This window comes from Crinia signifera, chromosome 4 (genome assembly GCF_055691185.1).
Source record: "Crinia signifera chromosome 4, ASM5569118v1, whole genome shotgun sequence".
Lineage (NCBI taxonomy): Eukaryota > Metazoa > Chordata > Amphibia > Anura > Myobatrachidae > Crinia > Crinia signifera.
The window spans coordinates 319390625-319518330 of record NC_139220.1 but is presented as its reverse complement, the minus strand read 5'-3'; the positions used below and the strand labels follow the sequence as shown (position 1 = coordinate 319518330).

The window sequence follows — 127706 nt, the reverse complement described above, 5'->3', positions numbered from 1 at the left end:
CTGAGCTCTGTAATATACAGCTGTTCTACTGCTGCCAGTACTGACCTCTGTAATATACAGCTGTTCTGCTGGTGCTGGTACTGAGCTCTGTAATATACAAGTCTTCCTTTCTGGCTAGACAAGTGCTGCTGAATTTGTCTCACAGCTCCCTGTCAGTGTTAAGGCCCCCATATATTAGTCTGACTTGTCCTAAGGACAAGTCTGACCTTATTTCCCCCTGCAGCTCCCCGGGAGGGGGACACATGATTAGGCACCTGATGTGCCAAGTTTTGCAAATTATACATCTGCGATGTATCATATGTAACTCCCGGGGAGCTGCAAGGTGGAGGGAGCAGGGGGGCTGCAGAAATCTAGGTGGTGGGTGGGGGATGCTGCGAGGCGGCTGAGGGGGACACTGCGGGAGACAGTGACACAGAGTCAGCAGTAACATAGAGCTGGGCAGGGGGAGGCAGGAGCTGTTAGTACTGGGAAAAAAAGCCCATCACAGGGTGTGATTGGCTGAGCGCTCTCTCAGCCAATTGCTGACTGGCTGAGAGAGCGCTCAGCCAATCACAGGCTTCCCATTCAGTGTATGGCGTTTTTTTGGCGCTAACAGCTCCCGGCTCCCCCCTGCCCGGCTCTAGCGTCCCCCGCCCCCCTGCTCCCTCCACCTGCCTGGAGCATTGACAGCTCCCTGCTCCGGCTCCCCCTGCCCGACTCCATCACCGGCGTCCACCGCCCGTCTCCCTCGCCGGCGTCCGCCGCCTGTGTCCCCCACCAGCAACCTCACAGAGTCCTCTGCCCGGCTGCACATAACATTTAGCAAATCTTATGTGTAGCTGGTCCGACCTCCCGACTCTGGCCCGATGCGCACAGGACCGGGTGTCTAAACCTGCGATTTGGCCCGATTTCACTGCCCGATCCATCTGAATCAGGTGAAATCGGGACCAAATCGCAGAGTGTATGGGGGCCTTTACCTTGAATCTCAGCCTGTGTGTGTCTGTCAGTTAGAATCCTTACTAGGCAGTGCCAGATTAAGGTCTAAATGGGCCTGGAGCTGAAAATAATCAATGGCCTATTATGTGCAATAATAGGGGTTGTGGCCAGCACCTAATAATGTGGGGGCGTGACCAGTGTTCTGGTTGGGTGGTCTGCTCATGGGTGTGTCTCAGAAAAGGTTGGCACAGAAAAGAGGGAAAATAGAAACTGAAGATATACTTACCTTGCAGTGGCGGCTGCAGACTTTGGGCTGCAGTGCAGACCATGTATCGCCAGCACTGAGAGCATCGGACGATATATATACCCACTCCCTCCAGCCAAAGAGTGCAATGGCATATATATGTGTGTGTGTGTATACACACACATACACACACACACACACACACACAATAGCAGAGAACCTGGCACTCAGACCCTCCGAGGGGTAACTGGCTCAGTTGCCTTCTGCACCAGCTGAAAGCCTGGAATGTATAACAGCAGAGACACAAGTCTCAGAGTGCCGCTGCTGTTACACAGGAATATATATATAGATATATATCTATATATAGATATATATATCCTCGTTATTGAGTCAGGCAAGAACTTAAACTCCACCAGGCAGAAAATTGAGGTCACCAAAACCCTGTTCAAAACCATAGTGGAAGATAAAAAACACAAAAATGCTCTAGAAAAACTAGAGGCACAATGCACACAGTACCGGGCGGAATTGGAACGCTTAAAAAAATCTAAATTGCATATTGTACAAAGTGATTATGAAGAAATGCGGGTGTATAGATGGTTGCAAGGCACCGAGCCCCGCAACCCTAATTACAGGAGGAGCAATTGGAGACAAAAGCAGGCACAAAATCAGGCTCATGGTCCATCTGGATCAAACAGCGACAGTGATTTTTCTATGTATGACTCAGACGACATCAGTCCAGCCGCTGCCATCCCTTTAGGTCGAGTAACCCGGGGAAAAGCCGGTGGAACTGGTCCCGCCCAACTCGCAGAGGGGGCCAGACCGAAAGAATACAAAAAACCTCCCATAAACAAACGGGGAACATAGTATACAACCTGTCGTCCAAAATGCTAAAATCTGCCCAAATGTCATTGCTACAAAAAGGACTGTCCTTTATCCCCACCCAATCACATAACTCCTTACAATGGAAAATCGACCAATACCGCTTTTATAGAAGCAGTATAATTAAAGAATTTTTCCAGCACCAACCATCCAGTCCCCAGGAACCACACAGTACCTTTATTCAGCAGCATAAGAAAAATACCATGTTTGACCCTAATTCAGGGAACCCCTCATTAAAGACCTTTTCAAGATTGTTGGACAGTTCAGTATCCAGATTTGCAGCCAATTCCAAGACAACACACAGTATTCTCAGCAGAGATGAAAAAATTGCCCTTAAACAGCTCTCTCAGGACACCCAAATAACAATACGCCCCGCCGACAAGGGGGGCGCTATCGTTATTCAGGACTCTGTGGCTTATATACAAGACCTTGATGAATTACTTCTGGATACTACCACCTACATGCGGCTACCCTGCAACCCTACAGATGAATATAAACAATCTTTGGACCTCATCCTCAAACGTGCCACAGACCAACATCTCATAACTACAAAATTACAGTCTAGCCTCAGCAAAACCCACCCTATTGTACCCGTTATATATACCACACCGAAGGTACACAAAAATTTGACCCGACCGCCAGGACGTCCTATAATCTCGGCATGTGGGTCCCTTTTTCCAGCCTGTTGCGCAATTTCTGGATGAATTGGTCCAACCACTTATATCACAACAGCCCTACTATTTAAAAGACACTACCCAACTTCTTGTCAAGCTCAAGTCTTTGAGGACAGTACCTGAACATCTCCTCTTATGTACGCTTGATGTCAAAAACTTATATACTGTAATCCCCCACTCTGATGGCATCGATGCAGTTCGTGATTTTTTTACATAACAATAGATTTGACAGTCTGGACATACCACTCTTTTTAGAGCTTCTTGAATTTACTTTAAAAAATAATTATTTCTTACACCGTGGCAAATATTACCTCCAGCTTAGCGGCTGTGCTATGGGGTCCAATGTGGCCCCATCACTAGCGAACATCTACATGTTCACCATGGAACAAAAATTCTTTTTTTCAAAACCAAACATCAGCCAGCATATTTATCTATATACACGATATATCGATGATTTGCTCCTACTGTGGACAGGGCCTGAAGACGTGCTATCCAACCTCATAATAGAGATCAACAGTATGGCGACACCCATTAAACTTACCCAATCATTCAGCTACAAGATCATCGATTATTTGGACGTCACCATCAGCATCGACAACAATCAGATTAAAACCTCGGTATTGCACAAAGTCACAGATAAAAACAGCTTATTACACCATAGCAGCTGTCACCCAACAGCGCTTAAACATGGTTTACCTAAATCACAGATGCTAAGAGTTTTTACGTATCAACAGTGACCCTGCCCAGTTGGAATCATCCCTTAACCATATTGTACAACAATTCAGAGAGGAGATACAACCATAAGGATTTGGTGTCCACAAAAATGGAGATTATGCAAAAAAATCGGGAGGAGCTACTGCAATCTAGGAGAAGACCCACAGAGAATAAAAAAATTCAATTTATTATGAAATACACCACGGTCAATGCAGTAACTCCCAGGGCTTTAAAAGCCTTGTGGCCAATAGTATCCAGTGACCAGGATTTAAAATGTGCCCAACAGAAAACATTAATGCCGTGTTACAAACGCGGCAGAAACTTGAAAGACTTTCTTGTAAAAACAAACTTATCATCCACTACCCCTTCAACATTATTCAATGTTCAACAAAAAAAGCATGGATGCTACAAGTGCCCATCATGCACCACTTGCAATTACCTCATATCGGCACCCTATATCAAACATCCTCATAATGGACGAAAATACCACATTCAACATGTAGTGACTTGCACGACACAATACGTCGTATATGCCATTATTTGTCCATGTGGCCTATATTACATAGGTCAAACTACCCGACAGTTTCGGACCAGAGCAGCTTGGCACCGCTCAGCCATCAAAGCGGCCCTTAATGGAAAAGACATTGACCAGCCAGTCCCCAGGCACTTTAAAACTGCTGGACATCCATTAACTAGTCTCAAATACATCATAATAGACCATAAACCGCCACTGCCCCGAGGAGGAGACCGACAGAAATTGCTAATCCAGCGGGAAGCAAAGTTGATGTACATTCTGGACACTGTAGCCCCTAGGGGGCTAAATTAAAAATTTTCATTTAATGTATTTTTATAATTGTGTTGCAGATCATTATGTACATATTCAGCAGAAGATACACTTCTAGTTATACATGTTCCACTATACCACACATCCTTTTGCCTTGTGAGGCTGCAACATCACACAGCTTTTCCTACCTTTTATCTCTTTATTTTTCGATTTCTTCTTTTTTATGTCTATCCTATACCCTTCTTCCCCTTTTTTTCACCCTCATTGTTTTAGTTTTCATTGTTACTTTTTTACTCCTTTATTTTCCTTTTCTTTTTTCAGGTTTTCTTTCACATGTTCCTTTGACATGTAGAATGATATATATCACTTCACACACTACCCCTATGTGATAAATATCAATTTGTCACAGTTCTGTTCAATACGTCAATTTACATATTTTACATATTTTATTCACTCATTCATGTTATCACCTTACGCTTAACACTTTATAACACAGACATACAGGAACACCAAGCCAGTTTTAACAGCACGCAAAGACTTCATTCATGTTTTATTCTTTGCCTTCTTGTTTTCACAGCACTGGTCTCCCCGCACCACCAGGGGGCGCATGGTGGAACGCACCAGTGAATAATCTGCTGGTCACGTCACTCGGAAGCCACAACAGTGGAGTTACGGAATGACGTGTACCAGAGGCGACCCGGAAGCGCCGCACACGCCAACCCGGTGACCGGTAGAGAGACCGCGCTGTCCTACCCACACGCAAGCTGAGGTATTCCTGTCACCTCTATATATACTAGGTACACTAGGCACACTCTTGTCCACCTTTCTGCACCTGCACTTTACGCACACACAGCTCCACATCCTGACGAAATGGCCAAGGGGCCATGAAACGATGATGCTGTTTTGTATGTACTTTTACCTCTTGAATACAATTGATTTTGGATCAGTCTGAGGAGTGCCGACCTTTCTTCTACTTATAGAATTCTCGTATATATGTGTGGTATGTATGTATATATATATGTGTATGTGTGTGTGTGTGTGTGTGTATATATATATATATATATATATATATATATATATATATATATATATATATATATATATATATATATATATATATATATATATGAAAGTCCAAAAGACTAGCACCCTCCTCCAACACAACGTCCACCACGGTGCTCAGCAGAAAACTGGTATACAGATTCACTCCAAATTGCGAGCACCCACGGGATTTTTCAGCAGGACATCAAGTAAACCACACAGGTTTAATTTGCAAGCTTTCGGGCTCTTTTATTTCAGCCCTTCGTCAGGCAGCACATATATATATATATATGTATTAGACAACTGAGAGGTGCGGCACTCAGACTAACAAATCAGGTTGAATAAAGGAGATGACTACTCCATCTGATGATGTTTAAGTTTATTAACTGTCTTCAAGTCACTGTCTTCATGTCAATTCCCATTTTGCCACATGGATTGAGCGAAAATACACATGAAATGAATTTGGATTCAATATAAAGAAAAAATTCAGAGTTCGAACCTGATGTAAGATATATGAGGAGTGATATGTATATTCTATAGTTTATTTTATAAATTCTATTCCTATTTCACTATAACTCTGATATTATAAAGGACTAATATTGTTAAACTTCTCTATGGTGTAAGTTACTAGAACATTTCTATATGTGTGTCCGATATTTTATCATTTTATTTTGATGAGAAAGCCATTTGGAATAATAAACCAAGGAGCCCAATAAGGGGCTAGCTCTGAGCCACATCTGTCCAGTCACTATCTGCCCACTAGAAAAGAAAAACTCATTTGATGCAACCCGTGGGATTCCTTAGAGCGGAATATTATATATAACAAATTCAAAAATTAGCCATAGTATGTTTAGCAGTGGCAAAGTGCCTAGCTAAAGGTTGATCAGAGGCTTTACCTGATAAAGCCGCTCTGATCGATGTCCGGTGCATTGCCATTCGCTCCTTAAAGGGGCGAATGGTCTTGTCAATGTAGCACAGCCCACATGGGCATTTTACCATATAAACAACGTAGGCGGTGCTACAAGTCACAGCGTGTCTAATAATAAATCTCTTCCCTGTATGCGGGTGAAATAAATATTTAGTAGCAATCATGTGTCGGCAGGTCTCACAGCCGACACACTTATAGCATCCATGTTCTCTCCTATGGATCCTAGTGTCTACATTGGCATGTTCACTAACATCAGTATGGACTAACCAGTCCCGTATACTTTTACCTTTTTTATAGCATGGCATTACTCTTGTATATTTCATACACTTAAGGTCTCTATCATTCTGTGCCATGGGCCATAGGTTTTTGGACCAATAATTATCCCGCTGGGATTTTGAAAAATTCTGTACCCAATGAATGCACTCACTACCATTAGAAGCACTATACTTGGATACCCGTAACAGAGATTCCTCTCTGGTAATCTTATCGAGTTTATTACGGGCAGCCGACAAGGTCTGCTCAGAGTATCCACGTTGTCTAAATCTATTGGTCATAATATCCAGGGTAGAGTCTAAAACTTGTGGATCACTGGTGATGCGCTTGGCACGCAGGTATTGTGAGTATGGTAAGCCACGAATTGTGGCAGCAGGGTGGTGACTTTCAGCACACAAAACACTATTCCTATCAGTGCTTTTAGTGTATAACATGGTGGAAATCTTATTGTCTTTGACCATAATGTTTACATCAAGATATGGGATTTCCTCTAAGTTCATTTGATAAGTAAACTTGATAGGACATTCCTGACTGTTGATCTTAGCAACCATATCGACAAACTCCTCAGACCGTCCCCGCCAGAACAAGAGGACATCGTCGATATATCTGCGATAAAAAATAATTCTATCTCTCACTTCACGATTGAAAAAAAATTCTCTTTCAATATCGACCATATATGTATTTGCGTAAGCGGGGGCCACAGGGGACCCCATGGCACACCCGCTTACCTGGAGATAGTATTTTTTGTTAAAGAAGAAGTAATAATGTGTTAACACCAATCGTAGAAGTGAAAGATAAAAATCTAAGTCAGGGCCAACATACAAGGGATTTTCATGTAATAATTTTCTCACAGCGGCCAACCCCCCTTCATGGGGGATGTTGGTATACAGGCTGGTGATGTCCAATGTGCACAACCAAGTGCCACATGGGACATCACCCAACCTGCCAAGTTCCAATAACAAATCTGTAGTATCCTTGAGGTAAGTATCCCCATCCTGTACACAAGGCTGTAAAAACGCATCTAGATACTCCGCAATGTTGCTAAACAGGGAACCCCGAGCGGATATTATGGGGCGTCCCGGAGGATCCACTAAACATTTGTGGATCTTAGGCAATGTGTACAGGATGGGTACACGTGGCTGTGTGATTTTTAGAAAGTCACCAACCTCCCTAGTAACAACTTGTTCTTGCACAGCACTGTCAATAACACCAAAAACTTCCTTTCTGTACATATCAGTAGGGTCATGTGTTGACCTCAAATAGACATTGGAATCAGATAACTGAGTCGATTTCCTTGCAATATTGTTCAACATCCTGTAGCACCACCCCTCCCCCCTTATCTGCTGACCTAATGACTATATCTCTATAGCCATTAAGGTCTTTAAGTGCCTGCCACTCAGTTTTGGTTAAATTATTTTTGTTTAAACAAGATTCACTTTGGGCAGCTATCACCTGTGCATCAAGTGCCTTAATGTAACCTGCAATGGCCGTATTGTGAGAAGAAGGTTCAAAAGTAGATTTATTACGAAAAGCTTTTGACACAGGATGAGAAGAAACTAACCCTGTGTCGACTGCTTGGGTCTGCATTTTATTAGAAAAAAATTATTTTAATTTAAGTTGGCGATTTCAAGTATTGTAGGTCAATTTTCCAATTCAGACTGTTGAAAGAGTTGGTAGGTATAAAGCTGAGTCCTTTATTAAGGACGTTCAACTCTCCATCAGTCAGAACCCTACTAGATAAATTAAATACTTGAGTTATCTGTTCTGTGCCCTGCCTCGCTTTGTTTTTGCGGTATCGCCTGGGTCGTTTGGGGGACGACCTCTGCCATGACGTGTCGTAACCCCTAATGGGGGTTTCACACCAGATTTAGAGCGGTTAGTATCATCTCCAGACGAAAGACCCTCATTAGAGTCACTAGCATCATTATAACGGGGCCTGCGTTGTCTTGCAGAGCGGTTCTTATATCTGTTATCAGTCTTACCAGACAGCCAACGATAGACTAAATGTTCAGAATAGTCCAGATTTACTGTCTCGAGCTTTCTTTTTTTGAAAGCTACCAAGTCCCGTTTATAGGCAGTTATTTGAATAGTTAACTTGTCCAACCAATCTGTGGATTTATCCTGTACCAGAACAGGTTTATTGGTGTTTTCATACTCCTTGATCTTCTCACGTATCAGGGTCAATTCCCTAGCTGACTCCTCGACCACAAGAGTCATTAAATCGAGAGAACATTTATTCAGCACCGCAATCCATTTACGGCAGAACTCGCCATTATGCCTCCCGATAGTTGGTGCATTAGAAACACGGAACCCTCTAAGTATTTTTCTTTCTTTCACATAATCAGAAAGGGTGATACTGTGTAACAAAAAGTCTATTTCCTTCTTCTTAAGGCGCAAAAGGTGAACAAAGATATCGTCAGGTGTGGATTCGTCCACATCATCAACAAATTTTTCAGTGAATAAGATATATATATATATATATATATATATCCAGCCAATTAGAAGGCACGGACGAAACACGTTGAGGGAACTGTGCTCAGATATGCAACTTGGAGCATACACCAGATAAGCTTTTATGATTTTTTAACATTGTACGCGCAACTATTTTGTCAATTTAATTAAATTTTTTAACAGTATTACACTATTCTCTGCTTCCTGTATATTCTTGTTTTTCATATACATGCTACATGAGACATAAGGAATAAGGATCTGTATGAATATCTCCCGCCCACAGGAGGATTAATACATCAGGCTAAAAATACAGTGGTTGGATACCACTGCCTATGGTACTCCTTAAATTTTTGGGGGTGCTATCCATTTCTCAGGTGGAGGGTTTCTTCACAGAAATATATCTATATATTGCACTAGGAGGTGCCCTTCTCACTCTCTTTTTTAGATAACTTAAAAGGGTTCAACTGGAACTAGAACAATTTGGAGAAGGAGCAGCCGCCCTAGAATAAGGGAGAAGTGCGAATTTGTTATAGAAAGAACTCTATAAAGACTATTCCCAAAATATTTACAAATCATTACGCAGCTTGCTCCGGTGCCTTCCCAGGGTGAAGCCAAGTAAAGGATATGTGGCAAAAAGGCGTCACTCTGAGACTTGTTGAAGTTCAAAAGCTTTATTGCGTGATGACCGACACCAGTGTTTCGAGCTGGAAGCTCGTCCTCAGGGTTCAAATCACAAATGCCAAATAACAGTGTTCTATACCCCACAGGGATTCCCGCACCCCCAACAGTGATTACATGGCTCAGGTGTAGCCGTCATGTCTCCGGCGTGTAGTCGGAACACATCTGAGCCACCGCGCTCTTTCGGGTAGCGTCATCAAGGCTCGGTCCGGCATTTGGAACGCAAGCCGGCTATCAGAGCGCTCACGACTTCTGCTTTGTTGAGACGCAGCGGTCTGCTGATCCAGGCATAATCTAAGGGCACACACTGAACATGCGCCGTTAAGTTATATGTAAAGTGACAAGTGCATATACATAGATAAACAGTGAAAAAAATACAAAATACCATAATACAATACATACACATAATTAAAAAAGTAATCCATGTAGCATCAGCCAGCAGCCATAATTTTTATATATTCTTTATAATTAATGTATTATATGATGATCTCCCCTAAGGGGGCCACCCAATGTCAATTAACAAGAACTAGATATAAAGATGACCTAACACATCAATAAGGGACCCCAATAAATTGGGAGCAGTCAAATTCCATATATTTTTAATAAGTATGAATATGATATTCACACTAAATAAATCACTCATGTGTGCGCAATACCATGCTGTAGGGATACAGACCAACCTGGGCCAGAACGAACAAACATGGATCATAAAAAGCTCTGAAGTCCATGCTGTTTGTTTAACCCTCTTGGGGAGATGGTATCCAACAAGTGGATCCACCTCACTTCTGCCTGGAGAAATTTTTTCTTTCTATTGCCACCCCTATAGTGTGCGGGTACATGGTCCACTATCTTGGACCTCAGGCTGGCAATGCTGTGACCTGTCAGCACGCAATGACGAGCTACTGGCTGGTCGCTGTTCCCACTCGCCAATGCCTGTCTGATGGCATGGCGGTGGTTCGCCATCCTCTCTTTAAATGGACATTCTGTCTTTCCCACGTAGTATAACCCACTTGGGCAAGACAGAACATAAACCACGAATTTCGTAGAACACGTGACCGCAAATTTGATGGAAATTTTGCGGCCAGTGTGAGGGTGATTGAATTAATTCCCCACTAATAGAGACCTACAAGTGGTGCATCCCACACATTTGTAGCACCCAGCCGGGCGAGTTAAAAAGTGTCTGGGTGCAGATTTTTTCGTCAACTCACTGATGTCCAATTTCACCAAAAGATCATTAAGGTTTTTGCCTCTTTTATAAGCCGGCATTATCTGTAATTTATTAAGACCATGCAGCTCCTTATCTGTGGTAATTAAGGGCCAATGTCCTTTCTCGTGACTTCCTGACTATCAATTGAGTATTGGTTAACCCATGGTATCTTTAATTTCTCCTGATTCTATCGGGGGTTTAATGCCAACTCTCTTGGAATCTGCAAGACTCTTTGTTTGGTTTTCAACAGGGCACTCCGCCTATAGCCTCTTTGTTCAAACTTTTCTTGCATCAGATCTAATTGTACAGATGTTTCTACAGGGTCACTAGTGATACGGCGTACTCGTAACATCTGTGAGTACGGTAATCCCTCCCGTAGGGGCAAAGGATGGCAACTTTCGTGGCGCAGCAGAGTGTTCCTATCTGTCTCTTTGACAAAAATAGCTGTGGATAGCTTTCTATCCTTCAGGGTAATTTTTACATCTAGAAAATTCACAAACTCATCACTGATAGAGAAAGTAAATTTAACAGGACTGGTAGACATATTGTGAGTCTTAAACAACTCAGTAAGGGACTGTGCGGAACCTTGCCAGAAAATTAGTAGATCGTCAATATAACGAAGATATAGTACCACCTTCTCACAATGTGGTCCTTGGTGAAACAGAGAATCATCGATTTTGCACATAAAGGCAATGGCGTATGATGGGGCCACTGGGGACCCCATCGCACAGCCAAGCCTCTGTCTATACATGTCACCGTTGAATGTGAAAAAATTCCTATGTAGGACCAAAAACAACAATTTCATAAACAAATGTGAACTGGGACCACAATACGTTTCATTGTTATCAATCAGCGAGCACACTGCATCCATCCCCTGTGCATGGGGGATGCAAGTGTACAGGCTGGTGACATCAGCACTACACAACAACATATGTTCAGGCCAAATTTCTACTTCCTGCAAACGTTTAATTAGCATGTTAGTATCTTTCAAATATGCTTTAGTACGCTGTATGCAAGGATTTAAGTAGGAATCAAGGTACGTAGATACTGGATGGTACAAAGAACCCCTGGGATCGGACCCCGGTCTATATGGGAGGTAAGAGAGGGGAGAAGGGAGGAGGGGAGAGAAAAAAAAAAAAAACAACGTGAAATGTGGATACTCCCCCTAAATAGATATAGGGTAATAGATCGAGGACTGTGGGCTATCCCAACGATGGATGACGACAGCCCCCGCTCTGGACGGAGTCCACTCTCAATTTCTTCTTTTTCCTCTGTAACCCCCACAACTTAAGGTCTTGGGTCCGGCCCCAATCCTTGTTACCTAAAACCGTGCCTACCCCGGCGCTGAGCAGCACAGTCCACTTTTAGTAAGCCTTTGTTTCCCTCCTTGTTGAGGAATTGGACCGCTAAAACCGTGTAAAGTTATATTATGAATTGTACCATTATATGTTGTATGTTTGTACGTATAAGCTGTGCTGGCATAAGCATTGTAATATGTAAAGTTATATTATGAATTGCACCATTACATGTTGTATGTTTGTTCGTATAAGTTTTGTAACTTCTTGGGAAAAAAAAAAAAAGAAACCAAATAAAGATTTGAAGTAAAAAAAAAAAAGAACCCCTGGCAGAAATATAAAAGTATTTGGTAAAAAATAAAAAAATATTTTTTGTATATAGAATAAAGTACAATAAAGTACAATAAATGAGGGTGGGTATGTATAAAAATAAATCAAGGGTGGGGATATCAACAAATCCTATACAATGGGGGAAGTACACACACTATATAAGATTGCTATACAGTAAAAGCCACAATATGCTAAAACCAAGATAGAATCGAATATATATGAAAATGAAAAAACAGTATAAAAAAACGCAATATAAAAAAACGCAATATATAAAAAATGGCTTAACTTAGTGCACTGAGTATGGATTTCAGAAGCTGCCCAACATGTTTTGTCGCAAAAGGACTTCCTCAGGGGGTGGAGACAAACTGGTGTGGAGCAGGTATTTATGCTGTAGCAGACTGACATCACATACCTTTGAAAAAGTTGTCTGTGGACAACGAAACGCGTCAGTCAGGTGTATCAGTCTGATATTGGGACTACCAACAGATACCATCCTAATTGGACTCTAACAGCAAGGGAACAGGTGGTCAAAGCCGGCACCTTCTCGTCCAGCACACGAACAATCAGTACTGGAGCCCCCCAAGGATGCGTCCTCTCCCCTCTGCTCTTCTCTCTCTACACGAATGACTGCACCTCAGCTGAGCAGTCAGTGAAAATCATCAAATTCGCAGATGACACCACTATCATTGGCCTAATCAAGGATGGTGACGAGACCGCGTACAGGCATGCAGTGGAGAAGCTGACACAGTGGTGCAGCAGCAACAACCTCAATCTAAACCCCACCAAAACAGTTGAGATGGTGGTCGACTACAGGAAAAAACCAAATGCACTAGCCCCGCTAACAATAGCCAACGCAGTGGTGTCGCGGGTTGATTCCTTCAAATTCCTAGGGACAACCATGTCCAGTGACCTAAGATGGGGATTAAACATAACCACAAACATCAAAAAGGCCCAACAGCGCCTGTTCTTCCTGAGGCAACTCAGGAAATTCAACATCCCACAGGAGCTGCTGTGCGTATTCTACACCGCCATCGTGGAGTCTGTCTTATGTTCCTCGATCACAATCTGGTACGGTGGCGCAAGCGAGAACAACAAACAAAAACTGCAGAGGGTAGTGAAGACTGCGGAAAGGATCATAGGGACCGACCTCCCCCCGATAAGGGATCTGTTCTCATCCAGGGTAAGGAAACGTGCTGAGAAGATCGCAAACGACAAGCTGCATCCTGGTCACAACCTGTTCGACATCCTACCATCCAGAAGACGGTTCAGGTCCATCCCCGTCAAAACGTCCAGATCAGCAAGAAGCTTCTATCCGTTAGCCGTCCATCACCTGAACAATCCAATCAAAGCGAATGCAATCCCAATAGCAACAGCCAAACAACGTGTCCCTACTTGGCGACCTGACCACCATAGTCGTAGCTAGAAATTGAATGCTTGTAATGTCTTTATGTAATATATGTAATGTCTCCCTCCCCCCCTTTTCATCCCTGCTTGATGCTGCACTGTAATCCACAAAAAATTCCTAGTGTGCGCAAGCACACATGGCCAATAAAGTTGATTCTATTCTATTCTAGTTGATTCTAAACCATCAAATATCCTCACTTGGACCAACTCTCCACTCCCCAAGCTTTTCCATCTGGGACAACTTTAACTGGACACCATCAGGGACACCACCACCTGCTACTCACCGGACTGCCTTACTAAAGGCATTTAGTATTTATTTATTATATCTATCTATTATTCTATCTATTACTGTAACCTCTTTCTACGAAGCGGTTTTTAAGTTCTTCCTGTCTGTTTTGGAATGTCTCTGGATCCGAGCAATTCCTTTTGATGCGTATCAGTTCGCCTTTGGGTATTGCCCTGATGGTACTGGGCAAATGGGCGCTTGCTGTGTGTAAAATGCTGTTGGTGGATGTCTCTTTGCGATATACATCTGTCTGTATCTTCCCCTCCTCATCAATGGTAATTGTCAGGTCTTGGAAGTTTATTTTCCTTTGACTTGCTTCCATAGTGAGCTTGAGGTTCAGATTATTTTGATTTAATTTTACAGTAATAGATTAATCAAAAAATCAACGAAGTCCATTGAGAGAACCCCACGAGAATCATTACTTATCCCCAAAAAACGGGAAGCAAAAGAGGAACCAATTAGATTCATTGGAACCTTTAATAAGAATTGGAGACAAGTGAGAACCATTCTCCAAAAACATTGGTCAGTCCTAGAAACAGACAAAGACCTTAAAGAGATTCTCCCAACAAAAGTACAAATGAGTTGGCGGAAGTCACGAACCATTAGGGACATCTTGGTACACAGCCATCTTTCAGAACCTAAGGTGGAAACATTCAGGAAAGGCTCCAACTGCTGTGGGAGATGCAATACTTGCCAGTATATGGAAACAACAAAGAGCTACACGGATAAATTTGGGAAAAAGTGGAACATAACAGATCATATAACATGCACAAGCATAGGGGTGATCTACCATCTCCAATGCCCATGTGGCAAATCATACATTGGGAAAACCAGTAGAACCCTGAAAGTGAGGATACTGGAACATGTCAGCACAATCCGAAACGCCATCAAAGACCAGAGGAAATTTAAAACATTGACCCGTGTAGCCAAGCACTTTCTTAAAGTCCATAACAGTGACCCAAAAAACCTTAAAGAGTTTGGAATGATCCACATAAAACTGTGAATCAGAGGAGGTGACCTGGACAAGGAACTCAAAACAGAAACAAAAATAATCTACCTGATGGACTGCCTAACTCCGAAAGGCTTAAATGAAAATAATAGTTACATGCCATACCTCTGAGAAAAACACAAATCTAAATAAAAATGAGGCTCCCATAGATCATTTAGATATAACCTCCAATCTCAGATCCTCAAGGTAAACACATGGAACAGAAATAATAATAATACAAAGATGAATCCTTGAACTAATATCGAACCCATTCCAATGAATATCTCTGAACCCCAAAATAAAAATATCCCCACATACCTAATACTTACCATGGGAGCATATGGGGGTGACGACACTCCTGGATGGGGGCCTGGTCTTGTGCCTGAGGAGGAAGAAAATAAAGACATAGAAATCTGGAAAAAGAAAAACAGAAGTCACAAATCACCAAATAAAATATACACTTAAATAATATTATCTACTAACCATGAAATAAAATAAGTCTTAAAAAGACACATTAACACCTAAACATTGGAGACATAATCTCCATCCTAAAGAGCACGAATTTATCACAATCACTTACCCAATGTCCTTCCAAAACCTCCCCAGTCCCCCACCTCCCATCCTGTCCCCCACCTTCAAACGCCCCCCCCTGTCTTTTTCATCACTCCTATCATGTAATTTTCTCATTTTAATTTATTTTTCACACCACTTCCCATCTTATTTTTTTCTTGCCTAAGTTAGCCTCACAAAAACCAATGTGTACTACCAATACTCTTATTTATCTAAATTAGAAGCATTAAGAAAAGAATATCTGATTAATATACCCACCTCCTGTAAGGAGAGCACACATACTCCACTAACCAATATCATATTTTCAGACCCAGTTACTATGGTAACCCCAATATACTATATCCCCAGAGATGCTCCATGATAAACTTCACTAAAAATATCTTTAATAAACATATAGACTTATCATAGGTCCCTTATAAAAAGAAATATACCTAGAAAAAGGCATTCTTTATGTCCTCAGCATCATCTGAAGGTATTTTGAGAACATACATTCAGATTCCGGGGTTTGTAAACCCCACAATATGTCCAATAAAATATACTGGGCAACTTTTAATCATCCTGCTAACTCAATAACTTCAGTAACAGAAGATTATCACAAAGATTAAAATTGCCTAACATATATGAGCAACATATAAAATGAAAACAGTGAAAAACGGGATTAAAAAGCTGATTTCATTAGAAAATGCAGAGTCCGGGGCGAATACAATGAATATCAGACAACACAGCCATGTAATACAGAGTCCGGGGTTTATGAAACCCATAAGAGGTCTAAGGATATATTACATAACCGATTAAGATAAGACCCTCCGAACAGAATGAGCTCAAAAGAAATGAACTACAAGAATAGGAAACGCTAGATCAATAGTGATAATGCACTGACTGAAATCAAAAGAATAAGTGCATTATTTAAAGGTTGAATCTACAAGCTAATGCAGTATACAGAGTCCGGGGCGAGAGAACAGACCCCGAACTTCCGGGTCGCGGCAGATGGAAGCCGCGATTGGCTGAAAAACACCATGTGACCGGAGTGATGATGTCAGGCGGCACGTCTGGAGACAGGGCGGAAATAGTATCCGCAGTAAGGGCAGATAGAAGAAAAGCCCATTGGATCGCAGATAACATGTGACGCCAAGCAGCCAAATGATTGGCTGACAGATATTAATAAATATGAGATGCAGGAGACACTCGGCTTGCGGCTCTGATGAAGCTAAGCTTGTGAAACACGTGTCAGCCCCCAAAGCTGGCTACTTTTGTTGCCAATCATATGAAATGTATAAATAATGATACAATGATACTGTGATGTGATTGAAAATAGATACAAGTCCTTTAAAGGAAAGTTAGCCACTATCTGAAGCTAGCCAGTACTTGGAAACTGCTGAAATAAGATAAAGAACATACCACTACCTTTAACACTATCCTAGCTGTGCCAATATAGACAGGATTGTAAAATATATGCTGGACAGTGATAAATATAATATACTGGACAGAATGTCAGACTAAGTGGAATTAAAACCACAGTCTGATAAATAAAATTGGGACTGCCAATACGCAGTATTATCCCCAAAAAATCACTGCTAAAATAACTTTAAAATCATTGCCTAATAATAAAGGTGGGGTAAAAAATTAAAAGTTATTATCAGCAATAATGACAGCTCAGTGAGAGAGAGCTGAATTGCAATATACACACATACCAATATAGCAGAGATTTAAGATATCTGGAAACAGGTATACTTACATAAAGGTGTGGTAAAAATTAAATAAATATTATCAGCAATAACGACAGCTCAGTGAGAGAGAGCTGAATTACGAGATAGATAGATATATGAGCAGGGAGACCGGCACTCAGGTCTGCAGGTGGAGCCCAGATGACTTGCTCAGGTGCCCTCTTTACAAGAGGGTGTGAATCCTCAAGGAATATAGCGTGGGGAATACGCGGCACTCAGAGGCTGTGCAAACGGTGAAACCAAGTGGAATATTTATTCCATGTGATATTCCACTTGGTTTCACCGTTTGCACAGCCTCTGAGTGCCGCTTATTCCCCACGCTATATATATATATATATATATTATAAGGGCACGGTAGTGCCCTTATATTAAGGCTGAATCCAACGAACGGATTTTTCCCATAGGGAACTTTTCGGATGGGGGCATGGTGTTTGAGGGACTGCACCTCAAAAGTGACTGGGCGTACTGAGCTGAAATTTGGCATGTACGCGTAGAATCGTCAACCGGTGCTGCTTGACAAATTTCAGGGAGAAATATTAAAAAATGACCAATTGGGAGCGATCTAAACTTCCAACTGCCAGTTTTTTTCTGACACTTCAGAAATGACACTTTGTCACCCATGTTAGTCTATGAGGGTTTTTTTGGGAAAGCATAACTCGGGGTAGAGGAACAATTGAGACTTGGGGTTTGTTTTATTAGGTAGATATTGTCCCAGTGGAGTGCCTTTTGGGGTTGAGGATTTTCAGATAGGTACAGTTTTTTTATAATTTAGTGAAACATGCCCCATTATAGAGATAGGAGCTCCAACTTGTTGCGCATGCGCAGTACATAGCCGCCAGCAGGGGGAGTACATAGAGAGGCTTCAAATGAGTCTACAAAGATGGCCGACGGAGAAGTGTGAGGGAGAGGTGTGCAGCGTGCTGTCGGTGCAGAAATAATTTGGAAGAAAGGTTCCTGTGTCATCTTTAAGCAAATATCTTCCTCAGCAGCCCCACTACCCGGCATATTCTGGTTCCTGTCATCCAGCGTCTGGACGCTGAGCGCAGTGGCGTAACGATGGAGGGTGCAAGGGGTGCATTTGCTATGGGGCCCGGCGGCTTGGGGGGCCCCACGGCAATCCCCTGCACCCTTTTGATTATTTCTCCCCCAGCTGCGCATTTAACATGCCTGCAGCCCCAGGGAGCAGCGGAGGAGACACTGTGGCGAAAGCTAGCAACACTCTTGTGCGGTGAGCGGCACCAGGACACTGCACTATATAGAGAAGAGTTACTCGTGGAGAGTAAGGCTGGAGCAGGAAAGTCTTATGCTGTCAATCACCACGCCGGGTCTTTCTCTCCCCGCCGCGGTGATTGACAGCATGAGACTGCGGCGTGGTGTGGGAGAAACTGTGAGCCAGACGAAGCAGGACGTTTGCGTCGGGGAGAGGAAGACCCGGCGTGGCAAGCGACACCAGGACTGCTGCGTGGCGAGAGAGAAGCTGTGAGTGGGATGAACAATTGACACCGCGCTGGGGAGAGGATGGTGAAACACTGCACTGGAGAGAAGGAGGCGTGGTGAGAAGGAAAGAACGCAGGTAACAACGTGGCTGTGAAAGGGAGCCCTGTCCTGCGGTGCCCGCGGGACCTGAGAGGTACACTCAGCCGTGTCCCCGTGTGTGTGTGTGTGTGTGCACCCCTCACTGTCCCCGTGTGTGTGTGCCCCTCACTGTCCCCGTGTGTGTGTGTGCCCCTCACTGTCCCCGTGTGTGTGTGTGCCCCTCACTGTCCCCGTGTGTGTGCCCCTCACTGTCCCTGTGTGTGTGCCCCTCACTGTCCCCGTGTGTGTGTGTGCCCCTCACTGTCCCCGTGTGTGTGTGTGTGCCCCTCACTGTCCCCGTGTGTGTGTGTGCCCCTCACTGTCCCCGTTTGTGTGTGTGCCCCTCACTGTCCCCGTGTGTGTGTGCCCCTCACTGTCCCCGTGTGTGTGTGTGCCCCTCACTGTCCCCGTGTGTGTGTGTGCCCCTCACTGTCCCCGTGTGTGTGTGTGCCCCTCACTGTCCCCGTGTGTGTGTGTGCCCCTCACTGTCCCCTTGTGTGTGTGTGCCCCTCACTGTCCCCGTGTGTGTGTGTGCCCCTCACTGTCCCCGTGTGTGTGTGTGCCCCTCACTGTCCCCGTGTGTGTGTGTGCCCCTCACTGTCCCCGTGTGTGTGTGTGCCCCTCACTGTCCCCGTGTGTGTGCCCCTCACTGTCCCCGTGTGTGTGTGTGCCCCTCACTGTCCCCGTGTGTGTGTGTGCCCCTCACTGTCCCCGTGTGTGTGTGTGCCCCTCAATGTCCCCGTGTGTGTGTGCCCCTCACTGTCCCCGTGTGTGTGTGCCCCTCACTGTCCCCGTGTGTGTGTGTGCCCCTCACTGTCCCCGTGTGTGTGTGTGCCCCTCACTGTCCCCGTGTGTGTGTGTGTGCCCCTCACTGTCCCCGTGTGTGTGTGTGTGTGCCCCTCATTGTCCCCGTGTGTGTGTGTGCCCCTCACTGTCCCCGTGTGTGTGTGTGCCCCTCACTGTCCCCGTGTGTGTGTGTGCCCCTCACTGTCCCCGTGTGTGTGTGTGCCCCTCACTGTCCCCGTGTGTGTGTGTGCGCCCCTCACTGTCCCCGTGTGTGTGTGCCCCTCACTGTCCCCGTGTGTGTGTGTGCCCCTCACTGTCCCCGTGTGTGTGTGTGCCCCTCACTGTCCCCGTGTGTGTGTGTGCCCCTCACTGTCCCCGTGTGTGTGTGTGCCCCTCACTGTCCCCGTGTGTGTGTGCCCCTCACTGTCCCCGTGTGTGTGCCCCTCACTGTCCCCGTGTGTGTGTGCCCCTCACTGTCCCCGTGTGTGTGCCCCTCACTGTCCCCGTGTGTGTGCCCCTCACTGTCCCCGTGTGTGTGCCCCTCACTGTCCCCGTGTGTGTGCCCCTCACTGTCCCCGTGTGTGTGCCCCTCACTGTCCCCGTGTGGGTGCCCCTCACTGTCCCCGTGTGTGTGTGTGTGCCCCTCACTGTCCCCGTGTGTGTGCCCCTCACTGTCCCCGTGTGTGTGTGCCCCTCACTGTCCCCGTGTGTGTGTGTGTGCCCCTCACTGTCCCCGTGTGTGTGTGTGCCCCTCACTGTCCCCGTGTGTGTGTGTGCCCCTCACTGTCCCCGTGTGTGTGTGCCCCTCACTGTCCCCGTGTGTGTGTGCCCCTCACTGTCCCCGTGTGTGCCCCTCACTGTCCCCGTGTGTGCCCCTCACTGTCCCCGTGTGTGCCCCTCACTGTCCCCGTGTGTGTGCCCCTCACTGTCCCCGTGTGTGTGTGCCCCTCACTGTCCCCGTGTGTGTGTGTGCCCCTCACTGTCCCCGTGTGTGTGTGCTCCTCACTGTCACCGTGTGTGTGTTTGCCCCTTACTGTCCCCGTGTGTGTGTTTGCCCCTCACTGTCCCCGTGTGTGTCCCCTCTCACTGTCTCCGTGTGTGTGTGTGTGTGTGCGTGCCCCTAATTGTCCCCGTGTGTGTGCGTGCCCCTCACTGTCCCCGTGTGTGTGCGTGCCCCTCACTGTCCCCGTGTGTGTGTGCGTGCACCTCACTGTCCCCGTGTGTGTGTGCGTGCCCCTCACTGTCCCCGTGTGTGTGTGCGTGCCCCTCACTGTCCCCGTGTGTGTGTGTGGCCGTCCCCTCACTGTCCCCGTGTGTGTTTGTCCCCCTCACTGTTCCCGTGTGTACGTTGTGCCCCCGTGTGTACGTTGTCCCCCCCAGTGCCCCTGTGTGTACGTTGTCCCCCCCAGTGCCCCCGTGTGTACGTTGTACCCCCCAGTGCCCCAGTGTGTACGCTGTGCTCCCCCCCCAGTGTGTACGCTGTGCTCCCCCCCCAGTGTGTACGCTGTGCTCCCCCCCAGTGTGTACGCTGTGCTCCCCCCCAGTGTGTACGCTGTGCTCCCCCCCAGTGTGTACGCTGTGCTCCCCCCCAGTGTGTACGCTGTGCTCCCCCCCAGTGTGTACGCTGTGCTCCCCCCATTGTGTACGCTGTGCTCCCCCCCAGTGTGTACGCTGTGCTCCCCCCCCAGCGTGTACGCTGTGCTCCCCCCCCAGCGTGTACGCTGTGCTCCCCCCCCAGCGTGTATGCTGTGCTCCCCCCCCAGCGTGTACGCTGTGCTCCCCCCCCAGCGTGTACGCTGTGCTCCCCCCCCAGCGTGTACGCTGTGCTCCCCCCCCAGCGTGTACGCTGTGCTCCCCCCCCAGCGTGTACGCTGTGCTCCCCCCCCAGCGTGTACGCTGTGCTCCCCCCCCAGTGTGTACGCTGTGCTCCCCCAAACACCCCCCCGTGTGTACGCTGTGGTCCGTCCCCCCGTTTGTACGCTGTCCCCCACCCCCAGTGGCCCCCCGTGTGTAAGCTGCCCTCCCCCCCCCCCCCCCCAGTGCCCCCCCATGTGTACGCATTATTGTTGTTGTAATAATTATTATTATTATTATATTTCCTGCCCAGACTCTGTCCTCCTCATGCTGCCGCCGGGACTCGTCGGGACCAGGTTCAGCTGCTTCCACAGCCTGCAGCCCTAACAGTCTGGTGAAGCCCCGGCCTTGATTTGCCTCCGCCATTCGGGCCATCAGAGGAGCAGCTGCACCCAGGTAAATCCATCCCCCCACTGTCCCTGTGTGTACCCTGTCCCCCATCCCCACTATCCCTGTGTGCACCATGTCCCCCACACCCCTATCCCTGTGCATACCCTTCCCCACACTGTCCCTGTATGTACCCTGCCCCCCTCCGTGCCCGACATGTGTACGCTGTCCCCCCCAGTGCCCGCCGTTTGTACGCTGCCCCCCCCCACCGTGCCCCACCGTGTGTACTCTGTCCCCCCTGTACTGCAGCTGCACCCAGGTAAATCCGTCCCCCCACTGGCCCCGCGTGTACGCTGTCGTCCCCCTCCAAGTGCCCCCCGCGTGTACGCTGTCGTCCCCCTCCCAGTGCCCCCCGCGTGTACGCTGTCGGCCCCCTCCCAGTGCCCCCCGCGTGTACGCTGTCGCCCCCCGCGTGTACGCTGTCGCCCCCCTCCCAGTGCCCCCCGCGTGTACGCTGTCGCCCCCCTCCCAGTGCCCCCCGCGTGTACGCTGTCGCCCCCCTCCCAGTGCCCCCCGTGTGTACGCTGTCGCCCCCCTCCCAGTGCCCCCCGCGTGTACGCTGTCGCCCCCCTCCCAGTGCCCCCCGCGTGTACGCTGTCGCCCCCCTCCCAGTGCCCCCCGCGTGTACGCTGTCGCCCCCCTCCCAGTGCCCCCCGCGTGTACGCTGTCGCCCCCCTCCCAGTGCCCCCCGCCCCCCTCCCAGTGCCCCCCGCGTGTACGCCGTCGCCCCCTCCCAGTGCCCCCCGCGTGTACGCCGTCACCCCCCTCCCAGTGCCCCCCGCGTGTACGCCGTCGCCCCCCTCCCAGTGCCCCCCGCGTGTACGCCGTCGCCCCCCTCCCAGTGCCCCCCGCGTGTACGCCGTCGCCCCCTCCCAGTGACCCCCGCGTGTACGCCGTCGCCCCCCTCCCAGTGCCCCCCGCGTGTACGCCGTCGCCCCCCTCCCAGTGCCCCCCGCGTGTACGCCGTCGCCCCCCTCCCTGCATCCTACGCCACTCTGCATCCCCTCACTGCATCCTACGCCACCCCACATCCTACACCACCCTGCGTCCCCCCTCTCTGCATCCTACGCCACTCTGCATTCCCCCTCCCTGCATCCTACGCCACCCAGCATCCTACGCCACTCTGCGTCCCCCCTCCCTGCATCCTACGCCACTCTGCATCTCCCCTGCCTGCATCCTCCACCACCCCGCATCCTACACCACCCTGCGTCCCCCCTCCCTGCATCCTACACCACTCTGTATTCCCCCTCCCTGCATCTTGCACCACCCGCATCCTACACCACCCTGCGTCCCCCATCTCTGCATCCTACGCCACTCTGTATTCCCCCTCCCTGCATCCTCTGCCATCCCTCATCCTACACCACCCTGCGTCCCCTCTCCCTGCATGCATCCTACGCCACTCTGCATCCCCCTCCCTGCATCCTACATCCCTCATCCTACACCACCCTGCGTCCACCCTCCCTGCATCCTACGCCACTCTGTATTCCCCCTCCCTGCATCCTCCACCACCCCGCATCCTACACCACCCTGCGTCCCCCCTCTCTGCATCCTACTACACTCTGTATCCCCCTCCCTGCATCCTACGCCACCCAGCATCCTACGGCACTTTTCGTCCCTGCATCCTACGTCACCCTGCATCCCCCCTCCCTGCATCCTCCACCACCCCGCATCCTACACCACCCTGCATCCCCTCACTGCATCCTACGCCACTCTGTATTCCCCCTCCCTGAATCCTCCACCACCCCGCATCCTACACCACCCTGCGTCCCCCCTCTCTGCATCCTACGCCACTCTGTATCCCCCTCCCTGTATCCTACTCCTACTCCACCCAGCATCCTACGGCACTCTTCGTCCCCCCTCCCTGCATCCTACGCCACTCAGCATCCCCCTCCCTGAATCCTCCACCACCCCGCATCCTACACCACCCTGTGTCCCCCCTCCCTGCATTCTACGCCACTCTGTATTCCCCCTCCCTGCATCCTCCACCACCCCGCATCCTACACCACCCTGCGTCCCTCATCTCTGCATCCTACGCCACTCTGTATTCCCCCTCCCTGCATCCTCTGCCATCCCTCATCCTACACCACCCTGCGTCCCCTCTCCCTGCATGCATCCCACGCCACTCTGCATCCCCCTGCCTGCATTCTACATACCTCATCATACACCACCCTGCGTCCACCCTCCCTGCATCCTACGCCACTCTGTATTCCCCCTCCCTGCATCCTCCACCACCCCGCATCCTACACCACCCTGCGTCCCCCCTCTCTGCATCCTACGCTACTCTGTATCGCCCTCCCTGCATCCTACGCCACCCAGCATCCTACGGCACTCTTCATCCCCCTTCCCTGCATCCTACGCCACTCTGCATCCCCCCTCCCTGCATCCTCCACCACCCTGCATCTTACACCACCCTGCATCCCGCCTCCCTGCATTGTACGCCACTCTGTATTCCCCCTCCCTGCATCCTCCACCACCCCGCATCCTACACCACCCTGCGTCCCCCCTCTCTGCATCCTACGCCACTCTGTATCCCCCTCCCTGCATCCTACGCCACCCAGCATCCTACGACACTCTTCGTCCACCCTCCCTGCATCCTACGACACTCTTCGCCCCCCCTCCCTGCATCCTCCACCACCCCGCATCCTACACCACCCTGCATCCCCTCACTGCATCCTACGCCACTCTGTATTCCCCCTCCCTGAATCCTCCACCACCCCGCATCCTACACCACCCTGCGTCCCCCCTCCCTGCATTCTACGCCACTCTGTATTCCCCCTCCCTGCATCCTCCACCACCCTGCATCCTATGCCACTCTGCATCCCCCCTCCCTGCATCCTCCACATCCTCCACCACCTCACATCCTACACCTCTCTGCATCCTACGCCACTCTGTATTCCCCCTCCCTGCATCCTCTGCCATCCCTCATCCTACACTACCCTGCGTCCACCCTCCCTGCATCCTACGCCACTCTGTATTCCCCCTCCCTGCATCCTTCGCCATCCAGCATCCTACGCCACTCTGCGTCCCCCCTCCCTGCATCCTACGCCACTCTGCATCTCCCCTGCCTGCATCCTCCACCACCCCGAATCCTACACCACCCTGCGTCCCCCCTCCCTGCATCCTACGCCACTCTGTATTCCCCCTCCCTGCATCCTCCACCACCCCGCATCCTACACCACCCTGCGTCCATCCTCTCTGCATCCTACACCACTCTGTATTCCCCTTCCCTGCATCCTCCACCACCCCGCATCCTACACCACCCTGCGTCCCCCATCTCTGCATCCTACGCCACTCTGTATTCCCCCTCCCTGTATCCTCTGCCATCCCTCATCCTACACCACCCTGCGTTCCCTCTCATTGCATGCATCCTACGCCACTCTGCATCCCCCTCCCTGCATCCTACATCCCTCATCCTACACCACCCTGCGTCCACCCTCCCTGCATCCTACGCCACTCTGTATTCCCCCTCCCTGCATCCTCCACCACCCTGCATCCTACACCACCCTGCGTCCCCCCTCTCTGCATCCTACTCCACTCTGTATCCCCCTCCCTGCATCCTACGCCACCCAGCATCCTACTTAACTTTTCGTCCACCCTCCCTGCATCCTACGCCACTCTGCATCCCCCCTCCCTGCATCCTCCACCACCCCGCATCCTACACCACCCTGCGTCCCCCCTCTCTGCATCCTACGCCACTCTGTATCCCCCTCCCTGCATCCTACGCCACCCAGCATCCTACGGCACTCTTCGTCCCCCCTCCCTGCATCCTACGCCACTCTGCATCCTCCACCACCCTGCATCCTACACCACCCTGCATCCCCTCACTGCATCCTACGCCACTCTGTATTCCCCCTCCCTGAATCCTCCACCACCCCGCATCCTAAACCACCCTGCGTCCCCCCTCCCTGCATTCTACGCCACTCTGTATTCCTCCTCCCTGCATCCTCCACCACCCCGCATCCTATGCCACTCTGCATCCCCCCTCCCTGCATCCTCAACATCCTCCACCACCTCACATCCTACACCTCTCTGCATCCTACGCCACTCTGTATTCCCCCTCCCTGCATCCTCCACCACCCCGCATCCTCCACCTACCTGCATCCTACGCCATTCTGTATTCCCCCTCCCTGCATCCTCCGCCATCACGCATCCTACACCACTCTGCGTCCCCCTCCCTGCACCCTCTGCCACCCCACGTCCTACTCTCACCCTGCATATTCTCTAACCCTGCACTACCCCCATCTCCAGTTACACACTTGTTATTTAAGGAAGATGGCTGGTGAGTAGGATTTCTTTCAACAGGAACATCACCTGGATACTACTGGACAAGGGGACCAAACTACTAGCAACATAGGTAAGTATCTAAATCTTACCTCCCAACTTTCTGTGCGCCGGACCCAGGACTATGGGGGTATGACCCAGAGGCTTTGTGAGCCTCTAGCCATGCCCCTAGTCCCCTGGCATGTGCACAGCGTTTATTCCCCGCTGCTTAGCAGCCGACAGGGGGACTCCCAACAGCCCCCCCTCAACGCGAGACACTGCCGCCCGCGGGTGGGACAGCGGGACAGGCCCTAATAATCGGGACTGTCCCGCTAAAATCGGGACTGTTGGGAGGTATGTCTATATGAATGGGCTCTTTATGCATTAAAGTTTTATTTTTCAGGTGTGTGTGTGTGTGTGTGTGTGTGTTTTTATTTAACTATTTGTACTGATGTGGGACTACAAGTCCCAGCAGGCCCTTTATTGCCCTGCATGGTGGGACTTGTGGTTCTCCAAGTCCCACCATGCGGTGCAGGCTTGCTGGGTCAGGTAGCGTCCGTCATTAATAGTACCATGATCTAGCGGCATATAAATGGCTCTTTTTACCGTTCATAAAGTAATATATGTCATATGGTGCGACGCAATTGCTATATATTTGCCTAAAGACATATCAGAGGCAATATGTAATATGTAACTCGCTTTAATAATATAATAGAATGTATAATGTATACTAAATACGGACCGATCTGATCCTAATTCCAGTGTTTGTTTGTTTTTCTCTGAATGGACTAATGTATGTCTCCAAACCGGCGTAGAGATAAGTAATCTGACACTAAATACTATATAAATGGTGCCAAGTGGATAAATAAGTGAAAAGTATAATCACCGGCGCAAATATAAAACTCAGCATTAGAATATTGTATACTGGTATTAAATACCCAAAATACATCAACAGCGATCATTGGGGTTAATTTCTTTTTCTTTTTTATGCTATCTTCTTTTTCTAGATTAAACATAGTTAGTGAACATGTAATGATTGCGACACTAGTGTTTGTTTCTGTTAGCATATTCTAACACAAAAAACGGTCTGTAATAATGACATAGTAGTCCGTATATGTTTAATCTCACTGTGTACTTGTTTTTTAATGCAATTTCTAATAAAAAATGGAAGTAAAAAAAAAAAAAACTATTTGTACTGATGTGGGACTACAAGTCCCAGCAGGCCCTTTATTGCCCTGCATGGTGGGACTTGTGGTTCTCCAAGTCCAACCATGCGGTGCAGGCTTGCTGGGTCTTATAGTTCCACAGCAATACACAATTGTTTGTTCTTTTTTTACATCAGCCCGATGGCCACAGCCATCGGGTACAGCCCTAGGCTTCAGCATGGGCAGGTAAGTTCTAGAGAGGGAGTCCCCACTTTCCCAGGACTCCTGCCCATGCTGACCGGTCAGGGGGAGAATGCTTTGGCAGGGGGGACTTGTATAAAAAGTTCCCCCCCCCCGGCTATGGCATTACCCTGCTTTCTGGCTGGACCCGTGCTGGTTCTTGAAATACGGGGGACCCCTACTCATTTTGTCCCCCGTATTTTGGTAACAAGGACCGGCCCTTGAGCCAGATTGGCTGTTGGCATCTCCATGGAGATGCCAACAGCCAATCAGGGCTGAATGCTTCCAAAGCACACCCGCCACCTAGTCAGTGTGGGGTGAGCTGCTGCAGGACATGAGAGGCAACGCTGGAACCTGGAATTTATAAGTAGAGGTGTAAAATTAGTGTGTGTACAATAAACTTTTACTTTTCACTGTTTCTGTGTTTTATTTCAACATTCTTTTTACAGGTGGACTACAAGTCCAAGGGTTCCCATTAATGGCCCGCCGCATGCTGGGATTTGTGGTTCGCCAGGTCCAAGCATGCGGGGGGGATGCCTGCTCGGACTTGTAGTTCACCTGCAAAAAGCAATGTTTTGTTTGCGTGATTGTACCATATCAGCCCGGCGTCCACCGCCCAGGGACGCCGGGGACAGCCCCGGGCTTCAGCCCTGGAAGGGTGAAGCCTATTATGGGGGGGGGGGGGGTGACTCCTTTATTGGAGGGGTCCCATCTCCCCCAGTGACCCCATCCAGGGCTGACCAGCTACAATGAGCATGATTCGGCCGGGGGACCTTACGTAAAAAGTGTCCCCCGGCTGTGGCATGACACCACAGGCTGTTGGAGCCCGGTGCTGGTTCCAAAATATGGGGGACCCCCAGTTTTTTAGTCCCCCGTATTTTTGGAACCAGAACAGGGCCAAGTGTCCGGGGCTGGTTTCAGAAATACGGGGGAACCCTAAACTTTTTGTCCCCTGTATTTTTGGAACCATGTCAGGCTAAATGAGCCCAGGGCTGGTTATGCTCAGGAGGGGGAACCCCACGCCATTTTTTTCTCACCCTTTGATTCTCATCTGTATAATTACCAACTAATCATATTTATGTCCATTTTTTTATATATTGCAGACTTAATTTAGATATGGAGATCATGATAGAATTCATGTGTACCCTGTCCCCCCACTGTCCCTGTATGTACCCTATGCCCCCGTGTGTACGTTGACCCTCCCCAGTGCCCCCCGTGTGTACGCTGTGCCCCTCGTGTGTATGCTGCCCCCCCATTTTCGCGCTGTCCCCCTCCCAGTGCCCCCGTGTGTAAGCTGTGCCCCCGTGTGTACGCTGTTCCCCCAGTTTGTTTTCTGTGCCCGACTTGCCCCCCACATGTGTACGCTGTGCCCCTCCCACTGTGTACACAGTGGGGAAGTACGCGGACACACCCCCCCCCCCCCCCCTGCAAGCCAGCCTCGGGATTCCCAGGATTTGCGTTCACGGCGCAAGTCATCATGATTTCTTCAATGTCTCTACTCCTGCACAGGACACGTTTCACCCTGCTCTGTGCCGTTCCAGTCCTGGCTGCTGGAGGGGAGCAGAAGAGGAGAACTGCGCGGTGCCAGCAGCAGAAGGTTAGAAAGCTCAGGAGAGTGCACTGAAGAGCTGAGGGGGAAGAAGGCTGCAGGGAACCTGGAACCAGAGGTCCGGACAGGATGAACGAAGAGTTGCAGAGAGGTGAATCATCCAGTGTCCCCCAGAAGCAGCCTCCTTTGAAGCACAGTGGGCCAGGTTAGTAGCTACTACATACACATTCCACAGCCTATAACCCTACCCACACACACACACACCCGCAGCCTATAACCCTAACCATACACACCGCGCAGCCTATAACCCTAACCATACACACACCCCGCAGCCTGTAACCCTAACCATACACACCCACCCTGCAGCCTATTAACTTAACCATAAACACCCTGCAGCCTACGACACACCATGTACACACCCTGCAGCCTATAACACTAACCATGAACCCCCCCCGCAGCCTATAACCCTAACCATACACACCCTGCAGTCTATAACCCTAACAATACACCCCCCCGCAGCCTATAACCCTAACCATACACACCCTGCAGCCTATAATCCTAACAATACACCTCCCCCCCCCCCGCAGCCTATAACCCTAACCACACACACACCCCACAGCCAATAACACTAACCATATAAACCCTGCAGCCTATAACACTAACAATATACACCCCGCAGCCTATAACACTAACCATACACACACACCCCGCAGCCTATAACACTAACCATATACACCCCACAGCCTATAACCCTAACCATACACCTACCCCCCCGCGCGCAGCCTATAATCCAAACCATACACCCCCCACCGCAGCCTATAGCTCTAACCATACACACCCCACAGCCTATAACCCTAACTATACACACACCCCCCAGCATATAAGCCTAACCATACACCTCCCCCCACAGCCTATAAACCCTAATCATGCATACCCCCCCAGCCTATAACCCTAATCATGCATACCCCCCACAGCCTATAACCCTAACCATACACACCCTGCAGCCTATAACCCTAACCATACACACACCCTGCAGCCTATAACCCTAACCATACACACACTCCCCGCAGCCTATAACCCTAACCATGCACACCCCCCCACAGCCTATAACCCTAACCATACACCCCCCCCGCCTATAACCCTAACCATACACACACACACCCCGCAGCCTATAACCCTAACCATGCACCCCCCCCACAGCTTATAACCCTAACCATACACCCCCCCGGCTGCCTTTAACCCTAACCATACACACCCCCCACAGCCTATAACCCTAACCATACACACACCGCAGCCTATAACCCTAACCATACACACACCGCAGCCTATAACCCTAACCACACATACACACACACCACAGCCTGTAACCCTAACCATACACCCCCAGCCTATAACCCTAACCATACACACCCCACAGCTTATAACCCTAACCATACACCTCCCCCCCAATAACACTAACCATACCCCCCCCCCCGCAGCCTATTATCCTGACCATATACACACCCCACAGCCTATAACACTAACCATACACACACCCTGCAGCCTATAACACTAACCATACACACACACACACACCACGCAGCCTATAACACTAAACATACACACACCCTGCAGCCTATAACCCTAACCATACACAGCCCCTGCAGCCTATAACCCTAATCAAACACACACCCTGCAGCCTATAACCCAAAACATACACCTCCCCCTGCAGCCTATTACACTAACCATACACACCGCACAGCCTGTAAACCTAACCATACACACACATCCCACGGCCTATAACCCTAACCATACACACACCCCGCAGCCTATAACCCTAACTATACACCCCCCAGCTTATAACCCTACCCATACACCCCACCCCCGCAGCCTAAAACCCTACCCATACACCCCCCACAGCCTATAACCCTAACCATACACACACACACACATTCCCGCAGCCTATTACCCTAACCATACACACCCCTCAGCCTATAACCCTACCCATACACACAGACCCCGCAGCCTATAACCCTAACTGTACCCTCCCCAGCAGCCTATTGCCCTAACCATACACACACCCTGCAGCCTATAACCCTAACCATACACACCGCAGCCTATAACCCTAATCAAACACACACCCCCCGCAGCCTATAACCCTACCCATACACCCCCCCGCAGCCTATAACCCTAACCATACACTCCCCCCCAGCCTATAACCCTAACCATAGACCCCCCTGCAGCCTATAACCCTAACCATACCCCCCTCCCCCCACAGCCTATTACCCTAACCATACACACCCCACAGCCTATATCCCCCTCAGTGCCCCCATGTATACTGTCCCCTCCTCTCCCTTCAGTGACCCCATGTGTACACTGGCCCCTTCTCACTGGCCCTTGCGGCCTTCTCCCCCCACACCTCCTGCCCGCACCTCTCACGAGGCCGACCAGTGACCGGTAGCTTTCATCTGCTCGGGGGCTTCTCAACCGCTGACCGCCCCTCCCCGTCCTGCACAAACCGGCTAGGCTCTCACTGCGGCTTCCTTCCTACTACTGCCTGCTCTATCAGACCTCAACTAACCCCCCTTCTACTCCCGCACCCCCGGCACTGCACCTGCCTGCGCCAGTGCGGATTCCTCTGCCCGCTGTGGGCTCTGACCATGACCCAGCTCTTTTCCACCGGCTCCATCACCATCCTGCCTGAGCTTCAAGTGAGGTCTGCTACTGATACGTTCATTACTTTTAATTAATTGGGACACCAGCACCTTAGGTTACATTGTTTTACCATTAATTACATGTGATTTATGTATATTTTTGTATATGACTTTATTATGTGTTTATAAAATATTTTTGTTATTTCAATTGAACTGAGTCTTGTGCCATTATTGAAAAGGGGGACCTATATTACATTTTGTTTTCAACTTTAATCAAAGGTATAATTGCTAATGCTGTGTGTGCTTTCCAATTATCTTTTATTTCTTACAAGCTGGTTTGCTTGTTGTCATATGCGGCTTTCCTTGGCTATTATTATTTTTATTCAATATAGCACCAGAGGTATGGTGTGACTCATTACCTCCCTCCCTTTTTTTTAGACTAAAATAGTTCACATTTCTCTTAGTAGAATTTGATCGTACCCAAAAAACAAACTTGATCATTGCACAAAACCAAAATGGCCCTGGGAGGGCTGCTGAGTATGCACGAGTCGTGTATAGCTCCTGCCCTGGTCCTTTGCAGGGAGGACCATGGGAGGAGGCACATGCGCAGCAGCCCTCCGCAGGGAGCCTGCCGCCCTGGTCACCCCATCGACACTCACCTTAACTCCGGCGATCCATTCTGGAGACAGCACCACTGCCATGCCAGAAGGGGGAGGCCTGGCTCTGTGTTCCCTGCTCAGCATCTGCGGACACTGGGGAATAGGGGAGCGGCTGCCTGGAACTCACTGCTGGAGGGGAAACCATCAAGTCAGACAGAAGGAGCAGACTGGTCCCCATCTCCGGGAGGAACCCCCAACCTGGTAAAGTTCCATGACCTGGTAGGGTCAGCGTGTCATGTATAGGTAGGCATCATTGACATACACACACACCCATAGCCTATCCATACAGATAGCGCAGGGCTTGTCTTTGCTGGGGATGGCGGAGGACTCGCCACCCGCCATCCCCCGCCCCGCGCCATCTGTATGTCGGAAGGGGACGCGCGTGCACGAGGTGCACGCGCGTCCCGTTCCGACGGAGCTTTTGCCCGGGTCCCCGCCGGCTTCCCCGGGTCCCCGCCGGTCCACACCGCCCCCCCGCAGCCCCCCGCAGCCCTGCCCGTCTCCCTGAAGCTGGAGACGGGCAGGACTGCACCCGCCGCGCCGCCTCGCCGCCCGGCTATTGAGACGCTCGTGCGTGGGAGACGCACGAGCGTCTCATTCAGCCAGAGCGCCAGATTGCTGGCGGATCGCCAGGGACACGGTCCTGGCGCTCCGCCAGCAATAATAACCCCTGCTCCATCTGTACATTCATACATAAGCGCACACACACACATATATGTAGCCTATCCATACATACTCACACACCCGCAGCTGATCCATGACCTGGTAGGGTCAGCGTGTCATGTATATATCATTTGTAATTTGATCTCTGCCCCAGGCAAGGGGCGTGGTCTCATTAAAATGGACATGGCCTCACCGGAGAAGACTACCTTACACCCCAGTTTTTGGCTCTTCACAAACAGACCTTTGCCACCACAGGAAAAACATTTTTTCACCATATTAAGCCCCATACAGTAATGTCCCCGGCACCATATGCCCCACACTGCAATGCCCATGATACATTATGTCCTAAAGTATAGCTTCTACACACTGGGTGTCATGCTCATTGCCAGTGCTTTCATGCTCTGGGACGAGTGTCATACTCCTTGCCAGGGGTTTGTAATGCGTGTAGCCAGTGGTAATGCTTGTTGCCAAGGGTGTGTTATTGTTAAACATTTTTAAAAATCCAATGTTTATTCTTACAGTGAAATTTTACATTTTTGAATAAAAAAAAATAAATTGAAAAAAAGCAATGAAATTCCATTGACAAAAAACCTTACGGTTTCACATGTCCCATTAAGGCTTCTTACACATGATCTGGCATTTCTGAAACCTGTTGTAACTCTTCCACTCAAACTCCAAAAAGCAATGAAATTCCGATCATTAAGGCTGGCGCCTTAATGGACGTGTTCCTTGCGCAGTACAGATATGGTACGCCATCACAGCCTGTGGGTAAGTGCAGATTCAGCACTCTCACAGAGTGAGATTGCTGTCACTCACACAATGGTGGAGCTGCTAATTCACAGATTTGTGTGCTCATTGGAATACACACATGCAGTCTATGCAACTGAAGGTCTGAGCAGTAAACAGAGCCGAGAGGATGGGGTAAAAGTGGTGTTGATTGGGGTAGGAGGCAGTGTGGTGCGGGTGGGGAGGAATAGAAATGCGTAGATGGTAGGAAGGCTAAGCAGCACTGATGGGGGACTAACGAAGCAGATGGGTGGAAAACAGTGGCACAGATTGGGGAAGGTAAGACAGAGTGATGCGATTGGGTAGGAAACAGAGGAGCAGTTGGAGGAAAGACAGCACTGATGGGGGAGGGGGTTCGGAGCAAAGGGGATAAAGGGAAAACAGAGCAGTACAGATGGAGAGGGGAGACAGCAGTACAGATGGAAGGAAACTGTGTCATGGATGAGGCAGGCAGAGCAGCATGGATGGAGGGGGAGACAGAGTACCACTAATAGAGGGGAAGCCAGTTGCACAGATAGAAGGAAACAGTGGCACCTGTGTGAAAAGACAGGGCAGCGCAGATGGGGAAAGACAGATTGGTGCAGATGAGGGAATACACACAGCAGTAGGTATCGGGGAAGACAGAGCAGCATGAAGGTGGGAGAAGAAAGTGTAGATGCATAGTAGTTGGGAGTATTATAGTTTTTGCAATTATGAAAGATGTTTCTGGTAACTGCATGTGAATACTAAATGAAATGGATTTACAGTATGTAGTGAGTGTGAAAGATGTTGGACCCTCAGTGGGATAGTTCTAGTAATAGTGTTTATTCTAGCACCCACTATCTTTGAAAACCCATGCAGTTCCTCTACCCTGTCTGGGGTGTTGCTGTCTGCTGTAGTGTTTCTAGCACAGGTCTGGTTTGCAGTGCTGATATACAGATCACACTGTGCTAGAAGCACTACAGCAGACAGATACACCCCAGGCAGGGAAGCGGAACTGCATGGGTTTTCAAAGATGGCGGGTGCTAGAATGAACACTATAGTAACTCAGTGGGCTAGACCGTTTTAGATGATTGCAGGTACTTATTAGGATGAGTGTGCCACATAACTGTTCAGACATTCAGTTGCATAGACTGCATGTGTGTATTCCAATGAGCACACAAATCTGTGAATTAGCAGCTCCACCATTGTGTGAGTGACAGCAATCTCACTCTGTGAGAGTGCTGAATCTGCACTTACCCACAGGCTGTGATGGCGTACCATATCTGTACTGCGCAAGGAACACGTCCATTAAGGCGCCAGCCTTAATGATCGGAATTTCATTGCTTTTTGGAGTTTGAGTGGAAGAGTTACAACAGGTTTCAGAAATGCCAGATCATGTGTAAGAAGCCTTAATGGGACATGTGAAACCGTAAGGTTTTTTGTCAATGGAATATATATATATATATATATATATATATATATATATATATATATATATATATATATATATATATATATATATATATATATATATATATATATATATATATATATATATATATATATATATATATATATATATATATATATATATATATATATATATATATATATATATATATATATATATATATATATATATATATATATATATATAGCAGCAGACCGGCACACTCACTGGCTCAGACGCTAGGTTTCTGCTTTGCTGGGTGCCCCCACTGGAATCATGGAATAAACAGTAGTTTGGAGGTGCGGCACTCCCCGCAAATTAACAGGACATGAAATGGTTTAAAGGCAACGTTTCAATGTCTTTATTGCGACATTTTCATCAGGCTAACATAATACATGAGAGGAACATACCTTTATTCACCTCTGTGCAGTTAGGACAGCGTGACTCCCCGCCTCCCACACAGTGGGCGCTTAGGGATGACGTCATACTGCTGGTGGATCGTGCTACCATCACCATGGGAACACTAGACAACAAAACAATTACAAACAAAACAATGATATGCAGGCTCATGCTGGGTACTTGCTCTAATTGCTATTATAAACATTGTCACTTGTGCATCGTTTCACATAATAAGCTAATAGGGAAAACAATTACTCTGACTTTTTATAAGTAATAAAGCACATGAACAAAAGCAATATTGGACCAGCAGCATTAATGAATAGTATAGCGCTAAGTATATTAACATTGTGCGCATTGGACAAATATGTCTTAAAGTAAAAAGGGAGGAATTTCTTAATGTTAAGAAAATCATTATTATAGCTTCCTGGCAAGACAGCTGATGCCCAGGTGCTCATTTAACCCCTTTGGGGCCAGGGTGTCAAGGCGGTGGATCCACCTGGTTTCACATTTCAATAGTAACAAACCACGGTTTCCACCTCTCAGGTTCAAAGGAACATGATCAATCATTCGGTACCTTAAAGAAGGCAACGAATGTTTGAACGCCACAAAATGTTTAGGGACAGGTTGATCACATTTGCCACCTGCGAGAGCTTGTCTAATAGTGGATCTATGAGTTGTTATGCGCTCTTTAAAGGTTCTTTCCGTTTTGCCTATGTATGAGAGGCCGCAGGGGCAAATTAATTGATATACCACGAACCGTGACTCACAGCTCAAGGTATGGCGAATCATAAATTTAGTGCCCTGTTGTGGGTGGTAAAACACGTTGCCGGGTATCATGCATGTACAGACTGTACATGTACAACGGATACATCCCCTAGGAGCTGGTTTAGGGGGTTGATTAAATTTGGTAATGTCGGTTTTTACCAACTTGTCACGAAGATTAGGTGCCCGTTGGTAACATGCCAACAAACGAGTATTAGGAATGTTGATGTCTTTATCACTCTGTACAATGGGCCAAAGTTTTTTTGAAGTTTTATTCACAATGTGGCTGGCTGAGGAATATGTGGTCACCCACGGAATGATCTGAGGTGTTTCTTTATGGGGTTTAGGGGCAAGTAATTGTTCCCTAGTAATATTAGAAGCCCTTTGGCGTGCTGCTAAAAGGTCCTGCCATTTGTATCCCCTCTCAAAAAATCGTTGTAACAAGGCATCAATTTGTGACTCTGCTTCGACCGGGTCAGATACTATCCGCTTAATACGGATGATCTGGGAGTATGGCAATCCTCTGATGAGACTAGAGGGATGTGCACTGTTGCCATGTAACAGATTGTTACGGTCTGTCTCTTTTTGAAAGAGCCCTGTCTCAATTTGACCGTTATTTAATTTCAAAACAACATCAAGAAAATTAATGCTATGTTGGTCACATGTGATGGTTAATTTGACAGGACTGTCACTTGAATTATGCAAATTAATATGCTGTATGAAATCATCAATAGGGCCGGACCATACAATCAGCAAGTCATCAATGAAGCGCCGATATAACAAAATTCTGGCATTCAATCGTGGAACATCAAAAAATAGCTCCTGTTCGATTAAAAACATATAAATGTTAGCATATGCTGGAGCAGCATTAGAACCCATCGAACAGCCGTTCGTTTGAAGCCAGAATTTGCCATCGTGCACAAAATAATTCTTAGTCAGAATAAACTGCAACAAAGAAATCAGAAAATCAATCGGGGGGCCAATATAATCACTCTGGGCAGCCAAAAACTTCTCTACAGCCAGTAAACCTGCTTGATGTGGTATGACTGTATACAAGCTTTTTACATCAAGCGTTATTAACCATATTTCACCCTCCAGGACAGGTAAGTCACGTACTATTTGTAACAATGTAGTAGTGTCCAGAAGATAACGGGGGTGACGGATGATGTACGGTTGTAGAATTGCATCAATAAATACTGATGCAAGTTGGGATAGGGAGTGGCGGGCTGCAATGATTGGGCGGCCAGGAGGGTCAACCAGGGATTTGTGGATTTTTGGAATACTGTAAATAACAGGAACCATGGGGAACTTGGGGATCAGAGCATCACAAAGGGATTGATCAATTTGTTTGGCCAGTACCGCAGATAGTAACAAGCTTTGTAATTGCTTCAGGTACACAGGAGTGGGATCTCTTGGCAAAAGTTGGTACGTTAGCTGGTCTGACAGTTGTAAGTCCAGTTCGGCCTTGTATTTGATAAAGTCCATCACGACAAGGGCTCCCCCTTTGTCTGCTGGTCGAAAAATTAAATCTTGGTTATCAGCCAACTTTCTCAGGGTTAGACGTTCAGCTCCTGAAAGGTTGGAGTGTTGAATGGGCTTAGTTGAGAGTTCTTTATCAACTTGAGAGCCAAGTAGACGCATGAAAGTCTTTATAGAAGGGTTTGATGATAGGGGGTCGAAGTTGGAGCGGGGCAAAAGTTGACGTAGTTGAGGAGGAATCGTGTCGACAACCGTGTCGGCACTGGTAGGAATCTTTGAGAAGTATTCCTTAAGTTTCAATTGGCGGTGCAGGACTTGTTGTTCGGATTGCCAGATAAGCGGGTCCATTCGAACCGAAGGGACGAAGGACAAGCCTTTAGTAAGTAGACGATGTTCATCGCTGGATAATGTATAAGATGAAAGATTTACTACTAGGCTCTTGTCGGTATGGGTGGCTTCTTTCCAGCTGCCCTGCCTCTGCCACTGCCTCCCTCGTCGGGTATAGCGACGCCGCCTTCGATGTTCCTCAGGCGGGTGGTTACCCCTAAAGGGCCAGTCGGTTGCCTTCTCCCTCTGCCACCTCTGCCGCGGCCGCGGCGTTGTTCAGGTTCGGCATCACTATTTGAAGAGAAGTTATCTGAGGATTTGTCAGTGGTAACATACCCTCTATATCTGTTTTGTCGGAAGAAAGGACGTCGCTCTTTGCGGTTGGTGGTGGTCCACTGGTAGACGGTGTTGCCGTCGTAATCTGCGTCGACCTTTTCCCTTTTCTCCTTTTTGAAGCGAGTAAGTTCACGTCTGTATGCTGTAAGTTGAGCTGATAATTTCTCATACCATTTTGTATCAGTGTCCTGATCAAGGGTTGGTTTATGGATAGACTCGAACTGTTCAATTTTAGCTTTCAAGAGATTAGCTTCTTTGGTAGTGAACTCGATAATAAGAAGCATCAAATCGAATGAACACTTGTTAAGCGTTGCAACCCATTTCCTGCAAAACACTGGGTCTTTTCTCCCAAGTGTTGGCGAATTTTTTACTATTGAAATGTGAAACCAGGTGGATCCACCGCCTTGACACCCTGGCCCCAAAGGGGTTAAATGAGCACCTGGGCATCAGCTGTCTTGCCAGGAAGCTATAATAATGATTTTCTTAACATTAAGAAATTCCTCCCTTTTTACTTTAAGACATATTTGTCCAATGCGCACAATGTTAATATACTTAGCGCTATACTATTCATTAATGCTGCTGGTCCAATATTGCTTTTGTTCATGTGCTTTATTACTTATAAAAAGTCAGAGTAATTGTTTTCCCTATTAGCTTATTATGTGAAACGATGCACAAGTGACAATGTTTATAATAGCAATTAGAGCAAGTACCCAGCATGAGCCTGCATATCATTGTTTTGTTTGTAATTGTTTTGTTGTCTAGTGTTCCCATGGTGATGGTAGCACGATCCACCAGCAGGATGACATCATCCCTAAGCGCCCACTGTGTGGGAGGCGGGGAGTCACGCTGTCCTAACTGCACAGAGGTGAATAAAGGTATGTTCCTCTCATGTATTATGTTAGCCTGATGAAAATGTCGCAATAAAGACATTGAAACGTTGCCTTTAAACCATTTCATGTCCTGTTAATTTGCGGGGAGTGCCGCACCTCCAAACTACTGTTTATTCCATGATTCCAGTGGGGGCACCCAGCAAAGCAGAAACCTAGCGTCTGAGCCAGTGAGTGTGCCGGTCTGCTGCTCTTTCTACATATGAGATTTCAATGGTGGTTCATTGTATCTCTTGACAAGGCACCCACAACGATTATATGGAATTATTCTCCATCTGTGCTAGATAGACTGCCTAGTACTCTTTGTGTTTAATGTATGCAGCTCTGAGAGGATACTTGCAGCAAGAAAAAGGTCAAGTGTTTCCTCAAAATCTGTGTGTCTGTACGCACACGCAATTTACAGCATGGATGAGCAACTGGATTCAGCAACAAGTGGATATGTACACCCGGTATATCCGGAGGGTGACAAGCATAGCTTTTCTGACAGGGAAGCTGCTACTATACTCTGTGCTCCAGAATCGATTGATCTTTTTGAACCGCCAACTGCTGATATTTTATACCGTGATCTGCTAAAACATAAAAAACGGGAAATTGATCTCCTGTTTCATGGCGTTACTCTAAGCGATTATTACCGCGCTAATAGGATCCCGAGGGGTCTACGGGTAAAAAATTCGCCAACACTTGGGAGAAAAGACCCAGTGTTTTGCAGGAAATGGGTTGCAACGCTTAACAAGTGTTCATTCGATTTGATGCTTCTTATTATCGAGTTCACTACCAAAGAAGCTAATCTCTTGAAAGCTAAAATTTAACAGTTCGAGTCTATCCATAAACAAACCCTTGATCAGGACACTGATACAAAATGGTATGAGAAATTATCAGCTCAACTTACAGCATACAGACGTGAACTTACTCGCTTCAAAAAGGAGAAAAGGGAAAAGGTCGACGCAGATTACGACGGCAACACCGTCTACCAGTGGACCACCACCAACCGCAAAGAGCGACGTCCTTTCTTCCGACAAAACAGATATAGAGGGTATGTTACCACTGACAAATCCTCAGATAACTTCTCTTCAAATAGTGATGCCGAACCTGAACAACGCCGCGGCCGCGGCAGAGCTGGCAGAGGGAGAAGGCAACCGACTGGCCCTTTAGGGGTAACCACCCGCCTGAGGAACATCGAAGGCGGCGTCGCTATACCCGACGAGGGAGGCAGTGGCAGAGGCAGGGCAGCTGGAAAGAAGCCACCCATACCGACAAGAGCCTAGTAGTAAATCTTTCATCTTATACATTATCCAGCGATGAACATCGTCTACTTACTAAAGGCTTGTCCTTCGTCCCTTCGGTTCGAATGGACCCGCTTATCTGGCAATCCGAACAACAAGTCCTGCACCGCCAATTGAAACTTAAGGAATACTTCTCAAAGATTCCTACCAGTGCCGACACGGTTGTCGACACGATTCCTCCTCAACTACGTCAACTTTTGCCCCGCTCCAACTTCGACCCCCTATCATCAAACCCTTCTATAAAGACTTTCATGCGTCTACTTGGCTCTCAAGTTGATAAAGAACTCTCAACTAAGCCCATTCAACACTCCAACCTTTCAGGAGCTGAACGTCTAACCCTGAGAAAGTTGGCTGATAACCAAGATTTAATTTTTCGACCAGCAGACAAAGGGGGAGCCCTTGTCGTGATGGACTTTATCAAATACAAGGCCGAACTGGACTTACAACTGTCAGACCAGCTAACGTACCAACTTTTGCCAAGAGATCCCACTCCTGTGTACCTGAAGCAATTACAAAGCTTGTTACTATCTGCGGTACTGGCCAAACAAATTGATCAATCCCTTTGTGATGCTCTGATCCCCAAGTTCCCCATGGTTCCTGTTATTTACAGTATTCCAAAAATCCACAAATCCCTGGTTGACCCTCCTGGCCGCCCAATCATTGCAGCCCGCCACTCCCTATCCCAACTTGCATCAGTATTTATTGATGCAATTCTACAACCGTACATCATCCGTCACCCCCGTTATCTTCTGGACACTACTACATTGTTACAAATAGTACGTGACTTACCTGTCCTGGAGGGTGAAATATGGTTAATAACGCTTGATGTAAAAAGCTTGTATACAGTCATACCACATCAAGCAGGTTTACTGGCTGTAGAGAAGTTTTTGGCTGCCCAGAGTGATTATATTGGCCCCCCGATTGATTTTCTGATTTCTTTGTTGCAGTTTATTCTGACTAAGAATTATTTTTTGCACGATGGCAAATTCTGGCTTCAAACGAACGGCTGTTCGATGGGTTCTAATGCTGCTCCAGCATATGCTAACATTTATATGTTTTTAATCGAACAGGAGCTATTTTTTGATGTTCCACGATTGAATGCCAGAATTTTGTTATATCGGCGCTTCATTGATGACTTGCTGATTGTATGGTCCGGCCCTATTGATGATTTCATACAGCATATTAATTTGCATAATTCAAGTGACAGTCCTGTCAAATTAACCATCACATGTGACCAACATAGCATTAATTTTCTTGATGTTGTTTTGAAATTAAATAACGGTCAAATTGAGACAGGGCTCTTTCAAAAAGAGACAGACCGTAACAATCTGTTACATGGCAACAGTGCACATCCCTCTAGTCTCATCAGAGGATTGCCATACTCCCAGATCATCCGTATTAAGCGGATAGTATCTGACCCGGTCGAAGCTGAGTCACAAATTGATGCCTTGTTACAACGATTTTTTGAGAGGGGATACAAATGGCAGGACCTTTTAGCAGCACGCCAAAGGGCTTCTAATATTACTAGGGAACAATTACTTGCCCCTAAACCCCATAAAGAAACACCTCAGATCATTCCGTGGGTGACCACATATTCCTCAGCCAGCCACATTGTGAATAAAACTTCAAAAAAACTTTGGCCCATTGTACAGAGTGATAAAGACATCAACATTCCTAATACTCGTTTGTTGGCATGTTACCAACGGGCACCTAATCTTCGTGACAAGTTGGTAAAAACCGACATTACCAAATTTAATCAACCCCCTAAACCAGCTCTTAGGGGATGTATCCGTTGTACATGTACAGTCTGTACATGCATGATACCCGGCAACGTGTTTTACCACCCACAACAGGGCACTAAATTTATGATTCGCCATACCTTGAGCTGTGAGTCACGGTTCGTGGTATATCAATTAATTTGCCCCTGCGGCCTCTCATACATAGGCAAAACGGAAAGAACCTTTAAAGAGCGCATAACAACTCATAGATCCACTATTAGACAAGCTCTCGCAGGAGGCAAATGTGATCAACCTGTCCCTAAACATTTTGTGGCGTTCAAACATTCGTTGCCTTCTTTAAGGTACCGAATGATTGATCATGTTCCTTTGAACCTGAGAGGTGGAAACCGTGGTTTGTTACTATTGAAATGTGAAACCAGGTGGATCCACCGCCTTGACACCCTGGCCCCAAAGGGGTTAAATGAGCACCTGGGCATCAGCTGTCTTGCCAGGAAGCTATAATAATGATTTTCTTAACATTAAGAAATTCCTCCCTTTTTACTTTAAGACATATTTGTCCAATGCGCACAATGTTAATATACTTAGCGCTATACTATTCATTAATGCTGCTGGTCCAATATTGCTTTTGTTCATGTGCTTTATTACTTATAAAAAGTCAGAGTAATTGTTTTCCCTATTAGCTTATTATGTGAAACGATGCACAAGTGACAATGTTTATAATAGCAATTAGAGCAAGTACCCAGCATGAGCCTGCATATCATTGTTTTGTTTGTAATTGTTTTGTTGTCTAGTGTTCCCATGGTGATGGTAGCACGATCCACCAGCAGGATGACGTCATCCCTAAGCGCCCACTGTGTGGGAGGCGGGGAGTCACGCTGTCCTAACTGCACAGAGGTGAATAAAGGTATGTTCCTCTCATGTATTATGTTAGCCTGATGAAAATGTCGCAATAAAGACATTGAAACGTTGCCTTTAAACCATTTCATGTCCTGTTAATTTGCGGGGAGTGCCGCACCTCCAAACTACTGTATATGTATATATATATATATATATATATATATATATATATATATATATATATATATATAAATACAGCAGAGATCCAAGATACCTGGAAGCAGGTACACTTACATGCATTGCCTAAAAACATCCACTAGATGGCAATAATCACCTAAATAGAGCACTCAGAGGGAGCCAGAGAACCATTTGAGAAAAACTGCCTGGCAAAATTATCCCGAGTACCTGGTGCACAATAAAAGATTATCTAGAGTTGATATAAATAATAGAGGAATATCAAAATCTTCCACAAAAGTGTTAAAATTGGGAAAAGCGCCCAAAAAAACGGACTTGTGGCAGCATCAGTAGCTCTGTGAGAGAGAGCTAAAACCCCAATAAAATCCATCTTTGAAAGAAAGAAAAACGCAGAAGAGTGACTAACAAAGATATACCTAGATATTTCACCCCTGTGTATCCAAATGAAAATAATGCATGTAATCCTGAGATAAACACCTACCAGATATGAGTAACGACTTAAAAAACTGACGTATCAAAACGTAGGAGACAACTCACCATAGGTTGATATTAAAACCCCAGATAAAGGGATGTGATATAAAAACCACCCTAATTGGTGATTGAACGAATTAACACATTTCCTTCTCATAAGGACTCAAATTAAAATCACAGTATCATTGGTAGCCAGCTTAAGGGAAACTCATTTTTAATCCCTGAAAACTCCACTTTTTTCTGTGCATTTGCACAACACAATATATGTTGTATGTATGTATGTATGTATGTAAAAAGTTTTAACCCCTTGTAAATTTCACAAGCCATAGAAGGAGATCACCTCGTGAGATTCCATATGTTAGGACAATCTGCACAGGATTGTCCTCTCTTCTTTTTAGTTTAAATACCAATAAAAGTGTAAATTTTAAACATTCCAGGATAATTTTCTTTCTTGTAAAATATCCTTTCCTTTTGGTGTGCATCCACTGTGCAACTCTTCTCTCTCATTAAACCACTATTTCTGTGCATGTGCAGATGCTGGGTGCATGTGCCCACTGCCCAACCAACTGTTAGTTGGGTGCACGCACACATGCTTGCGGACGAAGGGCGTGGGGAGGTATATATAAGATGCTGTAACGGAATCTGCTGCGCTATATAAGACGCTGTAACGGAATCTGCTGCGCTATATAAGACGCTGTAACGGAATCTGCTGCGCTATATAAGACCCTGTAACGGAATCTGCTGCGCTATATAAGACGCTGTAACGGAATCTGCTGCGCTATATAAGACGCTGTAACGGAATCTGCTGCGCTATATAAGACGCTGTAACGGAATCTGCTGCGCTATATAAGACCCTGTAACGGAATCTGCTGCGCTATATAAGACACTGTAACGGTATCTGCTGCGCTATATAAGACGCTGTAACGGTATCTGCTGCGCTATATAAGATGCTGTAACGGAATCTGCTGCGCTATATAAGACGCTGTAACGGAATCTGCTGCGCTATATAAGACGCTGTAACGGAATCTGCTGCGTTATATAAGACACTGTAACGGAATCTGCTGCGTTATATAAGACACTGTAACGGAATCTGCTGCTCTATATAAGACGCTGTAACGGAATCTGCTGCGTTATATAAGACGCTGTAACGGAATCTGCTGCGCTATATAAGACCCTGTAACGGAATCTGCTGCGCTATATATGACGCTGTAACGGAATCTGCTGCGCTATATAAGACGCTGTAACAGAATCTGCTGCGCTATATAAGACACTGTAACGGAATCTGCTGCGCTATATAAGACAATGTAACGGAATCTGCTGCGCTATATAAGACACTGTAACGGAATCTGCTGCGCTATATAAGACGCTGTAACGGAATCTGCTGCGCTATATAAGACACTGTAACGGAATCTGCTGCGCTATATAAGACGCTGTAACGGAATCTGCTGCGCTATATAAGACACTGTAACGGAATCTGCTGCGCTATATAAGACCCTGTAACGGAATCTGCTGCGCTATATATGACGCTGTAACGGAATCTGCTGCGCTATATGAGACGCTGTAACGGAATCTGCTGCGCTATATAAGACGCTGTAACGGAATCTGCTGGGCTATATAAGACGCTGTAACGGAATCTGCTGCGCTATATAAGACGCTGTAACGGAATCTGCTGCGCTATATAAGACGCTGTAACGGAATCTGCTGCGCTATATAAGACGCTGTAACGGAATCTGCTGCGCTATATAAGACGCTGTAACGGAATCTGCTGCGCTATATAAGACCCTGTAACGGAATCTGCTGCGCTATATATGACGCTGTAACGGAATCTGCTGCGCTATATGAGACGCTGTAACGGAATCTGCTGCGCTATATAAGACGCTGTAACGGAATCTGCTGGGCTATATAAGACGCTGTAACGGAATCTGCTGGGCTATATAAGACGCTGTAACGGAATCTGCTGCGCTATATAAGACGCTGTAACGGAATCTGCTGCGCTATATAAGACGCTGTAACGGAATCTGCTGCGCTATATAAGACGCTGTAACGGAATCTGCTGCGCTATATAAGACACTGTAACGGAATCTGCTGCGCTATATAAGACAATGTAACGGAATCTGCTGCGCTATATAAGACAATGTAACGGAATCTGCTGCGCTATATAAGACACTGTAACGGAATCTGCTGCGCTATATAAGACACTGTAACGGAATCTGCTGCGCTATTTAAGACGCTGTAACGGAATCTGCTGCGCTATATAAGACTCTGTAACAGAATCTGCTGCGCTATATAAGACACTGTAACGGAATCTGCTGCGCTATATAAGACGCTGTAACGGAATCTGCTGCGCTATATGAGACCCTGTAACGGAATCTGCTGCGCTATATATGACGCTGTAACGGAATCTGCTGCGCTATATGAGACGCTGTAACGGAATCTGCTGCGCTATATAAGACGCTGTAACGGAATCTGCTGGGCTATATAAGACGCTGTAACGGAATCTGCTGGGCTATATAAGACGCTGTAACGGAATCTGCTGCGCTATATAAGACGCTGTAACGGAATCTGCTGCGCTATATAAGACGCTGTAACGGAATCTGCTGCGCTATATAAGACGCTGTAACGGAATCTGCTGCGCTATATAAGACGCTGTAATGGAATCTGCTGCGCTATATAAGACACTGTAACGGAATCTGCTGTGCTATATAAGACAATGTAACTGAATCTGCTGCGCTATATAAGACACTGTAACGGAATCTGCTGCGCTATATAAGACACTGTAACGGAATCTGCTGCGCTATATATGACGCTGTAACGGAATCTGCTGCGCTATATGAGACGCTGTAACGGAATCTGCTGCGCTATGTAAGACACTGTAACGGAATCTGCTGCGCTATATAAGACTCTGTAACGGAATCTGCTGCGCTATATAAGACGCTGTAACGGAATCTGCTGCGCTATATAAGACACTGTAACGGAATCTGCTGCGCTATATAAGACGCTGTAACGGAATCTGCTGCGCTATATAAGACGCTGTAACGGAATCTGCTGCGCTATATAAGACACTGTAATGGAATCTGCTGCGCTATATAAGACGCTGTAACGGTATCTGCTGCGCTATATAAGACACTGTAACGGAATCTGCTGCGCTATATAAGACCCTGTAACGGAATCTGCTGCGCTATATATGACGCTGTAACGGAATCTGCTGCGCTATATGAGACGCTGTAACGGAATCTGCTGCGCTATATAAGACGCTGTAACGGAATCTGCTGGGCTATATAAGACGCTGTAACGGAATCTGCTGGGCTATATAAGACGCTGTAACGGAATCTGCTGCGCTATATAAGACGCTGTAACGGAATCTGCTGCGCTATATAAGACGCTGTAACGGAATCTGCTGCGCTATATAAGACGCTGTAACGGAATCTGCTGCGCTATATAAGACACTGTAATGGAATCTGCTGCGCTATATAAGACGCTGTAACGGTATCTGCTGCGCTATATAAGACACTGTAACGGAATCTGCTGCGCTATATAAGACCCTGTAACGGAATCTGCTGCGCTATATATGACGCTGTAACGGAATCTGCTGCGCTATATGAGACGCTGTAACGGAATCTGCTGCGCTATATGAGACGCTGTAACGGAATCTGCTGGGCTATATAAGACGCTGTAACGGAATCTGCTGGGCTATATAAGACGCTGTAACGGAATCTGCTGCGCTATATAAGACGCTGTAACGGAATCTGCTGCGCTATATAAGACGCTGTAACGGAATCTGCTGCGCTATATAAGACGCTGTAACGGAATCTGCTGCGCTATATAAGACGCTGTAACGGAATCTGCTGCGCTATATAAGACACTAACAGAATCTGCTGCGCTATATAAGACGCTGTAACGGAATCTGCTGCACTATATAAGACACTAACAGAATCTGCTGCGCTATATAAGACGCTGTAACGGAACCTGCTGCACTATATAAGACACTGTAACGGAATCTGCTGCGCTATATAAGACGCTGTAACAGAATCTGCTGCGCTATATAAGACACTGTAACGGAATCTGCTGCGCTATATAAGACACTGTAACAGAATCTGCTGCGCTATATAAGACACTAACAGAATCTGCTGCGCTATATAAGACACTGTAACAGAATCTGCTGCGCTATATAAGACACTGTAACGGAATCTGCTACGCTATATAAGACACTAACGGAATCTGCTGCGCTATTTAAGATGCTGTAACGGAATCTGCTGCGCTATATAAGACTCTGTAACAGAATCTGCTGCGCTATATAAGACACTGTAACAGAATCTGCTGCGCTATATAAGACACTGTAACAGAATCTGCTGCGCTATATAAGACACTGTAACAGAATCTGCTGCGCTATATAAGACACTAACGGAATCTGCTACGCTATATAAGACACTGTAACGGAATCTGCTGCGCTATATAAGACACTGTAAAGGAATCTGCTGCGCTATATAAGACGCTGTAACAGAATCTGCTGCGCTATATAAGATACTGTAACGGGATCTGCTGCGCTATATAAGACACTGTAACAGAATCTGCTGCGCTATATAAGACACTGTTAATAAATAATAATAATTGCACCCCAGCACCTCCAACCCCCCTGTACAGTATGCCTCACACCTCCCCCATGACAGTGCATTAATTGCACCCCAGCACCTCCCCCGTGCAGCATGCCTCGCATCTCCCCCCCCCCCCATGACAGTGTGTTACTTGCACCCCAGCACCTCTAACCCCCCATGCAGCAGGTCTTGAGGAAGTCTCCGGTTTTCTTAAGCTGTGTACACCCGGGGCTGAGCGGCCATATTGCCAGTGATTTCATGTGCTGTGGGAGATAAATCGCCAGGATTGCGCTCCCGCTGCCAGCCCTTCATGGTCACAGGAGCCTGCTCCTCCGATTATGGCTAAAAATCGCTGGTTGGTGGTGCACAATGCACTGTGCAGCACCTGACTACACCTGTGCACCAGTGACCAGCGATTTCTTTTTTTTTTTTAATTGAGTCTTTATTTAATATTTTCAAATTTCATGTACAAAACAAACAATTTATACCTTACTTAAGCGTATAACGGATATTGTATACAATATATATATAAAAAAACATATACACAACACATATATACGAACACCCACAAAGACAATGATATAAACTCCAACAATACTACACTGACATGTTCACAGCCCTAAAAACCTACCCCAGCTTTGCTCCTTAATTGTCACACAGATACAAACTTTTCCTTATCAAAACAGTTCACAAATTGATAACCGCCTACTGCTGCCTCCCTACGACCTTACAACCCTTATTCATCATTCCTGGCCCGTCAGCCTTACTTCCTCTTTCCATCCTTATCCACTAACCCCCCATGGGTGACACATTACAATCCCTCTCTGAATATAGGGGACCACTGAGCTCAAGCTCACCAAACCCTATATAGCACCATAAAAATTATTGCCTAATATTATGTGCATGTTACATTAATTATGTGCCACTAACATCTTAATAGTGTCTATAACTCATAAAACAATCAATCTCATGTATATTTACTGTGTCCGCTTTTATCATTACTCAAAAAAGGTGTATGCCTGTGAAAAGATAAGATGAAAAAAAAAAAAAAACAAGATGATAAATATTCTCTTAATTTAACTTATGTACCACATTTGAGTGCCTAGTGCTGTATTTCAAATGATCTATTCCACTCTATTCCGTGCATGGCTTATACCTTAGCCAGATATTTAAATTTCCTAACTTCTTTGTGCATATATACTATTCCCTATTACTATTGCTTACTTTAAAGTGGGCTGAACGGTTCCAGTGTCCCCATATCTTATGATATTTCTGAATCGATCCCCGAGAGGCAAATACAAATTTCTCATGTTCACTAGTGATGTTTACTAGATTTATCCATTCGACTGTCACCGGTCCTTTGGAGGACATCCAGTGGCGGGCAATTACTACTTTTGCTAAGGCGGATAAATTCTTTGCCAGCTGCTTCATATCCCGGGTGATTCCCACCTCCTCCCATAACCCTAGCACCAGATTGAGTTTATTCAGGGTACCCCTGGGGAAGCCTACTTGCTCCATTATTTCGCTTATCACCTCCCAGAACCTATTAACTTTATTACAGCTCCACAACAAATGTGCGAATGTGGCCTCTCCTTCTCCACACTTTGGACACCTATCGGACGCAGAGACAGCATATTTTTTCATCCTTACTGGGGTTATATAAGTCCTGTGCAGAATGTTAAATTGTACCTGCTGTATCCGCAAAGAGTTAGTCGCATGCTTAGGCCCCGCCAATGCCGTCCCCCACCCAGTCTCATCAAGCTGAGGGATATCCTCCATCCATTTAGCCCGTAAATTGGTGGTGCACAATGCACTGTGCAGCACCTGACTACACCTGTGCACCAGTGACCAGCGATTTCTAGTCAAAATGAGGTAGAGACAGAATGAGCCTGCAATTGTCAGCCAAAATCGCTGGACGCTGATGAAAACGGTGCACTGAGCAATATATTGCTGAGTGATTTTAAGCCAATATTGCTCAGCGACCAAATTGCACAGTGTGTACACAGCTTAAGAGAGGAAACAAGTCACTTCCTCCCTTACAGCAGACGAAGCTTCCACCACCACCGCCCCCCCCCCCCCCCCACACACACACACACACCCCACTCCCACCCGTCTTCCTGCTTCCAGTGCTGTGGGCCTTGTAGCACACTGACTGAAGAGGTTTGTCTGCCTCCCACCTCCCCCAACCAGCTCGGCAGCTGCACAGCACGGACATCCACGGGAGACAGACTCTGTCCCATATTCCTGCCCAGCCTGAGCGTGGCACAAGGAGGGCACGGCCATTTGCATTCCTCCCGTAGTGGGACAGGTGAGCATGTAATTACAGCTTCAGGCAATACCCTGCACCATGCAGATGACTGATATACATTACAGTGCTCTCGCTTCCATGTCTAATCCATCCCAGCTGCAATAACAACACGTCTGACTGCTGCTTGCTGTAATAAGCTCACTGACCTGACCAACTACTGCTACTACAACAACCAGTTACCCCCTACCCTACCAGACCAGAGCCAAACACGACACTTACACCAGGCTGACTTTGCTTTATAACTTCTCAATGCAAATGGCAATGTATTAATTACATCACAGAACTTACAGCTGGGATAGCAGCCTATTAACCCTGCGATTGCCATCTGGGGCTCTCTATATAGTCATAAAGGTGGCCGGCTCTCCTGCACTGGTTACAGATGTGTATCTGCATTATTCATATCTCTTATATATTTGGCTACATCTGTCACTCAAAGTGTGTCTGGAGCTGTAACGCTGGGTTGTGGACTTCCATCTTAATTTATGATTGTCATCACCTGTTTTAAACAGGGTAATTGATAAGAAAGGTGTTTAAGCACAGGTGATGGTAATCCATAAATTAAGAAGAAAGTCCAGAAACAGAGCAATGTGTCCCTCCTGGAGAGGGTCATGTTGGGAGGTATGCACCTCCCTCCCTCCCTCCCCCCCATTCACGGCATCCCCACGATTAAATGGCACATGCAAAACACTGACATGGCTATGGTCGACAATTAAAAAGGTTGACAAGATTTATTTTTCACTTTTTCAATGTTTTCATATTCATTCTCATGTGTCGACATGGACACCAATGAAGTGCCACACTTATGTCAACATTTACATGTGTTGACCTTTCTGTGTTGATTTTTTCTTGTGGCAATTCGCGGCACCCCCAACGCGACCCCCCTCCCGCGATTTGCAGCACACCCCCCGCAATTCGCGGCACCCCCGGTGACTCCCGCGATACGCGGCACCAACCCGTGACACCCCCCCTCCTGCGATTCACGGCACCCCGCGACCCCCCCTCCCACGATTCGCGCCAACCCCCCGGGCCCCCCCTCCCGCGGTTCACGGTGCCCCCCACGACCCCCCCTACCGTGATTCCCCACCCCTGACCCCCCCTCCTGTCATTGCGGCAATCCCCCGCCCCCGCGACCCACCCTCCCGCGATTCACTGCAACCCCCCGCGCCCCCCCCTCCCACAATTCGCGGCACTCACACCCCCCCGCGACCCCCCCTCCCACAATTCACGGCATCCACCCACAACCCCTCCTCCCGTGATTCGCGGACACCCCTCACCTCCTCCCTCCCCCCCACCCCCGCGCGCGATTCACGGCAACCCCAGGATTAAATGGCACATGTAAAACACTGGCACGGCTATGGTCGACAATGAAAAAGGTTGACATGAGTTTTTGAAGATTTATTTTTCTTTATTTTAATGTTTTCATATTCATTCTCATGTGTCGACATGGACACCGATGAAGTGCCACATATTTACATGTGTTGAACTTTCTGTGTTGATTTTTTCTTGTGGCGATTCGCGGCACCCCCCGCGACCCCCCGGTGACTCCCGCGATTCGCGGCCCCACCCCGTGACACACCCCCCCTCCTGCGATTGCGGCACCCCGCGACCCCCCCTCCCACGATTCGCGCCAACCCCCCGGGCCCCCCCTCCCGCTGTTCACGGTGCCCCCCACGACCCCCCTACCGCGATTCCCCACCCCTGACCCCCCCTCCTGTCATTGCGGCAACCCCCCGCCCCCCCCCCTCCCACAATTCGCGGTACCCACACCCCCCCCCCCCCCGCGACCCCCCCTCCCGCAATTCACGGCATCCACCCACGGCAGCACCCCTAAGCCCCTCTTTAGTCCCCCGTATACTCACACACCCCTATCACTACCCAACTTCCTGCTCTCCTGAACCGTAACTTCCACCACTGGGGAGTCGCTGACGCTGTTTTGCCCACATGCCCCTATCATGCCTCATAGCCCAGCCTCCTGCTCTCATGCACCCGAACTCTCACCCAGTAGGAGGAGACACTGACTAAGGGCCACCATCCTGTACTGCCACGCTGGACCCTCACCCACTGGCAGAAGCTGCACAGTATCTCCCACCCTCCTCTTTAGTCCCCCTTATGCCCACACACCCCTATCACTACCCAGCCTCCTGTTTTCCTGTGTCGTGACCTCCGCCAGTGGGGAGCCGCTGACTCAGAAACACCCTACTATACTATTGCACACACACACCTAAACAACACGCACACACAGCCCCCCCCCACACCCACAAATGTCACTGTACCATCCACACTATCAATGTACATCTTACTCTGTAACCGCTTTTTAATTAAACAAAACAATACACCCCCCCCCTTCCACATCATATGCTCTCTATTTAACACATTTCACCTATAACTCAAGTTGCAATACAGGCATCTGTCATACAATTCTAACCATCTTTCTCATATACAAATGTTCACAAATTAAGGGGGCGCAGCCCCTTACGACGGTGTGAAGAGCGCCCGTAGGGCGCGATGAATCACCTAGTACTTTTATATATGTCTTGTTCATTAATTTGGATTGTTTTTAATTATTTGCATGATTTGATAAAGTTCCCTTATTTCATGTGTCCTGTGAGAGGCGTGATAGGGACTCAGGAAAATTATTACTATTCCTAATCCACCAGCGCAATGTATTCCATCTGTTTGTTTACTCCTCTTACTGGTCATGCGTCACCGGCGGACATATATATATATATATATATATATATATATATATATATATATATATATATATAAAAGCACTCACCCTCCTTGCAGAAGGTTTTGGGAAGAACCGGCACACACTTGTAGAAGTCCAATGTAGATTTATTTAAAGCATGAGATGGTATACAGACACGGCCCAACAGCCGTTTCAACTGATATTCACAGTCTTCCTCAGGGGCCCCTGAGGAAGACTGTGAATATCAGTTGAAACAGCTGTTGGGCCGTGTCTGTATACCATCTCATGCTTTAAATAAATCTACATTGGACTTCTACAAGTGTGTGCCGGTTCTTCCCAAAACCTTCTGCAAGGAGGGTGAGTGCTTCTGTATCTTTACATTACAGGACTGTGCACCACAAAACGTGAGTTCTTTTATTTTCAAAATTGAGTGCTGTCTTACATGACATATATATATATATATATATATATATAAGTCGAGGTTGGGTCCGGCACTCGAATACGTAGCAACAACCGGGGTGCCCTCCCAAAGGGATGTATAGCACGTGAGTGTCCAAAGACACAGAGGGGGCGGCACTCCAACGGAATTCAATATAGAATGAAACACAGAGCCACAATGTAGTGATCTAACGTTTCGGCAACTTAATGCCTTTATCAAAGACACAGATAAGCATACAGAAACACTTACTTATAGGAGGTGACATCCATGCTGATTCCGGTGTTCCCACCCTCGCAGCCAGGTTGGCGCCTACGACTGACGTCATCGGTTTCCCCTCCGTGCAGTCAGCTGCTCTGCTTGGCGCGTTGCTATGGGAACCCTCCGGAGCCTGCAAAAACCAAGTGACAAATGTGCAATATTGAATAAAACATAGCAACATGTTCAAGAGCAAACTTAGAGAGGAAGACATGGTAAGGTCGACACGACCAGGCTGGCGACATGAAACCAAGTCGACAGTGGACAGAGATAAGGCATAGAAACGGATCAATGAGCATAAATGCAATAAATGTAACGTGTACACTGTTGAGAACAGTGTATAATACATAAAAGGGAAAACATATAGCAGTTTAGCGGAGGGACAAAGGTAAAGTACATAGAAAAATGGAAACATATAAGGATCAGAGACGGAGAAACAGACAAGTGAGCCATATGAGCTAAATTGAAAACGGAAACATGTAATAACAAAGTAAATTACATGTAATTAGAGGAAGCAATTAAGAGAGGAATACTCATTAAGGCCAGCCGGTGCGATAACGTTCAATTTAAAAATCCATTTAGCCTCTAATTGAAGCAGTTTTTTATCGCGATCGCCACCACGCACATTGGCAGCCACCTGGTCAATCATCTTGTACTTCAGTGTTGGCAACGTGTGGCAATTGTCCCTGAAGTGACGTGCCACAGGCTGTTCGGCTGGTTGTCCCTCAAGGGCTTGCTTGATTGAAGAGCGATGGAGCCCCATACGCTCTTTAAAAGTTCTGCTGGTCTTGCCCACGTAAACCAATCCACATGGGCATCTTATAATGTAGACGACGTACCGGCTCATACATGTGAAGATGTGCTTGATCTTATATCTGTGTCCAGTATGTGGGTGCGTGAATGAATCACCCCGTTCTAAGTAGCCACATGTAACACAGCCTGTGCAGCGACAGTTGCCAGGCTTCCGTGAGAGGAAATGGGATGCTTTGGCAGTGGAACCCAGTCCGGTCACGTCTGCTTTCACAAGTTTGTCACGCAAACTGGTGCCTCTTTTGTAACATGGCATCACAGACACATTTTTGAGTGCCGGTAATTCAGGGTCCTGACACACCAATGGCCATATCTGCTTGACTGATTTTACCAATACAGAGCTAGCCGTCGTATATGTATTGATAAATGGCATTTTTGCCGGCAACTTGGAGGGGGCTTTGCTGCGAAGAGTATCCTCTCTGGGGATTGCAAGGGCTTTGGCTTTAGATTGTAGGAGCATCTCACGATCATAGCCGCGATTTTCAAATTTATTGATCATCATGTCCATTTGCTCTGCCGCTACTGTTGGTGCGCTGCATATTCTTCTGACGCGCAGCATCTGAGAGAATGGCAGGCCACGCTTAGCAGCAGGGGGGTGATGGCTAGTTGCTTCAAGGAGGGTATTCCTATCTGTGGCTTTTTTTAACACAGACGTTGACAAAACGCAGCCATCGATGGTGATTTGGACGTCAAGGTAGCTTATGGTTGATGCACTGTAAGTTGACGTAAATTTAATATGTGGGTCTGCTGTATTAGCGTACAGCAGTACTTCATCCAGTGATTCCGCAGGGCCCGTCCATATCAGCAAGATATCGTCGATGTAACGAACGTAGAGGGCGGTATGTGCCACTGCTAGCAGTGGCACATACCGCCCTCTACTGGACACAGACTCCACATACTGGACACAGATATAAGATCAAGCACATCTTCACATGTATGAGCCGGTACGTCGTCTACATTATAAGATGCCCATGTGGATTGGTTTACGTGGGCAAGACCAGCAGAACTTTTAAAGAGCGTATGGGGCTCCATCGCTCTTCAATCAAGCAAGCCCTTGAGGGACAACCAGCCGAACAGCCTGTGGCACGTCACTTCAGGGACAATTGCCACACGTTGCCAACACTGAAATACAAGATGATTGACCAGGTGGCTGCCAATGTGCGTGGTGGCGATCGCGATAAAAAACTGCTTCAATTAGAGGCTAAATGGATTTTTAAATTGAACGTTATCGCACCGGCTGGCCTTAATGAGTATTCCTCTCTTAATTGCTTCCTCTAATTACATGTAATTTACTTTGTTATTACATGTTTCCGTTTTCAATTTAGCTCATATGGCTCACTTGTCTGTTTCTCCGTCTCTGATCCTTATATGTTTCCATTTTTCTATGTACTTTACCTTTGTCCCTCCGCTAAACTGCTATATGTTTTCCCTTTTATGTATTATACACTGTTCTCAACAGTGTACACGTTACATTTATTGCATTTATGCTCATTGATCCGTTTCTATGCCTTATCTCTGTCCACTGTCGACTTGGTTTCATGTCGCCAGCCTGGTCGTGTCGACCTTACCATGTCTTCCTCTCTAAGTTTGCTCTTAAACATGTTGCTATGTTTTAATCAATATTGCACATTTGTCACTTGGTTTTTGCAGGCTCCGGAGGGTTCCCATAGCAACGCGCCAAGCAGAGCAGCTGACTGCACGGAGGGGAAACTGATGACGTCAGTCGTAGGCGCCAACCTGGCTGCGAGCGTGGGAACACCGGAATCAGCATGGATGTCACCTCCTATAAGTAAGTGTTTCTGTATGCTTATCTGTGTCTTTGATAAAGGCATTAAGTTGCCGAAACGTTAGATCACTACATTGTGGCTCTGTGTTTCATTCTATATTGAATTCCGTTGGAGTGCCGCCCCCTCTGTGTCTTTGGACACTCACTTGCTATATATATATATTTTAGGGATGTGCACCGGCCACTTTTTGGGTTTTGGGTTCTGATTACCTTGAGGTTTTGGGTTCTAATGGGTTTTGGCAAAACACCTCCTAAGTGTTTTGTGTTTGGATTTTTTGGGTTTTCGGTTCTGATTTTTTTTGTTAAAAACGCATAAACTGCTAAAATCACAGAATTTGGGGGGGGGGGGGGGTTTGCTCCTACGCTATATTAACCTCAATAACATTAATTTCTACTCATTTCCAGTCTATTCTGAACACCTCACAATATTGTTTTTAGGGCAAAAGGTTGCACCGTGGTAGCTGGATAACTATGCTAAGCCACACAAGTGTGCGGCACAAACACGTGGCTCATGTAAGAGTGGCACTGCAGTGGCAGACAGGATGGCAGTATAAAAAACTAGGCCCCCAAAAAGACCCGTATCTGGCTTGATCGTGCACTGTTCACCATGTGCAGCCAAGGAGCAGTGGGCATTTCGTGCACCACAGAGTGTGTCTGCTAGTGTGTAACTGTTTCGATCATTTTAACATCCAACAAGACCCCTATCTGGCTTGATTGTGCACTGTTTACACAGTGCAGCCGAGGAGCAGTGGGCGATTGGTGCAGCAATCAATTACTCTCATTAGTGGAATGCAATCAGTTGTATGCATTGAAAAGACAAGTCCCTCATACGAATGACTCTCAGCAGTGGGCACCAGACCAGACAGGTAGATGAGGCAGTATTAGGCAGTGAGCCCTAGACCAGACAGGTAGATATGGCAGTATTAGGCAGTTGGCCCAAGACCACACAGGTACGGCAGTATTAGGCAGTGAGCTCCAGACCAGACGGTAGATACGGCAGTATTAGGCAGTGAGCCCCAAAACAGACGGTAGATACGGCAATATTAGGCAGTGAGCCCCAGACCAGACGGTAGTTACGGCAGTATTAGGCAGTGAGCCCCAGACAGGTAGATACGGCAGTATTAGGTAGTGAGCCCCAGACCAGACAGGTAGATATGGCAGTATTAGGCAGTGAGCCCCAGACCAGACAGGTAGATACGGAAGTATTAGGCAGTGAGCCCCAGACCAGACAGGTAGATATGGCAGTATTAGGCAGTGAGCCTCAAAACAGATGGTAGATACGGCAGTATTAGGCAGTGAGCCCCAGACCAGACAGGTAGATATGGCAGTATTAGGCAGTGGGCCACAGACCAGACGGTAGATACGGCAGTATTAGGCAGTGAGCCCCAGACCAGACGGTAGATACGGCAGTATAAGGCAGTGAGCCCCAGACCAGACAGGTAGATACGCCAGTATTAGGCAGTGAGCCCCAGACCAGACAGGAGATATGGCAGTACTAGGCACCAGACAGGTAGATAAGACAGTACTACAGTAGGCACAAGACAGGTAGATACGTCAACAATACTAGTATTGTGCACCAGCAGAATTTATAATAATTAATTTTATTATTAGGTACTGCTTGGCAGTGGCACTCAGTGGCACACGTCAGTGCACAAGCAGCATGGAATTATTTTTTTACAGTCCCACACAGCACAAGTATTATTTTTTTTATTAAATTAGATATAGCAGCCTAGTATGTAGTTGTACTACTGGGTAGGTACACTTAGGCAGTAACACTGCCAGTGGCAACAGTGGACTGAGTAAATAATACTGGCAACCTCTATTCACAGTATTCAGTGCAGGCAGCACCAGTGGACTATATATAATTCAATTAATTAAGTATTAATAATATAGCAGCCTAGTAGGTAGAGAACATAAACTACTAGGTAGGCAAGCAGGCAGTAGCAATGCCAGTGGTCATCACAAAAGGTAGATATTATATTACACACCACCAGTAGCTTTATGCAGTGCACCAGCAGAATTTATAATAATTAATTTTATATTAGGTACTGCTTGGCAGTGGCACTCAGTGGCACACGTCAGTGCACCAGCAGCATGGAATTATTTTTTACAGTCCCACACAGCACAAGTATTATTTTTTTATTAAATTAGATATAGCAGCCTAATATGTAGTTGTACTACTAGGTAGGTACACTTAGGCAGTAACAATGCCAGTGGCAACAGTGGACTGAGTAAATTATACTGGCAACCTCTATTCACAGTATTCAGTGCAGGCAGCATCAGTGGACTATATATAATTCAATTACTTAAGTATTAATTATATTAATATTAATAATATAGCAGCCTAGTTACTAGGTAGGTAGGCAGTAGCACTGCCAGTGGTCACCACAAAAGGTAGTTACACACCACCAGTAGCTTTATGCAGTGCACCAGCAGAATTTATAATAATTAATTTTATTATTAGGTACTGCTTGGCAGTGGCACTCAGTGGCACACGTCAGTGCACCAGCAGCATGGAATTATATTTTACAGTCCCACGCAGCACAAGTATTATTTTTTTATTAAATTAGATATAGCAGCCTAGTATGTACTAGGTAGGTACACTAGGTAGGCAGTAGCACTGTCAGTGGCAACAGTGGACTGAGTAACTAAATAATACTGGCAGATTCAGTGCAGGCAGCACCAGTGGACTATATATATATATATATATATATATATATATATAATATAATTAATTAATTAGTAATATATAATATAATATTACAAGCACAGCACCAGAGGTAGGCCCCAGCACAGAGGAGACAGTAGTACTACAGGTACACAGTTAGACTGTTCTCCTTAGCAGAGAGGAGAACAGAGTACACAGCAGCACTGAGGGAGACAGCATCAGCGAATAAAATAATTAATTACAGCACAGCACACCAGAGGTAGACCGCACAGAGGAGACAGTAGTACTACAAGTACACAGTTAGACTACACAGCAGCACTGAGAGACAGCCCCAGCGATTAAAAAATATTGGGTTCAAGGTCAAGCTCAAGTTTAAGCCCCAGCAGCAGCACCAACACACCCTCTCCCAACCCACTACTAGACTGGAGTGAAGATGGCGGGCGCAGCAGCTGCTTTTAAAGCCTCACGAAATCCGGCACCGGGAGATGACGTTGTGACCACGCGGACGGACCCGAGTCAGGCGGGAATCTCCGAGCGCTGCTCGGAACCGGGCTCGTAATGATGACGTCCGTGGGGGCTCGGATCTACGGAATCCGAGTCTGCACATCTCTAATATATATATATATATATATATATTTGCAGCAGGTGAATTTGTTTTATAAATTGTGGATCAGAGTCTAGGATTTTTTTTAAACTGCGCCAAAGATTTTGTCTGATTTGGCTCTTGTGGTCAACCCAGCTTTTTGTGTTTGTCCCCCCATGCAGCATACCTCACACCTCCCCCCATGCAGCATGCCTCACACCTCCCCCATGCAGTAGGTCTTGCCTATGAAAGGAAACTCATCACATCCTCCCAGACAGCAGAGGAAGGGTACGCCCTCCCATATTATATATATATATATATAACACACTTGTTCATTTTAGCTATGATGTGGAAGCAGTTGCGAGGTTCCCATGAAAACCAGTTGTTAGTGTAGGACTTGCAGTGAAATGGGGTCCCATTGCGATGGGCTGCAAGCTTAAATGCATTGATCAATTCATGAACTAAAACCCCATTATTTATTTATTGATTATTTGAATGTTAAGGTGAGTTAGTCTGTTGTAGTGAGTGCTGGGCCCCATGTGCTTGTATTTACTAGAGTGTGTGGTCACAGGCCACTGCACCCCACTCTGGGAAGTGGGTGCTGTTTGCACCTCATTCCTAGGAATGGCGAGTGTGTGGGTACTTCTGTATCTATATATTTATACTGGCGCTGCGAGCTGGCACTCCCGGCTACTGAAACAAATGCCTTGGTGCCTTCATTAGGATGAATGTATATATCAGATGGACCCGGTGGGGGGTTACCAAAAACGCAGCACTCACGGGTCTTTGCAAACGAGGGTAATTTAATAAACAATTTTTCGGGGGTCACAAGCACCCATCGTCAGGAACTGGTAACCCCCAGTATATATATCCCAATAAGGGCACTCACCAAAATTCATGTAATGACAATTCTTTATTGGTAGTACATTACCAGTCAAGTTTCATGTAGGTCTACGTTTCGGCCACCAGGGGGCCTTTCTCAAGACACAGCAGCATTTGACATCCACACAGCTCAAGAGTCAGGATACACTGACTCCGTCCCTCCAGCTCCCTTATAAAGCACTAGCAGCTAATGAAATCATGTACAGCTGTGTGTGGAGCTTACAGAAGCCCCACTGGTACATATTTTGAGTGTCACGTGATACTAGGTGCACTTCTTATTGGTTCAGTTATGTGAGCTCCAATAATCCAATATGGCCGTGCGTTCCACACAGGCGCCGGTGCGTTCCACTGGGTCAAATCGGTGGTATGCGGTTGTTTATACTCGCTGTAAATAGCGGTCAGCAATGATAAATGTAGCGCTTCCCATCTGGACAAAGTGGCTTTGAGTTGGGGGCAATTTAAATCACTATTTTAGCACTCATAATCTAACCAGCAATGGTGGCCAAAGATGGCCGTGCATGTCATCTAAGTGCTGCAGTATCCAAAGTACCAACTATGCTTATAAGGGAGTGAGGACAGATGTCAGTTTCACAGAGTATAATCAGCAACAGCATATAAGTACCATAAAATCGATTATTACGGTTTTTTGCTTTTTATAATTATTATATATACATTAAAGAAAAAAAGGAAAAAGAAAAAATAGGAAAAAGAAAAAAAAATACATAAAATTGAACATGAATCTCTCAGGTCCATCATCATTGTTGTATAGGGATAGGTCTAATTGGATAAGCAAAATACGTAATAATCGATTTTATGGTACTTATATGCTGTTGCTGATTATACTCTGTGAAACTGACATCAGCCCTCACTCCCTTGTATATAAGACACAGTAATTGAAATTTAAATTCGGTATTTATTTCCTAGCACGGCGCTCCGTCTCGTTGTTTGTATGCCTTTAGTTTAAGGTACTTAAGGCATACAATCAACGCGATGGACCCGATTTTCTGTCAATCACCAGCTAATTTGCCGGTGAAACAGAAAATCACTTTGATAGCGTCCATCGCGGCCCATTATAATGGGCCGCGATGCGACCGACGCGATCAACGCGATTTTCCCATAGATAATAATGTTAAATTGTTTCTAAACTCAAAACCGGGTTGATCGCGTCGGTCGCGGGCCATTATAATGGCCCACAATGCGATCAACGCGATTTTACATAGGTGACAATGTGAAATGGGCCAATATGGCCAATTTCTCATTGAATATGGTTGTAAAGTATGCATAATGCCCCCCCATTGTTAACGCCACCCCACTATTGACGTAAACCCGAAGCGTGGTGAGCGCAGCGAGCCCGCGAGGGGCGGCGGTACGCGTCCTCCGACCTTTTCATACGAATTGTTACACCATCGGAGGGTTACAAAGCAGTCGTATCTGACTGCTTTGTAACTGACCCTCCGGAACACGAGTTTGCATACGACTTAAACAGTCGTATGCAACCGTAGGGAAAATACCAATACGAAAAACTAGGTTTTTCATATTGGTAAATTTCCCCCATTGTCTTTTAGTCACTATACCACCTCATCTTAGACGGGTCTTATATACCATGTCTAACACACCAAGTCCACAACAGCCTCTCACCACACCCTATTGATCAATAATACTGACCAAACAACTTTTAATTAAAAACTCTCTGTTTATACTTCATAATTTTCTCCATATAAATTTTTTTTTTTTTTTAAATTTACATTTTTTTTTTATTTATTATTATTATTATCTTTTCACACATTTTTTCATATATTATTCATGTAATATTTATATGTTTATTCACATACCTTTCATCATTAATATTTTTCTTTCCCTACCATCACTCCAGTAACCTTGAGTAATGGGGCAGGTGGTCCCTATACTATCATATGGCCCCCCTGGCCACCATAGTGCTATCCTTTGGTAACGTTTAACATCACTGAATATACCCCACGCAGTACTAGGGTCCCTCCATTCACTTGCACTTAGAGTGCATAAACCTGAGTTTTACCAACATACTCAGCTTTTAGTAAAGGGTTCAAATAACAGAACTTTTCTCTAAATAGGAGTTCCCAATAACGTACACTTAGCTCCCCCCTTTTCTTGCTAGTAATTTTCACCACTAGCAATAAGATCAATAAATCATGCCATATCGGGCCATCTTAATCCAAACATTTATAATAACCCTTTTACCAGTCTAGCATCATTCCATCTGGCTATACTCGCAATAATTGCACTAGCCAGCTTTCTTTCAAAGAATACAAAGTAACTATTCACTTCTACTACAGTCATAAACATTCCATAGAACAACCATTGTAAAGATTATTGGTTACTATCTATCCACAACCAGTAATCAGAGCAATTACACCCTTTTCTTTTAGTATCAACATGCTGTCAGAGTCTACATTGGCAGCCGATACCCGCATTAGCATGGAGACAACAGATACCTTTCTCACCATTCACCCGCTATTAAAATGTTGTTAGAATATACATCTCCTTCCGATACCAGCATTACAAAAAATCTGATAACATTTAATTAATGTCCAGTATGTTAAACATCGCCTCAGTTTTCCGCAGAGAGGCACACCATTCAGACACACCTCTGAATGAAGTTTACACGCCCACAGCCTTTAACCAATAGCTAGGGCAATTATAAATACCATGACGTGTGAGAGACACGTCAGCACTGACGAAGCTCGCATAGCGAAACAGCTGTCTGCTCATACCACCCGGCGCCGGCTGTCTTTGACGCCGTTACCCTGCGCCATCTGGTCTCACATCAAGGGAGCTCACGGAGGACACGGAGCTCCCCAACAGACAGGTAAGCAGTGATAGCCACGCTCCTCACTACGACCGCACGGAGAGCCTCTACTATTGAGTAGAAATCTCTCCCACCACATTACTATATCTATCTCTATCAAGCGGTTGAAAGCTGAATTAAATTGGAGTTTTTTTCTATATAGGGGCACACCCAGCTATATTGCGGAGGGAATTATCCCAAATCCCCCCCTGTTTTTCTCCATTCAAGCTTACTGCAAGAGGAAGGGGGTTCTTTTGCCCAAATCTTTAACACTACACAGCGGCAATTATATAAAAAACTCTCTTCACTCACACTATTTCTGTACCAACTTTAAACATAGGGATATTCTCATCACCCCATGCAAAAATTTGGAGAGACCCTGCTCTGACAACTAGTCAACAGGGCATCCCATGCTTGCAGAAAAGTGACAGCAGATATCCCCACTATTTAATGCAATCTTTTGGTGAGTACCGCTCACTACCCACCAATGTATGGACAATGGGTAGCAGCAGCGTACTAACCCACTAGATATAAGTCATCTCTGCGATCCACCCTACTCTTGCACTTTCTATATTATTTCTTTCAAACAGTACTCTCATCTCTACCTAAAGGATTTCGGCTAGACCCTGCACTGATATAATTATCAACAGGGTACCTTATCCCGGGGAAAGAGACAGCAGATACTTAACTTTCTGAAAAAATCTTTTCAAAAGACTTTTCTACTCCATTTTCTGAGGTGGTCGACATAATATTAACAAGTTGACACAGTGGCATAATGGTGTGCTGTTAATACTTGAGGAGTTTTTGTCTTGCACTTACCAATATAAGACACAATTATATCATAATTAGTGGCTACCACTGCTTTTCCTTTATGTTTGTAGATGTTATTTATTTATTTATTTGCAGTTTCTTATATAGCGCAGCAGATTCCGTTGCGCTTTACAATAAACTTTTGCTCACAGAAAAATTAATACTTTCAAAAAGATTTGTCCTCAGATTGTATAGAGCTATACACATCATACAATTTATTGGATGTGACCAGATTTAATTATAAATAATTATATTACCAAATTATTCGATCATATTTTCCTATTCCATTTCGCTATCAGTGTCCAATAAATAAGTGTACCAAACTTATTATCTGTGGATTTATACCACAAGGATTGAGGAATTGACACAAAAATTTATACCAGCCATTTGTTGCTGGAGGTATTCCTTTAAATCCATCCAGTGGAGTTTTCCACTCGTTCATGTTACATGTAGTTTGTCTATGTCTATGTCAACCAATAGCCTTTTAAATTTTGAACATTAAAAGTTACTTTTTAAATTCAACAATCATAACATATCAAAGTTTTTTTCTTTTTTTGAAATTTTGATGAAGCGTGCCCCCAAACAAAGGAGAGTACTTTTTTCTTCTTTCCTAATTTGTACGTTTTTACTCTCAGGGGTGCACCTCCACAAGAGTTACCTGAAATGTTTCTAATTTTTCAAATTGTGGAAACTATATTTAATATCTACATTTAAAGCTTAATATTATCTATCCTAGTGGTTAAAACTTGTGCGCGGGTCTCCCTCCATCCCCCTTCCCTCTCTATATGATATTACTCTGTGTATCAGGTTAGTGTATATAAAGGGGTATCTAGGTGACAGCTCCATCATAGTATTTTACATATTACTCTGTGCAGCAGGTTAGTGTATATAAAGGGTTATCTAGGTGACAGCTCCATCATAGTATCTTCCATATTACTCTGTGCAGCAGGTTAGTGTATATAAAGGGGTATCTTGGCGACAGCTCCATCATAGTATCTTACATATTACTCTGTGCATCAGGTTAGTGTATATAAAGGGGGAATCTAGGTGTCGGCTCCATCATAGTATCTTACATATTACTCTGTGCAGCAGGTTAGTGTATATAAAGGGGTATCTAGGTGACAGCTCCATCATAGTATCTTACATATTACTCTGTACAGCAGGTTAGTGTATATAAAGGGGTATCTAGGTGACAGCTCCAACATAGTATCTTACATATTACTCTGTGCAGCAGGTTAGTGTATATAAAGGGGTATCTAGGTGACCGCTCCATCATAGTATCTTACATATTACTCTGTGCAGCAGGTTAGTGTGTATATAAAGGGGTATCTAGGTGACCGCTCCATCATAGTATCTTACATATTACTCTGTGCAGCAGGTTAGTGTATATAAAGGGGTATCTTGGCGACAGCTCCATCATAGTATCTTACATATTACTCTGTGCATCAGGTTAGTGTATATAAAGGGGGAATCTAGGTGTCGGCTCCATCATAGTATCTTACATATTACTCTGTGCAGCAGGTTAGTGTATATAAAGGGGTATCTAGGTGACAGCTCCATCATAGTATCTTACATATTACTCTGTGCAGCAGGTTAGTGTATATAAAGGGGTATCTAGGTGACCGCTCCATCATAGTATCTTACATATTACTCTGTGCAGCAGGTTAGTGTATATAAAGGGGTATCTAGGTGACATCTCCATCATAGTATCTTACATATTACTCTGTACAGCAGGTTAGTGTATATAAAGGGGTATCTAGGTGACAGCTCCAACATAGTATCTTACATATTACTCTGTGCAGCAGGTTAGTGTATATAAAGGGGTATCTAGGTGACCGCTCCATCATAGTATCTTACATATTACTCTGTGCAGCAGGTTAGTGTATATAAAGGGGTATCTAGGTGACCGCTCCATCATAATATCCTACATATTACTATGTGCAGCAGGTTAGTGTATATAAAGGGGTATCTAGGTGACAGCTCCATCATAGTATCTTACATATTACTCTGTGCATCAGGTTAGTGTATATAAAGGGGTATCTAGGTGACAGCTCCATCATAGTATCTTACATATTACTCTGTGCAGCAGGTTAGTGTATATAAAGGGGTAAGCTGATCATCCACTCATTAGTCATCTCACGGCTTGACTACTGTAATGCTCTTCTCACTGGCCTCACTCAATCCCAACTAGCTCCTCTCCAATCTGTCCTCAATGCTGCAGCCAGGCTTATCTTCCTCTCCCGCCGCTCTAACTCTGCTACTCCCCTTCAACAAAATCTGCACTGGCTTCCATTCCCCTACAGAATCCTCTTCAAACACCTCACACTCACATACAGGGCCATCTCTAATTCCATTGCTCCATATATCTCTAACCTCATCTCCATTCATACACCCTCCCGCCCTCTACGGTCAGCTGACGACTGTCGTCTCTCCTCCACCCTGATCACCTCTTCCCATGCTAGAGTCCAGGACTTTGCCCGTGCTGCACCCCTTCAGTGGAACGCACTCCCTCGCTCCATTAGACTCTCCCCGACCTTGCAAAGCTTCAAACGTGCACTGAAAACTCACCTATTCATCAAAGCGTACCCTTCCACTGCATAAACCAGCTGGTTCTCCGACCCCTTGCCTGTTTACATCCTGCTATCTAACCACCACCCCCTCGCTTGCACCTCTTGTAATCTGTCTGTCTCCCCTTCCTACTAGATTGTAAGCTCCTCCGAGTAGGGCCCTCTTCCCTTCTGTTGTCAAAGCCCACTTCTCTTCACATTTCACTCACAGCTCTCCTTTACTCCAATACTCAGTGACCATCTTCATACTCATCTCCATCATTGGCCTCAAGCCAATGTTTTTCTCCATTCAAGCTTACTGCAAGAGGAAGGGGGTTCTTTTGCCCAAATCTTTAACACTACACAGCGGCAATTATATAAAAAACTCTCTTCACTCACACTATTTCTGTACCAACTTTAAACATAGGGATATTCTCATCACCCCATGCAAAAATTTGGAGAGACCCTGCTCTGACAACTAGTCAACAGGGCATCCCATGCTTGCAGAAAAGTGACAGCAGATATCCCCACTATTTAATGCAATCTTTTGGTGAGTACCGCTCACTACCCACCAATGTATGGACAATGGGTAGCAGCAGCGTACTAACCCACTAGATATAAGTCATCTCTGCGATCCACCCTACTCTTGCACTTTCTATATTATTTCTTTCAAACAGTACTCTCATCTCTACCTAAAGGATTTCGGCTAGACCCTGCACTGATATAATTATCAACAGGGTACCTTATCCCGGGGAAAGAGACAGCAGATACTTAACTTTCTGAAAAAATCTTTTCAAAAGACTTTTCTACTCCATTTTCTGAGGTGGTCGACATAATATTAACAAGTTGACACAGTGGCATAATGGTGTGCTGTTAATACTTGAGGAGTTTTTGTCTTGCACTTACCAATATAAGACACAATTATATCATAATTAGTGGCTACCACTGCTTTTCCTTTATGTTTGTAGATGTTATTTATTTATTTATTTATTTGCAGTTTCTTATATAGCGCAGCAGATTCCGTTGCGCTTTACAATAAACTTTTGCTCACAGAAAAATTAATACTTTCAAAAAGATTTGTCCTCAGATTGTATAGAGCTATACACATCATACAATTTATTGGATGTGACCAGATTTAATTATAAATAATTATATTACCAAATTATTCGATCATATTTTCCTATTCCATTTCGCTATCAGTGTCCAATAAATAAGTGTACCAAACTTATTATCTGTGGATTTATACCACAAGGATTGAGGAATTGACACAAAAATTTATACCAGCCATTTGTTGCTGGAGGTATTCCTTTAAATCTATCCAGTGGAGTTTTCCACTCGTTCATGTTACATGTAGTTTGTCTATGTCTATGTCAACCAATAGCCTTTTAAATTTTGAACATTAAAAGTTACTTTTTAAATTCAACAATCATAACATATCAAAGTTTTTTTCTTTTTTTGAAATTTTGATGAAGCGTGCCCCCAAACAAAGGAGAGTACTTTTTTCTTCTTTCCTAATTTGTACGTTTTTACTCTCAGGGGTGCACCTCCACAAGAGTTACCTGAAATGTTTCTAATTTTTCAAATTGTGGAAACTATATTTAATATCTACATTTAAAGCTTAATATTATCTATCCTAGTGGTTAAAACTTGTGCGCGGGTCTCCCTCCATCCCCCTTCCCTCTCTATATGATATTACTCTGTGTATCAGGTTAGTGTATATAAAGGGGTATCTAGGTGACAGCTCCATCATAGTATTTTACATATTACTCTGTGCAGCAGGTTAGTGTATATAAAGGGTTATCTAGGTGACAGCTCCATCATAGTATCTTCCATATTACTCTGTGCAGCAGGTTAGTGTATATAAAGGGGTATCTTGGCGACAGCTCCATCATAGTATCTTACATATTACTCTGTGCATCAGGTTAGTGTATATAAAGGGGGAATCTAGGTGTCGGCTCCATCATAGTATCTTACATATTACTCTGTGCAGCAGGTTAGTGTATATAAAGGGGTATCTAGGTGACAGCTCCATCATAGTATCTTACATATTACTCTGTACAGCAGGTTAGTGTATATAAAGGGGTATCTAGGTGACAGCTCCAACATAGTATCTTACATATTACTCTGTGCAGCAGGTTAGTGTATATAAAGGGGTATCTAGGTGACCGCTCCATCATAGTATCTTACATATTACTCTGTGCAGCAGGTTAGTGTGTATATAAAGGGGTATCTAGGTGACCGCTCCATCATAGTATCTTACATATTACTCTGTGCAGCAGGTTAGTGTATATAAAGGGGTATCTTGGCGACAGCTCCATCATAGTATCTTACATATTACTCTGTGCATCAGGTTAGTGTATATAAAGGGGGAATCTAGGTGTCGGCTCCATCATAGTATCTTACATATTACTCTGTGCAGCAGGTTAGTGTATATAAAGGGGTATCTAGGTGACAGCTCCATCATAGTATCTTACATATTACTCTGTGCAGCAGGTTAGTGTATATAAAGGGGTATCTAGGTGACCGCTCCATCATAGTATCTTACATATTACTCTGTGCAGCAGGTTAGTGTATATAAAGGGGTATCTAGGTGACATCTCCATCATAGTATCTTACATATTACTCTGTACAGCAGGTTAGTGTATATAAAGGGGTATCTAGGTGACAGCTCCAACATAGTATCTTACATATTACTCTGTGCAGCAGGTTAGTGTATATAAAGGGGTATCTAGGTGACCGCTCCATCATAGTATCTTACATATTACTCTGTGCAGCAGGTTAGTGTATATAAAGGGGTATCTAGGTGACCGCTCCATCATAATATCCTACATATTACTATGTGCAGCAGGTTAGTGTATATAAAGGGGTATCTAGGTGACAGCTCCATCATAGTATCTTACATATTACTCTGTGCATCAGGTTAGTGTATATAAAGGGGTATCTAGGTGACAGCTCCATCATAGTATCTTACATATTACTCTGTGCAGCAGGTTAGTGTATATAAAGGGGTAAGCTGATCATCCACTCATTAGTCATCTCACGGCTTGACTACTGTAATGCTCTTCTCACTGGCCTCACTCAATCCCAACTAGCTCCTCTCCAATCTGTCCTCAATGCTGCAGCCAGGCTTATCTTCCTCTCCCGCCGCTCTAACTCTGCTACTCCCCTTCAACAAAATCTGCACTGGCTTCCATTCCCCTACAGAATCCTCTTCAAACACCTCACACTCACATACAGGGCCATCTCTAATTCCATTGCTCCATATATCTCTAACCTCATCTCCATTCATACACCCTCCCGCCCTCTACGGTCAGCTGACGACTGTCGTCTCTCCTCCACCCTGATCACCTCTTCCCATGCTAGAGTCCAGGACTTTGCCCGTGCTGCACCCCTTCAGTGGAACGCACTCCCTCGCTCCATTAGACTCTCCCCGACCTTGCAAAGCTTCAAACGTGCACTGAAAACTCACCTATTCATCAAAGCGTACCCTTCCACTGCATAAACCAGCTGGTTCTCCGACCCCTTGCCTGTTTACATCCTGCTATCTAACCACCACCCCCTCGCTTGCACCTCTTGTAATCTGTCTGTCTCCCCTTCCTACTAGATTGTAAGCTCCTCCGAGTAGGGCCCTCTTCCCTTCTGTTGTCAAAGCCCACTTCTCTTCACATTTCACTCACAGCTCTCCTTTACTCCAATACTCAGTGACCATCTTCATACTCATCTCCATCATTGGCCTCAAGCCTCTAGTTGTATGTTGATTGGGTCCTCACTACTTACATTTAAGCTGTAATGTGTATTGAACTGTGGTGCTCTTTATTTGTACTGTATTTTTGTTATTTATTTAATGTTATGCCAAGTTTTGTCTCCCTGTATTGTTCCTTTGTACGGCGCTGCGAAACACTTGTGGCGCCTTATAAATAAAATTATAATAATAATAATATCTAGGTGACAGCTCCATCATAGTATCTTACATATTACTCTGTGCAGCAGATTAGTGTATATAAAGGGGTATCTAGGTGACAGCTCCATCATAGTATCTTACATATTACTCTGTGCAGCAGGTTAGTGTATATAAAGGGGTATCTGGGTGATGGCTCCATTATAGTATCTTACATATTACTCTGTGCAGCAGGTTAGTGTATATAAAGGGGTATCTAGGTGACTGCTCCATCATAGTATCTTACATATTACTCTGTGCATCAGGTTAGTGTATATAAAGGGGTATCTAGGTGACAGCTCCATCATAGTATCTTACATATTACTCTGTGCAGCAGGTTAGTGTATATAAAAGGGTATCTAGGTGACAGCTCCATCATAGTATCTTACATATTACTATGTGCAGCAGGTTAGTGTATATAAAGGGGTATCTAGGTGACAGCTCCATCATAGTATCTTACATATTACTCTGTGCATCAGGTTAGTGTATATAAAGGGGTATCTAGGTGACAGCTCCATCATAGTATCTTACATATTACTCTGTGCAGCAGGTTAGTGTATATAACGGGGTATCTAGGTGACAGCACCATCATAGTATCTTACATATTACTCTGTGCATCAGGTTAGTGTATATAAAGGGGTATATAGGTGACGGCGCCATCATAGTATCTTACATATTACTCTGTGCAGCAGGTTAGTGTATATAAAGGGGTATCTAGGTGACAGCTCCATCATAGTATCTTACATATTACTCTGTGCATCAGGTTAGTGTATATAAAGGGGTATCTAGGTGACCGCTCCATCATAGTATCTTACATATTACACTGATATTGGCACAGTTTCATATACAGCCCTGATAAACTCTGACTGATGCAATCACATACTTACTTAATAATACAAATGATAAATTTTTTTTTAACATTTTTTAATATGATTCCCAAGCACCAAACCTCCCCAGATCTTTAGCATATAAATGTGTGATCCCTGATTCCTCTGCACACATCACACTGAGCTGTGTGACTGAGATGATCACTTTGTCCCCATTCCTGTGGTGTGCCCGGAGAGCGTGGTGACATCCTACTGCATCAGCTGACCGTAGTGGGGACAGGAGCACTAGCATGTGTTACCCGTGTATGGTCAGTATTGTATGTTCTGCACACGTGAGGTCAGAGGATAAAGATCATTCAACATTTATAGACACATTAATAAACCATGTATACTGTAGTAGGGTAGAGATCTTTGTGCTGCACGTGTAACTGCAGATAGTCCCAGCAATTTGGGAACACAGAGATGTGTCCACATACATCTATCCCCCATTCACCACAAGTCAGGTTACACATAACATGGAGTGCACTATGTCTCTGTAGCACCAAGTGTCTTCATGTGACTTCTTCTATCAAATGTGTATTATTCACAAAATGATGCGAATAGGACACACAAGCAGCTTCTGCTAATTACAATATATGGTAATCCTATATTCCCTTGGTCTTCCCAAGAACAGATTCTCACCACTGCAATCTATGTTAAACACTGCTGCGAGGCTGATCTTCCTAGCAAGATGCTCATCGCCTGCTGATCCGCTCTGCTAGTCCCTCCATTGGTTGCCCATATTCTACCGTAATCAATATAAAATACTTCTACTCACATATAAAGTTATTAACAGTGACGTGCGGTGAGGTTAATGACAGGTGAGGCAGGCGCTTTTGCGAAATGGGAATGGGTACCGCCAGTGCCCTAACTAGACATTTTGGTACAAGGGGGGTTTGTGTGTGACGGAGTGGCACTGAAAACAGGGCCCTCCGGGACACACCTCCTGGCGCTCAGCAGTTTTAGATCTAGTTCGTTTGAAAAATATATAAATAATTTGCAAAATTTATTACAGCTGCAGCAATGACTCCTGTGGGCCCGTCAGACCCACACAAAGAAAAGAGATTAAGGGGGGGGGGGGGGGTTTGGAGTAGATTGCGCTGCTGTTTGGATGGTTTTAATAATTGTAACACATTGGCTGTCTAAAAAGGAATGAGTCTTGGACACACTGTTACTGTTGAAAAAATCTTTATCATAAATCAATAAAAATATATATATTACATACAAATACACAGAATATAAAAAGACAATTTTAAAAAATGAGAATGGGATCCCAATCAATTACCTATAATAGCTTTTAGTATAATATCAGCAATATTTTTGCTCCGGCAGTATTAAATGTGAAAATAATTCTCCTGCAGTTGATGGTAAATTTGCAGAGGGAATAGGGCAGAAGTATATAGTCCCAATTTAGGCAGAATAATGCTGCATGAAGGCTTGTTAGTAAATTATAATAAATACAGTCTCAGATTTAGTAGTATGCTCACCCTTGCGGCAGACCTCGATCCCCTAGATGTAGTGTGGGTAGAGGGTTAGTGTGCAGCAGCTGATGGCCGGCAGCTCGGATGGAAGGAGAGCTGCACTTCAGCTGGATCGTAGAGGCACACCTGACAATATGCCGGGGTGAGTTTTCCAAGTTGAGATATGCCCAGACAGCGTGTAGCGTGGGGCGGCTGGTGGCTTGTAGGCAGGTGGAATTCACCGCTCCGACCACGGCGGTGCAAAGGTAGCGGGATGTTACGGCAGGTCTCGATCCCCTTGATGTAACGTGGGGAGAGGGACAGAGTGCAGCAGCTGATGTCCGGCGGCTCGGGAGGGGAGAGAGCCGCGCTTCAGCTAGATGGTACGTGCACACCTGTCAGTATGCCGGGATGTGCGGTCGTGCTGGTATCAGACCGGGCAGCGTGGAGCGGCTGGTTGCCGGTGGTATATGGAGGCTCACGCTTGCACAGGGAGGCAGGTAAAGGTGTTTGCTGATGGGATCACCGTCTCAGGTGTATAGCTGACGTCAATGCGTTTCGTTCCGTGGTTTGGCTGGGAACTTTATCAAGACGATAGATAGACTTGATAAAGTTCCCAGCCAAACCACGGAACGAAACGCGTTGACGTCAGCTATACACCTGAGACGGTGATCCCATCAGCAAACACCTTTACCTGCCTCCCTGTGCAAGCGTGAGCCTCCATATACCACCGGCAACCAGCCGCTCCACGCTGCCCGGTCTGATACCAGCACGACCGCACATCCCGGCATACTGACAGGTGTGCACGTACCATCTAGCTGAAGCGCGGCTCTCTCCCCTCCCGAGCCGCCGGACATCAGCTGCTGCACTCTGTCCCTCTCCCCACGTTACATCAAGGGGATCGAGACCTGCCGTAACATCCCGCTACCTTTGCACCGCCGTGGTCGGAGCGGTGAATTCCACCTGCCTACAAGCCACCAGCCGCCCCACGCTACACGCTGTCTGGGCATATCTCAACTTGGAAAACTCACCCCGGCATATTGTCAGGTGTGCCTCTACGATCCAGCTGAAGTGCAGCTCTCCTTCCATCCGAGCTGCCGGCCATCAGCTGCTGCACACTAACCCTCTACCCACACTACATCTAGGGGATCGAGGTCTGCCGCAAGGGTGAGCATACTACTAAATCTGAGACTGTATTTATTATAATTTACTAACAAGCCTTCATGCAGCATTATTCTGCCTAAATTGGGACTATATACTACTGCCCTATTCCCTCTGCAAATTTACCATCAACTGCAGGAGAATTATTTTCACATTTAATACTGCCAGAGCAAAAATATTGCTGATATTATACTAAAAGCTATTATAGGTAATTAATTGGGATCCCATTCTCATTTTTTAAAATTGTCTTTTTATATTCTGTGTATTTGTATGTAATATATATATTTTTATTGATTTATGATAAAGATTTTTTCAACAGTAACAGTGTGTCCAAGACTCATTCCTTTTTAGACAGCCAATGTGTTACAATTATTAAAACCATCCAAACAGCAGCGCAATCTACTCCAAACCCCCCCCTCCCCCTTAGACATTTTGGTACCCTGCACCGGAAAGGGAATTGGTGCCCCCCCATAGTGAAAACATTTTAAGTGTGTGGCTTCATGGGGAAGGGACTTATCCACATAATTGTAAATTAATGCCCCTAACACATTATGCCGCACACTGTAATGCCCATATCACATTATGCCACACACTGTAATGCCCATATCACATTATGCCACACACTGTAATGCCCATATAACATTATGCCACACACCGTAATGCCCATATCACATTATGCCATACACCGTAATGCCCATATCACATTATGCCATACACCGTAATGCCCATATCACATTATGATGTACCATTTTTAGGCTTGAATGTGATGTGTAGAGGTAGGTTAGGTAGTCAGCCATGCATAAATGCCGGGTCAGCTCCTCACCTGCCTACAACAGCCATGACCGGGGCTGCAGGTGCACTGAGCGCCATCACCTTCCAGTGCTTTTGAGTAATGGGAGAAGCCACAGCTTGGTAAGAGTCCCTTAAGCAGGGACCAAAGGAGGAATGGGAAGGACGGGCACTGCAGTGTTCCCCAGCGGGGATAGAATGGAAGGACAGCCGCTGCAGGGTTCCCTAGCGAGGAGGGAGGGGGAGGATGGCCGCTGCAGGGTTTCCCAGAGGGGAGGGAGCTGAAGGACGGGAACTGCAGGGTTCCCCAGTGGGGGGTGGAAGGACGGCCGCTGTATAGTTCCCCAGCGCCGCTGTCTGTCATAGCTTGACAGAAGCAGCGGTGGCCACCAGCACAGAAACAAGGACAAGCGGGGGAGGGAGGGGAAGGACAGCCGCTGTCTAGTTCCCCAGCGCCGTTGTCTAGTTCCCCAGCGCCGTTGTCTAGTTCCCCAGCGCCGTTGTCTAGTTCCCCAGCGCCGCTGTCTGTCATTGCTTGACAGAAGCAGCGGCGCTCGCCAGCACAGACACAAGGACAAATGGGGGAGGGAGGGGAATGGCGGCGCTGCAGGGTTCCCATCGCTGCCACCGCCAGCAGTACAATCATTAAGCAGGGATAACCATAGAGGGAGGGAGGGCAAGGGCAGGCGCTGCAGGGTTCCGCCAGCACCACATGTTCCCACACTGCACTCAGTGACAGTAGATACAGGTTGTTAGTGTGTGACAGCCTAATCCGCTGTCCTATCACATCTGCCTCAGTGACTTCCTTGTCACTGAGGCAGATGTGTAGATGCCGCTTCCCCATTGATTTTCAATGGGCTTTGCAGTCACTTTTGCTCTCCATGGCTTAGCCTTGCCCCCCGCTGCTGACAGTTTTCAATGGTCAGCGGGAGGCACAGCTCCTGCTGCCTTACAGCCTCCCCACACAGTGTCTCACCTCATAATTTATTGAAAAAAATACAAATAAGATATTTATTACACAGTATATGTGTTATAAATATCTTTTTATGTTTTTTAATCAATTATTACAGGGGAGGCACTGCCTCCCCTGACTGCACGTCCCTGGCTATTAACCATACTGCACCAGCTTATATCTCTTGACTTATCACAAAATATCTCTCAACTCACTCTCCGCTCTACACAAGATCTGCGTCTTTCTTCTGCACGGATCACTAGCTCCCACTCGTTGTTACAGGACTTTCATTAGGCTGCTCCCATCCTATGGAATGCCCTTCCACGCACAATAAGACTCTCCACTAGCCTCCAAACTTTCAAGCATTCCCTAAAAACTCACCTCGTCAGGCAAGCCTATTAAATTTAGGTATCACACACATAACCCTCAGAGGCACTTATGTATTATATAGCTTCCCTTCTGGATTTGTAACTTGGTGGGACTGCTATGCTATTATTGGTGCCTGTCCTTGTGTTTCCCTCCTATGTCCCTATAGATTGTAAGCTTGCAGCCGGGCTCTCCTACCTCCAAGTCTGTTGTTACCCAGTTTGTTCTTTCAGTGTTGTCAACATTTGTAAAGTGCAGCGGAATCTACTGCACTATATAAGAAACTGTAAATAAATAAATATTCTGTGTGCGACCGCTGCTGTATCTGCATACGAGATGCTACAATACAGTGTGTTACTGGAAAATAGTAATGTAGCCTTTGTTATGCAGACACAATGCAGGCATGCCACATATTTTAATCAGAAGATGCTTGTGCATCCTGTTCACATCGCTTTGCAAATCATTTTGATAAAAAGATGCTCAGCTCTTCCAGTCCCGCTATGGCATCACAGGATTAGGACTGTTTAACGCACAAGGAGACTGGATGTATGTGAACACATCTATACACAAATCAGTGACTGTTATATTTGCTATTCTGTATAAATATACGTCTTATACAATAATAGTAGTGTTATCCTGGTAACAATTATGATTTTATATTATAACTTTTTTACAGGACCTATAAAGAGCAGAAAAAGGGACAAAGTATTGTTCTTCGATCAAGCCAACTAAATACATCATCTCCTTACACCTCAGGAGGAGGAACAAAAGCAATTTTATTTTCTGGATAGAAGAAACCTTCAGCAACTAATTTGTTTCTCACCTCATACATGATGAGTCACACAGGAGAGAAACCACATGTGTGCTCTGAGTGTGACAAAGGCTTTACATGTAAATCACATCTTCTCAGACATCAGAGGAGTCACACAGGAGAGAAGCCATTTACATGTTCTGAATGCCGCAAATGTTTTTCCCAAAAGTCAGAGCTTGTCCAACATCAGAGGAGTCACACAGGAGAGAAGCCATTTACATGTTCTGAATGCAGCAAATGTTTTTCCCGGCAGTCTCTTCTTGTCCAACATCAGATGAGTCACACAGGAGAGAAGCCATATAAATGTTCTGAATGCAGCAAATGTTTTTCCAATAAGTCAAATCTTGTCACACATCAGAGGAGTCACACAGGAGAGAAGCCATATAAATGCTCTGAATGCAGAAAATGTTTTTCCAATAAGTCAAATCTTGTCACACATCAGAGGAGTCACACAGGAGAGAATCCATATAAATGTTCTGAATGCAGCAAATGTTTTCCCCAGAAGTCACAGCTTGTCCTACATCAGAGGAGTCACACAGGAGAGAAGCCATTTACATGTTCTGAATGCAGCAAATGTTTTCCCCAGAAGTCACAGCTTGTCCTACATCAGAGGAGTCACACAGGAGAGAAGCCATATAAATGCTCTGAATGCAGAAAATGTTTTTCCAATAAGTCAAATCTTGTCACACATCAGAGGAGTCACACAGGAGAGAAACCATATAAATGTTCTGAATGCAGTAAATGTTTTTCCCGGAAGTCACATCTTGTCCTACATCAGAGGAATCACACAGGAGAGAAACCATATAAATGTTCTGAATGCAGCAAATGTTTTCCCCAGAAGTCACAGCTTGTCCTACATCAGAGGAGTCACACAGGAGAGAAACCATATAAATGTTCTGAATGCAGCAAATGTTTTTCCCGGCAGTCTCTTCTTGCCCGACATCAGAGGAGTCACACAGGAGAGAAACTAAAAATGGTGTGAATGCAGGTAGTGTGTTACAATACTGATCACTGGACTTGCTGTGAGGGCCTGAATGCAGCGGTTTTCATAAGTAAAGGAACATTTATCACCACAATATGCATTCAAGAGATACAGTTTTTATTTCAAGTTTGACAAGTGTTTTCTAAAATCAGTCCTGAAAAAGACAGGAGCGGTCTGACAAATGGAGTTAAGAGCACTTTCTCCCTGGGACAGTCTCTCTGTTATGAACTAAAGCTGCAGTATAACAACAGACAGTCGTTCTGGGGCTACTGTGGGTATTGTGGTAACTGAGTTTTATCATTTACAGCTGTTCTGCTGGTGCCGGTACTGAGCTCTGTAATATACAGCTGTACTGCCGGTGCTGGTACTGAGCTCTGTAATATACAGCTGTTCTGCTGGTGCCGGTACTGAGATGTGTAATATACAGCTGTTCTACTGCTGCCGGTACTGAGCTCTGTAATATACAGCTGTTCTGCTGATGCCGGTACTGAGATGTGTAATATACAGCTGTACTGCTGATGCTGAGCTCTGTAATACACAGCTGTTATACTGGTGCCGGTACTGAGCTCTGTAATATACAGCTGTTATACTGGTGCCGGTACTGAGCTCTGTAATATACAGCTGTTATACTGGTGCCGGTACTGAGCTCTGTAATATACAGCTGTTCTACTGGTGCCGGTACTGATCTCTGTAATATACAGCTGTACTGCTGGTGCTGAGCTCTGTAATATACAGCTGTTCTGCGGGTGCCGGTACTGAGCTCTGTAATATACAGATGTTCTGCTGGTGCTGGTACTGAGCTCTGTAATATACAGCTGTTCTACTGCTGCTAGTACTGAGCTCTGTAATATACAGCTGTTCTGCTGGTGCCGGTACTGAGCTCTGTAATATACAGCTGTTCTGCTGGTGCTGGTACTGAGCTCTGTAATATACAGCTGTTCTACTGGTGCCAGTACTGAGCTCTGTAATATACAGCTGTTCTGCTGGTGCCAGTACTGAGCTCTGTAATATACAGCTGTTCTGCTGGTGCCGGTACTGAGCTCTGTAATATACAGCTGTTCTGCTGATGATGGTACTGATCTCTGTAATATACAGCTGTTCTGCTGATGCCGGTACTGAGATGTGTAATATACAGCTGTTCTGCTGATGATGGTACTGATCTCTGTAATATATAGCTGTTCTGCTTATGCCGGTACTGAGATGTGTAATATACAGCTGTTCTGCTGGTGCTGAGCTCTGTAATATACAGCTGTTCTGCTGGTGCTGAGCTCTGTAATATATAGCTGTTCTGCTGGTGCCAGTACTGACCTCTGTAATATACAGCTGTTCTGCTGATGCCGGTACTGAGCTCTGTAATATACAGCTGTTCTACTGGTGCTGGTACTGAACTCTGTAATATACAAGTCTTCCTTTCTAGCTAGATAAGTGCTGCTGAATTTGTCTCACAGCTCCCTGTCAGTGTTAAGGCCCCCATATATTAGTCCGACTTGTCCTAAGGACAAGTAGGACCTGATTTCCCCCTGCAGCTCCCTGGGAGGGGGATACACGATTAGGCACCTGATGTGCCAAGTTTTGCAAATGATACATCTGCGATGTATCATGTAACTCCCGGGGAGCTGCAAGGTGGAGGGAGCAGGGGGTGGCAAAAATCAAGGTGGCGTGTGGGGGACGCTGCGAGGCGGCTCAGGGGGGACCCTGCTAGTAGTGCAGAGGCAGCGGACGCTGCGGGGGACAATGACACAGAGGCAGCAGTAACATAGAGCCCACCTCTACGTTACTGCTGCCTCTGTGTTCCCCGCAGCATCCTCTGCCTCTGCACCACTCGCAGCATCCCCCGCCCCCCTGCTCCCTCCACCTGCCCGGAGCATTGACAGCTCCCTGCTCCGGCTCCCCCTGCCCACCTCTTCGTTACTGCTGCCTCTGTGTTCCCCGCAGCGTCTGCTGCCCCTGCACTACTAGCAGCGTTCCCCGCCCCCCTGCTCCCTCCACCTGCCCGGAGCATTGACAGCTCCCTGCTCCGGCTCCCCCTGCCCGACTCCTTCACCAGCGTCCCCCGCCCCCCCCCCTGCCCGTCTCCCTTGCCGGCGTCCGCCACCTGTGTCCCCCACCAGCCACCTCACAGAGTCCCCTGCCCGGCTGCACATAAGATTTAGCAAAACTTATGTGCAGCCGGTCGGACCTCCTGGCTCTGACCCGATGCGCACAGGACCGGGTGTCTAAACCTGCGATTTGGCCCGATTTCACTGCCCGATCCATCTGAATCAGGTGAAATCGGGACCAAATCGCAGAGTGTATGGGGGCCTTCACCTTGAATCTCAGCCTGTGTGTGTCTGTCAGAATCCTTGCTAGGCAGTGCCAGATTAAGGTCTAAATGGGCCTGGAGCTGAAAATAATCAATGGCCTATCATGCGCAATAATAGGGGTTATGGCCAGCACCTAATAATGTGGGGGGCGTGACCGGTGTTCTGTTTGGGTGGTCTGCTCATGGGTGTGTCTCTATTTATGTAAATACTTTCAACTAATTATATATGCCTGGAAAGGGCAGGGGGCTGTCATAGGAAAAATGAAAAGGGTTTAGTATAGGGTGGAAAATGACAAAGAGGTTGGCATAGAAAAGAGGGAAAATAGAAACTGCAGATATACTTACCTTGCAGCGGCAGACTTTGGGCTTCAGTGCAGACCATGTATCGCCAGCACTGAGAGCATCGGACGATATATATGCACACTCCCTCCAGCCAAAGAGTGCAATGGCATATATATATATATATATACACACACACACACACACACACACAATAGCAGAGAACCTGGCACTCAGACCCCCCGAGGGGTAACTGGCTCAGTTCCCTTCTGCACCAACTGAAAGCCTGGAATGTATAATCCTGTGTAACAGCAGAGACACAAGTCTCAGAGTGCCGCTGCTGTTACACAGGAATATATATATATATATATATAGACAAGGTAGAGGTGCGGCACTCGGACTAACAAATCAGGTTGAATAAAGAAGATGACTACTCCATCTGATGACGTTTAAGTTTATTAACTGTCTTCAAGTCACTGTCTTCATGTCAATTCCCATTTTGCCACATGGATTGAGCGTAAATACACACTATAGCAAATGAATAGGTAACACTTGGATTCAATATAAAGAAAAAATTCCGAGTTCGAACCTGATGTAAGATATATGAGGAGTGATATGTATATTCTGTAGTTTATTTTATAAATTCTATTCCTATTTCACTATAACTCTGATATTATATAGGACTAATATTGTTAAACTTCTCTATGGTGTAAGTTACTAGAACATTTCTATATGTGTGTCCGATATTTTATCATTTTATTTTGATGAGAAAGCCATTTGGAATAATAAACCAAGGAGCCCAATAAGGGGTTCGCTCTGAGCCACGTCTGTCCAGTCACTATCTGCCCACTAGAAAAGAAAAACTCATTTGATGCAACCCGTGGGATTCCTTAGAGCGGAATATTATAAAAAATTCAAATAAGAATAGGATAGAACACATTGTTTATATAGATATTTATGGTTTTATTCTTTATTCTCTTTATTTCAATGGTATTAAAAAAAATAACAATAAAAACAATAAAATAGTGATGAAGTTATATAGACTGTGAAAATATGACACAATCCCCATGGTCTGGTGGTACAATGGATAGGGATTTGGTTTAGTGTGGAATAATTCCATCTATATTCAATGAGTACCGCAGCTCAGTATCACCTACTCTATAATTACGTAAACCTATTGACTTCACCGGGAACTATAGCCATTGATATTATGGGGAAATTTACTAAAGGAAATTTGTAAAAAAATAGGTGTATTTGTATCCAGAAATACACTTATTTTTGACATTTACTATCCCAAAAATACAGCAATTCGTAGTCGTATTGATGTGCTATCAATACGAATTGCCGTATTTTCGGGATAGTAAATGTCAAAAAGAAGTATATTTCTGGATACAAATACACCTATTTTTTACAAATTTCCTTTAGTAAATTTCCCCCTATATGACTGCAAATAATAAGAAAATCATTGGCGTATGGACTGAGTATAAATTGATTTATGAATATGTAATTATTCCAAGGCTCATTTTTAATTGTATGACATCTTATATATGCTATTGTTATATATTGTATTATTAATTTGTAGGTGGCCGCCTGTGTTATATGTATTTTTGGTACTCTTTACCTAGCACGGCGCCCATCGCGACCATCGCATGCACTAAAAAACGGGTGCGATGCGATGCCCGCGATGGCCGCGATTTCCCATAGGGACCAATGTTAAAAATCAGATTGGTCGCGATTTTAGTGTTAAAAGTCAGATTGGTCGCGATTTTTACATAGGAAACAATGTTAAATGGGCCACAGAGCCCTAATAGTCCCCCTGAAGTGTTAAATGGCCCCCACAATTTTTAACGCCACCCCACGATCAACGTGAACCCGAAGCGTGGCGAGCGCAGCGAGCCCGCGAGGGGCGGCGGTACGCGTCCTCCGACCTTTTCATACCCCCACTATCCACGTCGGCGTGGAGTTGAGAATAGAATAGTGTGGCGAGCGCAGCGAGCCACCGAGCCCGAAGCGTGGCGAGCGCAGCGGATACCTTCACAGGTAAACGCGTCCCCTCGCGGGCTTCACAGGTGTCCGCGTCGCCACGGACACCTGTGAAGCCCGCGAGGGGACGCGTATAACTGTGAAGGTATCCGCGTCCCCTCGCGGGGCTCGCTGCGCTCGCCACGCTTCGGGCTCGGTGGCTCGCTGCGCTCGCCACACTATTCTATTCTCAACTCCACGCCGACGTGGATAGTGGGGGTATGAAAAGGTCGGAGGACGCGTACCGCCGCCCCTCGCGGGCTCGCTGCGCTCGCCACGCTTCGGGTTCACGTTGATCGTGGGGTGGCGTTAAAAATTGTGGGGGCCATTTAACACTTCAGGGGGACTATTAGGGCTCTGTGGCCCATTTAACATTGTTTCCTATGTAAAAATCGCGGGCATTGAGGCAATTAACGCTAAAATCGCGACCAATCTGACTTTTAACATTGATCCCTATGGGAAAATCGCGGGCATCGCGGCCATCGCGTCGCACCCGTTTTTAATTTACCCGCGATGCCCGCGATTTTTTACCCCCGACGCCCGCGATTGTAATCGCGGGCGCCGTGCTAGGTAAAGAGTACCGTATTTTTTTTTATTTTGTTTCATATTTTTTTAAATAAATACATAAAGGAATCAATTAAGTATTTAAATTGTGCCTGCAAAGTGTTTTCATCCACGGTGCCTAATAAATTAAACCAATAGCGTAGAAACTCAGTTTTTTACCCGTATATACCAAATGAATTGAGAAAAAATTCACAATATGCTTCATAAAAAGAGACATTGGGTGACATTTATTAGAGGTCGATGGTGGGTTTTTGGCGATTTTTATCGCAAAAACGGCCGTTTTTTCATTTTTTTCCCCAAATCGATTTTTTAATGGGTGGCAATTTGCGGCATAAATCGAACTTTTTGCCGCGAAATCGCACTTTCTGAAAGTGCGATTTTTTTTAACTACGGAATTCGCATCCAGATGTTTTCCCCTTTGAAAAAGATACAAATCGCATTTTTAATGAGATTCGAATTTGGAAATCGGCCACAAAAATGGTCTAAAGTGACAAAAAAAAATAGACCTGATCCTGACTGGCGATTTTGTCAGAAACATGGCGATTTTGTCAGAACCATGCACAGATCATTGTGATCTGTGTATGGTTCTTTGGTAAAATATGTGTAAAAGTTAAAAAAAAAAATGGCGTGAAGTCCCCCCTCCTGTACATAACCAGCCCCGGGCTCATTGAGCCGGACCTGGTTCCAAAAATACGGGGGACAAAAAGTGTAGCGGTCCCCCATATTTCTGAAACCAGCCCCGGACTATTGGACCGGTCCTGGTTCCAAAAATACGGGGGACAAAAAATCTGGGGGTCCCCCGTATTTTGAAACCAGCACCGGGCTCCAACAGCCCGCAGTGTCATGCCACAGCCGGGGGACACTTTTTACACAAGGTCCCCCGGCCGTACCATGAGCACCGTGGCTGGTCAGCCTTGGACGGGGTACCTGGAGGAGTGGGGACCCCCCCAATAAAGGGGTCCCCCCCCCAGGCTTCACCCTTCCAGGGCTGAAGCCCGGGGCTGTCACCGGCGTCCCTGGCTATTGGACGCCGGCCTGATAGTGTTAAAATCACATTCCTAACATTACTTAATACAGGAGAACTACAAGTTCCAGCAGACCTCCCCCGCAGGCTGGGACTTGGGGAACCACAAGTCCCAGCATGCGGGGCATTAATGGGCCCGCTGGGACCTGTAGTCCACCTGTAAAAAGAATGTTAAAATAAAGCACACACACAGAAAAGTAGAACTTTAATACACATCCACACACACCTCACTTTTACACCGCTATACATACCGATCCAGGATCCAGCACTGGTCTCTCTGCAGCAGAGCCGGACAGCCCGCACTGACAGCGGGCTGACCGGCTTCCTCCGATGCAGCTAACAGCTTCTGTCGCGCTGTCCCAGCGCGACACTGGCAGAGAGCGTCTCCGGCTTATGTGTCTCCATGGAGACGCATAGCTCAGCCAATCAGGACTGAGCTATGCGTCTCCATGGAGACGCATCGGCCAATCACGCTCTCAGCCTGTCCCAGCGCGACAGAAGCTGTTAGCTGCATCGGAGGAAGCCGGTCAGCCCGCTGTCAGTGCGGGCTGTCCGGCTCTGCTGCAGAGAGACCAGCGCTGGATCCTGGATCGGTATGTATAGCGGTGTAAAAGGGAGGTGTGTGTGGATGTGTATTAAAGTTCTACTTTTCTGTGTGTGTGCTTTATTTTAACATTCTTTTTACAGGTGGACTACAGGTCCCAGCGGGCCCATTAATGCCCTGCATGCTGGGACTTGCGGTTCCTCAAGTCCCAGCCTGCGGGGGAGGTCTGCTGGAACTTGTAGTTCTCCTGTATTAAGTAATGTTAGGAATGTGATTTTAACACTATCAGGCCGGCGTCCAATGGCCAGGGATGCCGGTGACAGCCCCGGGCTTCAGCCCTGGACGGGTGAAGCCTGGGGGGGGGACCCCTTTATTGGGGGGGTCCCCACTCCTCCAGGTACCCCGTCCAAGGCTGACCAGCCACGGTGCTCATGGTACGGCCAGGGGACCTTGTGTAAAAAGTGTCCCCCGGCTGTGGCATGACCCTGCGGGCTGTTGGCGCCCGGTGCTGGTTTCAAAATACGGGGGACCCCCAGATTTTTTGTCCCCCGTATTTTTGGAACCGGGACCGGTCCAAGAGTCCGGGGCTGGTTTCAGAAATACGGGGGACCCCTACGCTTTTTGTCCCCCGTATTTTTGGAACCAGGTCCGGCTCAATGAGCCCGGGGCTGGTTATGTACAGGAGGGGGGACCTCACGCCATTTTTTTTTTTTTTACAATTACAAAAACGCACCTTTTCAAAAAATCGCACCTTTTCATGACTAAAAAAATCGCACTTTCCATCCCGAAAATCGCCCTACATCGCACTCACACTTTTCATGCCGGAATACACACCGCATTAAATATTCGATTTCTGGAAAAAAATGCGATTTTAAAAAACGGCGATACAGGGCGATTTGTGAAAAAATCGCATTTTCCGAAAAACGGTAAACACAATAAATCTCGCCCATTGTGCGCGCATTAAAAAAATTACACCCACCATAATGGCCATTACATGTTAAGCCACACACCATAATATTCATTATGTATTATGCCAAACACCATAATGCTTATTAAAAATTATGCTACATAAGTGCTGCTTAACTACATTCTCATTTTCAAGGGTTCCATGCTCATTGCCAGGGGTTCCATGCTTGTTGCCATGTGGGATTACATGCTTGCGGTAACTGGGGGACAGCCGCTGCCGGGCAGAAGTGACAGCCGGGCAGAGAGCAGGGGACTGCCAGCAGTATTCAGAGCACTGCAGGTCCCAGCTATTTGAAATAATACCCTTTTCACACCCGAAAATGTAGGTATTTACCCGGGAACATTGTCCCAGGATCATGCAGGGCCCCTTTTACACCAGTCTAGTCCCTGCATTTTCTGGTGTGTGGGGGGAGAGAAAACCACCAACTCCCCCCCCCCCCCCCTTTTTAACCAACCAGCTATAGCTTCGGAACCAACTGACCCATTTACATGAGACCAGTATCATATTAAAGAACTTTTTGAGTGGGCTTCAAATGATCTTGGTCCCATGAAACTGGGCCGTTTGGTTCCAGAGAAATCTATGATATTACATTTCAGGAATGAAAAAAAATCGGTTTACCCGCAATATCTCTGGAACCAATTAACCCATATGGACCAGCCTGGTATCAGATTGAAGGCCCATCGATTGGGTTCAACTTCTGTGATGCTGGAGGGGGAACTGGCAGCCATTGAAACCGGGTGGGGGTCGGAATTAGCGGGTCTCATGTTATCCTATGGAGAAAATGTTTCAGGCTTGCCCAGCGGGGTCTCTGGTTCCCAGGGGGCCAGAGACGCAGGGCTGGGCTCGTTGGAAAGCCCAAGGCCTCAGCTAGAGTGGGCCTGTAGCTGTAGCTCCATCAGACCCATTGTTAATCCAGCCCTGTTGCTAGGTAGCCAGGATAGAAACTGCTCAGCCTGTGTGTCTCAATTAGAATCCTTGCTAGGTAGCCAGGATAGAAACTGCTCAGCCTGTATGTTTGTTTGTCTCTGGAGTTTCTCTGGTTACAGCTTAGGCAGGCTGCTGGGATCTGTGGTGTCACCTTACAGACGCAGAGGTGTAACTTGGCAACCCGCACAATATTTGTTCACCTCCTCCAGTTTATTGGGTATTCCACCTAGCCTTTACATTGGAGAGGTCAGGGCTATTTTTGTGCAGGCTCTAGCAGGAACTGTGGCCCTTATTCTAGCTCACTCTTTCTGACAAAATATTTCTTAGATGGACAAAACCATGTGCACTGCAGGTGAGGCAGAAGTAAAACCCCACCCAAATCTAATTATCTCTGCACAAGTAACACCTGCCTCACCTGCAGTGCTCATGGTTTTGTCCATCTAAGAAATATTTTGTCAGAAAGAGTGAGCTAGAATAATGGCCACAGTTCCTGCTAGAGCCTGCACAAAAATAGCCCTGGGAGAGGTCATTGTGTGGCTGTTTCTCCTTAACCCCTTGTGGGCATCATACAGAATCATTTATTTTGTGAACCACCTTTTGAGTATTGTTACTCATGTGTATTGCACTTAACACCTTGCTACACCATATATGTAGTGGTACGTCGGCAGTTCATGTGTCGACAACACCACTGCCATAACATAATCAGCAGCCCTAACAAGTGTTGTAATTTTGAGGAATATGGATTCCAGTCCTCAAAATACATTGCAACAGGTAGATGGTCAGGTTCACTCACTGTCACTGCAGTTCCAAGAATTGTCCCTCCAGGTTAGTACCCAGAATTTTGCTGAAGGGACAGTTCCTGACACAGGGACTGTGGTTAAAGAGCCTTAAAAATAAACCTCCCTGACTGGTTCTCGGGGAATCGGTCACAGTTCTTCAACTTCAGGGAAGGGTGTAAATTGTACTTTAGACTCAGGACTCATTCGTCAGGTTCGGAGGCGCAGCGGATGGGCATTATAATCTCCCTGCTGCAGGGTGATCCACAAACTTGGGCTTTCAGTCTCGACCCCGATAGCCTAACTATGCGAAGTGTGGATGCCTTTTTTGCTGCCCTGGGGGTTCTGTATGATGACCCTGATAAGTTAGCCTCAGCGGAAGCCCAGATCAGATCCCTGAAACAGGGGCATCGAGCCGCCGAGATCTATTGTACAGAGTTTAGGTGGTTGGCTAATGACACGGAGTGGAACGATCTGGCCCTCTGCAGCCAATTCAGAGTGGGTTTGTCTGATCAAATAAAAGATCTATTGGTACAATTTCCCTCCCCGACATCTCTGGACCAACTCATGCAGTTGTCGTTTAGAATGGATAGGAAGTTGCGTGAGCGTAGGCAGGAAAAAGTGCTCCCACTCCCTGTCACTAGTGGGGAATTAGAGGGGACTCCTGTGGATTCTGAGGAGCCTATGCAGATTGGGGCCAGTAAACTCTTTACCCGGGAGAAAGCTAGGAGAAGAGCTCAGGGTCTGTGCTTGTATCAGGGGGAAAGGGCCATTTAGTGAGTTCATGTCCTGAGAAACCGGAAAACTTCAGAGCCTGAGGGTAATGGGGAATACCCTTTCAGGCCATAGTTTGGATACCCCTAATAACACCTTTTTAATTCCAGTTACTCTGGGGATTAACAGCCAAACTCTACAGATTAATGCTTTTGTAGATAGTGGGGTTGACGGTATTTTTATTGGCCACCAGTTTGCTCAGGCATATCTCATTCCAATGGTTCCTTTGGGTTCTGAGATTAGGGTGTGTGGTCTCGATGGTGAACCCTTATCTCAAGGTAGAAGTGTTTCCCAAACGGTACCCATCACTCTCTCTGTTGGAGCCATGCATTGCTTTGTAGTTACTTGCTCTTTTGCTTCTATAGTTTTAGTTACCTTGGTTAAGGATGCATAATCCAGTTTTTGACTGGGTAACTGGGGAGATCCTTAGTTGGGGCAGTAAATGCTCTCAAAGTTGTTGTCGGCTTCCTATTCGGCTGTCACAATTTAAACCTCCAGGATTACCAGAATAGTATGCCGACTTTTCTGATGTATTCTGTAAAAAAAAGTTGCTGAGACCATGCCTTCTCATCGCTCTATTGACTTGGTGCCCAGGGCCAAGCTCCCAAAAAGCAGGTTGTACTCTCTGTCGCGCCATAGTCCCAGGCGATGGCAGAGTATATAGAAGAGAGTCTGGCTAAGGGTTTTATTTGGCATTCACTCCTGTGGGATCGGGATTCTTTTCTGTTGAGAAGAAGGATGGGACATTGCGACCCTGCATAGACTTTAGAGAGTTAAACCAGATCACTATCAAGAATTCTTATCCTTTGCCCCTCATATCAGTCTTGTTTGATCAGCTCCACACTGCCACTATTTTTTCTAAAATTGATTTGCGAGGAGCTTATAATCTGGTTTGTGTGAGGGAGGGGGATGAATGGAAGACTGCATTTAAAAATCATTCTGGGCATTACGAATATCTAATTAATGCCCTTTGGCCTTTCCAACGCTCCAGCAGTTTTCCAGGATTTCATTAATGATGTGCTCAGGGAGTTTTTAGATAGATTCTTGGTGGTCTACCTGGATGACATTTTGATCTTTTCTAAATCTCTAGAGGAGCGTCGTCAGCATGTGCGTTTGGTCCTCCAGAAGCTTAGGGAACACCATCTCTGTGCCAAGCTTGAGAAATGTGAGTTTGAGGTGCGACAAATCACATTCTTATGTAATGTCATCTCCCCTGTAGGTTTCCAGATGGAGGACTGGAAGGTGCAGGCGGTGCTTGACTGGGTACAGCCCAGTAATTTAAAAGGGTACTTTTTACCTAGAACGGTGCCCACGATTTGGATCTTGGGCATCACAAGGTAAAAAATTGCATTGGTCGCATCGCATGCGGCCAAAAAATCGCATGCGATGCGAACGACGCGATTACCGCAAAAAATGTTAAATGGCCCAATTGACCTGATTTTACATAGGGAACAATGTTAAATGGCCCACAGACCCCAAATAGCCACCCTGAAGTGTGAAATGGCTCCCCCAATTGTTAACGTCACCCCATGATCAACGTCAACCCAACGCATGGCGAGCGCAGCGAGCCCATGAGGGGCGGCGGTACGTGTCCTCCGACCTTTTCATACCCCCACTATCCACGTCGGCGTGGAGTTGAGAATAGAAAGTGTGGCGAGCGCAGCGAGCCACCAAGCCCAAAGCGTGGCAAGCGCAGCGAGCCCCGCGAGGGGCCGCGGATACCTTCACACGTATCCGCGTACCCTCGCGGGCTCCACAGGTATCCGCGTCCGCTCGCCACGCTTCGGGCTCGGTGGCTTGCTGCGTTCGCCACACTTTCTATTCTCAACTCCACACCGACGTGGATAGTGGGGGTATGAGGTCGGAGGACACGTACCGCCGCCCCTCATGGGCTCGCTGCGCTCGCCACGCGTCGGGTTGACGTTGATCATGGGGTGACGTTAACAATTGGGGGAGCCATTTCACACTTCAAGGTCGGAGGACGCGTACCGCCACCCCTCGCGGGCTCGCTGCGCTAGCCACGCTTCGGGTTGACGTTGATCGTGGGGTGGCGTTAACAATTGGGGGGCCCATTTCACACTTCCGGGTGGCTATTTGGGGTCTGTGGGCCATTTAACATTGTTCCCTATGTAAAATCGGGTCAATTGGGCCATTTAACATTGTTCCCTATGTAAAATCGCGGTAATCGCGTCGGTCGCATCGCATGCGTTTTTTGGCCGCATGCGATGCGACCCACGCGATTTACATTTTAACATGCATTTCTATGTGAAATCGCGGGCGTCGCATCGGTCGCATCGCATGCCATTATAATGGCATGCGATGTACATGCGATGCCCGCGATGGGCGCCGTTCTAGGTAAAGAGTACCTTTAAAAGCAATCCAGCGATTCTTGGGTTTTGCCAATTTTTATAGACGATTTATCCCCAAGTTCTCGTCTATTGTTGCACCCATAGTGGCTCTTACCAAGAAAGGGGCAGATACCACACAATGGTCTGGTGAAGCTAAATTAGCATTTATTAGGCTGAAGCGAGCCTTTGTTTCGGCTAAGATCCTTCACCATCCAGACCCAGAGTGCCCTTTTGTGGTGGAGGTGGATGCTTCTGAAATGGGCATTAGGGCAGTATTGTCTCAATTTAGCAATGTCAATGAACATCTCCATCCCTGTGCCTTCTACTCCCGCATGTTTTCCTCTGCAAAAATGTTGTTATTGGCCATTAAGGATGCTTTGGAGGAGTGGAGACATTGGCTGGAATAAGTTTTTGGTCCGGATCTTGACTGACCATAAGAATTTAGCCTATCTAGAATCTGCAAAGTGACTCAAAGCCAGGCAGGCTCGATGGGCTTTGTTCTTCACCAGATTTAACTTTGTTATCACCTACCGCCCAGGCTCCAAAAATGTCAAGGTGGATGCCCTCTTGATAATTTTTTTCTCCTGTGCAGGAGACCGGAGATGTCCGGTCTCTTTACTCCATAATTCACCATGATAAGGGTTTGAGAGCCACCACTAAATATTTAGAGAGGAGTAATCTCGATCCCCACTATAAACAACTTCTGATTGACAGTGTTGATTTGATTTTAAACAACAACTACTTCATGTTTGATGGCGGCCTCTACACCCAGAAGGTTTGGACCGCTATGGGTACCAGGTTCGCCCCAAGCTATGCCAACATCTTCATGGGACTCTGGGAAGAGGAACATGTGTGGAATGGGCATGGCTTTGGGTCGGACCTGGTATTTTGGTCCAGATATATCAACAATATCGTCTTTATATGGAGGGGAAATGAACTCAATTTGATAGCCTTCTGTGATTATTTAAATGAGAACAATGAAAATATAGAATGTTTAACATCAGCCAATCAAGCATCGATTTTTTGGACATTACGATATTTGATAATAATGGTCATTTGGAGACCAAAACATATACAAAGCCCACTGTTGCCTCTCATATATACAAAGGAACAGCTGCCACCATAACACCTGGTTAAACGCTATCCCAGGTGGCCAATTCAAGCGCCTCAAGCGCAACTGTTCAGATGCAACAGTCTATACACAACAAGCTAAAAATATGGCAGAAAGGTTTATTCAGAGTGGTTTATTCAGAGTGGTTACACGTCAGAAGCCATCCCTGAAACCTTGGCCAAGACAGAAGAAATAGACAGAGAGATCCTTCTAAGGCCCAAAGAATCAAGAGAAGAGAATAATGATTTCCAGTGGGCATTTATAACAGGCTTCCATTCACAATATAAAACTATAGAGAAATCTTTTAAAAATAATTGGAACATTTTATTAAGAGATCCAATTATAGGAACTCATTTACCTAAAGCCCCCAAATTCATTTATAAAAAAGCTCCTAATATTAAAAATAAGCTAGTAAGAAGTGCCTTCACTACATCTAATAATATTGGTAGAATCCGCACCAAAAGGTTTTCACAGATGCGGGCTGTGCAGAGGTTGCAAAATGGTGCAAAGTAGCGGCCAGTCTAAAACAACAGAACTGACAATAAACCAAACCACTTTCACCATTGAGAATTTCATCACGTGCAATACCCCAAATGTTGTATATGCCATTGAATGTTCATGCAATCTCTTTTACATTGGGCGGACATCTAGACCACTTAAAACACGAATAATGGAGCACCTGAATAACATCAAAAAAGGAGTAGAGACTCATAGTTTATCTCACCATTTTAAAACGGTACATAAGTCAAACACGAATCATATCACTCGGTTTGTTGGAATTAAGGAGGTTAAAGATGACCCCAGAAAAAAGAATAAAGCATCGCAACTAGCAAGAGAAGAAATGAAATGCATATATAATCTGAATACTCTATATCCCTTTGGTCTAAACAAAGATTTTGAGATCAAATGGTTTTTATAAGATTTTTATGTATTTTATTCTGAACATAATTTATGTCCCCTACTGTTTATTATCCTAAGCCTTTTTAAATTTACAATTTTTTAGCTACTTTTATGTTTATTATAAAATGTTTCTAATTTTAATGTTGAGTTCTAATTTCATGTTTTTAATTTTTTTCCATATTACTGCATGATGTGTATTCAATCAAAGCGCCCTCAGCACCTTGCACTTTATTTCAAGTAAGCTGCTATTCAAATAATAAGATCTGGGAAAATCTGTCATGAGCCACGGAAGACCCGCTGCTCGCTGCAGACGGGATACCGGAAGTGGGGCGATGACGCGGCAGCAAACATGCCGGAAGTGGGGCGGATGCACACATCGCACAACAGTCATGAGCCATGGAAGACCCGCTGCTCGCTGCAGACGGGATACCGGAAGTGGGGCGATGACGCGGCAGCAAACATGCCGGAAGTGAGGCGGACAAATACATCGCACAACAATATGACTGGGTATGTAGCGCATAATGGCGCTCGTACATGATTGGACAACAATCCTTTTAAATAATGATCCTCAATATGGCTTCAGTCATCCTTGAAAAAGACCGCAGTTAATGGTCGAAACGCGTTGGGCCTGCCTAAGGACGCCTATCCGGGGAAAACCTGTTGCCAGGACCTTTTGGACTGTGCCTGATGTGAGAGTTTCCGGGACTTTCATTCATAGCGCAATTGAGAACTTTTTTCCAACTAAGTTCTCCACCAGTTCTGGTAATTGTTTGTAAATTCCCCTGTGTGACCACCTGTTTTTAAGTGTGTTTTATGTACATCCAGTTTGGTCCTATATGTGTTGTCAGCATTAAATACAGTATTACACCATATGCGGTTCCATTGTGTTTCCATATGTGCTTATGATACCTGGAGTGCTTTTCTGGAGTACAAGAATATCCTGGTTAAATCAATGTGATTAAGAATATCCTTATTCGGAGAAGAGGAGACGCTATTCCCTTTTTAAGGGGCGTACGGTACCACTTTTCAAAGTTATAAGGCTTTGGTGAAGGGACAGTGATCTAGATCTGCCTGAATATATGGAGAAATGTGTATGATTTTACACGGCGGAGAAGAGGATCGTTCCCAGTGAGACAGGAACGTTAGTTTTCATCCCATTTGTTTGGCTCGCAGGAGGGACTATAACAAAATATGTGTGTCTTGTGACCATTTACGTTTGTGGTGCGGGGTCACCACGTGTTATATTTCCCACCCGCTGAGTTTTATCATTTCTTTCTTTGTATGCCCATTATTCCATCTTCTCACATCAGAGTGGGTATTGCTCAGGATCTGTTGTTGGTGGTCCTGAGGGCACAGGGATAGGCTCCTCCTGGCATTCCTGGGGGTCTTTTATTTGTGCCTGAAAAATTCAGAGAACTGTTTTTTTTTCTTGAATTCCATGCCAAAAGGTTGGCGGGGCATCTGGGCATTGCTAGATCTCTGGAGAGGTTGTCCAGGGCGGTGTGATGGCCTTCTGTTTCCAGTTATGTTACCCAATGGGTTTGCTCTTGTGAGGTGTGTGCCAAGAATAAGACTCCTCAGGGCACCCCACTGTGTGCTTGGCACCCTTTGTCCATCACGTCCAGGCTCTGGACTCATATTTTGATGGATTTTGTTGTTGTTCTGCTGAAGTCCTCGGGGATGAGTGCTATTTGGGTGGTAGTGGACCGATTTTCCACGATGGCTCATTTTGTTCCATTGGTGGGGCTGCCGTCCGCCAAGAGGTTTTTTGAGTTGTTTTTGCAATATGTCGTACGCCTCCATGGATTGCCCATGGACATTGTCTCGGATAGAGGCTCTCAGTTTGTGGCCAGATTTTGGAGGTCCTTTTGTTTGGCCTTCCAGATTACTTTTAGTCTCTCTTCAGGGTACCACCCACAGACCAACGGACAGACCGAGCGGGTCAATCAGTCCTTGGAGCAATTTTTGAGGTGTTATGTTTTGAAGTATCAGAATGATTGGGTTGATAATTTACCTCTGGCAGAGTTTGCTTATAATAATGCCACTCACTCTGCCACAGGTGTATCCCCATTTTTCTGTCTGCTTGGGTTTCATCCCAAAGCCAACTCTTTCGATCCGGGGGGCCCTACTACAGTGGGTTCTTTTACGGTCTCCTATTTTAGAGGAATTTGGAGAAGGTTTAGGCAAGCACTCATGTCTGTCTCACTTAGGACCAAGGCAGGCTTCGACAGAAGAAAGAGGCCCTGTCAGTTCAAGCTGTGTGACCTGGTTTTGGCTCTCCACTAAGAACTTGAGGTTGAGGCAGCCATCTCACAAGCTGGGTCCCCAATTTATTGGCCCATTTCGGATCATCAAGGTCATGAACCCGGTGGCCTTTCGATTGAAGTTGCCTAGGGCATTGGGTGTCAACAGGACCTTCCATTGCACTCTGCTGAAACCAGCATTCTACAAAAGCTCCTTAGTTAAAAGACCAGCTCCTATCTCGGTGTCAGGTCAGAAGGAATTTGTGGTAGAGAGGATCATTGACTCTAAAGTGATACAGGGTCAATTGTCCTTTTCGGTGCACTGGAAGGGATATGGCACAGAGGAGAGATCTTGGGTCCATGATGGGGACCTTCATGCACCAAGATTAAGACAGGCCTTTTTCCATGAATTCCCGGATAAACCGGGATTTCTTGACCCCTTGTCAAGGGGGGGGGGTACTGTTAGCAAGTAACCTGAGCATAGCATGCACTCTGGTCCGGGTTTTTGCTGATACAGTAGTAAAAGGCAATATGTTCACAGCAGGGACTCCGGCACTGGTTTTTGTGCTCACAGTCTGTGATGTCTGAGTGGGGCCGTGGGCAGCACCTGCTTTATAAGTCTTCCTTTCTGGCTAGACAAGTGCTGCTGAATTTGTCTCACAGCTCCCTGTCAGTGTTACCTTGAATCTCAGCCTGTGTGTGTCTGTCAGTTAGAATCCTTACTAGATAGTCAGGATAGAAACTGCTCAGCCTGTGTGTGTGTGTTTGTCTCTGGAGTTTCTCTGGTTACAGCTTAGGCAGGCTGCTGGGATCTGTGGTGTCGCCTTACAGACCCAGAGCTTGGCTGTAACTTGGCAACCCGCACAATAGTCATTCACCTCCTCCAGTGTATTGGGTATTCCACCTAGCCTTTACATTGGAGAGGTCATTGTGTGGCTGTTTCTCCATAACCCATTGTGGGCATCATACAGAATCATTTATTTTGTAAACCACCTTTTGAGTATTGTTACTCCTGTGTATTGCACTTAACACATTGCTACACCATGGGGGTTATTCTGATTCACTCGGAAAGGCACAGCCACTCTCTAATGGACAAAACCATATACACTGCAGGTGGGGCGGATGTAACATGTGCAGAGAGAGTTAGATTTGTGTGTTTTATTGTTTCTGTGCAGGGTAAATATTGGCTGCTTTATTTTTACACTGCAATATAGATATAAGTTTGAAGTACACCCCCACCCAAATCTTATTCTCTCTACACAGGTTACATCAGCCCCAACTGCAGTGCATTTGGTTTTGTCCATTAGAGAGTGATTGTGCCTTTCCGAGTGAATCAGAATAACCCCCCATATACGTATTGGTACGTCGGCAGTTCATGTGTTAACACCACCACTGACATAACAGGAAGTCTTCCAAGTCATGTGTAAGCGCCTAGGGATTGATAGTAAACTCCATACTCCCTACTGATCTCAGGCAAACACTAAGGTGGAGAGAACGGAGGGTACTATCAAGAACAAATTGAGCAAAGTTATGGCTGAAACAACGGTTGGTACTTATATGTTAGGTGGGCACCCACTAAGCTATTTGCTTAGTTTTATGCGGGGCTAGCTACGCTCCCCGCGCTTCGGGCACGGTGGCTCGCTGCGCTCACCACGCTATATAAAATCAATTCCATGCGGACATGTATAGTGGGGGTATGAGCGTACTAACTATAGTGGGTGCCAAACTAACATATAAGTACACAAGGGTTTGCTATGGCCTGAGACATTGCCTATAGTGCTGTATACTGTGTTTCCCCGATAATAAGACACTGTCTTATTTTATTTTTGTGGTACTTGTGTAGTTATACGGCGCCGTGCGTCTGTGTCCCCTTGCGGCGCGCTGCGCTCGCCCACGCTGCAGGCTCCCCACGCTATCTAAAATCAACTCCATGCCAACGTGGATAGTGGGGGTACGAACTATACACGTTGGCATGGAGTTTTCAGCCCTGCAGCTGGACTCAGACGCACGGCGCCATGATGGCGCCGTGAAACTACACAAGAACCATGTTCTTGGCTTATTTTAATTAACATTGACAGCATGCCCCTTCAGTCCTGCCCCTCACCTTATACTTTCAGCACAACTGCCGCTTTCCTTTCACGTTTTTCAGCCTTCCCGCCACCGCTCAGTCACTACACTCCAGCCTGTGTGTTCAGTCTTGTATGGTGCGCGGTGATGTCACATGCACAATGCATCCCTGGGACCACTGATGCCAGCAGAGGCTTCAGCAGTATCATGGCTGCTACCATAGCAGCAGCATCCATTTAATGCGGGGCGGAGCTGGAAGCATTGTAGTTTAGTGCAGGGACTTGGGAAAATGGAGGTTTAGCTAAGGCTTATTTTCGGGGTAGGTCTTATTATCGGGGAAACACGGTAGTATCAGAAGCACTCTCAGAACTCTGCTTATCCTGTCTCCTTTTGACATCCACACATTATGATGGACTCAGAGGATGACTAAAGTGCAATAATGAAGTGACTGTTCAATATCTTATGAAGATGAACCAACAATTGAGAATGCAGCAGAGGAAGTCAAAAGTGTTAACACCTGAATTGCCTGTTAAGATCTGTCATTGTCTTGAGCCAGGGGACTTTGGGCCTTATTTTGGTTCACTCTTTCTGCCAAAATCCTTCTTAGATGGACAAAACCATGTGCACTGCAGGGGGGCAGATGTAACATGTGCAGAGAGAATTAGATTTGGGTGAGTTATTTTGTTTCTGTGAAGGGAAACTACTGGCTGCTTTATTTTTACACTGCAATATAGAACTCACTTTGAAGTAAAACCCCCACCCAAATCTAATTCTCTCTGCACATGTTACATCTGCCCCACCTGCAGTGCACATGGTTTTGTCCATCTAAGAAGGATTTTGTCAGAAAGAGTGAACTAAAATAAGGCCCTTTGTTATGATCTGAAATTTGTTATGCCCAAGTTGTTTGATAGATTGTGGGAAGGACCATAACAAGTACTGTTGATCAGCACCACCACCAGTAAAGGTCCCAGAGAAGGAGATTTGGATCCATTCATCCCATTGTAGAAAGGTTGATAATCCTAGAAGTGACCAAAAGGAAATATCGCTGGAAGCTCTGTTCCAGGAAGACTTAGAGACAACTAAAACCGAAATATCTAAGAAGGAAAAAGACAAAGGAGAGACTACCCTGACTTTCCCCTGGCCAGACGAAGAAAGGAACAGCAGGCAGAAGATGAATACCCCACTTTGTTTTTTGTTTTCTCATTTTTGTTTCTCCCCAAGGTGTTGTATGGCCACCAAAGGGTGGATAATGTCAAGGTTTGTCAAAGCTTATTGCGAAACGCGTTGGTGAAGAGGAGCAGGGGCACCCTTATTCTACAGGCGCCCCACAATTTTACCATCCTGAAACCGGACCAGTCTCCAGAATCAATCCACTTCTGGGAACCAAGCGGCACCACCACCAAGCCCACCAGGGAGAGCACCTCACTCCATCAGGAGCTCCCTGGTCAGGAGAGTCACATCTCCCCCACAAAGGAACCAAGTGGCAACAACATCAAGCCCACCAGGTAGAGCACCCCGCAACATCGGGAGCTCCCTGGTTTGGAGACATACATCTCTCCCAATACAAGTACCTTTGGCATTCCTACACAGGACGATATCTGGAGACATTATAGGAACGGACTAAGGACATCACTACGGCCGAACTGTGGGTGAATATCCCTGCTCTCTGCATTACTTGTGGTACCCCCAATCTTTTAAATTTATTTAATTTATCATATAGATTTTTTATGTATTATTCTTAATAAATGTTTTAATTACACCTGTTGCATGCTTTTTAGCTAGCGCGGTCTCAAACCCCCCCTTTTTTCCAGTACACTATTCCTTGGGTCAGACTTCCCAAGTCCCGAGACCGCAGCTCCAGCAAAACAACTCCGCTCAGGCGCCCCTCAGGCCACTTATTGTGACCAACCTTTTCTCCAGACCTCCTAGTAGAACCCAATGCATTGGTTTTCAGGATTAGGAGAATGGGCACAAGGAATCATAGCCAACATAGGGAAACTTATGCTCTGTATCTGTGGTGTCATCATATTATTTGGCCTGTTATTTAAATGTATGCGGTGGGAAACCGGGGCAGACACAAACACACTGAAATAATGAGTATAAGGACTAGTGGTCCCACGGAAGACCCAGGACTTGAATACAACCCAGAAACCATTATTCAATAAGGGATACCATACCCAGAGATACATGTCTGTAATATTCCCCTTTTTATTTTTCTGTTTATTTTAGTATTGTGATATTGTCTCTATGACCCCTACTTTCTTTCCCCAAAATAAAAAGCAATTGCTTACCTCCCCAAATACACCACCTGTCCCCCCATTTATCCATAGTCTAGGGCTAGCCAATGTGCATGATGATGTATTTCCCAGTGGCGTAACCTGTCCCTTCACCTCTGTCTCCTTGTCCCCTCTTCTCCTGTCTATCCCCTGTCCTCCCTGCACCCCTGTATGGTACGCAAATATAGATAGAAAACATTATAAAAACACTTTATGTAAATTGCTGCCATTATTTACCTAACTTGATTGGGCAGACAGCAGGACGGGGCTGGTGGCAGGTAGCTGAGAGGCAGTGGGGCGGGCAGAGGAGGTAAAGTGCCTGTCTCATCCATATATATGCTGTATAGAGCGGCAGCTGCTGGAGAGCGAGCACTGTGTGGTGGACGCTGTCACAGCCGCCGGCGCAGTGAAGTTGCAGCCTGCGCCGGGAGTATCTGGCACAGGCACGAAGGCTTCAACTTCACTGAGCCGGCAGCTGTGACAGCGTCCACCGGGGAGCAGCCAGCGTCCACACACAGTATAAGGACAGCGGGGCGGGCTGTGTGGAAGCCGGGGGATTGCCAGGCAGGAAGAAAGGGAGAGGAGCTCTCTGGCTAGCTGTGTGAAGATACTCATTGACCCGCCCGCGGTCTGCCCCATGGGCAGGTCATGGGGCAGGTTAATGAGCATCCTCACACAGACAGCCAGAGACGAAGAAAACGGAAGTTTAAGTATTGGGTGCTACAGCTGAAAGAACTGCTGGCTACGGTTCTGTGACCCTGCGCCCTGGGGGTGCCGGCTCCCCCCCGCCATCGCCGGGGCTGCGGAGCCGTAGCTACGCCACTGGTATTTCCCCAAATGTGTACCCATCCCCATTTCTTCTATTGATAATAATTATTACTGTTTTCATTAACCTTAAGTCTCTTTGTCTTACCCAATGATCACCAAGATTTACAACCCTTTGCTTTAAAGGGAACAACACTGTGATCCCTGGTCAGATGTGATCTTATAGAGCACATGCCCGGGATCCTGGGGGAAACACATTTGATCGTATTCCCTGCGTCTTTGACGGTAATTGATATCCATATATGTGTGTTTATTGTTGTGTGTTAGCTGTACCTGCATTTGTTTAAATCATAATGTAATACTTATCTATGTATATGTTGTATTGAATAATTGTTTAAATCTGTATTGTTGATTACCTTCTAATCACCTTTGTCCAATAAGGACAATATATTAGGACACAGGGTTAGATCCGTGATCCCAACATAGCTGATTATCTGTGCGTATCATTTCTTTATAAGCATACAGCACATTAGACACTTTAAAAGGTTCTCTTATTACAGTGTGAAGAAGAGTTAATACGAAATATTAATTGTCAGTAATCAGAAGGTTGTAATGTATGGTATTTATAATATATCCTTATCCGTCTCAGACGCACTAGCATCTGAGTCACACACTTAAATATATGTGCGGCTGTGTATATCATACGGTATCAGGCCGTGGGTGCTAAGGGTAATGACTGATAGGTTACAAGGTAATGGATACAGCGTAACTACCTTATTGTCCACTGGTTTATGAATTATTGAACATTCATAGCACAGAGCAGGGGATACACACAGCACAGGGGTAGTGTATTTGACAGGGCTTGACAAATTTTAAAGAAATCTAGGAGCCAGGATGAAAGTGTAGGAGCCAGACAAGCTGAGGGTGCCCATACAATGTGGGATTGGCACCGTACATTTTTATTTTAATTGCATCACATCTAGTAAACGCATGCAATGTGCTACAATAGCGTGCGTTTTGAACTGGATGTGATCTAGTTCAGCAAGAACATGCTGCACATACTTTTTGTACCATGCAATGCTCAGGGGAGCACATCGCCTCGCACGGTAGAAATCGTAGAATAAAATGGGCACCATATCTCACCCACATGGGAGATGGAGAGACTGTCGGGTACTATGGTGCGCGGCACCATGTGTAATGGGTACTATGGTGTGCGGCATCATGTGTAATGGGTACTATGGTGCCATCAAGCAAGAACCCCCTAGCAATGAGCACGTAGGTAAGCAGCACTTATGTGGCAAATATGTAATGGGCATTACGGTTTGTTATATAGTATGTAATGGGCATCATGATGTGTGGCACAATGTGTAAGGGGCATTATGGTGTGTGGCCTTATGTGTAATTGGCATTACGGCGTGTGGCTTTATGTGTACTGGGTATTACGGAGTATGCTAAAATGTGTAATGGGCATTACTGTGTATGGTCTAAAGTGTAATACCACATTTTGTGATGCCACCCCCCCTTCTCATGATGCTACGCCCTCTTTTTGACGCGCGGCTACGCCGCGCAAAGGTCCCCCTGCTTTTATATCTAGATCTGGGACCACCCATTACCATAATTCTAGATTTGCCTATGTACAGGCAGATGTATTGGCGTATCATGCTGGGTGTACAGGCAGGCTGCGAAAGACACAGATACAAGAATGAATTCTGCGCCAGTTTTCATTTACCTTACAAGAGACCCTCTTCACTCCACACTATATATATATATATATATATATATATATATATATATATACCAGTGGGAGACAAGCGGCACTCAGGAGACTTCAATGCAGTGAAAAAAACACTTTCTTTATTGGAAATTCAACATGTTTCGGGTGTTACCCGTCGTCAGGGACCTGACGACGGGTAACACCCGAAACATGTTGGATTTCCAATAAAGAAAGTGTTTTTTTCACTGCATTGAAGTCTCCTGAATGCCGCTTGTCTCCCACTGGTATATTTGGTCTTACATACAACCTAAGAAGGCACCTGAGCATTTACACCTGCATGTTGAAGTGGAGTGCCGGGCATCCCTGCTATCTATCTATCTATCTATCTATCTATATATATATATATATTCGAAGGAGCAATGCCTTCTAATTCAATTTGGAGGTGCTACCCACTGTCCTAAAACACCCATACAAGAAGATAATGTTTTGCATTAACATCCATTCATAGGGTCGCTTAACTACCATGGTTGCCAACCATCAAATTACTTTTTCTGGACTGACCTAGACTTGCGGCATTTAGGTCAGAGAATGAGGAGGTGGCTAATGTACTGTGACATCAGCTGCCCACCCCCAGAAGGCAAGGGTCTGTCTGCATTCCCATGGGAACACCCAGTGTTTTCCTGGGCTCACCCACTGTTTTTGTAGGTATGCCCCCCCCTCATGTGCCAGCGACTTTGCAAGGTGCCTGCACAGAAGCGAATATGCGCAGTGTTTTAACATCAGTCACTAGCTTGCGGTCCGATGGATCCTTCAAAGAAGATGTTCCAGGAACCGGCAATGTCGTCTTCTTGGATAATATGGACACGGAAGCGTCCACTGGAGGCGGAGTCTCCCATTTGCCTAAAGCAGCTGGGTCAAAAGGATATAAAGATGGAAAGCATCTAGGAATCTGAAAACGCTTATCTGGGTGCCTCCAGGCTGCTAAAAGTTGATCCAGCACAGGGGTAGTGTATATGAGGATATAGCAGGACAGTACCCAGTATACACACACTGGTGGCACAGAGAAGGGGGTACACACAGCACAGGGGTAGTGTATATGAGGATATAGCAGGACAGTACCCAGTATACACACACTGGTGGCACAGAGCAGGGGGTACACACAGCACAGGGGTAGTGTATATGAGGATATAGCAGGACGGTATACACACACTGGTGGCACAGAGCAGGGGGTACACACAGCACAGGAGTAGTGTATATGAGGATATAGCAGGACAATATACACACACTGGTGGCCAGGGCTGGCAACAGAAATCTTGGGGCTCGGTACACTGATATCTCTGGGGCCCCCTAACAACGCCCCCTTGAGCAGAACATTTTTTGTATATTGCTTATTGAATGTGTTTTTTTATTATTACAAAAGACACAATTAATATTCACTAATACTGGAGGGGTGTCTGGGTAAGTACCCTTACAGGAATCCAGGTGGGTGCCTTTATAAACCATTTCTAGGCACTGCACTGCCGCAGCTATGCTTACAGCCTATCAGAACTTTGGGGCCCCTCACAAGCTTGGGCCCCGGTACAGGTGTCCCCCTTGACCCCCCCCCCTGTCGCCTGCCCTGCTGGTGGCACAGAGCAGGGGGTACACACAGCACAGGGGTAGTGTATATGAGGATATAGCAGGACAGTATACACACACTGGTGGCACAGAGCAGGGAGTACACACAGCACAGGGGTAGTGTATATGAGGATATAGCAGGACAGTACCCAGTATACACACACTGGTGCATACCCTCCAACATTTGCACTGCAAAAATCGGTACACATGCAGAAAGGGGGCGTGGCCATGGGCAAAGGGGGCGTGGTCACACCCCCTTTCCGAATAATGTCACGTTAAATTTCTGTGTATGCCAGCAGCCATTGCCCACTCACTGGGCGGTATTCAATGAGCCTGATTCGCCATGTATTTATGGCGAATTTGTGCTGTTTGGCGAATTTTGGACTAAAACGGTGAATCACCCTATTCAATGACCAGATGGCGAATACATTTGAAGTTTTTTTTCGCCATGATTCACCGAGTAGCAATCGCTATCTTTTTATGGAGAAGTGGAATGTGAACTTTTAAAATAAAGTGTTTTGTTTTTTACATTTGGTGTCTAAAAATCAGGAATTTTATTCTGAGGAGGGGCATGCTATTTTTCTTCATGTGCTGTAAGCACATGAATATATATTTAATAAAAAAAAAAAATATATATATATATATTTTTTTTTTTTTTACACAGCAGCCAGCAGGGGGCGCCGGAGCCGAGCATTACATATTCATATATTCACTGCACCCGATCGTTACGATCGGGTGTAGTGAATATAAGGTCCCCTGCTGGCACCCCCGGTGGGGCAGCCTGGCACCCGTGGAGCCCACCTCCCCCCCCCACAAACGTTCTGGGGCAGGCAGAGAGACTTCCATCTCTCTGCCTGACACCGTTCTCAGGCTCCCTGCGGCATTCGCCGCAGGAGCTCATATTCGCCGGTCAGGGGCAGCGAGCCCCTGACTCGTTGAAAACCGGAGCCGGCGAGGCTCCGGAACGTGGCGAATGTGCAGCGAATCCTAAAAAGGATTCGCTGCACCTCGCCGGTATTCTCATTGAATACCGCCCACTGTATGCCGCTCACTGCGTCCTGACTCCCGCCAGCCGCTGCAGGTGCTCCACAGTCCTTCTGCTCCTTGTATACTCTGCAGAGTATGCACCCGCGGAGGAGTGCTGGAGGGTACGCGCGGGAGCCGTGTGATGTCAGCGCGACTCACGCTGGCCGGGGCCCTCAAAGCACCACTGGGAACGGGTGCTACTGTTTACCACCCGTGGCGGCAGAAAATCGGTACATCGGTACACTTTGTATTTTGCCGGTACAGACCGTTAAAAAACGTTACTGTATCGGCAAAATCGGTACAGTTGGAGGGTATGCTGGTGGCACAGAGCAGACAATTACACAGCAGAGGCCGCACATTCCCCCCTCCCAGCACACACTACGCTCTCCCCAGCTGAGGACCAGGGGCCCCTCAAGAGCGCTCACCTCACATACCGCAGAAAAGATGATTCCCGCTCAGTGAGTGACTGGAGTCACTCTGGGACTGAGGAGACGCGCTCGTGCTCGTCAATCAGGGGGCGTGCCCGGGTAGGAGACTGGGCGGAGAGACCAGTGAACGGGGAGAGATGTGGGCGGGAACAAACAGGAGGAGGGAGGAGACGGGGTGTGAGCACGAGGGAATGATTAGGAATCAGGGCGGGAAGGGGAGGAGGCGGGGACACTCTCGCCCACTGATGGGATCCGCCTCCACTCTGACGTCACCGGCCCATGTGACTGTAAAGCAGTAATGGCGGCGGGTCTTTTCAGAGTTTGGTGTTGAGACGTTACCGTCACACTGTTGTAGCAGTAGCACGGAGACGGCGAGCAGAAGCGGCACCGGGGACCAGCTGCGGGGAGACGGATCAGCCTGAGGTGAGATGGAGGAAGCATGGAGCCTAACTAATATATATATATATATATATATATATATATATATATATACACATATGTGTATATGTTATAGCGCCAGGGCGGGGGGAGGGGTAACGTGCACATGTTACATCAGTAATAGGCGGTAATAGAGCATTGTTCCTCTCGGGCAGCACGGTGGTTAGTATTGCTGCCTCAGCATTAGGATTCACACCTTGGCCCCATCTGTGTGGGGTTTGTATGATCTCCCCGTGCCTGCCTGGGATTCCCTATAGCGCCCGTTGTGTGGTCCCTGGCATCTGTGGGTGGTAATGGCCGCTGATAGGTGATCCATCTCCTGTACACAGTAGATGTAATGGGCTGATGTATGTTACACACATGTATGTAATGCACACGCAGTGCTGGTGGTCACTTGGCTATTACACGCGGTATCTTACGGCTGCCACATGCTGATCAGTCTCCATCTTCTATGTTATTCTCCCCAGTACATCCCATAGACTGTAATGGTCCTGGTCATACGCTATCACTTCCCCAGAGCACGTAATGGTCCCGGTCATACGCTATCACTTCCCCAGAGCGTGTAACGGTCCCGGTCATACGCTATCACTTCCCCAGAGCACGTAACGGTCCCGGTCATACGCTATCACTTCCCCAGAGCACGTAACGGTCCCGGTCATACGCTATCCCTTCCCCAGAGCCCGTAACTGTCCCGGTCATACGCTATCACTTCCCCAGAGCATGGAATGGTCCCGGTCATACGCTATCATTCCCCCAGAGCACGGAATGGTCCCGGTCATACGCTATCACTTCCCCAGAGCACGGAATGGTCCCGGTCATACGCTATCACTTCCCCAGAGCACGGAATGGTCCCGGTCATACGCTATCACTTCCCCAGAGCGCATATGGTAGAATCAGCGCTGCGTCTCCCATTGTCCTGATATAGGGTAAGCGTAACCTTATGAATGTGTCTTTGTAGCGTTGCTGTGATCGGTTGGTCGCCCAGACTACGTTACCTGCAGCTGGGGAGAGAGATCACCAGTCGCCTGTGAGCAGAGGAAGAGGATCTCCAGACTGGAGTCACGAAGGAGCTACGGATCCCGCGCCTCATCAGAAACCAGTGAGTAGATCTCCCTTGCTGCCTGCTGTTCTGTAATGGTGTGGCCACATGGTCAGATATGCCGTGCTATGCGAGTCCTGATACGATCAGATCGTATCGGGACTCACATCGCACGGCATGCATGGAGTAGCACAATTTTGACTATATAGTGCAGATCTGAACTATATAGTCTTGGCTGCCGATTTCCGCTCACACGGGAGCGCGCATCGGACTCTCAAGCCCTAAAGCACACAATCAGCATGCGATATGGCTTCCGATGTTCACTATATCGGCAACATCGGAAGCCATATTGCACCAGTGTACACACTATAAGGCGGATGTGTTACTTATCCCTGCCAGACTGTGTTATTGCCTGCGTGCACTGATCTCGTGGGATAAAGATGCCGCCATTTTGTCTGCCTCACACAAGCAGATAAAGGTGTGTAATGGTGGCTGGCCGGGGGATGCACGCTGACAGCGTTACCGCAGTATACCACATTCGTACTCTTATCCCCAAGCTATAGAATAGAATCAACTTTGTTGGCCATGTGTGCTTGCGCGCACTAGGTATTTTTTTTGTGGTTTTCAGTGCAGCATCAAGCAGGGATAAAGGGGGGGATGACATTACACACGTTACATTGGGACATTACATGCGGGGGGACATGCCCGCCGAGCTGCGCAGCACCTAGGCAGCCATCAATGGCACCACTGGTCATTGCAGCAGCCAGGTGGGTAACAATATAAGCAGGGACAGTACAGTAACAGTGTGAGCAAAGACTGCACAGTTGTAACAGAGACAGTACAGTTATCACATAGAGGACACGGGATACATATGGCTGAGTGCACATCTTGTATCTTCCTGTAGGGAGAGCCGTGGGTGGTGGTGGGGGAGAGAGATTCAGTGAGGCCTGGGGCTGGAGTTGGGTCCTCCCTGGGCTGAGATCCATGCCACGATGTCTCCTGGGGGCACCGCTGGTGCCCTCCCATAGCTTCCCCTCACCTCTTCCACCGATGGTCGCCTGGATGCCGGGGTTGTGGGATAGACGCCTGCAGACCTCTGTGTGGGGCCTCCACTAGGCCGGACCGCAGCTGCCTGGGGGGATCCCGGCCTTTTCTCCTCTTCACTCCTGGTGGCTGTCTCAGCTCGCGATCCAGCAGTGGTGCTGGGGGGATGTGAGCTCCCAATGTGGTTTCCTCTCCAACCCCAGCAGGGGGGCCCGCAGGCCGATGGTCCTGTCCGTCCCGCCTCTTCTCCAGCAGTTTGCGGTGCTAACCGCCGCTCACTGCCGGGGGTGAGCAGTGCTGCCACTTCCCTCTCCTCACCACTGCTCCGGAGGCTGGGGATGGGGGACCGGAGCTCCACGTGCATGCGACTATCCCCGGCCCCCACCGGAAGTAACTATCTGCTGTCTGGTAGTCCTGTCCAGTTCAGTGATGGTGTGTATTGGTCACTTTTCTCTAGCATGTACTGTGAGTGCTATCATTACTGTGCCCGGGATATACTCACCACTGTTATACATCTCCCAGAGGGAAGGCTCACCCTAGTATGTACTGTGAGCGCTATCATTACTGTGCCTGGGATATACTCATCACGGTTATACATCTCCCAGAGGGAAGGATCACCCTAGTATGTACTGTGCCCGGGATATCCTCACCACTGTTGTACCTCTCCCAGATGGAAGGCTTACCCTATTGTGTACATAGACTGGATCTCCTGTACACACATGTATAATACTTCAGTCCTCACACGCTGGGACAGCCTTCCCTCTGCCAGACTGCGGGATCTTGCGGTTGGGATGAGTTGCTGTGCAACAATTTAGGCAGCTCAGCGTCTCAAGTGCTGGCTAACCCCAATAGCGCTGAATATGGGACTATGCCCCTCCCCAGAACCCTGTATTGTATATTGTAGTGAATATCTGCCGCCGTACCAGCAGATGTGGCCTGTATGAATGGTGCATGTATGTAGCCCTCTGCTACATGTGGAGATGTACATGTGTACTGTATGTACTAGTGGCATAGACCTGTGGTGACAAAGGGAGTTGTATAAAAGAGATTTGTATCCATGTATCTGGTTTGTCTCTGACCTATATATTCTCTCTCTATTTTGTAGCCATGCACCGTGACTCCTGCCCACTGGACTGCAAAGTCTATATTGGGAACCTGGGTAACAATGGTAACAAGATGGAACTGGAGCGGGCGTTCGGCCACTACGGACCCTTGCGCAGTGTGTGGGTGGCCAGGAGCCCCCCTGGCTTTGCCTTTGTAGAGTTTGAAGACCCCAGAGATGCAGCGGATGCAGTGAGAGAGTTGGATGGACGGTAATTTCTTCCCTTCTCTCTGATTGGGGCACAGCCTCTCATTCCACTTGCTGCATGTTGTAACATAGTAATTAAGGCTGAAAAAAAGACGTTAGTCCTTCGAGTTCAACCTATCTAACTTGTAACTACTGACTTGAGTAAGTCATATCTATAGGATTCTCTTAGTGGCCAAAAATGCCAGTTTTGATTTAAATTCATTAACAGTAGTTGTTGTAAACACCCCACCGGCAATGAGTTCCAGAATGTTACTGCTCTAATGGTAAAGAATCCTCTTCTTAATTTAGTACTGAATTTCTTTTCCTCGTCCCTCAGTACATTCCCGCTTGTCCTAAGTATAGACCTGTTAGTGACCAATCCTCTCCCAGTTCCATATGATTCCCAATCCTGTATTTGAACATACTAGTCATATTTCCTCTCATCCTCTGTTTCTCCAGTGAAAAGATATGCAGCCTGGGTAACCTATTTTTGCATTCTAGTGCTTCAAGACCTTTTACTAGCTTAGTCGCCCTTCTCTGTACCTGTTCCAATTCATTTATGTTCTTTTTAAGGTGCGGTGCCCAGAACTGAACACTATATATTCTAAGTGTGGTCTCACCAATGCCTTGTTAAGAGGCACTCACATTGGCATCCCTTGAATCCATACACCGTTTAAATCATGCCAGTGTCCAGTTTGCTTTTGCTGCTGCACTTGAGCAGTGTGCACTATTACCCATTTTTCATTTATGATTTATTTATTATCAGTTTATTACATAGAGCAGCATATTCCATTGCGCTTTACAAAGGAGACAGTGATACAACAAACAGGGTATTTACAGACAGTCAAACTGTAGGAGGGTCCTGCTTACAATCTATAGGGAAATAGGCATTGATACATAAGGATAGATACTGTATTTATTGCATCGATTCCACCAGAATGCAAGGTTCTAGGACTATGATGACCCCCAAGTCCTTCTCTACAGTAGAATTCACTATAATAACTCCATTTAGCCTATAAGGAGCTTGTTCATTTTTGTTCCCATAATGAATTACTTTACATTTTTCAATGTTAAACTGCATTTTCCACCTTTCCAGTTTGTCCCAATATTGAACCTTGCGTGACTCCACTTTGGACCTCACCCCAGCTGGAATGTATGCCATTTACCACCACTCTCTGTCCCCGATTGTGCAACCAGTTTTTAATCCAATTACAAATTTTATCTCCTAACCCTAAATTACCTAGTCTCATTAATAACCTTTTATGAGGCACCGTGTCAAAAGCTTTAGCGATATCAAGCAGTATTACATCAACAGATTTCCCTAAGTCCAGCCCCCTACTGACTTCCTCATAGAAGCTAATTAAATTAGTCTGACATGATATATTTTGACTAACCCATGCTGAGCCTTACATATCACTTTCTCCTGTTCTAAGAAATTTTGGATACTATCTCTTATTATTCCTTCTAATATTTTCCCCACAATGGATGTAAGGCTGATCGGTCTATAATTTTCAGGGTTAGTTTTGCTACCTTTCTACCATATTGGTACTATGTTAGCTATGCGACAGTCCCTGGGTACCTTCCCCAAGTTTATTTCCTCGAATATCCAATATAATGGTAGTGTTATGACAGAACTCCAATTCTTTTAGTATCCTAGGGTGTATTTCATCCGGGCCAGGAGATTTGTTACTATTTAGGTTGTGTAATCTATATGTGACTGAAACATAGTTTGGGAGCCATCATGAGCCGCGCATTTAATCTGTGGGAGATCTTCTGAAGATTCTTCCCTTGTAAATACCAAAGCAAAACATTAATTGAATAATTCTACTTTCTCTTTTCCCTCTATTACCAGGGTACCCTGCTTTTTTTTTTTTTTTTAGTGGCCCAATATTTTCCTTCCTTAACCGTTTCCTGTTTATATATAACTGTAGAATTTTTTATAGGGATTAGATTTGCTATCTGCGCTTATTTTACATTCAGGGGCAGATTTATTAAGCTTGGTGAAGTGATAAACCGGTCTGGTTTTTATCACCGGCCAATCCGCTCCTACCTGTGAAGTTACAGGCTTGGTTTGAAGAATGACAGGTAGGAGCTGATTGGCTGGTGATAAAAACCAGACACTTTATCGCTTCACCGAGATGAATAAATCTGCCCCTCAGTCTCTAATTCTTTATATGCGGCAAATGATTTGGGTTTCCCATCTTGTTTAAACTTTTTGAATGCCCTTTTTTTTGCTATTTGACTTTGCTGTTAAGCCACATAGGTTTCCTTTTGACAATTGTTCTTTTATTTACCCTAGGAATAAATGTATCAGTGCCCTCCTGCTGTATTTTTTTTTATAAAGTTTGCCACCTTTTAGTAGTATCCATACCTCTATTCCAGTATATATCCTTTAATGACTCCTCAAACTTACCAAAATTTGTTCAAATCTAAAAAGATTCCCCAATGTCTCCCTTATGGTTATGTTAGTAACAATGTCCCCATTGTTGCTTATCAAGAGAACCAGGATATTGTTGTTTCTGGTTTGGATTTTCAATAAATTGATACAAATAGAGGTCATTTAGGGCATGCAATAAAACATTTCCCTTAGCGGTACTACCTGACCTATCCTTCCAATTTCATCCTGGGTAGTTAGTCGCCCATAATAATAATGTCCCCTAAGCTGGCTGCTTTTCCAACCTGTAGCAAGAGGTCTCTTTCCTCCTCCGTATTTATGTTGGGTGGGTTAACATGTTCCTACTATGTTTTTTAGCCCCTTTTACCTGTGATTTCTACCGACTCCATTGTGCTCTCGTTTTATGTCTTCCCTTATGTATGGTTTTAAGGATGGTTTAACATATAACATACCCCCCCCCCCCCCCCCCCTTCTACCTAATCTGTTTTTTCTAAACAGACTATAACCTTCTATGTTAGCCTCCCACTCATGTGATTCATCCCACCAAGTTTCAGTAATACCTGAGATCAAAATCTTCCTCCAAAACTAGGGTCTCTAGTTCTCCCATTTTACCAGTTAACCCCTTCCTGACAGAGCCAGTTTTTGCGTTCCTGACAGAGCCCTTTTTTTCAAATCTGACATGTATCACTTAAGTGGGGATAACTTTTTTTTGCTTTTACTTATCCCAGTGATTTTGAGATTCGTGACACATTGTACTTCAAGTTAGTGGTAAATTTTCGTCGATACAGTCTGTGTTTTTTTGTGAAAAATACCAAAGTGTCGTAAAAAAATGGAAAATTTTGCGATTTGCAAAATGTTACATTTTCTGCTTGTGAGACAAATAATCTTACCACTCAAAATAGTTAATAACTAACATAGACCATATGTATACTTTATGTTGCCATCATTATTTCAACCTCATTTTCATTTTTTTGGACACTAGGAGGCTTAAAATATGAATAGCAAATTCTCAAATTTTCAAGAAAATTTCAAACACTGATTTTTTTTAGGGACCAGTTCAGTTCTGATGTGACTTTGAGGGACTTGTATGTGAGACACCCCCATAAATGATGCCATTTCAAAAACTGCACCCCTCACAGTATTCAAAACAGCATTTTGGAAGTTTGTTAACCCTTTAGGTGTTTCACAGGAATTAAAACAAAGTGTAGGTGAAATTTCAAAATTTCATTTTTTTTGCAGATTTGCAATTTTAATACATTTTTCTAAGGAACACAGCAGATTTTACTAGAGAAATGTGACTAAAAATTGATTCCCCCAATTCTTTGGTTTTCATAAATATCCTATATGTGGCCCTAGTGTGCACGTTGACCAAACCACAGGCTTCATAATAGAAGGAGCACCTACTTGATTTTGGAGCCTCCTTTTTATTATTTTTTAGGCACCATGTAGGTTTCTAGGCACCATAAAATGCTAAAAGTTAGGAACCCCCCCACAAGTGACCCCATTTTGCAAACTACACCCTTCAGGGAATTCATCTAGGGGTATAGTGTACATTTCAAACCCCCAGGGGTTTCACCAATTGTGGTACAACTGGGCAGTGAAAATGAAAAAAATTAATTTTTCATTTTCACAGCTCAGTTGTATCAAAATTGGTGAAACCCCTGGGGGTTTGAAATGTACACTACACCCCTTGATGAATTCCCTGAAGGGTGTAGTTTGCAAAATGGGGTCACTTGTGGGGGGGTTCCACTGTATGGGTGCTTCAGGGGTCATTCAACCAGAATCTGTGCTGCAAAATCCAAATATCACTCCTTCCCTTCTGAGTCCTGCCATGCACCCAACTGGTATTTTTTGGTCACATGTGAGGCATTGCCGTACTCGGGAGAAATTGGGGCACAGATTTTGGGGTGCTTTGTCTCCTTCATTCCTTGTGAAAATGAAACATTTTGAGCCAGATCTGCATTTTTGTGTAAAAAAATGTAATTTTTTGACACAAAAATGCAGTTCTGGCTCAAAATTTTTCATTTTCACAAGGAATGAAGGAGACAAAGCACCCCAAAATCTGTGCCCCAATTTCTCCCGAGTACGGCAATGCCTCACATGTGACCAAAAAATACCAGTTGGGCGCATGGCAGGACTCAGAAGGGAAGGAGTGATATTTGGTGGTGGAATGAATGGTGGGTGCTATGTCGCATTAGCAAGACCCCCGAAGCACCAATACAGTGGAACCCCCCACATGTGACCCCATTTTGGTCACCAGCTTTGGGAGGGGGGCTGGCGCTGCGGCTGGTGGGGGGTTGGGAGGGGTGCTGGCGCTGCGGCAGCCGGGTGGGTGGGAGGGAGGGGGGGCTGCCGGGTGGGAGGGGGGGGGGGGCTGGCGATCGGTGGTGATCGGTGCTGTACTTAACAGCACCGATCACTGTGTTACCGAGCGGCTTAGCCGTCGGTAACACAGAAAACGCTGCAATTGACTGTTCACATTTGACATTTGAACAGCAGCCAATCGCAGCGATCGCCGCGAGGGGGGATGTCTGCTGTCAGGGACAGCAGACATCTCCAAACTGTCACCGCGTCTATAGACGCGGTGACAGTTTAAAAGCATGACGTGTATATATACGTCTTCGGTCGGAAAGTACCTCCCGACCATGACGTATATATACGTCATATGTCGGGAATATCTTTCTAGTGTGTGTGTGTGTGTGTGTGTGTGTGTATATATATATATATATATATGTGTGTGTATATATATATATATATATATATATATATATATATATATATATATAATCTTATATATTTGGCTACATCTGTCACTCAAAGTGTGTCTGGAGCTGTAACGCTGGGTTGTGGACTTCCATCTTAATTTATGATTGTCATCACCTGTTTTAAACAGGGTAATTGATAAGAAAGGTGTTTAAGCACAGGTGATGGTAATCCATAAATTAAGAAGAAAGTCCAGAAACAGAGCAATGTGTCCCTCCTGGAGAGGGTCATGTTGGGAGGTATGCACCTCCCTCTCTTCCCCCCCCCCCCCCCCCCATTCACGGCATCCCCACGATTAAATGGCACATGCAAAACGCTGACATGGCTATGGTCGACAATGAAAAAGGTTGACAAGATTTATTTCTCACTTTTTCAATGTTTTCATATTCATTCTCATGTGTCAACATGGACACCAATGAAGTGCCACACTTATGTCAACATTTACATGTATTGACCTTTCTGTGTTGATTTTTTCTTGTGGCAATTCGCGGCACCCCCCGCGACCCCCCTCCCGCGATTTGCAGCACACCCCCCGCAATTCGTGGCACCCCCGGTGACTCCCGCGTTTCGCGGCCCCACCCCGTGACACCCCCCTCCTGCGATTCGCGGCACCCCGCGACGCCACCTCCCACGATTCACGCCGGGCCCCCCCTTCCGCGGTTCACGGTGCCCCCCACGACCCCCCCTACCGCGATTCCCCACCCCTGACCCCCCCCCCCCTCCTGTCATTGCGGCAAGCCCCCGCGACCCACCCTCCCGCGATTCACTGCAACCCCCCGCGCCCCCCCTCCCACAATTCGCGGCACCCACCCCCCCCCCCCCCCCCTCCCGCAATTCACGGCATCCACCCACGACCCCTCCTCCTGTGATTCGCGGACACCCCTCACCTCCTCCCTCCCCCCCACCCCGCGCGCGATTCACGGCAACCCCAGGATTAAATGGCACATGCAAAACACTGGCACGGCTATGGTCGACAATGAAAAAGGTTGACATGAGTTTTTGAAGATTTGTTCTTTTTTTTGAATGTTTTCATATTCATTCTCATGTGTCGACATGGACACCGATGAAATGCCACACTTATGTCAACATTTACATGTGTTGAACTTTCTGGGTTGATTTTTTCTTGTTGCGATTCGCGGCACCCCCCGCGATTTGCAGCACACCCCCCGCAATTCGCGGCACCCCCGGTGACTCCAGCGATTCGCGGTCCCACCCAGTGACACCCCCCCTCCTGCGATTGCGGCACCCCGCGACCCCCCCCTCCCACGATTCGCGCCAACCCCCCGGGCCCCCCCTCCCGCTGTTCACGGTGCCCCCCACGACCCCCCTACCGCGATTCCCCACCCCTGACCCCCCCTCCTGTCATTGCGGCAACCCCCCGCCCCCGTGACCCACCCTCCCGCGATTCACTGCAACCCCCCGTGACCCCCCTCCCACAATTCGCGGTACCCCCCCCCCCCCCCCCCCCCGCGACCCCCTCCCGCAATTCACGGCAGCACCCCTAAGCCCCACTTTAGTCCCCCGTATACTCACACACCCCTATCACTACCCAGCTTCCTGCTCTCCTGAACCGTAACTTCCACCACTGGGGAGTCGCTGACGCTGTTTTGCCCACATGCCCCTATCATGCCTCATAGCCCAGCCTCCTGCTCTCATGCATCCGAACTCCCACCCAGTAAGAGGAGACACTGACTAAGGGCCACCATCCTGTACTCCTGTACTGCCACGCTGGACCCTCACCCACTGGCAGAAGCTGCACAGTATCTCCCACCCTCCTTTTTAGTCCCCCTTATGCCCACACACCCCTATCACTACCCAGCCTCCTGTTTTCCTGTGTCGTGACCTCCCCCAGTGGGGAGCCGCTGACTCAGAAACACCCTACTATACTATTGCACACACACACCTAAACAACACGCAACCCCCCCCCACCACCACCACACCCACAAATGTCACTGTACCATCCACACTATCAATGTACATCTTACTCTGTAACCGCTTTTTAATTAAACAAAACAATACACACCCCCTTCCACATCATATGCTCTCTATTTAACACATTTCATCTATAACTCAAGTTGCAATACAGGCATCTTTCATACAATTCTAACCATCTTTCTCATATGCAAATGTTCACAAATTAAGGGGGCGCAGCCCCTACGACGGTGTGAAGAGCGCCCGTAGGGCGCGATGAATCACCTTGTGTGTGTGTGTGTGTGTGTGTGTGTGTGTGTGTGTGTGTGTGTGTATATATATATGTATATATATATATATATATATATATATATATATATATATATATATATATATATATATATATATATATATATATATATCATTCAGTTCATAGTTCATTATGTTATATCATTCAGTTCATAGTTCATTATGCTTTTTAGGCAGCTCATGAAGCTGCGGCTGGAGGGGAGGGGGGAGCGCTGCGTGCGCTGCTGCTGCTGCCGGGGGAGCCTGCCTGCTTCTGGACGGGTGAGTGCCGGGTGGGAGGAGGGGGCCAGCTCATCGGTGGTGATCGGTGCTGTATTTAACAGCACCGATCACCACCGATTTCTGTGTTACCGAGCGGCATAGCCGCCGGTAACACAGAAATAGCTGTGATTGGCTGTGTGAACAGCCAATCACAGCGATCGCCGTCCGGGGGGGGGCATCCCTGCCCCCCCCCGGGCGGCGAGGGGGGATGTCTGCTGTCAGGGACAGCAGACATCTCCTAACTGTCACCGCGTCTATAGACGCAGTGACAGTTAGAAGCCATGACGTACATGTACGTCAAATGTCGGGAAGTACTTCCCGACCATGACGTACATGTACGTCAAATGTCGGGAAGGGGTTAAACTCCTAGCATTCAGATAAAGGCATTTCAAATCTCGTCTTTCCTTTGCCCTGGTCATGTTACTTACAGTTGCGGAAGGTTCCTGAAACGATAAATCAGTATCGTAGACAATATTTGTACTTGGCTGTGTGTCTCTCATACACTTTTCGTATACCTTGCTCCCTTCCCATTGCTTCCTCCACAATGTAGATGTCTTTTCTTTCTATTCTACACATTTTTTTTTTTTTTTTTAAGGTTTCTTACTATACCCTCCCTCCTCATTTAAAATCTCCTCAAGCCTTCCCACCATTCTACCCCCGAGCACCCCTGCACCCTCCTTGTTCAGGTGCAATCCGTCCTGGCAAGAGATGGCGCCTAACCGAGAAGTCCGCCCACTTTTCTAGGAACTCAAATCCCTCCCTCCTGCACCAGTCTTTGAGCCACACGTTGACCTCCCTAGTCTCCCTGGGCTAGCTCGTGGCACTGGCAATATTTCTGAGATTATTACCTTAGATTTCCTCGCCTTAAGTTTATTGCCTTGTACATGGTTCCATATTGGAATTATTCTTCCTTGGGTACAGGGGGAATTCCCTTACAGGAATGAGACCAGATTCAGTGTGACCCCCTACAGTCTTCCCTGAGCTAACAGAGCATAAACCTATTTCCTCTGAGTATATAACTAGGTGTTACTCATTGTGCTGGGGCTAGCTGGCACCTACATACTGGGCGGCCATGTGCTGGAGTAGCTGTGACTCCACATATGGGTGACTTAGGGCTGATCACAGATGCAGGATCTCGCTGCAATGTTGTCGGTGTCAGCTGATCTGTGCCAGGATGTTGGTGTGCTGCAGAGATTCCTGCCCTTATTCCTTCTCTGCTTTGTGCTTCTCTGTAGAACTTTGTGTGGATGTCGTGTCAGCGTAGAACTGTCTAACGGGGAGAAACGCAGCCAGAACCGCGGACCGCCGCCTTTTGGGAACAGACGACCTAGGGATGATTATCGCAGGAGAAGTCCCCCGCCGAGGCGCAGGTATGAGGCGGCTATTTGCTGAGTATTGTGCGTCTGAGCGTCATCCTGTCCTATAGCTGCCAGTGGCTACAGTTACATTCTCACGTGTCCTGTATAAGATGGATGTAGCGCAGACATATGGTATTACGCCATTGCCTGTACATTATATTACCGTGTACATGGTGAGACCCACAGAGGAACCTCCCAGGCTGTACTCTATATATTTTTGTATAAAAGTTGCGTGTGCACCAGTTGGTGAGCGAGGCCTAAAGTACTGCAGTGTTACCTGGTTCTACTCTAAGCACGTGTGCAGCAGTTAGTGACTGAGGCATCTGTAAAAGCAGCACAATATCTGACCTAACAGATGACCATATTTCTGCTTTTCAGATGGCAGATAGTTCAGGCCACAAACTGTTCCTATACCTATTTCAATTGCATGGATTTCTAGTCCATACTCAATTCCTTGGGTGGAATTGAATTGTTTATTGAAAAAAATTGATGGTAGATCAAGCGGTGGTCGCGCACAGAATGCCTGGGTTTAGCCGTGTTAAATGGCTAAACACGACAAAAGTGCCAGCCGTGACGCTAGTTTCAGCGCACTGCCGCCACGGGTGTGCGCTGAAATTTGCGCCTGAATGGAGGAACAATTGAGTTGCTCTGTCAGGCGCCAGCACTTTCGCGGTCGGCTGCCCGCGAAAGATTTGAATTCCGCCATTTGCACCCAATGAATAGATGGTTATACTGTTTTTGTTTGTATTTATTTCTGTTATGTGTGTGTGTGCCTTTGGTCCATCTAATAAACATGAAACCCGTTACAGAGTCACCATCATGTCTCTTCTCACCACCCTCTGGGTCTACATTAGTCAACTAGCCTTATCAGCGTCATGTGACCAGCGCGTCCCATTCAGCTTGGCTGGTGTTGTATCACATGACCCAGGCATGGCCAGTCACCAGGTTGCACCGCCCTTTGGTTCCCGAGCATGCTGTCCACTCAGCCTTCTACCTCTCCAACCTTAACCAAAACTCAGCAGCGGCAGCAGCAGCCCACACATTACCGGCCAGTCCGCACGGCTCTTAACTTTGTCAACAACTGCAGCGCCAGTCTACGGCTGAGCAATAAAAGCAGGAAAAAGCACCACATCCCCCTCCGCCAACCATCTAAATTCAACGCAACACCTGGCAAAACCTTGTCAACAAATTCTACTTGGCCACGTGTCGGCATCCACCATTTCTAGCTTGTTGCCACCCAAACAACTAGTAAGTTTTCTCCTGCTTATACCGAGTTTTCTGCTGGTTATATAAGACATTACGCAGCTTTTGTAAGGTCATTCATTGGTCTGAGGCCGGCTGTGCAGAAACTGGAAGGTAACTGACATTGCTTGCCACTTATGGGTGATCTGTGTGAGGCTGGGGCACGTATGTACAGGACAGGGGTGTGTATACTCACCTAGTCGGTCCTCTTCTAATTCTGGGGTCTAGATCTATACTAACCATCATACGTTCCACTAACCAAGTATGGGACAGTACAATCTGCCTAAGGGGATGTCCCCCTTACCAAATCAGACCACAGGCTAAATGTGCTGTGACTGTAGTTACCCAAATATCCCTGTTGTGTTGGGCTAAGGCCCCTGGTTTGCAGTCTGGGTTCAAGAGAGGTGATCAGGGCAACCCCCCACAGCTGGTAGCTGGCGGGTAGGTGCACTATAGCGGATGTGATTCCTGCTTGGGTTCCGTATCCATTCCCAGTCTCTCCTCCCAATCCTAGGTGTTAGTGATGGCTTCTTGATTAGGTATAACTTTGGTCCTTCAATGGACAAATCTGGAGTCGTACCCCCTCGCCCCTCCCCCTTCCGTGTGGTTTTCCACCACAGATGAAATTCCCTATTTTGAGTTATTTTTCTTTTTCCCTTTTGTATTAGATCACCCAGGAGGAGGAGCTTTTCCCGTAGCCGTAGTAGGTAAGGTTCTCTGTATTGCGTGTGACACAATGACGTCTGAGTTACATCATAGCTTCAAATCTCCATGTTTAATCGGACTGACCTGTCCATTGGTTATCCCTGTGTATACGCAAAGGGTCAAAGTTTATCCTGCACTAGTCACCAGCCCATCAAATTGGCGGCACAATATAGTTTGGTCCTAAATGGCTGGAATTGATTTGTTGGGCATAGTCTAGTGGCCTCCGTAGCACACAGCACTTGAATTCCCCTCGTAGAGGTGAGGATCAGTGTTTGTCCTATTATACGGAGCCTCTAATTTCTGGTTACGGCATAAATCAACCACTAAAGGTAGACTGATTAGGTTGACACCTTGAAATGGTCGACATACCCAAAGGTCAACAGAGGTTTTTTTTTTGTCTGTCGACATAGAACCCGTATAAGTGTGCCACGTCTCCTTGCATGGCTTGCTGCGGGCGCCCTGCTTCGGGCACAGTTCCTCGGTGCACTCGGCACACTACTCTATGCCCACTTTGATAGTGAAGTCTGACAAACCAACTTTAAAAAAGAAAAACATGAAAAACCTTTTGTCAATGTGTACCGTGGGTATGGGGACCACTTCACGGTTTTTACCTAGTCCTTGTCGACCATTAGTAGTCCCCGACCTAGACACTGTCTACCCAGTGACCACACACCCTCATTTCTGTGTATTTCCTTCAGGTCCGTTTCTAGAGACCGCCGGAGGGAGAGATCTGTGTCCAGAGAGAAGAGGGAGAGATCTATGTCCAGAGAGAGGAGGGAGAGATCTATGTCCAGAGAGAGGAATCCTAAACCAGCTCGTTCATTCACTAGATCCAGAAGGTATTTCATTCTTCCCACCCTCAGCCAGTGAGACAGATGGAGCAGCATTGTTTATTCACAGTGTCTTATATAGAGCAGCAGATTCCGTTGCGCTTTACAATTGTAGACCGTGATAGAACAAACTGGGTAACAACAGACAGACTTGGAGGTAGGAGGACCCTTCTGCAAGCTTACAATCTATAGGGACATAGGAGGGAAACACAAGGACAGGCACCAGTAATGGCATAGCTTGTAGGTCCATATATAATACATGAGTGTCTTTGAGGGTTAAGTGGTTGATACATAAATTTAATAGGCTTGCCTGACGAGGTGAGTTTTCAGGGAACGCTTGAAAGTTGGAGGCTAGTGGAGAGTCTTATTGTACGTGGAAGGGGCATTCCATAGGATTTGAGCAGCCCGATGACAGTCCTGTAATAGTGAATGGGAGCTAATGATCCGCTCAGATGAGAGACGCAGATCTTGTGCAGAGCGGAGTGGTCGCCATGTGAGATTTTGTGATAAGTAGAGAGATATAAGCTGGTGCAGTATGGTTAGTAGCTTTATATGTGAGTAGTGATTTATATTGAGTACGGTAAGATACAGGAAACCAATGGCAGTGCGGATCAGCAGACGATTAGAGTCTTGGAAGGAAGTTTAGCCAGCAGCAGCATTTAAAATGGATTGTAGTGGTGAGTCTCTTCTTTGGAAGACCAGTTAGGAGACTATTGCAATAATCAATGCGGGATATAATGAGTGCATGGATAAGAGATTTAGTAGTGTCTTGTGTGAGATAAGGTCGTATTTTGGATATGTTTTTTAGATGCATGTAACATGATTTGGAGACAGATTGAATGTGGGGAACAAAGGACAGGTCAGAGTCGAGGATGACCCCTAAGCAACGAGCTGGTAGGGTAGATTGTCAAGTTGTCAACAGTGATGGAGATATCAGGATGGTAACTGTTCTTAGTTGGCAGGAATATAAGTAATTCTGTTTTGGAAATATTGAGTTCGAGTTGGCGAGAAGGCATCCAAAATGAGATGGCAGAGAGACATTCAGAGATTCGGCCCAAAACCACTGGTGACAACTCTGGGGTTGATAGATTTGAGTATTATCTCCATAAAAGTGATACTGAAACCAGAAAGAGCTGATTAGTTTGCCAAGAGGAAGTATAGATGGAGAAAAGCAGAGGACCTAAGGCTGAGCTTTGCGGAACTCCGACTGACAGAGGTAGTGAAGAGGAAGTAGAGTCAGAGAAGCGAACACCGAAAGAGCGATCAGATAGGTAAGATGTGACCTAGGGAGTGTAGTGTCTGTAAAAGTGTGATCCACAGTGTCAAACCATACCTCCCAACATGTTTTATACGGGTTAATTGAAAAGAAAGATGTTTTAACACAGTTGATTGTAATCACAAATTTAGGGGAAGTCAAGAAACCAGAGCATTGTGTCCCTCCTGGAGAGGGTCATGTTGGGAGGTAGGGTCAAACGCAGCAGAAAGATCTAGAAGCATAAGCATTGAGTAATGGCCTTTAGACTTGGCAGTTACCAGATCATTCACCACTTTAGTCAGTACAGTCTTGAGTGAAAGCCTGACCTGAAGCCGGTCTAATAGGGTGTGAGTTAATAAAGTTTGTGAGGCGAGAGACAAGTCTCTGGAGTAGCTTGGAGAGTGCATGGGAGCTGAGAGAGGACGATGGTTATGCCGTGTTCTCACTGCGAGTGAGAAAGACACGGCTTTTACCCGGCATTAGAATGCCGGGGACTGACGCGCTGGACCCCTGTTCTCACTAAGGCAAATTCCCGGGTGAAGTTCTACCCAGGAATTTGCCTTTAAACACGGGTTTTTCGGCAGTGTGAACGGGTCAACCCGTGTCTGCATATCCGGATCTCAGACACGGGTAAAAAGAAGGGTTTTACCCGTGTATGAAATCCGGCTGTGCGACCCGTTCACACTGCCAAAAATCCTGTGTTAAAAGGAAAATTCCCGGGTCTACATGCTAGACCCGGGAATTTGGCTGCAGTGAGAATGGGGTATTAGAGAGAGTTAGGGTCAGATTTGATTTTTCAGAATGGGAGTAATCACTGCATGTTTGAGCAGAGACTGAAAAGTACCAGTAGCAAGAGAGAGATTGCAGATTTTAATTAAGGTTGGAATAACACAGGAGATTTTTTTTTTTTATGATTTATACAGGTGTAGGATCAAGAGGCGAGGTAGTAGAGTAGGAGGATAAGAAGAGTGCGGATACTTCATTTTCATTTGTGGGCTCAAATGAAGAGAAAGTGCCAGAGGGTTCAGGTGGGGAAGAAAGTGGGTTAGAGGTTGTGGAAGAGAATACCATTTCATTTCGGATGTTATCAATCTTGTCCTTCAAGTAGGAGGCAAGTTCTTGTGCACTGATAGTAGCCGGAGCAGGGGGAGGGTACAGAAGATACTTAAAGGTGTTTAAAAGTCGCTTAGGGTTGGTGGCATGAGAAGAGATTGGTAGTATGCTTGGCAGTGTCCAAAGCATTGCAGTAGGAGTGGTAGATAGACTTATATGTGAGGAAGTCAGTCATGTTACAAGATTTAAGCCATTGGGGGTTGTGCAGTACTGCCACGGACATAAATAATGGAATAGTGGCTGTTGGGGGTGTGCAGTACTGCCACAGACATGAATAGTGGCTGTTGGGGGTGCAGTACTGCCATAGGCAGCAGAAAGAATGAGATCCTCTTCTGTGATTTTTCTCTGGTGTGTAACCAGTGTTTTTTACTTTTTCTCTTCCAGCCACTCAAGGTCAAACGAGAGAAAATAGTCCGCCTGTCATCCACACATACAGATGACAGTGACATGGATTTTTTTTATTTTTTGTTTTATTGTTCTGATGCTTTTTAAACCTTGTTTATTGGGTGTTTTTCTTGTATTGTGTCCTGTAAGAGATGATAGGAAATGTTCTGTTCCTGTTCCATACAAAGAACTGCCAAATAAAAACCGCTGACTTTCTATATATCTTGTTCTATCTCACTGGACCGGTTTAGACATAACCAAACCTGTAAAGCAGGGGCAAATGTGGGATTTCTGGTATAACTTATCCACACGTCCTGTGTCTTAGCCACACGTCCTGTCCTGTGCCCATCCAGCTCTCCAAACGTCCTGTGTCCCAGTCCATCCAGCTCTCCAAACGTCCTGTGTCCCAGTCCATCCAGCTCTCCAAATGTCCTGTCCTGTGTCCCAGTCCAGTGTCACCCTGGAGACAGGACGATGAACCCTTTTCAAACTGAGCTAATTCCGGCAAGTCATTGTGTCAGTCCATGATCTGATTCTAATCCGTACTTGTTTTATACCTTTACAAACACGTGTCTGTAACAGGAGCATACCATCTCACTTGCGGGGGGGAGGGCTGTTTGGATAACTCCATCAATCTCCTTAGTTCTCTCCCACGTGCCAGCTACTATACAGAATATGATATTTCCCTTTTTATATCTTATTTATCCTTATGGTATATGGGTTATTTATTCATCTTTCCAGTGATAACCGAGACGATACTGGAACTTTTTTCAGACTCCATTACCAGTCCACCACACTCAGACCTCTTCCTCAAGCATTAGTCGAAGGAGTACTTGTGAGCCCGGTCACCATTCAGTCCCTGTGACGGCCGGACCAACACCGTTATACATGAGGTGATCACTAGTCTCTTCAGCAAAGGGAACTATTGAGCCAAATGAGGTTATAGAACCATGATAATTCAGTAGCATCCAATAATCAGACTGCATACACAGAGAATGACAGAAAACAATTTCGCCTATAAATGATCTCCCCGCACGTTACATTTGCCCCGCCTACATCGCACATGGTTTTGTCCAGTTGAGAAAGATTTGGCTTTTGGGAATATCTGTGAATCAGGCCCCTAATTGGAATCTTTTTTTCGATACCTAGTTAATGCATCAGCAATTACACAAAGAGGACTCTGGAAATGCTGTCAGTTTACATTATTTAATAAGGAATTATGAAAATCTAACATGTAGATAAGTGAATACTTGTTTTCATGTACATAGACACTTTCAGTATTACCAATCTGTTGGTACTAGTCTCATAGCACATCTGCTTTTTCCTGTGTACAGCTCAGGGCACGATGATGCTGGGCTTCTTCTGTCCATTCCTTGTAAAGAGTGCCCAGTAATCAAGCTGCCCCCCTGTGGTTACACACACACGTGCATGTCGTAGCAACTGGAGATCATTACAGCATCCTGCAGCAATGTTACATAGTAGGTGAGGCTGAAGAAAGACTTGCGTCCATCTAGTTCGACCTATGTTTAATGGTGAATGACCTGGCAGCGGGAAACCAGCTCAGCGCATCTCAGTGGTGGGAGGAAACTGGGTGGAGACATGTGGATGTTGCATTCTCTCATTTGACGGGTCTCCTCTGCCGTATGTCCCTGCCCAATCTCCTCCCCTCAGCCTCTTGTCCCTGGCTCTTGCCAGATCTGTGAGGTAAAACAGCGAGTGACTGACTAGAAGTAGCGGGAACCTAGGCACTATGGCGGGGATGGAGTGAGGCGAGTTCTGCAGTGTGGGGGCCCTGGTGCTCTACACCATGTACTGAGTGAGAGGGCATGGGGGTAGGTAATAACCCAATATCTGCCCCCCAGACACAGCCAGCACTGTGGGTGACATAAGGGGATGCACAGTGGATAGCAGCGCTCCTCTTATTGCTGCTATATGGCCCCTCAGTCTCTTTTGTAAATGTTCTGCGCACTCTTAATGTGCCCATACACGGTACGTTTTGTACTGTGCAAAGCGATGCCTGCGATAGAAACTTTCTTTAAGAAAATTAAATTTAGAGTAAAAGTTTAAATGATTGCTAAAATACAAATTAAAAAATCTATAAAAAGCTCTGGGATGCGAATGTTCCACCTTTCACACACCAGAGGGTGACCTTACAGATGTAGCGCCCTTTGTCCTTGCTCGGCGCCTGCCAGAACGCGCCCCTCCCCCCAGTCGAGTGCCGGCGGACAGGGACGTGCATGTGTTTTAGTCTCTCAGCGGCTGGGAGCCGAAACCCTGACCACTGTGCAAATGGTGACCGCCGATTTCGATATCGGCAGACGGTAATGAAGAACTGGTATAACTGTAGACATTCTATGTATCTCCTCAATGCTGCTATAAGCTCCACAATAAAATGTCTTTCAATTTTTATTGCATTATATCTAAAATCCTAAGGCTGGGGCACTAAAAAATTATTACTGTATTTTTTTGTATCTATCAAAACTCTTAATTTCCCTTTCATCCATATGGGATACTGGGGTCTCAATACAATGGGGAATAGAGGGTTCTCTGCAGGAGACAGGCACGTATATCTTTATTCTGGCTCCTCCCCTCTACATCCCCACCCACAAGCCAGTTTAGGAAAAATGTGCCCTCAGGAGAGGATGCATACCTCTGGAGCTCCAGAGAGTTTTTCTTCAGTTTTATTTTATTATTTGGGGTTTGCTTTTTGGGACTAAACAGCATTCCTGCTTTGTTGGAAGCCAGGGGGAGGGTCAGTCTCTTAAGGTACTGAATTTTTCCCTGCTGCAGGACCACAGTCCTGAGATGGTGATTGTAACCGCGGGCATTGCGCTGCAGTGAGCCCACTCCCAGCATGCCACACACCCCTGGCTCTAGTCCGAAGATGACTGTGGTATTACCCAGGGACCCCGATTCATTGTGCGGCAAGATGGCGGCGGTGTGCCTGCAGAGGGACCGCACAGTCCCCTGCTCAGACTGGATGTTTAGATACTGCCACTGGGCTACTAGGGCATGTTACCACATGGCAGAACACGCCAGTATAAATATTAGTGAAAGCACCAGCGCCATTGTAAGGGGCGGGGCTTCTCCCTGCATGCTGTGGTCACCATTGCTCAGCGCATACACTCCTCAGCGGTGTGGTTGATGAAGGGAGTCCTTGTCAGCAGAGACAGCAAGTGTCCCTGAGTCTTAACCCCACATGCTTGTTAAGCTTTTGTGCACACATTACAAGTGGTAGAAAACTGCACATAGTTATTCAATACAGTCACACTGTACCTAACACATTGTGTTGTACGTGTGTGAAAGTAGGGTGGTTACAGTCCTCCATAACATAATGGTAAGAACGTTAACCTGTATGATTTGCGGTGCAAAATTCACCCCTGCATCTACCTCGCAGGTCATCTGTGAGCAGTGCATGTCCCCACGGGGAGTAGGTGCAGCAGGATTTATGTATCCTGTCTGCCAGAGTGGATACCCTTGCTCCCATACAGGGCAGTCACGCAAATGTAGTATCGCCGCCATTACCTCTGATGAGGTGGAGGAGCCCTTACAAGGGTCTCAGTCTCTGCTTCAAGGGTCAGAGCCATTAATCATGGCGATTAGAGAGGTGTTAAACCTCCCTCTGGCTGATCCTGTGAAAGGGGAACTCTTTGTTTCACAAAAGTGGCAAAACATAGTCTTTCCTGAGCAAGCTGATTTTGGAGGACACATTAAAAGCTGCGTGGAAGAATCCAGAAAAGCGTTTTCAGTTGACAAAACGTTTTAAGTCCACATTACCCTTTGATCCCTCTGGGAGGAAAGTGTGGGAGAAGCCTCTCGTGGTGGATGCCTTGGTCTCCCATTTGTCCAAAAAGGCATGGTCTGGGACTTTCACACTTAACGATGCGGCAGATAAAAAGCTGTACAGCACGCTTAAGTCCATGTATACTGCCAGTGGGGTGTCTCAACGCCCTGTGCTTGCTAGTTGTTGGTTGCCCAAGTCCATTTTTACTTGGGCATCCCAGATGCAGGAAGGTTTGCTGGGAGATATGCCCATGGCACAGGTTGCAAAAAAGCTGCACCACATCCAAGATACAAAAGGAGCTAGACGCTATAAATGCGTGCAATTCAGCCATGGCACTATCAGCCTG

At 46.4% G+C, this 127706-nt stretch overlaps 2 protein-coding genes and 1 long non-coding RNA gene across 6 annotated transcripts; 2 read left to right on the top strand and 1 right to left on the bottom strand.

The window, feature by feature from the left end:
• Positions 1 to 9572: 9572 nt before the first annotated feature.
• On the bottom strand, positions 9573 to 105497 carry LOC146075924 (uncharacterized). The gene is made up of 3 exons (XR_014473669.1): positions 105239 to 105497; positions 15421 to 15504; positions 9573 to 9888 (listed from the first exon to the last, which is right to left on the bottom strand). It is a non-coding gene; the product is annotated as an uncharacterized LOC146075924 (long non-coding RNA).
• On the top strand, positions 50724 to 80617 carry LOC146075918 (uncharacterized). 2 transcript variants are annotated; one of them, XM_083185614.1, is made up of 3 exons: positions 50724 to 50948; positions 56795 to 56933; positions 77451 to 80617. In XM_083185614.1, the coding sequence occupies exon 3, from the start codon at positions 77605 to 77607 to the stop codon at positions 78565 to 78567; it is 963 nt and encodes a 320-aa protein (XP_083041740.1). In that variant the 5' UTR covers positions 50724 to 50948; positions 56795 to 56933; positions 77451 to 77604; the 3' UTR covers positions 78568 to 80617. The 2 variants fall into 2 exon arrangements, with proteins under 2 accessions (XP_083041740.1, XP_083041739.1); XM_083185613.1 differs by lacking the exon at positions 56795 to 56933.
• Positions 105483 to 123792, top strand: LOC146075921 (serine/arginine-rich splicing factor 3-like). Of its 3 annotated transcripts, XM_083185619.1 has the most exons (7): positions 105488 to 105664; positions 106638 to 106778; positions 108868 to 109075; positions 117925 to 118059; positions 119958 to 119996; positions 120693 to 120833; positions 123577 to 123792. In XM_083185619.1, exons 3-7 carry the CDS (start codon positions 108870 to 108872, stop codon positions 123602 to 123604), a joined length of 549 nt encoding a protein of 182 aa, XP_083041745.1. In that variant the 5' UTR covers positions 105488 to 105664; positions 106638 to 106778; positions 108868 to 108869; the 3' UTR covers positions 123605 to 123792. The 3 variants fall into 3 exon arrangements, 2 of the variants coding, with proteins under 2 accessions (XP_083041746.1, XP_083041745.1); XR_014473665.1 differs by lacking the exons at positions 120693 to 120833; positions 123577 to 123792 and adding an exon at positions 118857 to 119295 and having other exon boundaries at positions 105483 to 105664; positions 119958 to 119998; XM_083185620.1 differs by lacking the exons at positions 119958 to 119996; positions 120693 to 120833; positions 123577 to 123792 and adding an exon at positions 118857 to 119944 and having other exon boundaries at positions 105483 to 105664.
• The last annotated feature ends 3914 nt before the right edge of the window (positions 123793 to 127706 follow it).

Bases quoted from the DNA above. Each gene is read 5' to 3' on its own strand.
- LOC146075918 (XM_083185613.1), top strand. From the start codon at position 77,605: ATGATGAGTCACACAGGAGAGAAACCACATGTGTGCTCTGAGTGTGAC.
- LOC146075921 (XM_083185619.1), top strand. From the start codon at position 108,870: ATGCACCGTGACTCCTGCCCACTGGACTGCAAAGTCTATATTGGGAAC. The intron at 118,060-119,957 runs GTATGAGGCGGC...CTTTTGTATTAG, and splicing joins AGTCCCCCGCCGAGGCGCAG to ATCACCCAGGAGGAGGAGCT. The intron at 119,997-120,692 runs GTAAGGTTCTCT...TATTTCCTTCAG, and splicing joins TTTTCCCGTAGCCGTAGTAG to GTCCGTTTCTAGAGACCGCC.